General features: G+C 45.1%; 1 protein-coding gene across 1 annotated transcript; it reads left to right on the forward strand.

Moving 5' to 3' along the window:
• The first annotated feature begins 3020 nt into the window (after window positions 1-3020).
• LOC131281087 (discoidin domain-containing receptor tyrosine kinase B) lies at window positions 3021-110247 on the forward strand. The gene is made up of 17 exons (XM_058310340.1): window positions 3021-3135; window positions 28697-28802; window positions 49847-50078; window positions 51782-51929; window positions 59732-59911; window positions 73173-73312; window positions 76782-76989; window positions 82306-82446; window positions 84289-84506; window positions 85593-85731; window positions 89931-90318; window positions 91946-92191; window positions 94445-94537; window positions 103635-103794; window positions 103878-104027; window positions 108997-109127; window positions 110223-110247. The coding sequence occupies exons 1-17, from the start codon at window positions 3021-3023 to the stop codon at window positions 110245-110247; spliced, it is 2820 nt and encodes a 939-aa protein (XP_058166323.1).
• The last annotated feature ends 13286 nt before the right edge of the window (window positions 110248-123533 follow it).

A 123533-nucleotide genomic window follows, 5' to 3' on the forward strand; every position in this document is an offset into this window, starting at 1 on the left:
TTTTATTTATTGTTTGCCTACCTTTCGGAGCGCCAGACCACGCGCGACGATCGTCTTGCCGTTGCATCGTGACAGCGAACATCGGAGTACATCGTCATCAGGAGGGTAGGGGAGCATATCTCACCAGCCTGGTACATGTTTCACCGCGCGAGAGCTCGGCCCCTTTTCCTCCCGGATCCGATATACATCCGTCACGTAGGAACACGGTGTTACGGTAATTTATTAGGCTTCCACGCGCGCTTCCACGCCGTCGAGGTTGTCCACGAAAACACGAAAACGCGCGGCGACGTGGTTTCGCTGCAACTCCTCCAGCTCACGGTTGGACGTCCGGAACTGCAAGATGCCCTTGGGGGTTGTGTGGCGCAAAATTATGAACGTTGCATTTGCTTCCCCCAGCTCGAGCTGGTTGAGTATGGCGCATAGTCTTCTTTCTTGTTCGGTTTCAATTGTATCCTGCCAATATACCGGACGATGCCGTGAGCGCACGATTGGCAACACACGACGAACGCTGGCGAACCATAACTGGCGTCGACGGGGTTTTGTAATGGGCTTTAATGGGATCAATTTGTGCACGATGGTGAAAAAACACTGCTTTCGAGTTTAATTTCCCCAATGAGGTTTCGTTCGCGTTGAGTCATGCTGTGGACGATGACACACATTGCTTCTAGAAGGGCATAACTAATTGGTTAAAGTTCCATTCTATTTAAACTCGATTGAGTATGTTCAAAATCTTCAACATTCAATGCATTTCTACTTGACCTATGAGGATCTCCTTTAGTTCTTTAAACTACTAGAAGTACAACAATCCTTTCTCCATAGTGTGGTGTTCGTCTATAAGACATTCATAATGCTCACAAGAAATTCCCTAAGCCATTGCGCCATAACTTAATCCCGCTTGCTCCTGAAAGTGGCTAAACGAGCAATAATCCCGTCCATCTTTCGCCGCGCTTCAAAGGAAGGCCTCCAAAACAGAACACATCAAACCAATCTCGTCCGGCGCACGCCACTCAAACCGGTGGCCACGTTCTTAACGTTTTGATTAACACCAACCACGGCGCAACTCTTGCGGGCCGGTGAAGTGCAATTCTCGGTAGAAACATACAGACGCACACACTTGGCGAACATAAACCGCCGGAGGTGGTTTTTACATATCCGCGGGGTTCCGTAGCCAACCGTAACCGTCTGAGCCAACTCCGAAACTCCATCTTTCTTTCGTTCGCGCAAAAAAAAAAACGAACGAGAACGAGAAGAACGCGACCGTAAATTGAAGTCACGATCTTATTCTCATCCGTCAACCAGAAGTGACAGTCCGTTTACCGAGCCGTCGAGTGATCGTGGCGCGCCGACTCTGTAAAGCAAACGCTACCGGGACTGCTTTCAATTAAAGTAAAACGAAACATTTTGTTCCTTTTTCGGGAGATCTGGTTACTGGAGTGTGGGGGGGTTGGGGCTTGATTGTGGTGGATGGGTTTCAATTAAATTTTGAAGAGATGAACTTTTGAACCCCAGGTCTCAATGCTGCAATTATAATCACGTTCAACTGATGCTTCTCCATCCGTTGCTAACAAGTGATAACGTACTATTTTCGAAGCATCGTTTTGAAGGGAGAGGAAATCTTAGCGAAAATATAATTGAAACTATACCCTATCATTATTTTAGCCTTTGTGTTTTAGCCTGTTTTATACTCTTTACCTCCGACGTAACGAATGTTGGATTCCTTAAGTTCTCCTCGGAAATGTTGCCCGACTGCCTTCAACCGGTGGAGTTGATGAACATGCACTTCAGACACCTTCAACTGCGCCAAATGATGCTCTTTTTATGATTCCTTCTATTTACTCTTGCTCCCCCCCCCCCCCTACCCCCCCTCCCTTCAAGCGGATACCACGTGAGCAGTCCGTCGTAAAGATGAATTTAATTAAAATTTATGATATCATTTACCCGTCGTAATTAAAACGCGCTGGCGCATTATGCTCGCACCTCCATCCGGCGGTTTTCTGCGCTCGGTGTGGTCGTTTGCTGAAGAAAATCTAAGGGGTTTTCCGCAAAGCAAGACCGGAAAGGAACGTTTGCACCGTGACTTACGAACTGAACAGATTAAGTTATAAAATGTGGTGATGAGATTAACTATTCGAGCAATTATAATATTAGGTGATCATTATTAAGAATTTTTGCAACGATCATAGCACTCATGGATTTAGTATAAATTAGAGTTGTGTAAATCAGATTCAGATTCATGAATCTGAATGAATCTCTGCGTTATAAGGGATTCATGAATCTTTCGTCGAGAGTCATTAATCCTGAAAACACATCAACTGATGAACCCCTTTTTCTTTGGTCGCATTATTCACCCCTATGAAAGAATCGAGGAGATTCATGACAGAGCCATGAAAGATTCATAATGATTCATTAAGGTTTCTAAAGATTCATGAAGATTCATTAAGGTTTTGAAAGATTCATTAAACTTTGAAGATACGAATACGCAAAGATTCATGAATCCATCTGAATGAATCTTAGGTGAAAGATTCATATGAATGAATCTCGCGAAAAGATTAATTAAGCACAACACTAGTATAAATGCATCCGTTAGTAGCATGTTGTTTATTTGAACGTAAAGTAGATCACATAAAACTTATCTAACAACTTATTTCCATTTTTTTACAGATTCGACCAGTTAAAACGTTTCCACGAACGAGTCCACCATCGTCCATCCAAAAAGGATATGGCTACACGAAAGTGATTGCTACTGATTGCACCCCAGTCGCGTCGCGTGTCCTGTCCCGTTCCCGAAAGTGCGTGTGCGCGTGTGTATGAAGGTGTGTCTTCATGGAGGTGTAAGTGCACACATCGATTTGCTCGCTTGCAGAAACGAGTGAATCCGATAGTGGCAGAGTGAAGCCGAGCGATATAGAGGAATATCCATTCGACTCCGACTCAACGATAGCCGTTACGGAGCGGAGCCGTTATTCAGTTTTTCCCCCATTTTACTCACGCGGTGTACCGGTCGACATTTGAATGCCAATATGGCCGTCATCCGCTCGCCGGAAGTGCTGGTGAACGTTAGCACGTGGTGGATACGGTTCGTGCTGGTGCTGCTGTTCCTGCAGGTGTTCCTGGACGTCGAGACGCTCGATCTAGGTAAGTGTGCGCCTCTGGTGCGTCTGTGCGCTCCCTCCAGAGCTCGATTGATTTACCATTAGTTTCGCAAACACCGACCACCCGGGTAAAGGGGGTTCCGGCAAGAAACTGCCATTCGAGCAACCCGATGTTTGTGTCGCGCTGATGAAATTTACTCCCGGCCAATCTTCGCCCTTCTGCTGCCATGAAGGGTAGAACGAGCTGGTGTGTCGGAGATTCATTAAGCCGGAGGTAATAATCGGCCGCGTTTATCATTGCGCCGGGGCATCTGACGCGTTCGCGGAATCGAACCGGTGTCGGAGTGAAAAACCTCCCCGTTCTGGCGGCAGATGATTGGATCTGTTGACATCAGATCTCATGAAATCCCGCGATGGCATTTAACGAGCAAAAAACGGAGCTTAAAAAATGCAAAGAGAACTCCGAACTCACGGTGCCCGGATAGGTTGCGAGATGCTGGCGAAGCTCTCTGGCGCGCGAGTCGATTTTTTATGGGGCGCCACACGGCGGATCGGCTGTGGATGGCGTTGCGACAAGTGAATAATAATTTAGTCAAACAACCTTATCAATCAGCGAAATAGGCATCATCAACAATCGGTGTCGGTAACGAACTATGAAATGAAGCTCCCGGTGGTGTCGGGCAGAGCTTTAGGTGTCGCTGGTACGAACTGGACCGTTCGGTTGAGTTCCTGCTTTGGCGCTTTAATTGGAAAACGGTTCTGTTGAAAGGAGGGACTGAAAAAAAGGTTATATGTAACATGATACGTTACTAGGAAGAAGCGTGCATATGTGTGTTCTGTAGTCAAAACATGTTGGAATGAACTTTGACGTGTCAAAGCACTATATGTTTACGAAGTAACTCCTTAATTTTTCTTAGAACTTTTATATGTTTAGCACGAAGTTATAAATTCTTGTATCAAACCGGCTTTCTTGGTATCGTTTGATCCTCAGCTATTAACCTGTAACAGTTACATAAATTATTCCTTACCTCAGGAAATGAGAAGTAATCATGCACACCGAAAGCTCGTGCTTGTAAATTGCATTGATGCAGGTCACACGTCCTTTCAGGCGGAAACCTCAAGCATTTCAATTGATTGCAAATTTCCGACCAAACTTCTCGCCGGGAACCACCCGATCACCTCATTATTGCAAAAGACATGCACAATTATTTCAAAACCAAGCTCATTGCAAACTTTACCAGACCCTGGTTGCAGCTCGGGGGGGAAAGGGTTCCCGTCGCCACTGGAATGCGGGGGAGAAGGGTAGGTCGGTTTCCTCCAATCGATTTACATCCGACCGCGCGCGCGCGTTTGTGAAACCAAGGTGAAAATTTCCCGTCAGCGAAAATGAGCTTCTATGGACCGCAGCCCCTCGTGTGTGGCATGTTCCACTCACCTCACAACGCCATCGTGCTTTTCCGGGTAGGGTTCACGCCACACGCTTTGATGTGCACCCGAAAACCGCCCCCTCAAAGTGGGGGGTGGGTGCGAAAATGCACATGAAATGCAACCCACCTTGCATGATGATGATGATGGTTCAAAGAAGCTGCACAAGCTGCACATTCCTGAACCGGCACAATGTCACTCTCATTCAGCGTGGGTGCGTGTGTGTGAGTGTAGGTCGGTGTGCACATTTGCGAGAAATTTAGGAAGCAAATTTTATGGTTCGGAATTTGTAATTTACCACCACCACCGTTGGGTTTTGCCGCTGCCCAACATACTTCCACCCATTCCCTGGCCGTATAGACTTTGCCTGTCGTAATGAGGAACCAAACCTGCTCTATCCGCACCTAGCGGCGCAAGTCCATTGACTAAACTTTATCTATTCAACGCTCTACATTTCGAATACTTCACCCTAGACGGTTGGAATGTTGTGGTTGTAAGCGTTGTTTTTTCCCAATGCAGATACATTCTGCAGCGTGATTCTAGTCCAATCTATTCCAAAATGCAGTTCTTGTTGGAGTGCAGCAGCTTTTTAATGCAGTTATTTAGTGCACAGGCTCTAAGCTAAAGCCTATCCATTCCATCCAGATCCGCGTTGAGTGCGTTTGAAAATGGCTCATGGCTTTACGTTTGTGGTATCTATGAAGATCGTTTCTGCTCGCCAAAATTCCAAATGCTCCTTTTCATAATTCCTTTTCTTAAACGTCGGTAATTTTAGTGCACGCCAAGGGTAGCTTGAAATTTATGGGAATGATTGAGACTCTTCTCCTGAACTCCAACCACCAAACTTTGGGCCAGATGGTTGAGAAAATTCGCAACCGATTTGGGGTTTGAACACTTCAAATTCAAAAATCGATTAAATCCCAAACGAAACCTTGTGCACTAGAGCTGGATGGACTTTTCCGGAGTTTCATATCTGGCCAGATTTGCTGGCGCAGTGTCGGTGGTTGGAAAGGAACGGTAAACGATGGGTTCATTTCGAGTCATTATTCCTGCTGGTGAATGAGAAGAAATCGTCCAGAACTGCGGGAGGCGGGGTGAAAATGCGAGATACTTACTGTCCTATCTTTTTTTGCATACGGCGAAAAAGCATCCTCCCACAGTACAACGGTACGGTGGAAAACCTCTGGCCGAAAGGATACCGAACGGACAAGTTTTTGCAACCAATCATCGTTCATCGCCGGTGCGAGTGGGGGTGGTTGGAAAGCCGGTGGTTGCGAGGGGGAAGGGGGTAGTGAAACAGACTCAGGCACGTTTTGGGCGCTCGGCGAGAGTCCACGGGTCTGGTATTGATTTTATTTATTTACACAAAGTTTTCCGTTTAACTTTCCACACCGCCAGCGGCCCACCGGTGGGGGGCTTTTTCCATTTTCCATCTGGGCTGCCGGTACGGGCACTCATATTTTCACCGCTGGTCTCCGACTCGTCGTTTCTCTCGCAGGCACAATCTCGTTTCTGCATTGTAAGCCTTATGCTTCCGTTTCGGAGAACTCGTCTCATATTTCCTATTACTAATTGCACGAAGAACGGGATGGAAGGGGGGGAGGAGTGGGAGGGAGGGACTGTCTATGCTCCAAACCGGGATGGACCGGCTGCAAACATCTTCATTTAACGATCTCCAGACAATGTTGCTCTTCTCACTTTTCGCACCGGCCGACGGAATGCGGCCAGGCATTGGAACCCTCCAGTGGAAAGGAGGTTGTGTGCGAGTGGGCTTGGGGGAAATACATCGGAAATATGTTCTACGGACATAGTGCTCCCATGCCGCCCGAGGCACCGAAGTGCAAACAGTCACGCCGTCCCGTGCCGAACACCGAGGAGGCCGGAGAGTAAAAGTTATCACTTTTCATTTCGTTTTAAATTTTTGTCATGAATCAGTTCAGTTCCCGGGGAGTAGTAGGGTTTTATGCTGGAGAAATGTGGCTGCACAGTCTGTAATGTAGCGTCCCGGGAGCAGTTCCGGGAACGGAGGCTTCACTCTGGTTCGTTTTGGTACTCCCATTCGACAAACATCAGATCCCGATGACCTGTTGGGCTGACTACAACCGGGAGGAGATGGCAGTGAGGAGCATAATTTCAATTTCAACACAACATTTGTACACTGACACAACGGACCCTTGGTCCCCCTGATAGATAGATGGAAGGGCGTCGGAACATATTCCACCCCCCGACGCTCCTTCCCGAAAATGTCCGCCAGAAATCACAACTTCTCATTCTAAACCGAACACATATGGAACGGGCAAGAGAGAATTACGACCAACTTGCAGAAAAAGATGCACAAACGTTCAAACAAACACACCCACACACTATTTGCGGTCGTTAAAATATGCAAATAAAGTTCCCGGGGCAGTTTTTACCCAGTTTTGTGTGAGGCTTAAGGAGATAACTTTGACTTTCGACCCCGAAGAGTTTGAGAGCCGGACGAAGAGCTTCGCGTCGGTCGTCAGTTCGTTTGCAATACTTCCGCTGTCAGGCGTTTAAGCAAGAGTCAAGACTGAGAGAGGGAACGATGGCCCCCTGCCCTCGCCAAACCAATTTGCTCAACTTGTAAAGCCACAAATTGGTCGTAAAGTTGCACATACACTATCCATTCTAAGTTTTGCATTAAACTCCGGCAAGGTTTGCTATTGTTGTGTTTGGCTACGACTGGATTGCGTATGCGCTTTATGTTTCACTTTCATTTGAATGGAACCTAATTAGGTAGAAGTTCCTGTGCAACTTCATGAGTTAAAAGTATATTTTTTTGTGATATAAGAATATTAGATCTTTTAAGTATTTTTAAATTTTACCACCCCAACTTTGGGTTAAAAATCATTCAAGTCAAGGTTCAAAAGCGAAAATCTTTTCTGAAAACGACTCACTGGACTGGACATAACTTTCCGCCACAGAAGGCGAATGAATAATTTACAACAGATGCTGCTGAACTTTGGGAAAATTGGGAACCATTAATCATTCTCCAGTTGCGCCCGTGTATGTGTGTGCATGTGCCCATGTTGATGCAGAGGTCTGTAATTTTCTTTATGGTTTCTAAGATGCGAAATATTTGCGAGTTAATCATCTCCCTCCCGATCCACGAAAATGGTATCCTCTGGTTCAGCCTCGCTCGGTTCCATTTCTCACAAAAGCCACACCGTGAAGTTGCGCTAAAGAGTGGTATATCAAGCCAACGATCCTACAATTAACGTTTTAAAATGATCAATGAAGTCAATTTACCTCCGTCCAATGCTTGACCGGGAACGTGCCAATTTGGTGGACCATTCGTTTTCATCTCGGTTCCGATGTGAAAATCGCTTTCCGTATGGTTTAAACTTTATGCTGTCTGGTAATTGAAATTTGGAACACTTTGCTGAATTTATTATTCCATCATGTAACATTACCCGAATTTGTGATGGAACAAAACGGAGTTAAAGAAATTCGCACAAAACGAGTGTTTGCTGAAAAATAGCATACAATAAAATTTAAATTTTCATTGACTTCTTTGAGAGGCTTATGCAAAAGGCATGGTACTGTGAAAAAAAATGTTATTTATTAGAAGGGTGTGGTCCTCCCGATTCCTATTTAAATTTGTATGTATCGGGTTCCAACACCTCATCGAAAGCATTCACAATCCAAATTGATATCTTTATCGATATCTACAGTATGTCCCATAAAAAAATGCGAAAATTTTCAATGCTTATTTTTGGGTAACTTTAAACGTTATTTTTACGGTGGTCATGTGTGTGTGTAATCATCTGGTAGTATACTATGAGAAGATGTAACCAAAGAAGTGATTCTCGAGTAATAAAGTTGAGAAAAATGTACGTTAATACATTGTGATTAGTTTACTGCTCGCCCAAATGCCCGTAAAACAAATTGTATCGATCGCGGGATGCCACCTGGCTACTGTTTACCGTATCCAACGATCACTCCTTGATGGACCACATCCCATGATGCCAGGAAGTGGCCATTCACGGTCCACTCGCACGCCAAAGGGCATCAGATCAATGAGGGGTTGAGTGAGACAAAATCGTAGCAGATCGATTAGGAAATCGGCTAAGGAAGCCGATATTTCAAAATCTACCATGCATCGGTTGATCAAACATGACTTGAAATGTTCGTCCAGAGTCAGAGTAAAGCGTCACCTTGTAACAGACCGAATCAAACAACTACGGCTGGAGTTCTCGACACGTTTGGTGTCAACATCAAAACAAAAGAATACCGTCGTCGTATTCTCTGATGAAAAAATGTCCATCGTCGATCCCGTGTCTAACACACGTACAGACAGGTTTATAACTCCCAAGAAGATTGAGGATGTTCCAGAGACCCTGAAAATCAAGTTTACAACCAAACATTCGGCCGGAGTCATAGATTTTGAGACCATTTCGCCCAATAGCTTTAAAATGCCATCAGCATTCATCAAAGCTGAATTAAAATTTAATACCGAGGTTAATTTGAACATTTTGTAGGACCACGTTCTGCCATGGATAAAAGCAAACTTTGGAGCACAAAAACACATCATTTTCCAATAGGTTGGAGCCCCGTGACGTACTTCAAAAAGGACTCAACTATGGCTGAATAAAAACATGGAATTTTGGGCTATTACATTTGACCTCCCACCAGTCCGGACTTGAATCCTTTGGATTAAACAACATGGGCACATGCTCAGGTTAAAGCCTGTGAACGTTCTAGCACCATCGTTGGATCCCTGACAGCTACAATTGCCAAGGCGTGGATCTCGAAAACTGATTCATACATTGAGAAGATATGCTCTCGATTTTGTCCCCGTATGGAGGAGGCGATCAAGAAAAATGGTATACCAAATTATTAATGTAATCATTTAAAGCTTAAAAAACGATTCCCTTCCTTAAATTACAATTTGTTTGATTATTTTGTTTGAAAAAAATTATTTGAATCTAAGGTACCGATTTTCGCATTTTTTTATGGGACATACTGTAGAGTTTCAGAAGAGTTATAAGAAGAGTATGAAATAAGCAATCTTTTTTAAATTTATTGATTTGGAATCTTTCGATTCAAATTTCAAACTCAACCAGGAATGTTGTTCGAGGTTGGATAAAAAGATGCAACTTCTCGTGCGCTTCCCTTGTTGAGCTTTTCCAATAAAAGCCATTTGTTTTCCTTCCACATCTTCTTGCATGTTTGATGAAATCTTTGATTACATTTTTTTTTTTGGTTCAAATTCGCGCGAAACCACATTTTGTGGTCGATTGGTCGATTTCGCACCGTTCCGGGACGGTCACTGTTCCGACCTCATGTCGTTGATTGCCCCTTGGGAGCTTGTTATAATTTCATTTTTAATTTCCGAACCGACGGCAAGGCGGGTTTTTTAAGGGATCGGCCACATCCAGCCCTCTTTCTACAGCGACGTTCGGATTAGTATCGGGTCGCCGGCACGCTCTCGATACCTTTTTTCGCCGAAGGGTCGGCGCATCCTTGCGGTTGATTACATTTTGTGAATCTTTTACCTTATTATATTACTCCCGAGCCTACGTTCTGTTCTGGAAAGCCGGGAAAAAGGGCACGGAATAAGGGCACGGTGCACACGCGATGGTTAACCGAAGCATAATCGGTTCGGCCCCGAAATATAGGGAGATCCCAAAATAAAAAAAGGATCATAACCACCATCCTCCCGTTGGTTTTCGCCTCGGTGAGGTTAGTTTGTCAGCGCCTGGAAGACTTCGCGTTCCCGGACCGCAAACCCCTCGCCAACCCACGGCGTGGTGCAATACTCCTTCCCACAGTCCGGAGTCCGGTCCATCAACGCAATTTTGTGGGCTCCGTCGGGCGTTCGGGTTGATTCCCTGGGCGAGATAACCGACGGCCGGCCGTATTCTTCCTTTGGGCTTCGTCGATTCGTCGATCCCGGGCCAACGGCTTTGGGGGCAATAAATTGCCAACTTAATGAGACAGATGCAACCACGTATCGGGCTCGTAAATCCGCGGCTACTCAAATTCCTGCGAACGTTTGGTCGTTCGGTGGAAACCGTTTGGTGGAAGTTGTTGGTTTCATCCATTTTGTCTTCCTTCCCTCCACCACAGATTTGGTTGGCACTTTTATTATTGTTAGTGCTCGATTCCTTCCCATTTCATTTTGCTTCCACCGCAAAGGCCGCTTAATATCTCAGCCGCCCTTCCTCACGAGAGACCAAACAAGAATACACCCCCCATCCCTTTCGGCATTCGATGAGTTTTCTCACCAGGTCGCAACTTCTTTTTTTATATCGAGCTGCCATCAAAATACATCATAAATGTAATGAAATTTGCAATCGAAGCCGATCCGTCCGCGAGGTTTTCTGAATGGTCGTGAGATAAATTCCGGCACGGTTGAGAACGTCGTCGCTGTGGTTTTATTGGCCTTACGTTCCATTTGCCTTTGCGTCGTCTTCGGTGGTTCGTGAGAATCTGCCCTGCCCGGTTGTTATAAATGCAAAAAGGGATCGTTTGGAGGCAAAATATTGCAGCTAGCAAAGTCAACAGAAGGCACCGAAGTTTTACAACTGCACTTCTGAAATTGAATTAATTTTGAGCTGAATTACGGACCGAACGGGTTGGTGGTTTCGGTTCTTATCGTGGGAAAAGTGCAGTCAGATTTGTTTTCTTGTTTTTTGCTAACAATAAACAAGTACTGGGACAATATTTCCCGCAGTTCGATTAGAAACATTTTTGTATTTTGTGTGCTACAATCGTAAAACCATGACGTTTCTTTTGGAATGTAAGTGTACACCACATTCGAGCATTCACTTCCCAATACATCGTATCCCCGTTTTCCTTGCCTTTTAACTTCCAATGGCGTCCAATAAATCACGTAATTGACAAATGGGAATAAAGGAATTCCACCGGTATAAAAATAGGATCAACCTTTACCGAGCGAGTGAGAAACCACGAAGAAAAATGGCTGTAATGGAAGCCCATTCTTCATGCCCGATACGGAGGTGAAAGAATGAAACATCCGATCGACTGGAAAGACGGTGTGAAATCGGTCACAAAAAAGGTGGAAGAAGAAGTAGAGGCTAAGAAGAACCATATCCTCGACTCACCTCTACCACACGGCTGGTACCGAACCCTTGAATTATGTTTGAGACCGGTCAAGTGTCATCTAATATGAATCATTTATTTCAATTTCCCGATTCCCGAGCGGCATTCCACGTGCGGACGCAATCGATTCCGAAGGCGAAGGAACGGAAATGGGCACGAGAAAAAAAACGGTTTGTTCAAACCAACCCCCCCCGACCATCATTGCCGGGGGGATGGAAATGTGCGGGAGTGAGGGTGGTTTTGGAGTTCGTAGGTTTTATGGGGAGTGTTTTTGTGGTTCTTGGATCTCCTCTTCTTCACCGCCTTCGGTTGATTCAATTTGATGTTTGTGGTATCGATTACTGTGTTTTCCTCGGGCGGCAGTTTTCATCACAGGTCGGTCGCAAAAAAAACAAACGATGGCTTTTCCTAGCTTTTCCTTGGCGGTCAGGATCAATATTTTGTTTTATTTTGGCTTTCTAGGAGTTAGCTCTACCTTTTCACCTTTTGGTATTTTGTTTTTATTAATCTCGCAAAGTTGCTTCGTTTAAATTGGTATGTTTATTTTTCATCTTTGCTTCCCATTTTTTTTTTTGCTATGTCTACGCCCCCCACCACAACGACAACCTTTCGTCAAAGCATATTCTAAATATCATCTTTTGCCCACAGTCACGCACGTACGGCCCGCGATGGAAAAAGGGTTCAGGGTTTTCCGAGTACCGGCTCTTTTTCTCCTCCAGTCTTGAGAGAGTAGATCGATCTTTCGAGTCGATATGAAAGAAAATTTTCTTGGTGATTTTGTTTTCACCGTTTGCTCACGGTTGCCGCAACCTTGTCTTAAACCATGGGAAAATCAATTTCCCGTTGCGCCCGAGGACACGAAAGGTGTGCTATGGCGGGGTGGGGAAATGCGGAGCATGATGAAAATGCTTTTTACTCATCGATGCGAGATGAATTTAAATGAGTCCAAGGGCATCGACCCAGGTCGGGTAGAGCGAACTTGACGGGAGGGTTCAGGAGGTAAAATTTGTGCACGTTTATTATATTTTTATTGCCCACCCGCTGTACCTTTTCCAGTTTTCCATCGCGTCCAAAGCGAAATTTTCACCTAAATTCGCCATATTGGAGAAGGGACGCAATACCGAGCGATGGCTTTGAGAGTGTACTGTAGAGTTAAATTTATTACTTGAGAAGTTTACGCTCGAGAACAATTTGGAGCTACATAACATAACAATGCACGTTTTCCCATCAATGAACCGAGCATGCATTGTTTCTGAGCAATCGATGTTTAGTGTGCGTAAATAAATTTCTTCAGGAGTGGTTTGCCAACAAACTTGTGGTTTTACTATCTACTCGACCATTCTACACTGGGTTTTATTATGTAAATGTTCCATTAAAAACCATATTTACTACCTTTTGAATAGCTTTCCCAGCTGCGGCTTCGAAATTTTATTCCAATTTACCAAACGGAAATTTTATCGGTTCGAATAATATCTTAATCCTCACGCTATCATTGTCCAGTAAATTGAGTAATGAAGTTTTGAATCAACTTTTCACTCCTTTTGGAGATGTGAACATGAGAGTGCAACAATTTTCGCAATTGTACGCCTACTTCCAAACACAAAGAAAAACAGAAAATCATGTTTCACCTATGCGCCATCGTCGCGTGAAAATCGTGACAGCTCGCCGATGTTATCGATGCATCGGCAAGCGGTCGCTTTTCTGGTCGGTTCTACTGCAAGTAAACCCCGACTTTCGTTGGCGCCTACAATGCACTCCAGTGCTACTACTCCAGTGACATTTAAACCCTTTTCCCAGTCGTCTCCCTCGATGGTGTCCTTCGGTGTTCGTCAACGAGCCTTGGCGTCAGCCATCACCACCCGCTTCCTCCCGTGGGACTCGGAGACCCCGGAGTCTGTCAGGCGAAAATCAATATTTTATGTCACGAGCTGACCTTTCGCGCTGCCACCGCGGCATGACTGGGCCAGCCGAAAATTCGTCCCATTCCGTCCTCGGAATCCCTTTTTCCCGGGCGAATTTGAAAATGTGCCGGCAAAGTTGACGAAAGCAGCGGCCGCGCGAAACACTCCCCCGTGCAACATTTGCATATTGCTGCAGCCTGTGAATCATTAAAACAATGCTCGCTGACCCAGTTTGTGCACCGCACCGTCGTCGATGACATTCGCTCAAGGATGAATGCAATGGGCCCGCTTTTTTGGCCCGCCTTAGTCCAGTGGGGGCTTTCGGCTACATCAGGTAAAATTGGGCCAGTTAGTAAAACACGCACACATACCCGCTGATACATGATGCGGATGCAGCAATATTATTAATGGGCCCTGCAGTTTGTGCAAAACCCTTTCGCAAAATTCCCGCGAGATAGACGCTGCATCTGCTGCATTTTAAGTCGCAAATTTTGCACACACTCATTTGTTGTTGGTAGGATGAAATCAGTTGTCGGTCGGTATTTGGGATTCAAATTTTTGCTAAATAATATTGTTCTAACCTTGCGTCTGCTCACTCAAACATTCTTCATGTGCACGCTCGGATTAATTCCATTCGTGTTGTTCCACCTTTAAAACCACTGGAGAAGCAAAAACAACTCCAAAGGATTTCAAAGGATGGTTAAAAATGCAAAGAACTTCAACCCTTTTGTTTGCATCCCACCCACATTCCCTTCGGCAGGAATTTAAGGTGCGTGAAATGAGCCAAAGAAACAAGACAAACAACGCAAAGGCAATATTAAAATTCTTTCAAAAATTTTAACTCACCGAAAATCTTCCGACCAACAATAACCAAAACCTCGTTATCCTTCTTCGTACTTTTTTGTGGAGAAATTCTTTTTTTTTTTAATTGCCTAAACTTACCGAGCGGAAGGTGTGGGTTTTGTAATAATATAAAAATACCTGGCGTGCTCTCCTTCTCGTTTGGTGGATTCTCGAGGAGAAATACCTTTTCCAGGTTGGTAAAAATATGCAATCCAGGTATTTTTCGTAGAGGATGAGCCAAGGCGAGGGGTGGCGTTGTGCAAAAATGTATTCATGTAACAAAATAATATGATCGGCCTGCGGGGTGATGTACCTTCGTGTGTTTGCTTCTATGCATCGTGGTATAATGATGACGAACGTTGCCATAGGGGGCCTAACTGAAATGCAAACAACCATAATAATTGTTAAGCGTACAATGTTAAACCAATCTGAAAGATTGAAATGTCTGTCGATGAATGAAATATGAAATATGAAAACTCTAGACGACTAAAGTGAGATAAATGTAACGTTCCTTCGTTTCATGGCAACGAAAACATTCCGCAACACACAACGAATTTCACTATGTACTAACAAATGGTTACAATAGATATTTAGAATGTTCCTATATGTGCTGACATTCAAAACGCTATGCGTATAAATAAAGCTAGGGTGCTTTAAGAATGGTTTTCGATGGGTTGTTTCACGAAATAACGTCTCTACCAGTTTTCCCTCGCCAAAACCGGGTACCTAGGCAGCATGTAAACGCCTCCGGGAAATTTTCCCTCTTGCAGGTGAATTGTTACGCCTTTCCCTCCTTCCCGAACGGAAGCGACGGCGGTCGATATTCGATTTTTCAATCCAAAAGTATACCATCCCTGCGGGCAAGATATTTTGCCAGTGATTGATGGGGACGATGACGGTGGCATGAAGCTACCCGATACGATCGATTGACGGGTTCTATGAGCCTACGGTTTCGTTGCGGAGGTTTTCCACCAGCGGCAGTTAGTGTTTTGGTGCTTCAAACATCCTTTCTTTAGCAAGAAACATCTTCCTGGCTTCGCTTTTCGCAAGAAAAACACAGGACAAATGGACGTACGAACCCCTTCTTTGTAAAATTGTTTCTTGAAGGAGTTGGGAAGAGGACGTATTTCGCTGCTTCTTCTGCTATTGCCTGCGGGATTTATTTATCCTTTCTATGATAATGCGTTTGTTTTTTTTTATGAACCATTGCTTTTGAATGGATTTTACGTGTTGTTTATCCAATCCCACTGGTGAAATATAGTTCTTTTTAAAGTGAATATTCATAACCACAGCAAACACTTCCCCGGATAGCGAAATCCAATTTAGAATTTATGGGAAGCTCTACATTAATTTCGATCGTCTTAGAGTTTCTTTTCGTGTTTCCCGAACAACCCTTCGATCCACACCCGGGGTGCAGTAAACGATGCAGTTTTCGACACCACTGGTACAATAAACTGCAACTGCAACTTACTTCAATTTCGTTACAAACTCCACGTCCACTCCGAGACTCCCGAGACTCGCCGGCAAGAAGCAGAAGAAAAAGAAAAATTCGAACCAAACAGCTTTCAAAAATGAACTTCTCCCCGGAGAGACTGTGTCCAACTTTTCCGCCCCCCACCCCTTCCTGTGGTACGGGAAAAACCCCATAGAACGACGAGCGCACTCGGGAAGAGTTATCCGTCGAGGAAGTAAGTTTGGCCCGTTGCACTCGAGTCAGCCAGCCAGCCAGCCATTTTCCGGGCGTCATGGACGTCGCCGGGACTTCCGGGCTGTGGTGGCGATAGCCGGGATAGTTCATTCACAGTTTGGGCTTGCTGGTGGTGCTGCTTTGTTGGCCCCGTTTTCCCTTCACTCCGTCCCATTTTATAATTCATGTTTGTGGAAGCATAATAAATCACCCCGTTCAATAAAAGTTCGCCCACCCCACCCCCCATTTTCCCGCCGGGCGAAAGGATGTCCGTCTTAAGATTGCGACAAAATTCACAAACGCTTTAAAGACCCGGGCAAACAGTGAGGGCTAGGCAAATCAAGAGCGACACAGGACGGTTGAAAGATTGTAGTTTCAAGTGCGCTCCGGAGAAGTGTGCGACCGTCTTATGCGCTCGCGTCCGCCAACGATGGACGGCCGATGTCGGAAGCCATTACTCGATATCGGATCGCATTATCTAAACCCTTTTTTTCTCACATCGGGTGCACGAAAATGCAATAACTATACATCATCTTTCGAAAGTGAATATGCGAATGTACGCAGAATAAACGCTCCAAAAGTGGGAATTAAATGTAGTGCAGTGTCAGTGTATGCATCCCGAAGAAAAGGAGAAAAAAACGAGGTGCAGACAATTTATCGACCCACCCGGAATCGACGTGGCCAACGAGAATCGACTAGACGGACGAAAACGAGTGCAAAAATCGCGCCCAGTGAATGATAAACCATCGTCGATAAAGAAATCGATTGAACGTAATTTAATAAACGTTACGGCTGGTTTAATGGGCGTGTAAAAAGCAACGGCTGGCGGGCGAAATTGGTTTTATGCTCCACCGGCCTCGGGTCGGTTTCTTGTTTGTTTAGGTTTAAGACGGTTAAAAACAGCATCAGCGCGAAGCGAGAACAGACACGTTTAGGATTGAATTCGATTCTACACCTCCACATTATTCGAAGGTCACTGGTTTTCGAGCAGAGAGACTGAAAGGAAGAAAAAAACGAGAGCTCAACCTCAACGTAGTCGATCGAATGGTGAAGATTTGCGGGAATCGAATTTAAAATAATCTTGAAATAGAACGGACGATCTAACCTTCAGTTTGTGGTCTGTTTTCATTTCGGGTTTTTTTTTTGGAGAAATCTCGCGTGCTCCATGGGTCACGCTTTAATTGAACCACGAAATGTATCGCCCATCGAGCGGACGTTGCCGACGGTTCGTTCGTTCGTTCGTTCGTTCTGTTGATTCGCTAATGATTGTCCCATTGACCCGCATTTTCGGGGCGAAGATTTTCACCCTTTGCTTTCCATCAGCATCGACTGGTGACTTTGCTCGCTAATTGGAAAGATGCGATGAAAAAACGCCACCACCACAAAAAGGAGGAAAGAACATCTTGCCCTCACGTTTTAGCGTTCGAACTTGGGCAGGGGTTGGAAGAAAAACTATGAACGATTTGCATTTTCTGGCAAGCAACATTTTGGGGCCCGCTCGGAGGATCGGAAGAAACGTTCGGTGGTAGCATAAATTTTAAACTAATTAGCGATTACATTCATAAGCGGACGTTTATGACCATGCGAACACTAATCAGCATGAACTTTGTGGTGGAAAGCAGTCAATCGACTCGTGTTTTTAGCAAGTGGCATTTAAGTTAAGTTTTAACTCCTTAAGGGTTTACTTCGACAACAAAACTGAACCCGTTACAGTTGTATTTTTAAACTTATTTTAGAGTAATGATTTGTACTGATGTTAGTTTATAGTATCAGGGCGTTTTAGATATTTTGGCAAAATGAATCGTTTAATGCTATTTTCCCACATGTCTTCTTCCAGCCCTAACCGAGGAAAAGCTTAAGAATGCTTGCCGGGAAACGGTGGTGTTGTTCGAAAGTTCTTAAATTAGCAAAGACGCCAACGTTGACGAGGCTCATCATCATCAGCATCATAATTTTAATCATCGGCACGCCCCGCTGTTTTGTTATTTTTTAATTCCATCCGCCTGCCTCTGTATGTGTATGTGTGTGTGTGTGTCTGCTTTGTTCCGCTCGGTTGCGGCCGGCTTTTTTTTAAGCCGTTTCGTTTAACTTCTCGCCTGCGCAAGCATAAGCATAATGCTTTCACGCTTCTTTGGCAAGCAAAATGAACAGTATAGCGAAGGAAAAATAAAAACCTCACAACAAGTGATCCTCCGTCGCTCTGACATATTTTTTCTACCATCCTTCTAGGTAGGTTTTTCTCCCCATCGCCATCGTTGATGGTTATGCAAATTAGTGCGGGAGCAATTATGTATGCAAATTGCGGTTTCATAATACGCTTATGTTTATCCGTTGCCTTTTAACCGATCCTGTTTCGGTCGTTTCAGGGGAGGAGGGGGGCGAAAAAACGCCATACCCCCCGGGGGTGGCGTCAGTCGCCAGGAAAAGGTTTCTGGTATTTTACCGCGCCCATTTTTCCCGCCATGGAAAGTCAATTGTTTTCATTGCCAGCCATAAAGTTCAATCTTCTGCCTCCCTCACGATTGGAACCGACCCGACCAAGAAGAAACAGTTTCGGTTCTGTTGATGTTTCTCACGATCATCCCGGCTAAGAAAGGGGGGTTCAAGATAATATACCATTCCTAGGATAATGTTCCGCTAGAGATTGGCAAAGGCGAACGTACCCGGTTTATGACTGGCTACCTAAATAAGATCATAACTTTCATCCCCTCGGTCGGGGCGGCCTTTGGTAAGATTGATAGTGTAAATCAATCAAACTTTTAGCATAACAATTCCGCTCGTTTCGGGCAATGAAACGGAATCTTCTGCCAAATCTTTCTCTCCCGAAGTAAGTGTGTAAAAAGTGATTTGCATAATTATTGCATTTTCCCCTAATCTCGCGAGTTAGGTTCCCCCCTCACGAGTTTGTGCTCCAAGAAGCCGAAAACTTTTGGTTGGAAGAAATCAATTCCTGCTTCGTAACACAATCGGTAACATTAAACCACTTTTTGCCCGAAAGTTTCATCATTCACCTGTTCGCTAGCAGCTATCGGTTGGGGTATTTTTCCTTGGCGAAAAACAAGGAAAAACCTTGCGCCCTTTTGCCCGGTAAAACAGTGAGGTAAATTTCCGCCCATCGCTGGAAGCAAAATAATCTCGTTTTTTCGTGAAGTTTGTTACACCCGAGCCCGAGAGTTTTCGGGTGGAATTTGAGCGAAGAGACCTTCCCTTCCATCCAACCTTTCCTGAAAACCCCCTTTGTGCAAATGAACGCTACGCTATGGTGGCTGACTGACTCACCGAAAAGTTCATGAAAACAAAGGGAAACGCATAATCTGCTGATACGGCGGTGCTCGCGAAATGCTTCCCAAACGACGCCCGCAGCTCAGAAGCTCTTCCGGTGAAATGAGTTTATCCACTGACGGGCGGAAAACGGGCGAAGGTGATTTCCTGAAGGCTTCAGTAATCTCGTTTCTGGCGATGAAGTATTTTTTGAAGCGTGTTTGGACAGTGAGCGAGGAAATGCAGGCGAGATGCACTTTGATGATGATGATGATGTCCCTGTAAAGTAAATATAGTTGGCTTTGATGTTTGGCTCTTTGTGGTAACGAGAAGCCAAAAGCAAACGGCTTTGGACCAGGTTCGCCTCCGAGAATGCACTTTAGTGCATCTGAAGTCATGGGACAAATCCAAACAAATAACGTCAAGATTGTTTACTGCTGATCAAGAGCTAGAACAAAAGATTATGAAATCTTCCTCAAACGAGGTAGGTGGTTCTTGCTGGCGCAAAACTTTTCCTTGCCGAGATTTTTCCGACCACGGTTGCAGGACTTTTTCTCATATCCTGGGCGTATCGAAGAAACCCTCCCCACAAATATCCGGCCTCATTGCGGCGGGCAAAAAAAAACAATACCGTGGATGGACCGAAATCTGCCGCCTATTTTCGGTCCATTTGGCACTCGGTTACGGAACCAATATTGCACTACATCCGATTAATTTCCTGTGCCGAACGGAGCACATCTCGGGTTGGGAGAACAAATTGACCCAGAAAACTATATAGACTCCGAAGCGACACCGAAACCGAAGTAATCAAGCGAACAGGAGCGACTTCATCTCGCTCAGTTTCAGTCGGGTTTGCCGCACAGGAACAGGAAACCAACCTAAACCGCCCTCATCGGGGGCAGGACCTCCTTCCCCGGGACCGATTGCGCTAGTTTGAGCTATTACTTGGCTCGGGGAGATAGGAAAAAATATTAATAATAAATTTGACCGCAATTTTCCGCAGCACACGCGCCCGGCCCTCGGGTGAGCGTGCAGTTTCATGTTGCCGTCTTTTGTAGTCCAGCGTAATCGTATCAGATTTCGGCCCGGAGAACAATGCGATGGAGGCGAGACCTCACCGGGCACGCCAGAAGCTCATCAGCGTCAGCAACATTTTCATGTGGGTGCACCGTACATTTTTGTACGTCTGCCATCATCCCGACGGTATTTGGTTGGTTGTTATAGCTTTTTTTGTCTCTTCCGTTGCTGGGAAAACTTCCTAAATATGCTTAACTCGCCTCTATTGTTTTCCCGCGGACGTGCTCAATTGCCACCGTTCGATTGTGGGGAGAAATCTGGCTGCGATTAAATTTCCCGCCATACCAGGATCTTGTTAATCTCGAACCTGAACAAGGAAGATTTTTATGAAAGACACAAAGATGCAAGAAGTAGAGTTGAACCCTTTCAAGAAATAAAATACATAAGAGTGACTTGTCTAAGAAAATAAAAAGGTTTTTGTGGAAGCAAGTCAAACATAACAGCATAGCATTTATAATGCTAAGTTTAGTCAACAAAAGTATTATGAGTTATGAAAATGAACAGAATTTAGCTGAAAGTGTTGCTTCGCGTATTGACGTACTTAAACTAAACAAGAATCAAATCTTGTAAGAAGCTTGTATGTAGCCCCGACACGCATTTTAACAGCATGACCGTGCTAAAACCGTTACCATATGTGTGCAAATTGCCACACGTGCCCCCATATGTGCGCATTTATGAACAAACTAGCACTTCGCCATTTTGTTGCTCACCCAAACCACATCCCGCGAGCCATCACTGACCATCTCCAAGCCTTTTCGGGACACCACAGCCAGTGTTTGGGGAGTTGCCACATCTCACAGCACCACCGGGTCGATGGTTTCGGTGCAACGTTCCACTTTTGAGTTTTGACCGCGACGTTCCGAAAGCCGCTTCCCTCGGACCGGACTGCAGGCTGCATGGGAGGATGTGGGCATCAATTTCGGTGTTTTTAGTTTTCGAGAACATTTTCGCTCAAACCACCACCACCACCACCACACATTCGCACGTGCGCTTGTTTGCTGCGGCTCGGAATGGCATCCAACTTGGCATTCCCAAAACACGAGTTTGGTGAATTTGTTTCGGACTCCAGCGAACCACCGGGTGGTTGTTTGTTACCTGGTAGGTTGCCTTGTCTTTTTCTACCACCGGGTGGGCAAATATGTATGCAACTCCAAGATTGGGCCCATTCATGTGTGCTTGCTTGGAGGGGGGAGAGGGGTGGCCAAGGAAACGTGTGCACCGGCAAGATAATGTTTTCCTAGCAAACTTATAAACATGTCAAATATTTCTTTACATACCAGTTGACTGCTCGTCCTGGCCATGGACATCCAGACAGACCGGCAACGATGATGCAACGTTGCAATAATAATAATAGTTGTCTACCCCATCGTCCTCCCTCTCATTCTCCCCACCGAACGGGGTGAAACGTTTCTGCAATTTGAAAAGTGCCGTAGATTATGCAACACGGATGGGAAACGGAGGTGGGAAAAGGCGTTGGTTGGCGGTGTTCTCCTGTGTTAAATACATTTCGTATTACAGGCGCAAAAGTATGACGACGGCGTCGGGATCCGGGCCCGATGTCCGTCCGTCAGCATGTATCCGAAGGGCTTAAGTTGTAGCCCAAAGTCGCCTGTCCTGTCGCTCAGAGAAAAGGCGCCTTCTGCTGGCACGACGCAGATATAGAGAAGCCAAAAGCCGTTCCCAGCTGGAGGGGGAAGGGGGCGGGGACTGGGATCCAGCATCTTCATCTGACCGAGCAAGCGGTCAGTGCACAACTGGCCGGGAAAATGTTTTCCCTCCCGAGCAGAGAAGCCCGATGTGGTGGTTGCTTTTCCGATGAAACGACATGCGGCCATGGCGACATTCTTACAAAATGCTTAACGCCGAGATTTGACAAAACGGGTTGCTGCTTGGGAGCAATTTTCCCAACCCCTTGGCGAGGCTGGGAGAGATCGAAGCAGGAAGTATTTTGCGCAAATTGCAGAGACAATGGGCCGTAATTGGGATGTTGTTTGTTGCGGGAGCTGTTTGCTCGGGATTATTGACGCAATTTTTGAACCGACTGTGGGTTTTGGGGGGTTGGGATTAAGAAAATGGTACGAGAAAATTGTGCACCGCAACTGTTTACCGAAAGGAGAATGGGAGACCTTTCTGTGTTGTTCGGTAGGTTTGGATTAAATTTGTAGTCTAGCAAAATGTCGTTGTTTACCGCTAGTGACTGAAAAGTATTAAACGTCTTTTATTTGGTAGGTTTGAGGAGACTCAGATAAATATTTTTAAGGTTTTCTAGTCCTTTAAAAAGCATAATGTACGTATTTGTGAAATACTATTTTCAAAACTACAATTTCTTTGCTTCCAAAATACGTTTCGAATCCTAACTTTTCTTTATCACACAAACACGTCCGATAAACACTCCATCAGACAGCTCATTATTGGGTTATGCAACGACTACCAACTTCGACCGAAGGGACCGAAAATCTCGGCACCACATAAAACAATCGACACACAAACTGCGAATGTCATCAAATTTGCACCCACACATAATGTGTAATCGTGCGTAAAGTCCAGTTTCGCCTTTTGGGTGGGAAATAAAATTAGGCAAAAAGAAGAAGGTTTCAATTTCACAGTCACACCAACCCCCAAAAACCACAGCCCATCACCATTCCGTCAGTCGCCCATCGAAAGATGTCCATGGAGGTTCTCCGCCAGTGAGCCGGCCTTACGCAGTGACCCTTTTTTTTACGGAGATCATTTCCCAAGCTCAGATCGACTAGAGAGACGTCGGATGTGGACTTACGGAGGGGAGTGGTAAAAGAATTAATCTGCTATAAAATTCATATCCGTAAACATAACATAATAGACCCCTCGTGGGACACCAGATAGCAGAGTGGTGGAGAGTTGGAGCAAAGTTTGCTACACTGCGACACATCCTTCCGAAGAGCTTCAGCTTGAGAGCCCTGCCTACCCGAGCGCGGTCACTTGGGAAGATAATTTAATATTTTTATTCGCCTCTCGGCCGGTTCAGAGGATCTTTTTTATGGTGGTTCAATAAACCGACGAGAAATGTCTGACGCATACGAATCGGCAACTTAAGAGAGGTTCGTCTAGAAGGGAAGAACTTGTAGAATCCCTGTGCGGAACATAACCTAACAACATTCTCCACATGTAGGATACGAGGGTTCGATGGAATGTTATCCTACACACACTCACGCCTTCCTCGAACACGTCCGGATACACGTCTTAGGACTTCCCTCGTCCCATCCAACAACTACCCATAAGGAAAGGAAAAACCCCGTTGTCATGCAGTTTTATGACCCTTCCGTTTGGGGACGAGACATGCCCATCATTCTGCGCCAAGCACAGGACATTTTCTTCAGATTCCCCAAGGGTCAATAAACCGTGGTACCGTTGGGTTTGGATTGACATCATCTTCCAATGCAGGTGAGATCCGCCAGAGCCGGAGGAAGTCTAGCGCTGTAAAAGTTCGGAGTCTTACAGAACCTTCCACAGAACCGGTCAGTTTCCTGACTGTTCTTTTGAATAATTAATCCTCGGCCAGTGTTGTTGTTTTTCGCAGCGACCAATTCCAACTTCTACCGCGGAGACGTCGGCCCGTGTCTCGTCCAATAAAGAGCCCTCTTCCGCGCTGGGCAGGAAAAACGCAAGAGCGCAGCGGTGACGGTAACGGAGATTGGCAAAGATTGCCCCGTGGAAGAAAATCAATTTATTATTGATGAAAGTTTTACTTCGTTTCATTTCGGGTCGCTATGGGTTTTTGGTTTGCTTTCGTAACAAGTAGGAAGTGTCCTTTTTCTTGTCTCGTCACGAAACTCCGGAAATATGGCTGGAAGTTCACCGATTGTGCACAGTAGCCTACAATAATAAACAAGTAATATTTTGGTTTTGCTCGAATTGATTTTATTCTTGAACTTATGAACTAGTGAACATCAGCAGAAAGAACTGCTTCATGACGATTTAATAGTACTCTATAATTTAAATAATAAGGACCAAACTTTTAATCATACTTGCTACTGTGCTGAAACTGTTTCTCGGTAAGTTGAGGTTACCTTTCGTGTACAGACTGGCTTCATTTACATGGTCTCCCTCCAAGGGCAAGCGGAGTAACGTTCCGTGGACTTAGGAAAACTAGACAAGAGGTGATTGAGAGTGTCTTTTACTGTCGGGTACTATGCTCGGCCTCGGCCGACCCGATGGTGAACCTGATGGGCCTCGGCAGTCGGTGGAGTCGGTGGAACAGGAAATGCAAAAGAAAAAGGGGGGAAAGCATAAAACAGCACGTCCCAGCCCATCCTCAGACAGGTACAGGTAAACATAAAACCCGACCAGGACCGAACGGCGCATGAGCGAGAATAATAAAAATACATATTTTATTTAGACACGCGATTACTTATTTACAAATTTATACCGTTTGTCAGGCAGCTCTCCGCTTTGCGTTCCGGCCGGTCGTTGTTTCCTTTCCCGGCGCGCGAATTCGGAACAGTCGTTCCGGTGAGCCGTGGTTTCGACTACGAAATGGTTGGTTACTACCGGAGCGCGAGCTCCCTCCTCCGAGAGTGAGGGTTAAAGTAACTCCATCGTGTTTTTGTTTTTCCTCTTTCTTTCCCGTTGTTATCCTGGGCGTTGGGGCAAACAATTGCTCCCCCTCCTGCCAGCGTGGCCAGTTGTGGAGGTACAGTTTTCTTTTATGTGCCCGGGAGCGGGAAAAATGGTTTTCGCTTGGTTGTGTTTCGCGTTGGGGGGTGTTTTACACTGCACAGATAAAACAGAATCAAAGATTCACCGAGTAGTAGTGCCTTTCCGGAACGATACCGTTGTGTGGAAAAACTTAATGCAACGATGCAAAACTTCCGTCATGTGTGGAAATTGCGCATTAAGTATTCATTTACAGTGGTCGGCGTGGGATACATTACCATGCGATCCATTACCATTGAGGACCAAAACCGAAGGACTTTCTTGACGTCAAATGGAAATCATAAAAGTGTCGGATTGAGACAGAAGATAAAAGCTAACACGAACAAGGACTACAATAAAAATAATTCAAATGTAGACTGTTTACATTCAGAGTTCATCATTCATAAGTTATTTACATTGATGTTCTCTTTCAAGTACGCCGCTTTAAACATCAAGCTTCCGATGAAAACAAGAGACCAAAATCGATAATAGTTTTATTCTGCAAAACCCGTTCTGGCAAAGAAAACTCAGTTGTTTTGCTTTTTCCCATCGAACAAACCTGTCTACTCGAAGGACCGGAAAATCGGGGTGGTTAATGTGCTGGATTCGAGCCAAGAGCGAACCAAAATGCGGCGCTATCTGGCCATGAGAATGACGTCAGGAATGTTTGAGGGCAAAGCCTGAGTTGGGAACCGACCGTATCGATGACCTCCGACCTCGCCGTGGGATCATGACCCTTCCATGCCGTCCCAGATAATCGCCCTCCGACCCGTGAAGCCCGTGAACTCATTGTTTCTTGCTTATGCTTGATGTGCGCCCGCCCACCGTTTGGAGGCTATCGAACCCTTTCGTTGGGAGTTCCGGTTACCTTTAAAGGGTTTAAAGTTTGAACAGTTTGTTTGTGGTGGCTTATGGCTCGGCACGGATCGAAAACGGGATCAATGCTGAATTGGAGGAAATGTGATCCAGTCACGGGGCAATTATTGCGACATTAAATTGGCGGGGTTCACCCGATCCAACTTACCTCTCACTCATGTGGCCGCATGTGTGTGGGTTATGGCCAACCTTCCTGTCACATTGACACTTTGTTGTGTCCCGAGCAGCTTCCGATGGGAGCCATTTCGCCGGTGCGGGCTTCATCTGTCTCGAGTTTCATCGGCACTCGCCGGAGGCAAATGTTACTTGTCTCCTCGGAAAGGGAAGATGTGCCGATGACGATTTGATTTTAATGATGACGAATCGAGCGCTGAGTGACATTTAAATGTTGCAGTGTGAAATTTGATTTTATTCTTTTGTCCCTCTCGTGTTCGCCTCGATTCCTATTCGGAACGAAATCTTGCGCATCCTTAACCACGTCGCGAACGAACGACCGACGACGAAGGTTGGTGGAAAATTTTCATTCATTTTCCTCGTAGCGTGGTGCGTCATCCGTTTTCTCGGTGTTTCAAATTTCACGAAAAACCTACCGGATTGAAGATAATTAGAAACGGTTGGGTGAAGGAATGGGTTTCTTCAGGGCGAGCCAGCAATCAAACCAAAGCGAAGGCCAATCGACTTACGACGGCGTCGTTAAAGGGTTAAGGAAAAAGTGTCAAATTTCCCCCAAAGACCCAAGGAAATCGGAGCTACTGCCGGGTACGACAATTAGTGTTGTTAGGCACAAGTTATTTTAAAGTATTGCTACTGGTTGCGGGTTCCGAAAAAAAAGGTTACTAATTCCACGCTAATTGGATGGAAGAGGATGAAGAAAGAAAGCAGACTTCTTTAAGTGTGTTCCGTTAAAAATTCAGCAATTTTTTCCGAGGAAATATTTGTAAGGCCAAACAAATATAACAAATATATCCAGCACTCCAATTATTTCCCAAGAGTTTTTCCGAAACAGTTTTCAAGTCAATTATCGACGGAATAATAAAGCAGGACTGTCCGCCACGGGTACTTCGACGCGGATTGGATCGTTCACATTAACCATCCAATCAATTAGTGATTAGAAAAGTTTTTCCGAACACCGAAAGTCGGCGTGTCTTTGTGTCCCCGTCTCGGCTGCATTCTTTTCACCCTCCACCTCCACCGAGAAGTGAAAGGGATCGAATCGAACCAACATTTGATTAGCATCTCTTCCTACGACCCGAACTTTTCCGATTGAATGATAACGACGGTGCCGTAGGAAAACCACCGGGGGAAAAGTTGCCCTAACGGAAAGCGATGCCCCGAAAAGAAAGGGGGTCACGGTCATCGGGGACCGTTCGAGCCCGAGAGCGCAACTTGTTATCCTTTATCAAGCATCCAATCCTTCGATAATGATGATTATGACGACGATGATCACGGTGATGGGAAAGTTTCGCCAAACTAACCGACACGGCGATTAATTCATGCGAATAGGGAACTGTTCTCCCCCCGGTGGGAGAGTGTGGCAGTCATAATTTCGCAGCAAATTTTCCCGAAGGACCAATCTTGGCATCGGGATGTTCTAATATTTCTCATTAACCTATCAGTCGGTACGTTCGCAATCCTGAAGTATTTCCTGGGAGGAAACGAAACTTCCGGTGCTCGTTAATCTGTTTCTCTGTCTGCGCTTTCGCTTTACCAACGCGCGCTCTTCATGTTCAGTTTTAAGATTTCGCAAGATCACATTCGAATCAACCGCCTTCCCGAACGCCAGTTGGAAGGCAGAAGTTTATCGAGTCAAGAGACCTGCAAAAGATTCCTCATGTTGATGGTGAACGAGCGCTAGCTTCGAGTCGACTGTGAAGTAGAAGCAGAAGGAGAAAACACACCGCATCTCGAAAGTGGTCGGAAATTTATGACGACCACGGAGAGGTATAAATTTGCAGCCATATAAATGCATATGTATAAATATAACGCTCCCTCCCGGTTGCCATCCCCACGACGGTCGACGGTCCGAAGAGTTATGGAACTCGGTGCCAACTCCCAAGAAAACCTCTCCGAGTCCGAGGTGAAAATCAGGTCGAGAAGATGCAATTTAACTCTTCAAATTTGACGGTGCACCTTCGGGGGGTGCCTTTGCCCACTTCCAAGCGATGCCCCCGTGCCTTAATTATACTCTTCAAAAACCACTCCGGCACGCTTAATGGGAGAACCTCAAGACCGAAGTGAAGACTACAAAAGGCGGTGGTTTTATGCAGTCTGCTTTTAAATTTCATTCAATGCACAACGCGTCGAGTGCAGTTGATTCAGAACGCGCAGACTATAAGTCTACTTTTATTCCACCAATTCATCTTGTTCATCAAGGTCAATTTGGTGGAAAGAAGCTTCCGAGCAGAAGTGGTGTTCCCAATTAAATAAATCGAATGACGGTTTGATTTACGGAAGCAATCTTGTCGATGGCATTAAATTATAATGACACACTTTGACGATGCGTTTATTGAGTTGATTACACGGCCAACAATTATTTATCACATGTCAATCGAACCGGTTTTGGGGTGGATGGAAATTTATTTAAAGTATTGTGTTCACATTGCATTGGTTGAAATTGACAAAACTTGAAGAAAACGTCTTATCATCATTTTGTTTCCTAGAAATGGTTGCCAAAAACATTCTTCCTTCTTCGAGATATTTTCCAACCCTAAGATCTATCATTGAAATACTAATCGAACTTTTTCGCTTTTCGCTGCCATTCTTTTTAATTACAGAAAAATGCAAAAACCCATTAGGCATGGAATCGTTCGCGATTAATGACTCACAAATTACGGCCAGCTCGGCGCACGACATCGGCAACGTGGGACCACAGCATGCCAGGTAAGCTCTCCCCCGGGCTGAAAAGCCATCGAAAAGCCGACTTCTCCTTCATCAAGCGCGGGAAGTGAGAAGTGTACAAGATTCTTTCATTAAGTCGGGAAGCGGGAAAACCGTGGGCGCTAGGTAAGATTGTCGAGGGGGCTGGGGGTGAAACAGGCGTCGGGAGGAAGCGAAACGAAAGACACGGCAGCAAAACACACTCCGTTCGATCTTCAAGAAGGAAACTTTCATCCTTCCTGCTTGCGAGCGGCATGCAATGGTGGAGCTGTTGTTTTTCCTTGTTCCCTTTTCTTCTCCTAGCCATTGTTTTGTCGCTCTTGAAAGATTACGCCACGCCAGGCGAGAAAGGGAGGCGCAGAAAAAAGCCCCACTGATGCCAGCGATACAGATTCGTTCGCCTTTCAACGGCATTTCGCATCCGGAAACCAACGCCGCAACGAAAACACCATGCGAAAGCAATAACGCAGCAAAACCGAAAGGATATATGAACCGGCGCAACAAATGACCTGGCATGGTGTCTGTGTGTATGTGTGCGATGGTGTGTTTGAGTGGAGCGAACGGAGTACAGGATAACAAATCTACATTATCCTCATCAGGGATAACAAATTGCTCTCATTTAAAATGAAAAATCACTATTTGTATTTTCTTTTCATACGCCTGCCAGTAGCAGACTCCCCACCACTAAGCACACACATACATACACAGGGAAGGTTGGCGTTTGATCAAAGAGCACCCACATATGCACCAAAGCAACTCCTGCCCGGTTTTCCCGGCAGGAAGACGCACGAAGAAAAGGAAAGGGAAAGACAATGCTTGAGAAAACACAACAACGACCAGCATTGCAGTGCCATTTTCCTGCCCTTCGGTTTGCTGCACAGTCATGCCCGGGAAAAGGTGGACGACTTGCCACCAACCCTCTCCCATACTTCATCCCCCCCCTTGTGTTCGTGTAAGGACACGTTTCTGACGTTCGAGCCCGTTAGCTTTGGCTCACGCCGTGTGTGAACCGTACGTTTGTACGAACGTTCATTTTCACAATGGGAGAAAATTATTTTCCATTTTCCGAACCTTTCGAAACACCTTCTCCCGTCCCCCCCGTCGCACACCTTGGCTGCTGGATACACGGAGCACCCCATCCTTCGCCGTGTGGGGGATCTGCAAATGGATCACGGCTTTTCCCTTTCCGCTTTGTTCGCGCGTAGGAAAATGATTATGTCGCTTAAAACCCTATGCCTTGTGGGTGGGCCGGGGTGGGATGTTGGCGCGCCTTGGCAAGACCGTGACTGGTAAAATGGCAACCGGATTATCTCGTCGTTTCGGCGAGGTTTGTCCTTCGTGCACGCCGAGAAGGGAGGAGGACGCCAGTGGTTTGCTGGTTTGTCAGGAAGGATCCTTCGGCGTAAACTACGACGTGTGGATCGGTTATTGTTGCATTGTCTGGTGCAGTTTCTGATTCGTCGTCGCAATCTTCCCCCTTTCGCCTGGCTTATTGTTTGATAAAAGGTGGTGTACCAGAATTGCATTGCGACCTTTAAATAATGTCCGTGATTGAGTGTTGTTGTTTGTTTAATCCTTTATAATATTTCCATTTTCTTGACTCTGTTACGTATAGATTAAAGCTCCAAGTTATACTGTAACAGTTTAGGCATAACACAAAGATTTGTTTTTCCGTAATCTTGATCCGTTACTCACCGTTCCGAAGAAAAATGGTAATCATTAGTGAATGTGTGAGGCTTCAAAAGCAAACAACAAAACTCACCATCTTCTCCACCGCTTTGGGGTGCATAAGAAATGAAGAAAAATTGATCCCTGTTTGTGCGTCTACCTTGCCTACATTTTTCACTTACCCATCCACCCAATTGTTTGGAATGCCTGTTCCTTTGAACCTTTGGAATGAGACCGGAAAGAGGAAAAACATTTGCAAGATTGCAATGAATAATTTAAATTTTTCGCTCTCTTCATGAACCTCCCAAACACTTCGGAAGTATTTCAAAATGATGTCCTTGCTTGAGGAAAAATATGCTTTTGCTTTTCCTGAGAACAACAGTTGGCAGGTTCGTATCCGTATCACAATCGTCTGGAATTCAATTACGTCGCAATACACCAATCCGACCGTTATTGATCAGAGGGATCGTTATTGGACATAAAACCGAATGGAACAATGGTTGCAGTTGAATGAAGTGGTTGAAAGGGACAAAATCCGCTCCGTAAAGCCCTTCGAGTGTCCCAAAGACCTTCCTAATCGGACGGTCAAATATTAACGATGAGGTAAAGAGAAAAAAACAGACAACAAAACAACATTCGAATCGAAATTACTCAAAACGGTGGTCCTAATCTCTGGTCGGGGGCCTTTTCGTCCCGAGTGCAACACTTGTGCGCGACGTCTTAGTGAAGTAAAAATGCGACCAACAACAACAACAACGAGGGCCTTTATATTTCCCCCGGTTCCCGGTTACCTCTTGAGCTGTGCATAATCAATAAATGTTTGTCGATTTTTAGTGCGCCATAAAATGGCCGGCAAGCTATTCCATTTCGTGCGGTTCGGTTCCTTTCGAATGCGACCATGGAACCGGGCCGGTACCGGGGAACTTGTGTGTGTTGCTTGCTTGACTTTACGGCTAACTCGGTCGCCATGGGCAAAATTGTCCATTTATGATATGAAGGATTTATTTCCTTTTGTGTGCATGTGTTTGGACCCTTTGGAGGGCAGGGCGTGTGTGTGTATGTTGGCACACAATTTTCCTCCACTGCTGTTGCCTTAGATCGGGTCGCTCAGTTTATTGCCGATTTTCCTCCAACCCAGTCCTTCCCAGTCAGATGGCTGTTTTCCGCCGATCCATCAACGGTGTTTTCCTTTTCATCAACCACTTATGATTGCTCTTCGAAGTCGTCATGCAGGAGTTCTTTTTTCCCCTCCTTCCGCCACCGTCCTTTTCGATCACCATCACAACACAGCCATTACAAACGGGCGCTCTTCGAAACACGAACCTTTTCATCATCCCCACGGCGATGTCCTTGGAGTCCTTTGAACCGAAGCCGCGGAACGATCCAAACGATCGACTCAGCCGTTAAAAGCTTGCTGGAAAGCATGCGGCAAACAGAACAAAAAAATGTGGAAAAACTGGAACGAATGAATACTTGTGTCACGCAGCGTCGTCTTCGTCCTGCTCGTTCGGTTGTTTAGTTTGGATTCAAGTTTTTCTGTTTTGTTTCACTTGGAAATTGTGTGCCGGTGCCCTTCCAGCAATCTGTGGTCGGAAGGGGTGTTCGGGTCAATTTCCAGTGAAATCTCCCCACGATTGCCATACGGACATGTTACGGTACCACCGGTTCGCTTCTCTGCCCAGTCGGATACTGTTTCATTGCTTTCTGTCAATTCTGACGTTTATGTCTTTATTTTGCTAGGGTTTTTCTAATCGGCAACCCGACGGTCCTACGCCGAAGGCAGCAAGCTTTTGCATGCCAAAGGAAATTATTCTCGGTCGTGTTTGTTCCTCCTTTATCCTTGACCGATTGAAGGTCTGAGCACGACTGAAAAAACATAAAAATGAGCTCGCACGAGTACAGTTGAATACGGAAAAATCGCTGTTCGCTTGTATCCCCCAGATAACCCTGACTCCTTTAATTTATTTCCAAGTAAAATACCGTCAATCAACAAGGGAAACATTTTGTAAAATGGTTTCCGAAACATGTCTTTAAAACCCACTATGGACTTTTTTCGTCTGTTTCCCACCCACCAGACCGATGTCCTCGGTCACGAACGGCGCTGTTCATAGTGTTCATAAACTTAGCAACAGATTGACGTTCACGAAGATTGGAATCGGCCGTTTTTTTTGCTCCAGTCACCCAAACGACCGTAGCGTTTTTATGAAGCTCTGGGCTGGAAAATGGATAGAGAAAGAGGTAGTAAAAGGAAAACTCAACCCTGTGAGGGCCAGTCAAATCGACAGGCCACAGCTGACTGACGGGGCGTACTTCATAAATCAATATGGAGCCATATTTTCATCCCGATGGCTTCATCCATCGCAGCTCGGAGCAAAAGGGTTGATGGTTGTTTTTTTGCTTATCTAAGCCAGCAAGTGGCAAAAAGCTTCGGTAGGTCAGACTGAACGTACCTTGTATGAAATGAAATACTTCTTTTCGCCGAGAGAAACTTCAACATTGAACGCTAACTCTTATCCTTGACGAGGTTACTCATTTTCCCTCCTGATCGTTATGTTGAAACGAATAGAGATAAGGGAAAAATGTCATTGCGAAAGGTGCCCTCCAACTTTGGAAATAGTTTTGCACTTCATTTCAATGTCGACTATTTCGTCATTCGCAGTCTGTTTAGCTTTTTCTGTTTTTACTCCAATGTTTTGTTCAACTATGTCATTTGGTTTTATCTTTCGGTTGCTCGATTTGGTTGATTGCAGGTTTGAACTTTCCCACCGACCGCAGAGACATTCGTCAACCTTCCTACCGCAGGTTATCTACCACGTCACGTCGGACTCAACGATGGGGAAATATTTTACCAAGGGCCCTTCGCACCGTGCCTCGTTGAGCGCTCAAGATCTTCGGCTCGGAACCATCGAAGCAGCAATTTGACTGGTGGATGACTTCATTAAAAGCTTCAGCTCGCGTGGGAAATATGCTCGCCCTGTCAACGTTCGAGATTGAACAGAAAATTACAAATGCTCACTCATCTCTCTCGCTCTCGTCGCACCGACGGGGATGATGAAGTCTTGACGACACCAGGAGCCCTCTGGAGTGCCCCTCACACTCGACTTTTGGCACCGGACGAAGTCGTTCTAACGCTGTGGAATACGGGTTGGGTTTTAGGATGATGATTTTCGTTCGTCTGTGTTTCACGCTTCGTTTGCGCCTGGACCGGTGTGTCCGGGGCAGTTCAGTCGATTAGTCATGATTAATGGGACCGACGGGATGGTTTCTGTGGTTTTGACCCCAAAAGAAACTGCTATTTTGTGGGTTGCTTTGCTTACCATTGACGGTCAATTGTACCAAAGGATTTAATTTGTTGCTGGTTTCAATCATATTCCTTTCGTGTTCTTAGAGTTGTTCACATTTTTGTGCAATTTATAACACAGTGGTAACACTTTGTTGCGCAGCAACTCTTTCTATTGGTGGTCGTGCCACAAATTATCATCTTATGAACACGTCTTGGGTAGTAAAGCTGATCGGAAAATACGTGAAAAGCCATCCCTCGATCAAGGAGAGCGCAAAGTGCGACGGCATGGCAATAAACATAAACCGCGGTGCCGGTCTCCCATACCGTTTGACATGTTAATTTAACAAGCAGTGGCCCCTCAAGACGACAAGTTTCCTTCCACGAGTACGCAATGCAAATGTGCATCGACAAAAGGGTTCGAACCAGCGTCAGCGTCTCGCAGGTTCTCCAATAAATCTTTGCAAATCCCGCCGGTGAATGGCCACGGCTCAACATCATTCTTTGCCATCTTAGGGTGACCCCGACGACGAGCAAAGCACGTCCACAAGGCGGTCGCTCGGACGCGTCCCATTATTTCCAGTCGTCGCGTTAAGCCGCGTGCGTTATTTTCCTTCCAAACGAACCCGGTCTCTCATAACTTTATGGTTCGTCGCCGCGTTCGCTGTTGTCGTGTTGTGTCGTAAAAAAGCGAAAATTAATCTCCACCATGTGCCCCCCTCACACTTCCCAGCCACGGCAAGGATCCCCCTGCTTCCCCTTCCCATGCCGCCCGGTCAGAAATGGGATTGCGCGAAAGGACGCCGCGGTTGCGTCTAGCCTTTTTCCCGCCGCAAACTGCGAGCGAATCGGCCACTTGCCATTAAATATAATTAAAAACAATAAAAAGAAAAATCCGTCGTCGTAAATTAACACCCCAACCCTCCCCTCCCCCGCCCCGGACGCCGTGTGGTGTGGGTTCGTTTGTTTAGCGTCCCTCCGAGGAAGAATGGTCCGTTTTCCTGAAGCGAAAAGATGGCGAACACTCCCTTCGAGGCGACGATGATGTTGATTTTTCTAATGACCACCGCCAGATGGTAGAGTGTGACGATGGTTGTGGTGGTGGTGGCCAAAACCATCGTAGCATTGTTGCGTCGTCGTCCTCCTAGTCGTCGTCCTTTTCCGTCATCGTCAATGTTTCCTTCCCCACGCCCCGGGGAACGATGGCCGTTAATAAAATCTAATATTTCAAATCCTAGCCGTCATTAAAAACATTTCGAGTCATTGTTTTGCGACCGAACCCGTGGAGCGGCGGTGATGGTTTTCGTCCTTTTTTGACCCATTTCCATGGGAATTAGACGTCACGAGCGACGACGACGATGATGATGGCGGCGATGGCTGCGATGATGATGGCAATGTTGGCACGTCCGTTGGCCGTAACATTACGAGCCTACTCGCCGCCATTTAAGGGTGGATTTGAATAGATGCTTTTAAAAGGTTTGGTGTCATTTTTACTTTTCTGACCCTCAAAACACAGCGGTCCCAGGGACGGGTGGAAGGTGGTGAGCGGAACGAAAGCATGACCGCTTTAAGTGACCGATTGCAGTAATATAAATCTGGCCGGAGGAAAACATTCCGGCCCCCAGTTTGGGGACCAGTTTTGGTCAGCCCATCCAGTTTACTCACTTCATTTACGTTTGGGGAAAGATAATGGTTGATCTCCGCAAGATGCAAATGAAATGGGAATTAAATGGACATCGCTTTTTATGACCGTCCTTCCGGGAGGTCCAAAAGGCAAAATGGGAAGAAGGGAATAATATTTCGAGACATGAAACACGTATTGACAATCTTCCGTAATTGATTGAACGTAACGAAGAAAAAATTTATTTATTATTTTATCAAACCATAATTTAGAAGGTGAGCTAAAAAAAATACCAGTATTGAAACCCTACACAGTTTTAAATAATATGTCATGAAACTTCCACAAACCATTCTATTACTGTAATTATTAGACATTGTTTTGCCTTCCGAAAATATCCGCCGGTAAAACCTCCAAAAGTTGATGAATGAGTTTCGGTACGGTTTCCCCGTTGTCTCGGAACAACTCGCCGGAAAATGATAAACAACCGGTTTCGGTCGTAGAACGCCATCGTCCCATCTGTCGAGGATACCTTGCCACTTTTCTGAGCCCTTGACTCGGACAGCCTAATGGAAGAAATATGCTTTTTCCGGAATTAATGCTCCATCCATTTTCCCTTTTGACTTTTTCTCTCTATAAGTCTCTTTCTCTCTCTCGCTCTGTAGTTTTGTAGGTCCTTCCGGTTATTTGAGTTCGTTCCCTTTTTTTGGACTCTGGTGAGCTACAACCTGTACGCGCCTCTTTGTGGTACCCAAAAATGACATCCAGATCCGGCAAATTCGCGCTCCCTAGCAAGTGATGGTCATTTTGTGTGTGTGTGTGAGATTGTGTTTTCCAACCATTTCCCCATTCATTCTTACTGCTCGACATCTCTACATTAATATTACATTTTCATTCCCCGTAATGACCTCCCATCATCGTTATTGTCGTCAGGATCATTCGGCGGAATGGTCGTGAACCAACCGAAACGTTGCTGTGGTTAACCTTTAGCTCGTTGTTTTCTTGTTTTGTTTAACCAAACGATCACCATTAGTCACCGTCATCGACCGGGTCGCGGTGTGTTTTTTTGCAAACCGTTTCCCCCGGGTGCCTGTTTCCAGTCACTTCCCTTTTCGTTCTGCTCCATCCGATGCGTTCATTTGACGTAATTATTTGCGATGTAAGTATTCTTCAACTGGTTGTTAGTTTTATTTATTTGACTTTCAGTTCTACGTATTACATACTTTTTGCAAAACAGAATCAGCGTAAAACCTCGGCAACAAAGCCTCTGAAACGAACTTGCATGCCTACAATAAGAGTTCTGGAAAACCTCAATGCAAAGAATGTTGGTGAAGTAAATCCGCTTCCGATCGTGGTTTGTTTTTCCGTTCTTCATTCGGAGATAAAGTTCAACTTGACCAACAACTGAACCACAAATCGGCACAGAAAACCCAAAGCGGAAAAAATCAGAAGTCCGTTTTCTTTGCACGTAGTTTTTGAAACTTTCCTTCCCAGTGGAGGCGGTAAGGCCACGAATGGCGCAACGCAGATAACGGTGAAAATTGCACACCGAAACCACATCGTCGGCTAGCCACAGAGATTGGAAAACTGTGTGCACCAAAGTAAATACATTACATTCACCGGCTCATTTTCCTGCGAAGCGAAAATGTGCTGGAAGGCAAAAGGAACGAAGCGAAGCAACTGTTCTGAAGCTGATGTTAAAATAAGCTTCAATGGAACCCATTGCAAAAAAAAGGAAAACCCATTCAATGGTTTGCACATTCTGGCTAGTTTTTCCTACTCCGACCGTTGTGTGGGGGTTTTCCGCTCAGCCCACATTGTTGTATCACATTCCGGGCGCCCGCAGGACACACGCTGGACAACGTTGACGTTTCGGGGGGTGGCGATGACGGAGCCGTTCCGATGGACCGGGCGGACACTTCGCTCCGTTCTTCGTTTGTTGAGCACTTTGTCAAAACCGTTTGTCATTTTACGCCACGTCGGAGAACGCACACACCCATGCACAACATACTCACCTTTTTCCGGAAAAGCCATCGTGTGATGATGATGATGCTGCTGGCCGTGACAATGATGGTACACGCGACGGGAAAAAAAAATTCAAAGGTCGCCCGGAAGGCTGGCAAAAGGCTAGCCGGAAAATGCCTTGGCTTGGTCGCTGCTGTGGGTGGAAAAGTATGTGCCTTATCATCATGTACGGGCTTTTTTTTCGCTCTCGTAGTCCCTTTTACTTCCTGTTACTGCTTGCTAGAGCTCGTGAGTTTGTTTGGAAGAGACAAAAAACACACCAGACACCCCTCCTCCCAGCAGGGTGGCCCCAAGGCTCCTCCTTGAAACGACGATCTGAAAGACGCGGTACATTTTAAGGGCGGCAGAAAAGTGCGCTTAAAAATGAAGAAAAAGAAAATCATTCCGCACCAAGCACCAAGCCTCATTCAATAACTGCTGTAAAACGAAGTGAAAAAGGTGTACCAAATTGTGCATCATTGAAATACGTACGTCCTTCACCATTTCACCACCCGGAACGCGATGAAAAACCGACCTCCCTGCCTTCAGGGGGGAGGGTGAGTGAAAATATAAGCAAAAAAGATCTGCGTTTATCACGACGCAGCCTGCGGAAGTGGCAAGATGTTAGCTTAGCTCTTTGGCAAACACCAAACCCGAAGCCCACCGACATTCCACGAAACGCTGCGGTTTTCAGACGCTTCGTGTGCGTTATCTTTCCCAACGCCCGGAGGATCGTTGCATGATGAGCTGGGACACGCCGTTTTCCCCCGGGGGCCAACGATGGCACGGATGAACAGGTTTGCCTTAAAAAAAAAACTGCAATAACCGTTACCGTGAGCGAAGCAGTGGAAAAATGGGTGTTCCAAAGAAGAGAAGCGAATTAGAAAAAGATTCACAGGACCGGGACATAGGGAAGAGGGTAAAGGTGTGTTCATAAAACGCCAATGGTGCCATCATTATGTTACGTCACGTGGACGGTGGGAATGGGCAAAGATGGAGGTGTTTGTGATAAGTGAAAAAGCATTTGTAATAAATTAGAAATGTGCGTTCATTTTTTCCATATCTTATGTGTGTGTTTGCACGCATGCATGTGTCCCGACTGTCTGAGCCCTGTCGATGTCATTAAATGGCATGTTTTACGACCGGACTAAGTTCCTTTAACCTTCCCATTTAATTTTGTGTTTGAATTTTTCATACTTTCAACCACGTTATGGAAAACATCATCTATTGAAGGTTTTTTTTATTGGTTTATCTTCTTTTCTTTAAATTTTCACTCAATGTTATCGTTTAATCTTTTAGTTTTCATTTCAAAATTCATTCCTCCTTCTTAAGCTAAAACTTTATAAAATTCTCTTTCCGCACCTTCGCTTTCTTTCATGAAACATACATGGACAGCCCTAAAGAGATTCTTCTCTCATGCACACACCGAAGGGTGGTTTTATCAGTTATTTTAAATTGCTCCTCTGGTGAGCTACTTGAGGCGTGTAACTGGATACGTAATTTCCCGCAAATGCACAATAAATTGCTAACGTCGTCTGGTGTCACTTTACACATTTTTAAGTCACTTCAGACTACGTGCTCCTCTTTACTTTTTGCACTCAACTGCTCCCTGTGGGCCAAGTTTTACCTTCAATATTGTCTCGGGATGCTGCTTTAGCTTCCCTTTCCTTCTGATAGTACCCTCTTTTCATTTCGTTTTTCTTTCACCACTTTTTGTACATTTTTTTCTACTTTCATCCGTCTGCCTCTCTTTCTCGCCTTTCACTCGCCCTGCTCCCCTTGCGGCTAATTTTCGCTCGGCTGAATGATGACGAAATTCGCTCGGGCGTTTAAAATGCTTTTTTACTTAAAAATGTCAATAAGTTGCCATGAAAAATGTCTCTGCACAGCCCGCTCGCGTCGACCACTCGAGCGCGTCGATGCCTGAGCTAATAAAAGCCATTCACGATAAGGAAGGAAACTGTCTCCCGCCCCCCTCGAGGTCGACCGACCGGGGGCGTTTCGGGTGAAAGTGAAGTTGAAAAGGAACCGCTGCTCTCGGAGTCGCAGACAGTGGGCTGGGAGGCGGGGGTGGAGGACGTCGGTTCGTGCCCGGACCACTTCCGGTCTTTTATGCAGCCGGTGGTGAATTTCCTGTGCAACCGTCGGCGCTTTGGAGGAACTACCTTTTTTCGCCCCCTTAATGGCGAAGTTGTGCATATACGGAGGGAGAAAAGACACTCGAACTCGCGTCCTTCGTGTCCCTTATTTGCCCACTTTCTGTAGAGGTTTTCCGGGCAAGAAGAAAAAAAAAACAGAAACCCCCTTGCACTCTACAGGGAAAGTAATATTTACATCCCCGGGCACACGGAACAGTATATCGGCACGCCAGTCAGGCATGGGATCATTTATTTATCGCTACTAGAAGTTCTTTAGAAAAGCGACTCTACCGAAGGAAATGTCTCCCCTTCGCAAGCCAACCGAGACCGACGATGCCTAACAAGATCGCAAACCCCCGTGACTTTGACTGGTGGGCACGCCTCGGCGCTGATAAGTGAGAATATTCAATATTGACTATTTTGTAAAGGAACGTACTGGCTCGGGGTTTCCTTCAGGGAGGAAGCAGGGAACCCACCGAACTTATTCAACCGAAGTCTAGTCAAATAACGAAAAGAAAACCTCTCTCTCGTTAGTGTTTGATCAACGAGGAGGAGACTATCTTTTTTCACTCGTGCCGAATAAATTGTGACATTGAGTGGGAAATTTGTTCGATAAACCATTCGTCCCTGTTGACATCGGAGGGACGACTTCCGACCCCGACTTTCCCTACCAACCATCCTCGTTCGATCACATTAAACCATATCGCTACTCAAACTATGCTTTCGTCGAAAAAGTGTCCCCCTCGGTTGTCTTTAAGGATGTTCGATTTTTCATCTCCGTTTGAAGGCATTGCGGCTCGGTTGAACCAGTCCCACCGGTTTATCTTTCCATTTGCATTTTTTTAGTGCTTTCGAGGATATTGGTGTACGGCTTACGCTATCAGCATAGGGCACGTGTCGTCCCCATCGACGTAGGTGGAATTATAAATCGTTGTCAATATTTCAATACATTGCAATGTGAGGTTGATGTGATGTAAAAATATGAAGCCCTATGAAAGGTCCTGGTTTGATTAAATATAGGATTTTTTTTAAATCGGATTTTAATTAATACTCGCCACATGTTGTAGTGATTGATAAACAAAAATAAAGGGCTGATTCAATCAATAAAATAAATATAGTTAAGCCATGGAGAATATAATGTGAGGTGTTTAAAATGTTAATTGAATCCTTTTATAGTGCTTTCAAATAAACATTGACACGTGCCAATGAACCCGTACACGTTTCTAAAAAAAATCCTTACCGCAGTATTCGTGCAGCATCCAGCGAAATTAGTCTTTCTACACCTCATTACCACCATTATGCAGAATTCGTTCCATAATGTGCCTCTCCATTCATGCAATTCGAAGCAAAATAGAATAGAATATCACATCCATTCACCCTTGAAAGAACAGACACACAATCGCATACCAAACAAATTACCATCGCGACATTTGAGGCCCGACCGACGTCGTCGCAGAGGAATGTGTCTATCCCCGCCAAGGGGCCAGACGGACACCGGATCGCTCGGAATGGCTCCTCGGGAAAGCGTCGGAGTCGGAACGCCGTTGGCTGCACTCCAAATCGTTCGCAGTCGGTTGAATTTATTGTAATCGCGTAGCATAATGCTTCGTCAGGGCGAGTCTTTTTCCCTTTTCTTTTTTTGTTTATTTGTGTTCATCCCACGGCGAATGTCTCGACACAAACATTCTTAAGGCGCACGTCGTTGTCATCCACCGACCGAGGGCGTCCTGAAGGTGAAGTGTTTCGAGTGAAAGACTTGCCCTCAAGGCTAGACCGAAGATCACGACTCCAAGACGGCCTTTCCCATTGAGTCTACAAATTGATGCTACTGAAGAAAAAAAAACACTGCCTGGTGTGTCCTTTACCTTTTGACCAGACCGGAGGAAAACCCCGTACCTTCTCTTCCATGTGTCGGAAAGACAAGTGTTGTCCAACACAGGCGAAATGGACCGGCATTAGCCTCATTGTGTTTGACCACTACTGGAACCCGGTGGGAGTGACTTTTCCATTCAATGTCTGCCAAAAAAAAGTGACGGAGACAGCATTGACATTGGGGCAACACACACACACACACATAAAGGAGTCTGCATGTTGGTTGGCCTTTTTTCTGTTTTTTTTTCTTTTGTCCTAAAGGGACAAGCAAACGTTCCCACAAGAAACTTTCTTTGGCTGATGCTGGAGGAACATGCTGCCAACGCTCGTCAGTGGTTTCCCTCTTGCAGGGCGTTTGGCTTTCGTCCCCTCGAGGGTGCAAAGTTCAGCATTTTAATTTTATTGCACTGATTATGCTGTCATTTATTGCAACTTCGTTACGTGAACTTTACTCACCGGGGCGAGTCGTTTTGGTGAGAACTTTTCCTTCCACATATCTCTGTGTGTGTGCAGCACGTACCTTCCCCAAGACTCCGAGTTTTCCCACAACTGCACCAACCTGCAACTCTCGCCAGACGCGCCGCTCGCACAACGCACAACAACTTTCGTAATTGATTTTTGGTGACAGACAGAGAGACTTTTCATCCTCCCTCCGCCACGGTTTCGGTGCAACGGAAAAGCTTATGAATATTCAATTCGAGAAACATTAGTTTCCGCAGTCCTTTTTCCACGATCTCCCGAGCAATTACTTTGTTTTCCACTTACCATTACCGGGTTTCCCTTTGCTGCACTCGCCCATTCGGCGCTGGGCAATCTTTTATTTTCATCCCATTTGCGCTCCGATTATTCCCGATATCGGAATCGGTTTTTTCGGGGATCTTCTCAGCCACTTTGCCGTTCCAGTCACCTGATCTTTACTACCAGTCTTTAACTTCGCCGGCTTTAGTTTTCCTTCGCTTTCATCTCGAGAGCGTGTTTACCGCCGTGGAAAGTGACCTCCCTTCCCGGGCCTCGACAAAGTGTTTGCGTTCCGCACGATCGAGTTGGAATGTTATTCAAATTTATCTCCCCCTGCGTCCAACGGAACCCGCCGGTAACTTACGCGATTGAAATTTATTTGCGAATTTGCGAACACTGATTGTGCCAAATTATCGGATGCTTTTTCGCGCTCTTTCCACCAGACGCGCTGCACTTAAACAAATTTTCCCCAAACGAGAGGCGAGAAAAGCGTCGTGAAAAATATTGTAAGTTACATTATTTGTAACGCTCACTTGAAACTTTTTCGTGTTGCTTCCAATGTAGCTTTAATTATATTATAATTTAAGCTAAACTTGTTTTCTCAATGGTTGGTACTTGCTCTTTATTTTTGGAGCAAATATGTGTGTCTCATATCCTTCGTGCACATTGAAGCGATAAATTATATTTAAAGGCAAACCTTTGGTCTTAATTTCGCTTTCTCCTTTTACGACAGTCGTTTGCCTGCGCACACCGCACACAATAAGTCAACATTTTTATTAGCCACGATACTTCCTACTTTTCCACCCAAACGCAATGGCCAACACACAAGATTCGATGTGTGTGCGTTCCATTGTCCTCCTAACGAGTTCCCGGGCGGGTCGTCCATCTTATTGGTCAGACGAAAGAAATCGCTCCCTCGTGGCGGGAAGGAAAGAGCGAGAAAGAAATGGAAAAACTATTCCAACCGAGGGTGTGTAGGGGTCCCGGAGTTGGTTGGACCGTTTGGTTGCAGATCAAGGAAACAAATCACTTTGTCGCAATGTTTTTCCCCCCGACCGCCATCCAACGGGGGAGGGAAAATCCGACTGCCTTAGGCAGAAAGAACGGAAATCCGGTCAGTGTTTTCCGCTTAACGTGCTGGCGCCCGCTCGGCATACCTTCACGAACGCGATACACTCCTTCATACATATTTATACAGTTATCAAACCGAAATGTTTGACTGGTGAGTCACGAGGGAAAGGAGGTTTGGGGCCGTGGAGTTGGACGCGTAAAGCCACCCGTTCGACTATGGCTAGCGCAATCGGCTACAACTATAAACGCAATGGTAAACGGACAGAGAGAGAGAGTTTTGGGGGGGAAACCCCGAAGGGGGAACGGAAATTAAACGACAACCCTGACCGGCGCTGGGAGGCGCGTGAGAGAGAGGGAGAGAGGTAGCATGCGTGTGCAACGGTCCCGAACGAAAATGGCCATCGGCCAAAGGGTAGCGATAAGGAAGGGGCCTAGCAAGGACAACCGTTCGCTCTTCGAAAGGCCGTCCGTTAAAAGAAACAAAGCTTCATGGGTCGTACTGGACAAAAAAAATCGAGGCACAGTTTGTGGAGGTGGAAAATTAGCTCCCCTTGGTGGAAGGGCACGAAAGGACGATGAAGAGATGCAGGCACTAACGAGGAACGGGCATGGACTGGACCAGGAAAAAGGTAACAGAGAGATTAGCGTAATACCGCTTCTCTTAATCACGTTTTTAGGGACGAGTTTCGGCAGAAATTTGTTTTTCCTTTCATGGATTTTCTTTGGAACAGCATTCCATGTACTTAATGGACGCCACATTGAAGGTAAATTACTCTTACTCGCAGTAAGATATGATTTTTCAAAAGTTTTGCAGCTTTAGTAATAGAGCTCAACATTAACCAACAGTATTGTATCCATCAAAACTTAAAAAAGCCCTTTGTTGTTTGTGTTGTGTTCGTGTTGTGTTCATTTTCCTTTAAAGGCTTCGTTGAGAAAACTTGGATCAACATTAGCGAGCCTATGGAAGGAAAAAGAAACCCCAAAGTCATACTAAACCGATCGACTGGCGACGATTGGCAAATCACAGCGAATCGGAATTAGAAGCAACAATCCTGGTGTTGTTGTCAACTAAGAAAGAAGAAAACAGGAAAACTCCCCACAAATTCCTCCCACCAAGAGGGGGAAATGGTGGGGACATTAAGAGAAAAAGTTCGAACGCGGTTCGAATAAATTTCCCCGGTCTCTCGGCGCCTTTATTCCGTCCCGGCTTTCCCCGGTTCGACGCTTGATGGGGCGTCATAATTTCGGGCTCATTTAACTTCGTACAGATTTTCCCGAGCGCCATCTGCGCGTTCGACGGTGGATGTCAATAAATTTAAGGTTTTAGGCAGCGTCGAAGAACTGGTGTTTTGGGTGAGTTCGTGGGGGAAGAGCGAAAGCAAAATTATTGATTCCTATTAAATCTGGGTCTGTAAAAAGTTGTCTATAAAAATTGATTGTGCGTACTTAAGGGACACGAAAATCGCGAAGGAAGAAATATTCTGCTAGAGGAAGTACTCCCTAACGCCACGCTTCAAAAGTCAATGGGGTAGAATGGAAGAGTGCATTGCTTCCAGGTTGACACAAAGCTCTTAAATTCAATATTGAGTTGGAGTAATAAAAAAAGAACCGCTAGACTGGGTTAGTTTGTAAGATTTTTTGACGCTATTTTACGCGAGCTTGAAGAGAGGAAAATAAATTTCCTTCCATTCCGCATGTATCGTTCCGAAGGAAACGGATAAGAATAAACCGAGTGCACAACCGTGAACTCATTTCTATTTGTTTCCAAACTCTACCGGCACATAAACTACTCTCCCTTTCCTTTTCGACCGGTTTTCCTTGCTCGCTCTCCCCCATTGGCCGAACGGAGCATGGTAATGGCAAAAATCACGGTTCACTTGCTGATTTATTGGGGAAAGTAATCAGAAAATAATCAAAAGTTCTGCCCCAACGTCAACTGCTCGGCGCCTGCACTAGGGGCGACGTCGAAGGCGACCGTCGTGGCCGCGTTCTGCTTCGTCGTCGTAACGTCTTAACGGCAGGAAGCCGTTTTTCTTCGCCTCGACGGGCCCCGAACGTTGGTGGAGTCGGAAGTTGTAACGTCGTCCCGGTTCGCAGTCACAGGAAATTAATCGATTCGTTGGCTGGGTTAGATACTTATGCTTTGCCCAACGAAGTTTAGTTTTGTGTTTGCGTTTGACGCGCACTTTGTTACATGTTCGGTGCAGTTTGGCTGATGGAAGAAATTTATCAAATTCTATGGTACTTGTTGGAAAAAAGTACGTTTTAAATCATCTTCCCTATCGATATATATTTTTTGCAACAACAAGGGAGCATTCTACATCACCTTTAGTTTGGGTGGTTGTGAAAATAAAGAGAGCGAGTGCAGAAAAGTCCGCCAGTAGTTGGCTCGCCGCCAAACCCATAATGCCAGCAGATAATCTCCATTAGCCATAATCCGCCAGCCAAATGAAACCGAAAGCTGTCGATAACAGCAATAAGATGATGATGTCGATTATGTTGGCTGATGGTGGAAACCTTTCATTGGTTCCCTTTCATTGGCACATATTTACTTTTATGTTCCGTTCCATATCTTTCCACTCGTTGGTTATGCAGTGACTTCGGGCGTCAAATGCGCTGTGGCGTGGTTGCGACAAATTAAAACATAAAAGAAATATCTCGTAACACACAAGATTGCAATCGGGATTGCAGTCGCAGAATGGGAAAAACTGTCCCACACATGCTGACTTTCTTATGCTTACTATCACCGGGAATGTGCCATTTTGCTATCGATCCTTTATGGGAATGTGCTTGCGAGAACAAAACTGTATTTTAGCATTGTTCGGGAAAAAAACCTATGGCACTCAATGTTGGTGGCCTCAGCATTGCAGACGTGTCCGTGCATTATTATGTCGTTTTTGACACTCGTTTGCCTTTATCCTTCCAGCAGACTTTCCTTTTTATGTATTTTCTTTTCGTGGGGCATGCGTTTCTTTTTCCCTCGGAATGTTACACCATTGTGCTAGACTAAACATCCAGAAAAATACGAGAAAAGGAATCACATTTACCAGGGCGTTTATCGCACGTTTCAATCAAACATTTTCGCACGGAAAATTTCCTTCGTAAGGAATAATGTTTTCGATTCAAATGGTAGCATGGTGGGAGATACAGAAAAACGTGGCAGCTTTTGGAAAAATGGTACTATGATATCTTTTGTGTTTCATCGACAAATTGATCTCTTAAAACAGATTGTTCACCAGATTTACTTTTCTGGAAATATAAAAAAATATTTCAGAATGTTTATGTTTCACGTCACGAGTTAAGTTTACAAACTCATCATTGAATTATCGTTATGCTGATGAGCTTTTTTTCGGAGAGTAATCAGTTTCCTTAATTTTATTTGTCTTTCCAATTTGTTTCATTTTTATTTTTGGATTCCCACAAAAAAAAATCGGTCAAAAAAGAGATATAAAAAATGCATAATAATGTTCATTATACGGTTTCGTTTATTTTCGTCCGAGAAGGTTGTTTGTTTATGGTGAATTTTAAATCCATCGCATGGAAGCGGCACCGCTGGCATGTTTACGGAAATAGAAGCAAACATTTTGCCCAACAAAGTTTAACCACTTTTTCCGGCATCTCACGCCACCGGTCACGCATTTCTTGTCTTATGAATAATTGAAAAATTATCGAACCGTAAAAGGTTCCTTTGCAGGCGCATGCCCGAAGCATCGATCAGGCATACGCACCAACGTATTGAAGTGATGTTTCGTGTGTTTCTCCACCGGGGAAAAAAAGTTATCGAAACCCGTAAATCGTCGTCCGAAAACCACCAACCTTGCTGGTGGTGCACGAGTTTCCGGTAGCATTTGCCTTTTCGACTCGTCGCCGATGATCTCGATCTTTCTGCCAGACTTTCGGTACCCCATTTCCCTCCCGGTTTGGGTGTTTCGAGTTGGCTTTGAAAGCCTTCGGGGCAAAAGAAAACAGCACAGCACAGCGGGGCAAGAAAAACAGGAGCAGGAACCAAAAAGAACAATATTTGTGTATGTTTTTGACTTGTCACGATTTTTCTCTCCATTTTCCGCCACTTTTCACCGGGGACAACGTGCATAAATTGTGCGCAAACTTTTGCCATTTTGTTTCTCCACCCGCGCCCAACTCACTTTCGATTTCCGTCGCTCTACTAAATTGGAGGTTTTTGTTGAGCTTTTTACAACATTTTTTTTCCCACTTCCCAAACTCCTTTTGCCCGGCAACGGATGAAAGAGGCTTAAACCACCACCATGACCGGGGAAAATACGACACATTGGGAAACTCATGGGTTGCATTATGTAAAAGCTACAACAGAAATGGATTCAATAAACATTCAACCGACTCTCCCAGCAGCCTACGTCGAGCTTTCCACCCCGAAAACCCCCGAATGTTTGTTTTGCCCGGTGATGATGAAAATACATGAATATGTTCCCATTCCCGGCCTTCATTTGCTTCCACCTAACCGCCCAATCAACCGGGCGACAAACCGCACGAGTTGTTGAAGTTGGTTTAGAACTCCCAAAAAAAAGGGGAGCATGCGAGGGAGAAAAAAAGAAAAAGAAACTGAAATCGTTCCAAAAAATAACAACTGGAAACTTTTCCACAGGTAAAAAGGTAAACTTTTCCAAGACAATCCACTCGTTACTCGTCCCACGCCGCCGCCACCGCCGCCGTCGGGTGTCTACGGAACCCCGGTGGAAAGCGCCGTCGATGGCAGCATACAGTAAAGTACACATATTTATCTGCGCTACCTGAGGAGAAACTTGTTGCCAAGTTTTCCGTTTCCTAGCGGGAAAGTAATTATTATTGTTGGGCCGGAGAAATTATAATGAATTGGTGGAGGCAGCGGGGGAGAGCGGGGCGGCTGCTGGGAGGAGGTTCGCAGCTTTGGCTTTTTCCGGGAATTTGCTTACGCGGTGTTAGCGAGATGAGATGCCCAGTTTTCCGCCGGAATGATTACGGCTTCTGATTTTATGTTGTTCCACTCGGGAGGAAGTTTACTTCTCCTTTCTTCGGGCTGGCCCTGTTTGTCGTTCGTTTCGGGGTTGTTAGAGTTCGAAGTTGTGCTTCCCTTCGCAACTGAAGAAAATCATCCGACAAATGGAATCGCTTATCGATTCCGTGAACAAAGCGAAGCCGAAGAAGGAAGGTACGAAAAACTTCTTTTGAAGGTCGATAAATTTGTTCACCAAGGAGAACACGATTGAGAAACGAACCCCCCAAGCAGAGTGCTTCCACTGGTGGTGTTTCCCACGAGTTGCCCTCGGGGAGGGAGAAATACAACGCCTGCGATAGCAATCGGAAAAGGTGGGACACACTTAGGTGCTGGTAGGGAGGGAGATTTCGCCAAAAAACATTCCGGAAGTCAGCGGGAGACTCCAATTGACGACATGATACCTACCACCGTCGACACACTCGGCACACATTTCCCGTCGAAGATTTGCTCGTTTGCTCGAGGAAGTTTTCTTGCATTTGGGAAAATGTTAGGCCTCGACCACTAGCGAGACTCGAGCTCCCGCGGTTGTGAAACAGCTGGAAATGTGTACATCCTGTTGAATGCAGTACATTGACAAATGATGGCGCTTAGCGGAGCCATTATGTACAACATTCATATTAAAGAAACAACAGAATTGTTTGAAATCGAATCGGCTTAAAGATATTTGCAGTGAGTAAAATTCTATGTTGAGGTAGGAGATGGGATTCACCATCTTCAATACTTCATTCTATCTTCTCATTATCTTCAGCATTAAATGTCGACTTTTGATGTCACTCGCCCCTTTTTCCAGTCGTATTAAAGTTTCCTTGCGAAGAAGTGTGTCACGAAGGAAAACAAAAATATTTTTGAATTACACTTTCCCTTTGTTTGAATTTTTTTCAACCTGTGCTACAAAACTGGTCGTCGAAAAGTTTTGTCGGTTGTTTCTCTCTCTCAACACATGAATGTGAAATGAAGATGAATGACGTGTTTGTTCCTCCGCTGTATGGCTCTTAACCGCTTTGCTGGTATAATGATATGCCAGGAAAGAAAAAGTCTACCAGGTACCGAGTTACTGGTACTTATGAAAAATGTAATGAAAACGAAGCAATGAATAAAAAAATACTCTTATATCTGGAGTAAAAAGGACTCCGCAAAAAGACAAAACTCACAATTCTTCGTGAAAGACATTTTCATTTCGCGGTGAGGAAGAAGATTGTGAAAAATAACTTTTCAACATAAAACTGAGTTTTGGTTCTACCATCAACACCATTCAATCCAGGAGTGGAGCTAGGGAAAATCGGGAAAATTGAAACTTTTGTTCTAGTTATGTGAAATAAAAAGGGAATACTTCCACTGCAATTGTGAAAGGATATTGCTGTGCTATATAGATGGGTGCTATAGAATGCTTTGTTCTTTTATCAGGTTTTCAAAGCATCTCGTTTTGACTTGTAATTCTAACTATTTATACTACTTGTGTTGTGCAAGGCTAGCGGGCTAACATGCTCCAGATCATTAATGTAACGTGAGCCACTTTTTCGAAATAATATTCAACCTCAATGTGGCACATTCTCTAGGGCGCATATAAAACTGAAATTCATTTTTCATTCCAATTTACCTTTCAAGTATCATATTCATAACCATTCCCTTTCGCCTCAACCGTTTCAGATTAAAAGTGGACAACAATGGAGGCGCCTGGTGCCCGAAGCACATGGTCTCCCGGGGTCTGAAGGAGTACTTGCAGATCGACCTGCTGAAGATGCACGTCATTACCGCCATCAAAACGCAGGGCCGCTTTGGTAAAGGTCAAGGTCGCGAGTACACCGAAGCGTACGCACTGGAGTACTGGCGTCCTGGATTCACCAAGTGGAAGCGGTGGAAAAACACGCGCGATAATGAGGTAAGCAAACACAGAAAGGAGATAAATAAAGATAGCAATGCGCCAGGCTTACATATAACTAAAGTATGAAAAGTCACCAGGCGGTTAGTTGTACTTGAATATGAGATCGTTGCATGAACGGAAAAGCAATAAGAAAAGACCTTCTTGACCTACTAAATATTCTTTAGTAAAACCTACAAAACCGCTCAAAGCTCAAAGTGTTTTTTTTTTATTTGCGGTGAAAGCACCACATACCTCTCGACTAGCAAAGCGAACGTCGGTAAAACCGTGTGCAGTCAATTGAAATGCGCGTGCTCGGTGGCTGTAAAAAATGAGTTTCATTCCAACCTGCCTATGACTGTGTAAAAGACTGTTGAATGAAAATGAAAGCAACCACTTCAAAGCTTCAAAAGAAGCTGCTGCAGCATGATCCGCACCTGGCGGTGTCAGAAACACAAGTGTAGCGAAAGTCACGATAATCACCGTTGCGCATCCGAGTGTCTTCTTCGTTGGTAGGACCTTGCCACAGCTAAGGGAAAACCAGTTTGTAGCTCATGCGCTTTCTCAACGAACTAAACTTTTCATTAAAAAAAAAAAAACAATTTAAAAAGCTTTTTATTCCGTTGGGTTTAGTATTTTAACACAAAGCCACTCATCCTTTTACCCTCAGAAATGCGAATGGAAAACAACCTTTTAAAATTTAATCGAAACGCAGCCTATTCAAACAACCAACACTAAGTTTATTTTCGTTGTTAATGCGTAGGAACTTGTAAAAAACAATCTAAAAATTTAATTGAATATTTGATAATTTCATTATACGACTTTACATGGACACACAAATTAGGGTACGGCACAAAAAAAAGTCCTTTGGTTGAAAGTTAGACAAAAAACCGAAGGTTTGGTAATTTTTTGTCCCTCATACCGCCGGTAATTCAATAAACAGGTGTTTTCTGAACAGAAAGAAAACGGTCCAGTACAATGCAAAACACGAAACCATAACTAAGCCTCACTTTAATTGAAACTTTGAGAACTTTGTTCGTAACGACAGCCATTTCTAGCACAAAAAGTAAAACAAAACGCTCGCCGCTAGTCGAGATGGCAGCAGGAGCGCGGAAAACACAACCACCGGGAAATTGTCCCACTGGAAAAGTCACCCCTAGGCCTACACGAAGTGGTTGGGGACATTTTTGTACGTCTGTTTTTTTTTTTGCCGAGAAGCTTTTCTCAACAAACCGAACAAAGACAACTCTCGGAGGAAAATGGCGGCACGGCGTACGGCGGCAAAATTGTCATAAATTAACAAGTGAAATTCAAATTACCTGAATTTAATTAGTTGATGTTTCTGGCGGCGTTTTGCTTTCCTTCTCGGTTCCATTTCTTGGCCACAGGGGACAAATGTTTGAGTTTGAATTCGTTCTTTTGCTTTGAGTCAGTAAATTTTTGTGTTTTTGCGTGTTTTCCATTGATGTTCCTTTGTTGTTCTATTGTTTTGGAGGTTGAAATTATTTTGCTGGCCGTATTTTTGTTATTAAATTAACAGCTAGATTCCATTTCTAATTATAGTTTAATTTAAAAAGTCGCTTGCACTATTAATTTCTGTAATTTATTTTCCTTTTTGACCAACGTAAAACTTTCGAACGAACAAAATATTCCAACGCAATCAAAAGTAATTGTACTCACGGTTTTTTCTTTTCCGATTCTTTCTCTCCCTTTTCCAATTGCAGATCCTTTCGGGCAACATCAACACCTACAGCGAGGTGGAGCAGGCGCTGCAACCAATTATTTTCGCCTCGAAAATTCGCATATACCCGTACAGTCTGTACGATCGGACGGTTTGTCTGCGGGCCGAAATCATCGGGTGCGAGTGGGACGGTAAGTGAATTCCGGCTAACGAGCCGTATTATCCTTGCTCAAGAGTTCGTGGCATGATGGCGTTGGTGTTTCCCGGCTGGGGCCAGCCTTGCTCTCACAACTGACATTCCGTTCTGTAAGCGTTTTTTCTTCCTGCACAGTCGTCATACAATGGTGACATGCTGATGATGATAATGATGATGATGGAGCGGTGCAAAAAAGGAGAATGACCTTACTAGGGGAAAGAGAAGTGTAGCTTCATTGCTTTCAAGCATCCGTGGATAGTTCATAGTTGACAAGGAGGATTCCACAAGCCCTGTGCATGTAGGCATCTAAGAGCACTCGGGTCACAACATGACTGTGATATCATTCCTAGGAGTTTAAGCAATGATTTACCAGCACGGACATAACTGCCATGACATTTTTCTTTTCAAATGATGCTGAAGCATATTCGAAATTCAAATATTCACTTTAAACCAGGATTCGAAAACCTGTCCCTTTTTTTCTATGAAATTATCTTACCGCCCATCTCTTGGATCAGAATGTCTCTGTCATCAAATAGTCAAACAGATCGAACTCAAAGATTGATTGACAAACCCACTAGGATTGATTCTCACCTTACAACCTCAACTGTTGACCAGCGGTGGAAAGCAGCGTCCAACCTCAACCCAGCGCCGTTTGATTTATGTTTCTTTTTGGAGAGCTGTGTCATCGTCGTCTTGATTGCGTTCATTAAGGAACGACAAATTAATTGATTCGGACGTCAAAGGCTTCGGCCACAATCAATTTTCCGGATATTGATTATGGTTTAGGGAATGGTTTGTACGATGCAATGGTGTGTGTGTATCGTGTTTGGTGAAGTCCATAAAGGTTTAAAATGTGCATGGGATGCTATAGTTTTCAAAGCGATAAATTTTTAAAGCTGGGCTTTTCAATACTTCACACGCTTAGGGACGTATTTATTTCGTATTTTAAAGGAATTCTTTTCCATTTAAAAACTGCATACTGAAATGAACCCTTTCGAACAATATTCCACTAGTTGAGTGCCAGTATCTGTTGCGCCAAAAAACGGGCAGTCCCTTATCGGGACAAGTAAACGCCCTTCAAGTCACACAGTCCTGATAGATTGTAAATTAGTCATTAAAATATTTCCGTTCCATCTATTCCTGCATCTCGTCTGGATCGACGTCGGGGCAGTGGCAACAGTCTGGTAATAAAAACGTGAACAGCGATGTCTCGTTTCCTGCTCAAGGGTGCCGGGCACCGGGCAAGATCCTGTCCGGAAAGGATAATAAATTACCCATCAACATCTCCATCCATCCATCCATCATTTTATGTCGAAAGGCTTGGGCGAGTTAGCACCGGTTGACCCTTTTGGCTTTGGGCGTCGGTGGGATACTCTTCTCTACTCCACAGACTGTCGGGCTCTGTAAGCGCGACATCCACTACGACCAATGATGGTGGTGGTGGTGGCGTATGTTTTTCATAGTGGCTGACCCCATTAGAATAATTTATCGCAGGAAAAGAAACGAAGACGACTGACATGACACAAAAAATGATTGGTAATTTATTTAAAATTGCATTAAACAAATTACGTTCTTGCGTTCCGTACCACACCATGTCTTGCTAGGACTTGTCGTATCGAAACGAAGCTCAGAGCGGTTTGCAGGAGCGAATAAAAACATATCGCTTCCCGGTGATTCGATTGATAGCGCCTAAGTGCTTAGAAGCTTCCAGATATAGTCAGAGCGGTTAAAGAAAGAATAGTGTTGAATAGAAAGTGGAGCAAATAAAAATAAATAAATTTATGGAATCATGTTTAAAGAAGGAAACCTTACCGATCTAGTGTTGGTCTAGGGATACATAAATAAAACAAGTTGAAGAAAATGTTTTTCTTCTTATAGAACAACATTTTCCAATTGTTTCAAATACAGTTTAAATCAATGAAAGATCAATACGAATCTTTTAACCATAAAGGCATCGCGACCAACATTCATTTGTAATCTGGAAATTTAAAATTACATTAGGTTGGCTTTTCGGTCAAATCTGCAGACCACAGTGAATGCAAATATGATTGTTTCCACTAGCCTCCCAGACAAAGCTGGCGGAAAAAAGGACCGACCCAGCTCATTGTTGTCCACAATCGCGATGAAAATCGCACTGTCGGATGTTTGCCTCCGTTTGGGGTTTGGGTGGGGTGGAGGGGAGGGGCGACTGTCTGGTTGCGATTATGTTGATGGCATCAGAACGACAGACGAAAACAGAGGAGGGAAGCGCAGTGTTGAATTCATTGGATGGAAGTGCATTCTTCCGGTACAATACTTAACGGTGGCTGGGGTGCATTATGTTGCTACGTGGAGAGAGAGAGGAGGAGGGGGTGGTTCAATCAAGAAGAGGGGGACGATTTTGCACAAACATTATGCTATCCTTTGACACCTGCGCGCCTGCGGCGTGTTGTGGAAAATGTTTCGATTTGACGCTATTTTGTGCAAATCTTTGGCGTCGCCTTTTACGTTTCGCTCCGATTGGGAATGAATGGCATTGGAATCATTCGATTTCCAAACAATTTCATTTCTTCAATTCTTTCTTTCCGATTACTTTGTTGGCATCCCAATAAAACTTTTGTTTCGTTCCAATTTCCTTCTTTTATGCATTATGATTATTGAAATATCAATAAATGTCATAACGTATCGCTAGGGCTTTAGATTTTGATACAATTTTTAAGCCTAGACTCATTTCTATCACATTGATGGATGGGTTTATTATTGGCCACGAATTTGCTTGCCGATGGTTGAATCGATAATATTCGGGGCCCTGACTTTCCTGACTCCTGTCTGACTTCGAACGCACTGCTATTTGTCTACGCCGACCACAATTATGTTTGCAAATCAAACCCGATTCAGACTGCAGGGGATTTTTCTTTTTCTCTTACTTCTATTAAATGTTGTGTTTTAAATAATCTTCACAAATATGACTCTTTGAATAAGGGTTTATTTATTTCGGCGTAGGAGAAAGAATTTAACCACACATAAGTATGCCTTTAAATAGGAATATCGTTGAAAGTTTGTGAAAAACACCAGCTTGTTTGGTGTGATTTGTGTGACATTGTCCGAGTGTCGCATTTTCCCTCGTCTGTACTGATTTATGGAACATAATTAATAGAATATCTTCACACGCAGATGTCTTATGGGACCCAAACTGGTCCTTCCTAAATCAATTTCACCAAGCAACGGGCAACATATTTCATATTTTCCTAAAAGATTTATTACCCATAGACGATCATTCTTAATCGTCTTCACTCGAAAGCATAAATCCCCTTCGGTTAGTTCTCAAGCATCCTTTGGGCGCAACAGGCAACACCCGACGAAGGAAACCGAGGGACACAACATATCTTGTTCAGCGTGTGATAGATTGCTCACACGATTCAAGGAAATCTTAAACCGGCCCAAAACCAACACTTCGATTTGTAAGGGTAAAAAAATAGGGCATCATCAAACAGCAGTAAACCGGAGCAGATTTTCCTACCGGAAAACATAAGCCGTACCGAATTTGAGTGAAGCTTGCACGCGCAGTGACGGGGGAGGGGAAATAGGATCAAGATATGGGTGGTGTTGTTATTGGGGTGTTTGTTTACACAACCGAAGTGTGTTGCTTCTTTGTTTGATACTTTCTTGGCGCCTCGTGAATGCTCCAACGTTGCTACCTTCTGCTTTTCCATGCTGATCCAAACGAACTTGGCTGAGTTGTGTTTTGCTTCGTTTTTTAAAGGCTATAGATGAATCAAAACATTTCTTCGGGGAGGGGAGAAGCATGAGAAGCGACACGATGGAACATATGTTTCTTTCGTACTGTGATCGAGCGGCTTTGGGTCTTTCCATAAACATAACAATGCCATCTATAACATTCCCAGCATGCCACCAGTTGCGTTCGGGTTTTTTTTTCTTTTACATTTTCCGTTTGTTCTATTCGTTTTTTTTATCGAAACGATCGGCTCCACGCTACCAAAAAGAACTCATCCCGGCACCCCGAATCGCCTCTCGACTCACATCATTCCAATTAATAATCTGTTTAATATCGCACTCCAACTAATTTGGGCGAAACAGCGAGACGCTTTTCACATACCACCTCCGGCTTTCGTCTCCTGTTTATGCCTCGCCGTTTAACCGTGGCGTTTATCGACAACGGTTCCCTATTTTTCCTCGTTATGTCTCTCCTTTCTGGCCGACTCGGCAACCCGGGTCTGGCACCATCGTGACGGCGCATTTTTATTATGCGACCTATCCCTATCCCACGGCCAGCTTTGTGCACATGTTCCGTGGGGCAGCATTTTCCTCGTTCTTGTTTTTTTTTTTATCGTTTCTCTTACATTTTCCTGCTCCAGCCACCACGGTGTGTGTGCGTCTGTCTGCGGACGCGGCTGGAGCTAACGGCCACCATCTAGTAGTAATTGGCCGTTCCACAACCCACAAGTCTGGCTGGCTGGGTTTTTAAATAAAAAAAAACCCCCCAACCGATGGCTCCACGATGCGTTGATGGCCACAGATGGTGCAGCTGTCAAATAAAGAACCGAGAGAGAGACTCCCGTCGTCGTCGTCGTCATCCGCTGGATGGGTTTTACGATTGCGAATTGATTTTCTTATTTGATTTTCTCCGCTCCACTTGCGGCGCGGGATGTGGATGATAATTATTTTAACGATTGCGAAGGAAGAAGTTCGAACCGAAAGGGAGGACGATAAAATACATTGCAAAGCAGGATTGTCTAGTTTATTGTGTTGAGTGAAACACTTTCAAGGAGATTGAAACGTATTTTATTCTGATTTTTATACCATTTCTAGTTCGATTTTCCCCATTGAATGTATCTTTCTATATCAATATACAATACCGTTTTTCGTTTTGTGATTTGTTGTGTATATCATTTACCTCACATCCCTCTTACAAGAGCCGATTCGCTCACGTTCCATTATTAGAACCATATTTCCAACCTCCCCGGTATCCATTAATCGATAACATCGATGCATCGCTAACCGATCACAAATCGAACGACTAATTATCATTAATGGAGCCGAGCTCTTAAGCCGGTTACGGAGCGAGTCGCATCAGATACCTTCGGTCCTTGCAGTCGGCTGGCAAGGAACGGATTAATAATTACCATCGCAACAGTAATGGAACTCGCTGCATTAACGTAATAACACTAATGATTGTGCGTAATTAACGTTAACATGCTTTTATTCGGCCGGTTTGCATACTTTATTCATGGCACCGGGGAGAATAGCCACGAGCGAAGCGACGAAGGGCAGCCGGCGCTGGGAAACTTTTCTTGGCGGAATAAAAGCACTGCCCTGCTTGCATACATATGCGTGCGCGATAATCCATTTGTGTGATCTTCGTGTTCCAACGTCCACCCACCCACCGGAATCAACCCGATTCCGATGTCATCGGATGCCGGGGGGTTCCATTTCGGTAATTATGTTACAGCTCCGGTATTCCATTTGTTACGAGGAAACGCTTCGGGAAAGGAGGGAATTTTCACAGATGGCCTAATGGTTGAGGTTTGGAATGAACGTGATTCCAACGGCTTTGTGGGTGGTGGTTTCCTGGCGCCACATCGCTTTAATGCTTCGCCATCCGTTGACAACTTTATTTCCAACTCTTCTTTGCCATAAGGAAACACTCCGTGAATTCTTTGATCTTTATTCGGTTTATTCCCCTGCAAGACGTACATACTAGTTTTATTTCACACCTTGTTCGAAACATGCACTCGAAACTCGTTTGATTTTTGTCCAACGGACGATTTTTTAACTAATAAACTGTTCGATCATGGGGGTTTGAAGCAAAGATGTGTGTGTTCTCCCTCTTTTCCTCTCCTGCCAACGGTTACCGCAGCCAAAGTAAACAAATTTAAATAGGACGCCTTCCACGGTATTCGCCGATCAGACGCAGTGTAATTAAATTTCCTCTCAGTGCAACGACCCTCACGTGGCGTCTATTGCTCCACAACCCACAAAAAAGGGTAGCAGCCATCTTAGTTCGACAAGGTTTTCCCGACAAAAACAGCAGACATTAGCCCCACCACCCCCCGAGGGGGCAATCGTTCCACTTCGGTAGTTCAAAGTAACAGTAGCTTCTTGTACTTGTCTTTCTCCAAGAAAGTGTTTCATTTTCCTTTGATCTTCTGTAATGGAAATGTTGCATCTATGAATGCTCAAATTAGGTAACATGATTTCTTACTCAGCCTGAAGGTTTTTGTTTATGTTATGGAACGAACTTTTCCAACTGTTTTAAGAAGAATTTTCCCCAAATGTTTACCAATGAATGGCCAATGAAACCATTATGCAATCGATTACATCTCAAATCTGCAAAATTATTCCATTCTTCGTATTTCTCTAGTGGAATAATCAGCTTTTCTAGGTGATGGCAAATTGTGAGGAATGATTCTACCGCACGGATTGAGCTTTTCACGTAATCCTTCCACAGCTACACACAGGTTGCCTTTTGGGATTGACCATTCGTCATGCGAAGGGAAAGGAATAAAGTCAGCGTCCTTTTCCTATTGGTCCCCTTCTGCTCGCATCGCACGGACGTTCAATCATATCAAGTGTGTTGACCCCGGGCTCGGGTTCGCAGGCGAAGGATGCTTTTCCGTTTGCCTTATGTCGTTTCAAAACTAATCTCGGGTGTCGAGTCCCTCGGGAAAATCGCTCGACCGCTGGACGGCGGCATTTGTCACCTAGGAAATATGTTTGTGTGTGTGTGGGGTTTTTTGTCGTTTTTTCCCTCTTCTTCTTCCCTAATACGTTGTGATTACGAGGAAGAATAATCCGGGGGGGTTTGCCCCACCGGTGACTCTTGTGAGAGCCAGAAATGACAGATGTGGAAGTTGCTGTTGCTCGCCTCTAATAGAGGTGAAATTACACCCACAACAGCCGCATTCGATGGGTGGTGAAAATAGAGCAATATCCTCCCTCGGACCGGCACCAGACGGTACGATCTCTACCGTTCCGGTCCCCACGGTGCCAATTGCCACGCTCCCCCCCACTGTCAGCACTCGGCAGCTGTGCTTTCCCGCAGAAAACGCGAGGCCACCGGGAAGGAAATTGTCATTGGTCGAGAAAATACAATAAAAGTTGATAATGACTCCGGGGATCAATGGGACATCCGGTGCGGCAGCCACGACCAGTCCCAGCTTGTTCTAGGCCACCGTCGACGACTCGGGCGGGTTGCGCTGGAAGCAGCTAACTTTCCATTCCGCGTGAAAAGCGTCGGCGAGAGAAAATAAAAAAGCACGAAATGGTCACTGGTCGCCTCGAGGCCGGGGCCTCATCTGTAGCGCAGCACCGAGCACGGTGGGACACCTATTGCAGGAGCAAATTAGATTGACACTGCTGTCCGTCCGTTCCTCGACGACACACACCCGGGTGGTTTGCAGCGTTGTGTTGTTCTTGCGGGGACGATGATTATCGGCCTTCCGTGCTCCGACCGCTGGAGGAAGTTAGTTTTGCGGACGGTATTTGTTTGCAATTTTTCTTCAATAAAGTGATCAGGAAAAGTTGGCAAATCGATAGCACCAAACAGTGGCAGTCAATCGAGAACCTATCGAGAGTTGTTCGAGTAGAGGAAAACTTTCAGCTAGAAAGAGTATCATTCGAGAAGTGTTGTTGATGTTGGGCTGTTTCTTACTTCGTGTCTTCGAAAAACGATAACGAGACTAAGACTTTTCTCATGTACAACATTGTACTTATTTTTATGCTTTTTCCCGAACTAAATACCAATTAAAAATGTGTATCCTAACATTTCCTATTGCTTTAAACCGTTTCTCTTTCCAGAGGGCCTTCTTTCGTACAGCATTCCTAAAGGCGTGATCCGCGGCGTGGAGGTTGATCTCTCCGATCGGACGTACGATGGCGAGGAGGAGGGCGATCGGCTCGTCCGTGGCCTCGGACAGCTGGTCGACGGCCAGAAAGGCGCCGATAACTTCCGCATCGACATACACGGATATGGAAAAGGTAAGCAACATGGTTACATTTCATCAACCCAACACCTTCACCAAGGAAACTCAAGAAAGCATTCATATTAAAAGTCGCACTTCAAGGAAAAATGCCTTCAATTGCTCGACATTTATCCTTTGAGTGTAATTTATGTAAAGTTTTCCCACAGCCGAGGAAAACATGCTACACATTGGGAGCTTAATGTTGCGATAATAATTCAAATCCAACTCCAACGCCAACGCTGTTTGTGCAAGAAACCCATTAGCAATGTCTGCTTTGATCAGAAGCGCCACCCGTTTTTCCCATGGCTTGAACTTGTGTGTGTGTGTGTGTATGAGTGCGTGTTAAAGAATGTTTGTTCAAGTAGCAAACACCAACCATGCACACTTACAAATTGCCTGCGCCACCGGAGGTCGAGTATTTGCTAACGTATTAAATACTTTCGATTTGTGTGCTTGCCAAATGCCAAGAGGTTGTTGTAGAAGGTCTTGAGTGCCCATTCTTTCGATTCCTGCTCCTTGGGCAGAAGAACGGGGAGGAAGAGACATTGGTGAAAATAGGATCAGATCTGCTGGCGATAGGAAAACCATTTGCTGCCGGAGGAATTTCCCATCGGCCTTTCCCTGCACGATGCGCAAACATATCACTTTCTTTGTTCTTTCTTCGACTCCTCGAGTCGCTTCTTCTTTGGAAAAGGATGAGTTTTCATTTACCATCCATCCGACTCGAGTCATTTTGCATTCCTTAGCCGAAGCCATGAGCCATGTTTGGCACGAGAGGTGCATTTGGCGCAGGTTCATGTGCAGACGGTTGTTTGTTTGCCTTTGTCTAGTGGGAAAAATGCAACTGAAGTGTATCTTCTTCGTATCCTTTTCCCTTCCAAACATACGTCCTTTACCATTGAAGATTTTTTTCTTTCCATTGCACAACTAACAAACCATAAAAGCACTTCTTGAAGCGTTCCTTTAGTGTTCGCCGGAGATTCCATGCGAGTGACCCAAGAGGAAAACTCTTCCCCTTTTCCCCGTGGGGAACCTTCGGTTGGGCGTTAGTATTGGTTGGGACGGATAGATTTCGAACCCTGGCAACGAACGCCGACCGCCTTTGTACATCTGTATGTATGCAAATAATTGTTACTTCAAACTCTACCACCTTCCATCCGGCGTAGATTACCTTCGAGGAACTGAACGAGGAGAAGGATGAAGCGGTGTGGACTTTCCATGAGAAAGCATTTTCCGATGAAGTACCGACCGATCTCTCTCTTTTGACTTGACTTTTCCCCCTCAACCCCGGTTCCCCTCGGAAGGGTTGAAGCAAATTGTTTGCCTCTATTTGTTTCGAAAGTTAATTGTTTCCATCGTACCTCGTCACTTGCACCCTACAGACCACACTCACTTCAGAGCCGCACACGGAAACCCCGACGGCAATCGGTTCGTTCGTTCGGTGGAAAACAGCCCGAGTCCGCCGAGTTGGGGTCCCTCTTTCTGCAACTGACAGCCCGAAGTATATGAGTTTGCACTTTGTGTTCCCCGGCTTTTGCCAATTGCCGTCCAACCAACCCACTCCCACTCCACCACCTTATACACTTCACCCCGACAGGATTGGGAATTTACTTAACCAGTGTGTGTGTGGATGAAAGCGGATAAAAGGCGTCTTTCCTGTTCCGGGAGAAATTTTCCTTCCGACTGCCGGGTGCCGACTAAATTAACAAAATGTTTCTCGATCAAACTAATGTGGCATTCAGGGTTTCGGGCTACCGAACTTCCTGCCTTTCCGCCTTCCCTCTGTGCGAGGTCAAGGGTCATCGAGTCACAGCTGCAGTTGCTCTGCACAGCGGAGGAATGTTGAACGCCCGCAAACGGAAACTGCAATCCTTCATCAGGCCAAGAGCCAAGGTTCTGCCACGGGGAAAAATGTTTCTTTTTTCGAGCCCGAGTGCGCCCGGTGGTGTTGAAATGTTTCCTATTAATTACCGTCTTCTAGTTGATAAATTTTCTACAATTTCTGCCAGCTTTCCCACCCCCCCCAGTTCAGACGGACCGGTTTCTGCTCATGGGCAAAAACTTTTTTGTCCAAAGTCCCATTTCCACCATTTGCTTAATGATGCTTGCTCTGCGTACTTGTTCGCACGAAACATTCGCTCGTTTCATGCGTCTGCAGCAGAAGCACAATTGTTCGAAAAATGAAACTTTTCTACCCCTTCTCGGTGGTAGTTTCTCGGAAAATTTGCTTATTTGTTTTCGAAAGCTATTAGCTTAACGCTTGAAGTGTTTTCAATCTGCATCTGTGCAGCAATTTACTTCGTAATACTTCCCCGTACCGAATGAACTAAAGTTGCACAAGAGTTTCTAACATATGCCAATGGCAAACCGGGTTCACATGCTCGTTCCTTGGCAGACTTTGGCTTCCTTTTTTCTGACTTCACACATGAAATTCCCTTGAAAAAGCTCCCGTCCGAAGCGCGGCAGAAGATTGAAGAGAATAACTCCCCGGTCACGTTTGTGTGAAAGTCCTAGAATATTGGCACTATTTTACATTCTAACCAACCGAGTACGAGTGATGGCGTTTGGCGCTGAGAGAATGCAAAAGGATTGCCAGACGGACACGGACAGAGACAGAGAAGCGTGCCAGCGTCAACGTCTACAATCTACATAATCAATAAAGCTTAATAATCCGGACCACACGGGCGACCGTACATATTATTCAACTCGTGCGGCTTGCCTTTCGATACCTTGGCTTTCGCTCGACGGCTTACATCGGCAGCCTTGAAACTCCCATTCCTCACGGGAGTACCTGTAAGTGCAGTGCACTATTGTTGATGGCGAGGGCGGGAGAGGACGAGAAAGCTTGAAAGGATTTGCAAGCAAAAACCGGACTCCGACCGGCCACATGCGTCTCGATTTTCCCACAGGCAGCAGTTTTCCACCGGAGCAACTTTATCCCTCGCTGCTCCGATCCTGTCCCCCCTTCCCATCGGACTTCCCTCCCACCGGTGTTGGTAACATACGGTCTGGGAGATTCGACAAAAATCCACACACATATACATAGACACATGCTCTCTAGCATAAACTGTAGAATGGAAAACCGCTCAGGTCGTTCGATGCTTCCTCAAATCCTGGATATATGTATGTCGTAGAATGTGCCGTGTGGTTTCCCCCCCCCCCCCCCCCCATTCAACGGGAGTTTCCCGTTGCGTTCCCTTTTCCCAGACAGATTGAAAAAGCGACCCCGGGCACAGAAAGAAGATGGTCGGGACCTCTCTACGTTTGTGGTCCACTCGACGTAATCTGTTCCTGAAACGCAGTAGGACAGCAAACCACCTGCCCTCTTTCAAACAATGCTTGGGAAAATCCCGGCATGCATGTGTGTGTGTGCATGGCAGGGCAGGGAAAGCCGCAGTAACCTTTAAAACCATTGTGACAATAATTTTCGATTAAATGAATATAAAATGACCGGTGTGATCTGCAATTCAAAACCATATTTTCCATTTGCATTTTCTCCAGCTTGCGGTATTGTTTTTTGGATTGGAAATTGTATGTGTGTGTGTGTGTGTGTGTGTGTGTGTGTGCGTGTGCGGTGCTGGGGGTGTGCGTTGATGGGATATTCATCACCGCATTGTACATTGCCGGGGACGTGTTTGTAATTTGAAGTAAAACCGTTCTACCTACTGCCTGCCGCAATGTTAGGTTTCATATGTGATAAATGTGGCATAACCTTGTGGGCATATTTAAATTTATCAGGCTTTGTTATCGGAAAAACCTAAATGTGTCAATATTCTCTAAGAATTGCAGAGTCCTATGTGAAGTGAAACATCTACCCCAATGTTTGGCTTTTAATGTGGATTAGATACAGTTGAAATAGTTTCTCCCCTGATTTGGTCTGACCTTTTGTATCACTATATTGTGAGTGACGTTGATCCGAACGAAAGACATTTTGATATTGAGCCGTTTTTAAATTAATCTACATGCATGGATATCATTATGTTCAATTTGATTTGATTAGATTTAATAAGTAGTAGTTGATAGTTGCTAAAGCTCATATTTTATTCATTGTGACATTTTGAAGCAATTGCTAATGAAACTTAATCAAAAATCCCTGTAGGAAAAAGAAGAAATCATATCGAAAAGTAAATATAATCAAACTCATTCAATCATTCTAATTTATGATGATTTTAAACGCTTTAATGAAAATGAAGATTGCAGCAAACGATGCTCAATTAACAGCCAGAGCAACGAGGATGAGGCTCGGTTTCGGTTTCAGACGAATTAGTACCCTTTTTGCAAGGGAAGGATGGAAAAATATCGGCAAACTTCGCTCCACAAACTAAGAGCAAACAATCTGATTTCGATCATAATTTCCCACCGAGCCACCCTTTTCCCTCCCATCTCCGGTGTCCAGAATACCGGAGAAAATCTATCAAGCATTCATGCACCGTATTCGTACGATTGGCTTGAGAAAACTTCGGGCGCCAAAGGAAGGTTGCGCCAAAGAAGCCCAAATATTTGTGGAAAATTTAACCCCTCTTGAACTTTGCGGATAATTAATTCCCGCAATTCGAACCGACCGGAGGGACTCGACCCGACCGAGAAAGACTACGTTGTGGGGGAGGAAGTATCGATATGAAACCGGCGATATTATTCACTTCAACGCGGTATCAATGCGTCACCCTCCCCAAATATCGGAGCTGGTTGAAATCTAGAATGAAATCAATACCATCATCTAAATCAATAAACGCTCTGCCGTCGCACGTTTCTGCTTGCAGCATGATATTTTTCCGGTTTCCACCCACCAGGCGTCTCCATTCATCGAGGACTTTTCCCTCCCAGTCGCCGGATAACGAGCTGTGTGGAGATGAATGACGTTGCTCGTTGCTGTTCTTTGTCACCGTCGTCATAAGGATGCGAAGCTCTCGGGGAAAACCTAGAGTGCGATAGCAGAGGGATAGCGACGCGACAACACATTGGAGTGGCGGGGAAGGCGCCTTTTGAAAACTCAAAAGTCGAAAACTTGCTCGACCTTCCGAGTTCACTACCGTGAAACCGAGGAGAGGACACGTTGGCGAACGGAAGACGCACCGAAAAATCTAATAATGGAAATCATTACTCGTGCAGGAAAGAAGAGCGCTTGACGGGGGAGTCATGCCTTGCAAGAAAACACCAAGCAGTGCCCCGAGGGCACACCGAAGTCTCGGAATTCTTCCCTCGAGGAGTTGAGGACGAGATGGTTGCACGTTGTTGTAGACGGCAGAAACTCGCTTCTTTCCTTTCGAAAACCCGAACAGCAGAAGAGGAGGGTGACAAACACCGTACAGAAGCGGTTTTGCCTAGCCGTAGGAAAGCAGCCCCTCCCCCACCCATTTTCCTCCGTACCCGGTGGGTGTGGTACCGTTTTAATCCTTCACAATTACCGTACCAAAAGATGATCGGTTTTGGGGCACGGGCAAAGGGCACGGTAATGGTGCGAGAACATGAATCTTTTCGAACAACGAAGAAGTGTTTCAAATCCACCTCCACACCGGTTCACCCTTCGCTGACGGCATTCAAGTGTTGGAAAGCGAGTTTATCGATTTTCCCGACCGATTATCAACGTCCTTCGTGGCCTGGACTGGAGGAGAGTTAAATCGATTGCAAAAATTGGAAATCACATAGATGCCAACATGGGATTAAAAAGTTGGTGGTGTGACGTGTGTGTATTTAAATATTCTATGATTTTCTTCGACCTGTAATGCCGCTTAAGCACACCATAAAAAAACATTTACTACGAAAGGGGAATTTGTAAACAAATAAAATTTTATTTTATTTACAATTAAATCCCACTGCGTCACTGCGCGGCAAAAGTTTGACAAGAGTAAACGAACAGGAAAAAAACATCCCATTTTCTTCAGGTTTCCATTCCGCCGAACCGCAAACGAAGATAAACTCGTTAGCGACACTGGGTTGGCGATTTTTTCTTCCGCGTCATAGTCGTGTTTTTCCAGTAGAAAAGAGACCCATTTTGGAACCTATGAAAGGGTGATTTTTCCGTTTCACCAGACCGCGTTGGTTTTCCTTATGGTTTGGTAAACGATGCTTAGACAGGCGAACGCGCGACAAACAACGCCGTTGGCGGTGTCCTTTGCGCCTTTCAACTAACACACTTCAAAGTGGAAAAATAAGATACCGAAACAAACGAAAGGTAGTTTGTGGACAAATATTTTCGATAAGAAGGATGAGAAAAATAGATATAAATATTCCTGTATTAAAATGTAATTCAAACCAGAAGTAATAATAAAATCCGTACAATATGTTTGTAGTACTTAAAGCATCGATCAAACCTAGAAGACGAATGATTGTAATTCCCTTTTCCTGTTGAATGAAAACCGTACCAAATCACTTCCCGTATTTGCCAATTTACGTATCTCATGGCAAGAATGTGTGAATGGAATATGTTACCATAACGACTATCTTCACGAATTTCCGGAAGCCCGTTGAATCCGGTTCAGAAATAAAACGTAAAGCTGCCGTTCGGCACACAAAAGAATGCAAAACCACCCCGAACACAAGAAACTGTAACGGACACGGTTAGCAACATATAACAACAGCAAAAAAAAGGTGTAGACATGCATTTTATTGTCGGTTTCTTTAAATTGGTGTCCGTTTTTCATGGTGTCGTTTCGCCTCCCTCTGTTCGCTTTCACTTTTCCACCAGCCGATCTTTCCAAAAGAAAACCCCCGGTTGCTAAGAAGCCACCAAAAACCCGAGTCCGGTGCGCCTCCATTCGTTATCTTGCCAATCGTTAAGTACCGCCACAGACCGAGTGTTTGGGGTCGTTTCAGTAAAAAAAAAAAAAAACAAAGAAAACGAAGAGGAAAAGGTGGGCTTTTGCTTCGCTCTAATGGCGCTCGATGGTTCGGGCCGGGCGCAAACGATTTGTAACGCCGCCCCGCAAACCGGATGCGGCGCCTCCGGGAGGGAAGGGGTGGCGGGAAAAACCGGTCGTTTTCCCTTATCGTGTACCAATCGCTATGAGGTTCGACGCTCTTATCTGTCTGGCGTGCACGAAGAAAAAAAAAATCGGAGGGGTTGGTTGTCTGATTTTCAGTCAAACTCTCGTCCGCAGCGACGTCATCGAAGGACATCATTATATTGAACCAACAGAGCAAGTACTAATCCGGCCAATCGGTGGCAGGATGTATCAGTCATCGCCCTTCAGCGATGGCGAGTTTTAGTTGTGTGTGTGTGTGTGTGTGTGATAGGCAGTAGAAGGATTCAACGTCCTGGTTGGAATGAACGGTTTTCTAAGATCTAGGCAACTTTAGAGATAAATGTCCTGAGCACCCCTGATTTCTTTGTGATCTATACATACTTTAAAAACAGGTCATTTTCCATCTGGTAAAAACATTATCAATGATGCATCCTAAGTTTTATATTTCCATCGCTTTGAAGCCAGTTTTGGAAACATTCGATACTAAGGTTCAACTTACCAAAATACTTATCAATGTTGTGTATTATGATCACCCCTTTCCAGCACCGGTGCTATTAGGAGAAATATTTCTGCAAGGAAAAAACACTTTACCTCGATTTTTCCGTGCGTGGAATTTCAATTTCCGAAAATCGTACTGAATGCGTACGAAAAACCAAGGCCCAAAACGCCTTGCTAAAATTTTCCGTGACCGCCCAAAAGTGCAATGCCATACGTGGATACATCGAGCTCGATCGCCGGTTTTCGTCCTTCGTCCTCCTGTGTGCTATTTCCGGTTTCCTTGCCGGGGGCCTAATTCTATTCTAAGCTCTCTACCATCGACGCCGTAGGGTACACGGACATTGGCACGGACTCGCAATCCTATCAACTACGGGATCATGAATGAATGGTTCCGGATCGATGCGTCTAATCGCATTGCATGGAGTGTATATGTGTGTGTGTATGTGTTTCGGGCTGCAATCGTTACACTGTAACTCCCAGGCAGAAGAGACCAGCACCCATCGAGGGAAAAGGACACGGAAAACGTGTCCATGAGTGTGTGTGTGTGAGAGTGCGTGAGAGCAAGAGAAGTGAAATCATTCGAGCGTACGGTTGGATTGCAGTGGAAAATCTGTTGAACATTTCCGCCGGAATGGTTTCGAGTGCAATCTGGGTGGGTGTGTTTGTGTGTGTGCATGTGTCCTTATCCTCCATGGTGGAATGGCGACACCAGGCGACGTCGTGTTACTGGCTAGCACATCGAACCGGCGAACCCGGACACGGCCGCAGGATATTTTCCGGAATGCACAACCGTGATCCTGCAGCGAACACTGGGGCAACAAATAAAGCGCACACCGGAAAGCATTTCCACGCGTTCGCGGAGTTGTGATCGCGCTCATCATTCGGGGGAGAATGGTCATTTTGGGTGGCCACACGAAGGCTGCATATGTTCTACATTGGAAGCAGGTTTTTGTGACGTTGAGTTTTAGACGGGTTTGGCGTATGGTGTGCACATTGGGATATATTGGCGGTACGCGTGGACAAAAGTGTGTTATTAGAACGGATGAAACCATTTCATTTTCTGTCAACACTCGCCAACATTGTGTATAACTTGAAGGGGTGAAGCTATTGGTTTATTTTATTTGAAAGTTTTTCAAACTACTTTTACCAATTTTTCCTAAAGGATGAAATAAGTTTGATCTAATTCAATGTGCTTTTGCATCATGTTTAACAAATTCCTTTCCATAAACTTTGGACATCAATGTATCATATTTCCACACTATCCGCTGACGCTTATTGCTTCCGGACGCCAGGTTAATTCTCCAATCGAGCATCACACTGTTCGACGCTTGCCATTTTAGTCGTCCGCATGTGGACGCAAATAAACTTGCACCAAGCCGGCGCAACCTCGTCGTCATCCGCCTGTCCGCATCGAATGGAAATTATTATTTTTAGCATTGCCCGCGGTGGCGCTTTTGCATATCCGCGAAACATTGGAGCACACTTCCGGAAAGGTTATTTGCACGGACACACACACCGTTTGGGAAGCATCCTTACGGTTCGTTATGAAACCATCTGGCAGTCGAAAGCAGTTCGAGCTTGGATTCTCGATTCGTGCCGATGAATAATGTACGATTCTGTCCGGCAAGGTTGAGAATCTTTTTGCGTACTAACAGAACAAGAAGGGGTCATGTAAAACTGTATTAGATAAGTTCGTCTCTGATGGGGTATGAACCAAAAACATTGCTTCCCTTTCAGCGATTTCTGGTGAAGCCAATTATATACAAACAATTAACTTTGCTACGAGTTGCTGCACTTTTTGTATTCAAATAAAATTCCCCTTTTTCCATAATTTTTATCCACCATTTTTGCATTACAAAATGAAGGGAAACTGTTTGCCCAAGGCTTTTGATTCAAAAGCCCTCGTTCCCATTGCGTGCTACTTTTCTGCGGTGCTTTGATGGTACAAAACAAAGTAAGCTTTTTGCTTTTCCATTCGAACTTTGCCTGGAAATGACAAAGGACGGGCCGAACATTAGGGGCCTTCCTTTTCTCGACGAGAAGGCAGAATTCTATTACAACTGCAACCGTTACCCAGCGTTCACTGCTAACCCACTTATGTTTGCACTGAATTAAAAATATTTCCCGGAGATAAATTTAATGAAAAACAAACACCATCCAACCGTTTTTCACCACGTTTTACCACCGACGCAAAAAGCGGACCATTCTTTCATCCTTCGACCGTTCGTCCGTTTCGTCACCGTCTCGCGTCTTCCCGCCGGGGTGGCGTGAGGAGGGAATCCTTTTGTCGCTGTCTGCGTGTTTTCTTACCAGCATCCAACCCGGAGCCGAACATCCCGGAACACATCCCCGGAATGGGTCGTACCGTTGTCTTTCTCGTTGCTTGTGGTGGAAAGCGACCGGAATAATGCGGCCGATGTTCGTGTTTTCCCTCTTCCCTCCTTTCGCTGCCTTTCCACCCTCAACATTCCTGTAATGCACCTCGTAATCACCTGGCAACGGTGGGTGGTGGGTTGCGTTTCCTTCCCCGAGGCAAGACGAAGTTTCGCTCCAACTCGGCTTCCACAATGGTTTCTTTATAAATATTAGATTTTGTCACGGGCAAGTGATAACTTTATCTCGTTTTCTTCTCCGCCATCGCATCGAGCGTTGGGAAAACGTTACGTTATGGTTTTCTTGGAGCAAATAGTTGAAATCAGCATGTGAAATATGTCATCCTTCTGTGGATCTTCATCCTTCCATCAAGGGAAGACATCGATGCGAAGACAACTCCACCGATGCAGAGTGGGAAGGCTTTCTTTTTGTTTTGTTCGGTACAGGTTTTCCCAGTTCCCCCGCTCAAGGTAAACATTTGAAGACGAAAATAATTCTGTGATTTTGGGAACACATTCCCGGATCCGGATCCACGCCGAGGCTTTTCGTCGTACGAACCCGGTTGAACCATGTACGTCCCAGCAGCAACCAGCGGGCTTATTCCTCACCCATCTCCCCAGCTGCTACCCGGGGAGGCGTACAGATTCAAGCCGAAAACGGCTCGTGCAGAATGATCTAAAACAAACACCACCGATATCGGAGGACGGGGGCTACACGGTGGAAAATGCTTTTTCTCGCGTGGGAAAAACGCGAGCACCACGACCGTAACGATTATTACGCTCGCTGCTGGCAGACACTACAGCTACAGCTTCCGGTTCCGTGGCCCCAGCGCGCCAGTCGACCGGAAAAAGGCGTGCGTGCGAGATGTTGTGTTTTTCCGCTGGAAAAAGCTGCATAGCACAGTCCCACTTACCCCGTTCTGTAAAGGACACTTTGTGTGTGTGTTTGTTTCGAGTAATGAACTACGCACGGGAACACGCCGCGGGATGGAAGTCCTCTGCACAAACAAACGATTATAAACACCACCGCAGCATGGGCCGGGACTTTCTCTGCCACGGTGCTTCTATCTAATGATATTCCAGCAACGTGTTGTTTCATGAGATTTATTATTCTATCGTAATTGGTATGCTTTTACTTTTACTTCAAAATTAATTTCGTTGAAGCCAGCGAAGCATTTTTTAAATTGTTTTGAAACCAAAATTATCTTGTAACAACACTACATGATGAGGTTACAAAACATCTAACACGAAATGTCAACCAATGTTTATACCCATTTCCGGACTTTTATGTATAGTAATATACTTTTACATAAAAAAAAACATTTTCCTGCATTGTTCAATTGAGCAGATCAACCCATTTTTGCACTTTTCAATTATCAACAAATCCATCTGCAACTTTAATTTTCACAGCCAGGATTCCTTCACAACTAAACAACGGGTCTGGGGCGACATAAAAATGCCCTACCCGTGTTTTCCTCTATCGCTTTCTTGCCACGTAGCGTTACTTTCTTTCCATAATCCTCCGAGTGCGCTTTTCCGACGACAGTCAGGGCATATGTTGACCTGGTTCTAGCTAGTGTTTAGAGCTAACTCGGCTCGCTTCGGAAAGTTAGAGGATGGTACTACGAGAAAAAACATCGAACACTGGGACAAGAAAGCACAAACCAACCAGAATTATTTTTCCGCTTTGAACCAGCAGCACGACTAAGCCTCTACACTTTCGGAATCTCCAATGTGTCTGGGGTTAGTGTCGCTCGGTTAAGCTGGACAAAGCTCAAGCTAAGCCATTTCCCGACCGTAGGTCAGTAATATGGAAGAATTCCAAGGGTCTTTCAGTACTAGAAAAAAAAAAACCGTCAAAGATCCTTGTCGGCTAACGATAGATGAACAATGACAACACAAAATCTAACCGGAAAACGAAACATAAAGAAGATATAGTCTGCTACAATGTGATGCGAATTTCACTAAAGCCCAACAGAAGGGTTCCCCGGCAACTAATCCGCACAGAAAAAAATGGCATATAATTCAAGGGATACATTGAAAACTGAGTAACTTTCTTCTTCTTCTTCTTGGCGTAACGACCTCTTGGTCATGCCTGCCCGTTAAGGGCTTACGAGACTTGTTTCCCTGTTGTACGTGGATAGTCAGTCCTCTCGTACAGGGGAGGGTCCGGTCTCGGTTGGGATTCGAACCCACGCCGTCGAGGTGGTGAGGCCCGGCGCACATGGGCCGATTTTCTAACCGGCGCTACCGCTCGGCTGTCGCGGACCCCCAACTTTAAATAGGGTGATTATATAGTCTACTATCCTATTTTTAAATCGACTCCTGTTCTACAACGAATGTTACTATTTGATAACCTTATAAGAAGCTTCCACATTTGTTTGTGTATCAACACAGAAACATGCAAGTGCTCGTAACATCCTTTAACTAGCCAATTTTACACTCGTGGGAGCTTTCACTCGCTCGAAACTGAAACCATTTTTCCCCGTTTAAGGAGCGCGTCATTGAAAAGCACAAAATGCTTCCATACAAACAAACCGACTCAAATTCCACTTCATCTCTGTGCCACTTGAATGTCATTACTGCCACCGGTACCGGCTTGAACGGAGGTTAATGTCAAACCCGTGGTTCCCGTAGAAGCTCGTACGAATGCGATCACATTGTGCACAATTATCCAACCTTTGTCCGCGACCTTTCCACGCGAAGCACGAGGGGTTTTCCTTACACACTTACACTTGAAATCCGTCGCCGGGGCAGTGAGCCGTGTCCTGAAGGACATGATTGTTGTACGGTGCTTCGCAACGAGAACCCAAGCCCGAGGATGATGATGACATAAAATTCCTTTAAGCAGCTGCACGTTGCTTTTTTTCTTCTAAAAGTCTACAACTTTAAAGCACTTCTTTTACAAAACCTTTCCCCGGAGACTTTCACCCGCTCGGTTCTCCAACGTTCCGCAATCGTGTCGGCTACGTCTTTGTACAATTTCATCACGCCAATTTCACCCGAGCAGTGTTTTCCTCCGTGCACAAGTGCAGCTGCATTCGGTTGAAGCCCGCGACACAAACACACACACGTACTTGAAGAAGGTTCCCCACCGGAACGTGGAGCATGATCCTTAACCCAATGGAAGCTGGGAAGCATTACGAGAACGCTTCAAGGAACACACACACACAAACTACTCGTTGCTTCTCCTCCTCCAATGAACCCTTTTTCCATGATTTGTGTTAGGGCGTTTCATTCACATTTCCTTCTTTCCTTCTCCTGCACTTGAGCGTCCTGTAGATAAGGGATGAAAAAAGCTGGAAGAAAATACCTTAAAAGTATCACATGTTGTAGGAACATAAATTTTAATATGCTCGCCACTTCGGCCCGGCCCGGCCGTCTTACTCTTTCCCGTATCGTTCTTACGGAGATTCCACTTCTTTTTTTTTCATTGTACTTCCAGGATACGACTGGGTCGGCTGGCGTAATGATTCGCTCGGCTGGGCTGGCAAGCCGGTCGAGATGGTGTTCGAGTTCGACTCGGTCCGTAACTTCAGCTCCATGGTCCTGCACACCAACAACATGTTCAGCAAGGACGTACAGGTGAGTTTGTGTGGCCCGGTGGACCCTTTTTCTCCTGCGGTGGGGTTTCCGCCAAGACTCCAACAGTGTGTGTCGGTTAAGGTGTTTTAGTTTTTAACCAAACAGGGATAGGTTTCCGCTCAAAGAGCTCAAGGACGTGGTTAGGTTTCAGTGGTGTTACCTAATACATGCCAAAGGATTATTTCTACGTCTGTTTTATTTCGCAAGATCTAATACTTTGTTATGAGCTTATGCTTCTATAATCTATTTCTTACACTTACAATTCCTTAAATTAGCTCGGTTTCCTTGTGATATAACATTTTTATTTCATTTTTCGATTCCAAGCGTCATCATTTTCAACTTTAAACTTCCCTCTTTCGCCTCAGATGCTTCCGACGAAATCGTATAAATATCAAACCGCTCGCGAAAAGTCGTTGGAAGATTGTGGAAAAATAATGACACTCCATCAGCAAGGCAATCTTAACAACGGACTGTTTACAATGCGCGAGCCAGAACCATCTGGTGCTATCAAAAAATCTCCCTAACCTCATTTTGATTGCCATTGATTGAGGGAAACGACATTTCCCGCCCCCCGAAATGTGCGTCGGTCGTTGGACGATTTATGCGCCCGACTCGCATTCCCAAAATAAAATCGCTCGCTTTCGGTTGGGCAAATGAAAAACCAACCCGCCGCCGCCGCCGCCATATCAATAAACAATTATCAAAACACATAATGGCGGGCGAGCTTCTTATCGGTCGGTTTGGGCCCACCAGAAACGGGGAGAGGCCTTATGAAAGGGACTATGTTCCGTTCGCGTACACAGCTCATTACGGCCATTTGCCAGCATAAAGAAGTCAGCCTAATGAAGGGTAAATCTTCTTAACGGAGCTATACTTCTTTGGAGTTCCTTTGCGCTATTTCGTTTTCATTTTCCCTACCGCCCTATCAATGCGCCAACAGCGAAAAGCGAGCGATTTTCCCATCCCCTTTACCGCCTTTAAGGCTGCCTGCCTTCCGGCGCCAAAATGCTAAGTATCAATAATTGGACCCGGGTCGTGTTTTTACCCAGTTTTTTTTTATCACATTCCTCTTGCTTAATTTTTTTTTTTCTTCATTCTCTTCGTTTTGGCAACAGCCATGTTCTATGGGAGCCTGTTAAAACTTTTCCACAACCTCGGTTCCATCTTTTTTTCTTTCTTTCTTGGAAGCTTTGCCATTCGCTGCCTGGTTTTACTCGCTTGGGCACATGAAAGGCTAATGGCACCAGAGGGAACCTACCCGTGGAAAACTTATAGTGTTATTTCGGGTTGCCCGGGGTTGGAGTTTTCCGGCATCAGACACACAGGTTTTGCGAATGTGTTTGTGTGTGTGCGCCCACAGTGCCGGGAGCGCACGATAAAACTTATTTTCTCGTTAATTGTTCGAGACGTTAAAATAAATTTTCTGCAAAATATAATTAAAGAAAAAGGAAAAACCTTTAGTGCCTCTCAAAGAACATCCATTTGGAATGAAAAAGGGCATGGCCCGCACCGTAAGGCGCGCTCTGTCCGAGCCCGAGGTGCTTCTTCGTGCCACACGGTTATCCGGTGAGCTGGTTTAGATGTTGTTTTCTTTCTGTTATTGGCTTCTATTTGCCTTAGAGAGAATTTTCGTAATACGTAAAGAGGTGAAAACCCTGGAAAAGGGGTTGATTCTGTGGATCCATTTGTGCAACAATAAAGAAAAACTCCTCCGGATCGCTGTAAAGTCAATGAAACCACCGAAAATACAAAGGACATCAAATCTAATGGCGGGACAGAAATAGGGACCCGAAAACTTTCCGTACCAAATGACGGAACGCCGGGGCTGCCCAATGGTGGATGAAAAAGCGAAAGTCAATTTAATTAGGTGGGGACAAAACTGTTTTCCCAGCCCGAATAAAAGGGGCACGAAAGGAAATCAAAACCCCAACGGGGTTAGCGAATGCTTTCCACTTGAGCGGAGATGTCGTTTGGTTTTGATTTTTGGGGTTTCTGTTTTGCCAGGAATTCTTCACCCCGTCACAGATCGAATCCATTTAGGATCCATAGACACTTGTTTTTCCTTTCTTGAGATTCTCAAAATAATGTTCCTTCACGTCCCAACATAAGCACAGCAAGTTGTTCGTTTACCGTGGCTTCTGTAATGCTCTACTCCAACATTATTTGACGCTACCATTAGCATTAAAATCAACATTCGATCGATAGGTTCATTAAAACTTTTCCTCACCTGCAGCGGGATCGTAATGAACGCGAAGGAACGAAATAAAAACTACACTAAACAAACCCATTTTCAATTCATTTTCTCGAACCGATAAATGAAAATTGCAGCGCATCAAAACCGCCCGGAAGGCGATTGGAAGGGAAATTCAAATAAAAAAAGTACCTCTTCACAAACATATCCGAGGGGGGACACTAATGGAACAGGGGAAGAAAAAAGATGTAGTTGGAAAGCAACAAAACCCGCTTCGAACAGGGAATAAGATGACATTTTCAAGTCTTCCCGCATCCCCACGCAGCTGAGCAGGTTCTCAAGGATGTGTTAGCCAGAACGGACATGCCCGGGAGTAGATGGTTGGAACTGAGCTAATTTTCTTGGAATTTTTCCTTTTCCTAACGGTCGATTTTTCCCGGCATCACGTTCGCCTGGAGGGATTTCATTTTTTTCCCTCCCTCTGTTCCGGAGGATTGACAATTTCATTTTTTTTCTATTTATTCCTTCCCCATCCTCTTCCACGAACGAACCTCTTATCAGCGTCCTTCGATTGCAATGTGGCACTTACTTCGTCCTGCCCTGGCTGGTCAATGTGCTTTTATCGTCATTTTCAGTTCGGTTGGCGCTTATTGCGCTAATAAACGTCGCTCGAGGAGTGCGAAGCGATTGGAATTAAAAAGATCTTCCAGTTTTGCCGTTTCTGGTCCGGGGGTGGTGAGGGGAAGTCCTTGTTTCGAGCCGGGGGAAGGAAATGACACTGGCTGGCTCCGCTTTATAAGCTGCTTATTGCCATCGATACGGTTGGGTAAATGGAAAGCGCTTTTTTTGCTTTTTTGTTTTTCTGTGAGGATTTTCCTTTGCTCATTTCGTTTCCGTTTTATGGATCATAATTTTTTTCTTCTTCTAGTTGTTGCTGCCCATCGCAAGCGATCAGCTTAAAAGGGATATTCTTCTTCATGACACAAGACGGACAAGTGCACACTAATTAGTTTTTCTCGTGATCGCGGGAAGCGTTCCATTTTCCGAGTGACTGAGAGAGATCTGATTGCTTCAATTATTTGTACGCGAAAGCAGAAAGACGCTTCTATGATCATTTATGATTTATATTTATCAGTTGTTAATTGCGACATAAATACCGTTGGAATTATTATTGTATAATATTCTTATGTAGTAATCATCCCACCCAAAAACCAACAACTCCAATCTCAACGTTCTCTTGACTAATTGTTTGTTTGACTTGTTCCCCCCTTTTGCCAGGTGTTTGTGCACGCGAAGGTATTCTTCAGCATCGGCGGTCAGCATTTTACCGGCGAGCCGGTCCAGTTTTCCTACATGCCCGACACGGTGATGGAAAACGCCCGTGACGTCACGATCAAGCTGCACCATCGCGTCGGACGCTACGTGCAAATTCATCTCTACTTCGCGCTGCGCTGGATTATGCTGAGTGAAATATCCTTCAACTCCGGTAAGTTTTGTTTACGTTTGAGGGAAAAGCGGGGTGGGAAAAACTAAGCGTTTTTATTCCGTACGCTTTTGAAACACGAATTTCACTCGCGAGCGCATCGGCAGTGCAATCAGTGCAGTGTTGCAGCAGTAAAATGGTGGTGCGCTCGGATGCGTTGGACCTCCAGCTCAAATTAATTGCTGTTTCTCCGATGTCAGTGGCGGTAGGAAAGGGAACAAAGATTCCACTCCGGGAAGGCAGTGTTGGTAGAAACACTTTCGCAACAACTCTCGGAAAATAAGATCGGTTTGCTTAACAAGGATCAGTTTGGGTTTTCAGAAGCGCTGGAGGTGATGCTAAACAAAACAAAGTATTTATCACCGTAGAAACGAGCGTAATTGTACTTACTCCACTCCGGAGCGCCCGGGCCAAGTGTCAATTTGCAAAAGATGCACCAACGAACCGGGACGGGATAAAACTTCTCCGGCAAAGCGCAACACCGTGTTGATGCGAAATCCGCGGGTGACCGCCATTGATCAAATTTATTCGAACGTCATTTTCTTATTAGCTTACGGTTGCATCCGAGCGTTAGGATTCTCTTTGCTAACGATGTGCTTGCTGTTGACGCCTCAAAGAGGTCGCGAAGGATCACTGAAGCGATGTTAGCCCGGCGTAAACAACTTACCGGCGGTATTGTTTAATGTGCAAATGTCGCCACCATCTTGTTGATCGTCTGGCGTTGGAACCGAAACGTTAAGTCGTTAGTTTGCGGATTTTTCAACAGAAACGATTTTTATCCTTTTTCATACAAACTTAATGAAAACATGTAATGGATAAACCTTATCTTTTTATAGTTTTACAACAACATTGTGTAGCGAAGAAAATCCATACAATGCAAATTTAGTTTTGAAAATCCAACAGCAGGTTGTTCGTCCACAACATTGCACACGAGACTTCAACATAAGAAGACCAAGCCGGTGCATTCTAATTCCCAACACCCAACTAGGCTCCAGCTGAGCCCCAGCCCCTGAGTCCCAACTCCCTCCACCCTCCCATTCGTTCGCCCCTGTACTGTGAATGATGTGTTGTCGGTTAACAAGATTTTAATGAACGGAAGCTATGTTTCTTCCCGGGGTGTCTTGTCGGTCGGACGGTCGGTTTGTTTGTTGGCGATAAATTTAGCGAAACCTTTCTCGGGCACCAAAGCAAAAAACCCCCCGTTTGGAACGAGACCAGCGGTGTTGGCAGCCGTTTTTGTTGTGGTTTTATTTTATTGCATCCACCGAGCGACCGGAACGGTTTGGAGGATGCGTTTTAGGAGGACTTGTGTTGTTTGCATCTCCATCGGAATGGCCTTATTTTGCAGCGATTACGTACTTCCCTTTCGGAGGAGTACTTTTAGCCGGCGAATGTGCAATAGAGTTGTGCGATGATCGTTTGGCATCGTCGTTTCTTCGAGTTTGAGTTTGTAATAAATAGGGTGAAATTATTCAAAAGATCGTATAAATAATACTGCCGGTGTTTATTTGTTTGATCGCCGGTTGTTTGTCATGCCCGATGCAGTCGGGCGGCTCGGTCTCGCGAGTGCATCATCATCAACACACCATCGTCGGGCCGGGTGCATCCCGGTGCATCCACTGCGACAAACTGCAAATCTAGCGGTAGTTTTAAGCAAACGATAACCACCCGGAATCCCGCGGAACGGTGCTTCGGAAGGTGGAAAATGCGAAAACACACACACACCCCCCCGGTCCCGTTGTTTGATTGTTGTGTTTGCCGGGGGATTCCTGTTTGCGACCATTACTCAAAACCGGACAAACGCAACGAACCACGGCGCAGCCGGGTCGGTCGTGAAATTGGTCAGTGCGCCATTTGTGGCCAACAAGCGCGCCTCGGTTGGACGGGGTTTTACGCGTTCCGTGTTCGGCTGTGTGGCAACTTGTTTCAGTAACTGATCTATAACAAAGAGGATATTTATGACGCTCAATCTCGGGTACGCTGGTGTGCTGGTTGAGACGTTCCCTTTTTCTTCACCCTCACGAAGAAAGCTGCTTTCTCCAGACAGTGGAGATAAGTGCAAAAATACACTGCATGCGACAGAAGGGGCAGCCGGGGGGAGAGAGGGGAATAAATAAACCATCTTGAATTAGCGAATGAATGGAAGAGAATGAATTGTGACCCATTAGCGAGAGCCACCTTTGGAATTCCGCAACCGTCCATCGTTTTCGAAACGTTCCCTCGCGCGAGTGGACGAAGGAATCGGTGCGGTTCCTTCAAGCGGGAGGGGTTTTGGTGTAAATGCGTGCGATTCTACGGCGATGATGTTGCCGACCGCTACCGAGCAGCAAAAGTGAGCACACGGTGAAGTAATATTCATTGCAAGTGCTTTAAGTGCAACGGAATACGCTTTATCATCGGCGCGATAAGTGATGGCAGCCCGTATTTCGTTGCGAGGGAGTTATTTTTCCTGGCCACCATTTCCATTTGTATGATTTTAAAATCACATAAATCGTAAAGATACTCAGAATCGTAGGATGGCAATTAATAAACTGACGTGCTTAAAACATATTAGAAAAGAGTTTGAAAAGCTAACTCGAATATTATGAAAAATATCTACATTGCCATTGACAACATGAACAAATGTTATGTTGCATTTCAAACCAACCATTATCAACAGCTTTGATTAATGTTGTCTTAATTGGTTGGCACCATTTAAAAATATGTTTTTTTAACGGGCGATTGTTACCATTTCATATTTATGTGCCGTTTGTTTACGTTTCTCGCTCGATCTAGTTTATGGTAGCAGTCAATTATTGGCAATAGATTTTTTCCCCAACTAAACACATAGCTAACGAACCGGGGGGAAAAAAACGAATCGAACAATTTATTCCGATGACGCATGAATGCAAAACCATAACAAAAACCACCGGCAAGACTGGACGTAAAGAAAGTTTGGCTTTCATGTAACAACACACATACGCGAGAATAGTTATGCTCGGGCTTAAACAGCGCTCGTCCATTTGCTTCCCGTTGAAGCATAAATTGGCAACAAAAACCCCCCACCCGGCGGCTTCCAATACATGCCCGTTGGGTTCTATTCCAGCCCCAGTTCCGGACGTAATCATAAATTTGCTGTCAGCGGCAGCGAACGAAAGCGTTCATGGAATGCTAAATTTAACCCCAAACCAATTTGGCTTACCTAATTTCCCGCGCTGATGTGTGTGGCTTTAGAGTGTGGCCTTTCTTTTCGGTCTTTCGCCTTGTTCAAGAGATTCCCTCCCCGGGGATGGGAGTGTTTTTGTTTCCCGCGTGGATCGCGCGATCTTCAAAGGATGGTTTTTGGTTGGTAAGAAAAACCATCGGGTTTCGGAAAACAGCAACTCCTGGCGACCGCTCAACGACTTTGTAATTGGCTCGGGTAAAGGCAACCTCTCTCCCCCCGTTGGATGCGCTTTCACTTTCCGCGGAAAACGTCAACACACGGTGATCGTCGGTGCCGTTCCGCGTGTCAAGATCTGCGCCAAGATTCTTTCCTTCCGAGCGCCGAACTCCCGCGTCCAAATGTCACCACAGAGTGTCACATGGAAAGGGGAGGAAGGGAAACGATAGGCAAGGGAGCGAAGGAAACGCGCGAAACGGAGAGTGACGGCAAAAGCAGCAAGTCATTAAATTTAATAAATCAAACAACCCCGACGATCATCTCGCAGCACGCCTTCCCTAACGAGGTGTGCGCAAAGAGATGAATGAGTCATTCACACACACACACACACACACACACACACGTACCAATGCTCTCCACTAACGTCTTTGGGGTCTCTGCGAGCCGCTCCCTCCGAACGAACGAACCGGAATCCGCGGGTGCAGTTAATCATCTTCCAGAAAGTCCACCCCCTTTTTCCATCGAACGCGGGAGGGTTCCCGATCGGAGCGCGGAGGTGACAGACAGGGGGGGCCAGATCCAGCCGAAGCTCGCGAGGGGTAATTTATCAAAATCTGAAACTAAATCCAGCGACCCCCGTACGTTCTCGACGGCCGTCGGTTGAGTCAATACGGCTGCCACGAGCAGCGATGCCGTACGTGGATTTGAAGCTAATTTATGTTTACTTTCCCGTGGCTTTGATATCAAATTATGTTATTAATTCCACCCGGTGCATCCCCGGGGGTGCTGCGGGTGTGAGTCGCTTCCGATGCAACCGCCTTTTTTGTGATTAATTTCCACGGCCCATGCAGCTAGAATGCAGCTGATCCGGTTGATTGCTCCGATGAAGGGACGGAGGCCATTTTCTTGACCGTTCGGTAGGTCGTAAAATGCCGGCGTTTATGCGAGCGTGCGAAGGATCATAAATTTAATGATGTTTAAAACACACATACACACACACACATCTCTTGCCCCGACCGTTGCCACTGACATTGGGGTTCGTTCGCCACATGTTTGGGGCCTTTGCAGTTCATTCCCGTTGATGCGCTTTAAGGATTGTGTTCTCCCTTTTCCCTCCTCTGCTCTCAAAAAGTCTTCAAAGGAATTCTCTACTGCAAAAGAGTGGCAGCATTTTGCGCACATTTCTGCTAATTTGCCATCCATCGGGAAGGTTTGGTTGGTTGGTTTGCCTTGGCCACCCTGCTGTCACTCTCGTGGATTGATCTTTTCCGTTGGCTTGCTCTCTTTCCTTCTTTCTCCCAAGACCACATGTTTTCCCAGCGTAGGGCAATTAATGTTTCCTCAGAGATGCCAGAATGTTGTTTTGCTGGGTTCGCTTTTTTTGAGAAATATAAATATTTGCAGAATGCCATGCATCACTGAACCTTATTACTGTTGAGGCGAAGCCAAGCTCGTTCGTGTTGTGGCGAAATGAAGAAAATGAATGTCCCGTTCTGACAAGAGAAAATTGTCCGTTAAATGGAAGAAAAAAGTACATGCAAGAAATTGTCAAGCTGCTGAGTGAAAGATTAAACAAATATTTATTTCAACTCATGATAACCGATTGTTCCACAGTAAACACATATGACAGTTGACCCAAATGACGTTTAAAAATAATCCTGGTTCAAAGCTGATAGTGATTCTAATGAGATCCATTTTGAGTGCACGATCATTTCACAAAACGATTATTTTTCCTTTCCTGAGGACTCACTTTGAAATCAATATGGTAGAAGACAACAATCCCCGGTGGAAATCAATTCCATTCCCTTTCGATGGTGCTACAATTTCCACTTCGAAGAAACTCTCCTTTGTAAGCGAACGAGTACCATCGACATCTTTGCCTCGGCAACTATCACTCGAATCTCGTTGCAAAATGTCATAATCATCTCTCATTTTCTTTACCTCTCCCCCCCTCACAGCGCCCGTGACTGGCAACTTTTCCGACGAGGAAGTCAACGGGAACTCCATCTCGCAGGAAAACTCCGTCGAGTATCCACTGCAGCGCGACGAGTCCGGCATCAATATCGTCAACAAGGGCGAACGGAATCACGTTACGCAAAGTAAGTTACGATGAAAGGCGTTTATTATTTGCGGGAAAGTGTACGGTAAGGTGTTCTCCCTCTTCTTGGGTGGAAAATAGAATTTGCACGAATGGCGTCAGGGACACTCGATCGATTCCCGGTGGTGCAATTCCGAGACCACAAGAAACAACACGCCAGCGGTCGAAGCGACGCCAATCAATATCAAATCAAATATTCATCCAAGAAATTACTTAATATTTAGCATAAAATAATTGCAAATTAACTACAATCAGCCCGTGTTCTGACCGTTCACCCAACCGTTCCTTCTTGCGACAGACTGTCGCCCCGTCTCAACCGTTAGTTCAGTAGCAGACCGGAGGTAATGGCCACAGGTCGTCACTGCTCGACAAACGGATCGGCCCTGGGAACGGTTCGATGTGAGACAGGGATAAGAAGGGTGTCGTCCGTCACGGCCACGACGACGATATTGAGTCGTCCTACGGCTGCAATCCTCGAGGGCCCGGTGCGAGGCCTTTCAGGAGCGATCAAATATCTTCCACTAATTTGCATTGCTAATGTGACTCATCAATTATTCAAATTATCACATACTTTGCCCCGGCGTGAACTAGTTGTTTGTTGAAATAAGGACACGTCAGTGCGGCAAACCCTGGGAGATGACTCCCGACGTTTTGCATCCCTTGATCTTCATCTCTCACACTCGCTCCGATCAATTCCCTTTGATGAACGGTGCACATTCTGTCCGCATCGTGCTTCATCATCAGCAACATCATCATCATCATCGGCGTCGTCGTCGTCATCGTTATGGTCATGTCCTGCAGCGGACTCGTGCCCTCCCGTAAATACCCTTCTACTATCACTTCTCACTGGCCGATGATGATGAAAAGATGAGTGATGATAAACGGCCGGCCACTTCCTGGCTAGCGACTGAATCCTCCCGGGCGGCGCGTCGATTGCGCCAACCCTCCCACAAACACACCGGAACAGCCATCCATCCATCCAGCGGGCAGTCAAGGGTGAATCATGAATTTATCTGCCAACCTGGTCTCTCTGTCCGCTTTGAACACTTGTCAAAAGACACCCGATGTTGAGCATTAGCAATCAGCTGTATGCATCTCTGGTGTATCACGGGATCGAGAAGGATCCGTTGCATCGACGAGGGTATGGATACGGAAAATGCAACGGAACGGTTGCATGCATTAACGGACGTACGATGGTGAAGCTTTTTATCGTGAGTGGTTGAAACTGACATGCCCTATTTAAATGTTATTAGATGTTATATTTCTGAGCAACGATTCCTATCACATTAATGTTTTACATAAAACTGCATTATGCAAAACATCGGAGATGTTAAAAGTACAAGATTATTTATACAGTAATCGTCTGTTAATTTGTTATCAAAGAACATTTTCTCTGGCCTCTTGTTAAGTCGGCAGAAAATCTGCTCGTGATTGCAGGATGTTGATTGGATGTTGCCATTCACTTTCTTGCCTTGGCGAACCAAATGCAGTCGAGCCAGATGAGGACAGATGTCCAACGAATGCCTGTCATTACTGGCGCTTGTTATCCTGCCACTTACAATTCTGAAATTAATCACGACATTATGGTGGTGATTATATGGTATTTGCAATTTAAATTAATTTCAATCATCATCAAGCACTTGCGCCACTCGAAAGCGAATGCGGGCGCATTCCTGCCCCGGGTTAAGCTTTTTCATTCATCCATCTGTTGCTGGATGCACCGAGAACAAGAACGATCGACGCCGGGGGCGAAACGAATGCTAATAACTCAAAGGGGAACCAGCTCGCCTGCCTTCCCTACAGCGTTCTCGGACGTCTTTCTTACGATTTCTTTCGCTTGCAGTTATCTCACCGAAACCGATCGATCAGGAGCCGGAGCCACACTTCATCGGCGTCGTGATAGCGGTCCTGACCACCATCATCCTGCTGCTGATCGTCATCATCATGTTCATCGTCGCCAAGAACAGACGGGCCCGGACGGCGGCCGTACTCGATGCGCTGCAGCACAATCTGCATACCGATAGCTTAGGTATCGACAAGCGGCTGAACAGTAATTTCAAGGTAATTAGCCTTTCTTGCCCGGGACATTAATGGGGCGCACGCAGGACAAACAGAGTCGTCGAGCTGTGAACGTTGACGTTTTTAAGTACCTGGATAACTAACGATCGTGATAGCTAGCGGGGTGGAAAGAGTTAAGAAACAGTTATAAACATTGTGTTCTACAACCGACGGTCATTTACACTCAATTGATAAACATACATATGTTGGGTATGACTTGATATTCACTATTGTGTGCTAAATCCTCATAACTTTAGAGAACGATGTAATTGTTGGCTATTTATGTAGTTCGCTTCCACCGCGCTCCTCTTTTATTCCACGTACAGAACAGACCACGGACTAGACTAAACTAGACTCAACAGACTTCAGATGAGACCAACAGACAGACTAAGAATAATTCTTGCTGCATCTTCATCACAGTCTACTAGATACATAACATAGATGTAACTATAGACTACTAGATTGTTGAAGTTGTAATCGATAACTCAACAGTAATAACCTAAAAAGTAGATCAAAGTAGCAAAGTGATTATAAATACACTATGTTCTCTATAAGGCCGGTTTACTACATCAATTATTCAGTGACTGATAGACAAGCTTTTCCGAGCGCACGTTAAACCGATTAATTTAGCACGATTTTGACAAACTGCCTCCAATTACTGCTGGGCTCGTGAAGGATTCAGCTTTACAATCTCCCACTTCTAGCCCGATCCACCCGGTTTTCAATGAACCAGTTTCGGAACTTTTACCCACATTACCTCCCACGGTAGTTACCTACACGAGCAGTGTACCGAAAACTTCTCCCAAAAGCCCACGCCGCTGGTGCATTTAACCATCCATCAGTAACAACTACTCAGCCCCCCTAGGGTTGCACTCCCTTCTTCGGTCGGTCGATCGAGAAGCATTTTGGAAACTATTTGCATGCATTTACTTCGAGTGCATCCCATCGAGCACGTTCCGTGCGACGACTCGTTCAGTTCGGATTCGCGGCCCACGCTTCGTCGGAAGCTGGCATCGATCTTCTTGTGTTCCGGCCCACGTTCTGCTGATACCTAACGCACTGCCTGTTCGCTCTCTCTTCCCTCTTCAGGTATCGATTGACGATAATGAATCGATTGATAAGAGCAGCCTCTACCACGAGCCGTTCAATGTAAATATGTACACCAGTGCCGCCAGCGGATGCTCGATGAACGACATGCAGCGTCATCATATCACCCCGGACTATACCGGTAAGTAACCGGGTGGCCACACCGTCCTACCGTTCGTTGCTATACACGCCCGCCCGGGGATCTCACGCTCAACTCCGTCGTCGTACGAACGAACACGGGGTTGGGTTTCTGCTCGGCATCGTGCCGCGGGGAGTTTCATTGAATGTTGGCCATAATTACAGCAGCCGCCCGTGTAACGCACGGCACAATTCGCTGATACGATGGAACGCAGCGACGCGAAGGTACTTCTCGCACACGATCGACGGGATTATTTAAATTAAATCTAGCAACAAAGCGGGGCTCGTTCTGTGTAAATGAATCTTTGCGGTTTTGTTCGAGGAATTTGTGGCCTTGCGAGATAATGAAGGATAGCTATCTGTTATCTCACCTGTCACACCGGTCTATGAAGGGTGAAGGATTCTGCCTTATTTAAAAGTCCATACAATTTTAATTAGAGCAACTTTTAAAGACACATGATCTCGAAGAGTGTCGTCAAAATGGATCCTTTTTAAAGAAGTATGGTCGATTCAATACTTTTCTGAAAATATTTCTTTCTAACCGAAATTGGTTTTCTTAAAACATTCCGGATGAAAGGATGTTTGTTATCCTTTCTTGAAGGCAGACTAACCACAACCAACCAGCTTGAATTGACGTACAAGGCGTTAGATTAATTTATTCATTGCCTGTCGACCGCGTCGTATGTCGGCCATCTCCTCCGTAACATCATCATCATCATCATCATCGTCAACATCCTCGCCATCCAGCGCCGTTGTGTTCAGTGTTTTTCGCTCGATCCATCGAAACCGATGATCTCGAATGGGCCTTCAATTTCCGGCGTGCGGGTAGCGCATATAAAAAGATAAATGTAACGCGAGCAGAAGCATAAAAATAAAGTGGCAACAAATGGCGTCTTGGTGAGTTGCCTCTCCGTTCCTCACGTCGCTGAATTTATGAACTCGCGCAGATCAAAAGTCGCCATCATCATCAGCAGCAGCAACTCCTCCCGCCTTCGATGGCTGGCTTCCGACCACAGCCGATAAATTGTTTTCACCCCTTATGCATATTTATGATAGAAAAACGAATGTGTCGCACACCTTTTGTTCGTCCGAGTCCGAGGGGTGTGGAGTTGGCTCTCTTCCGACGATTGTTTGTTCGTCCTACGGATGATGATCGAAGCTGCTCGAAGGGAAAGAACTTCTCCAAGACGTTATCACTCCGCTGACGGAATGTTCGTCACCGTCGTCGAAAGGAAGAAAATTGATTCATCAATAAAGGGCGAAGGAAACATAACCTTTCCCACTGGAGGACTGTTTTCATCCTTAAAACAACCTTGTACGGGTTTTGGCGAGGAAATCTTTCCTCCCCGGTAAGAAGCTTCTCCAAAACGTCTACCGACCATCGAGCGTCCTTGGAAGGAACTCGAACTCGGAGACTCACACACGCCTGATGAGGATGATGGCCACCGATGGAACGAGGGAAAAAAGACGAGAAAAACTGCATCATAAAGATGTTGTTATCCGAAACGATAAAAAAGGGCGAGGGAGTCGAACCGGAGTGTGTGTTCGGTGTAAAAGCTACCGACGGACTTTCGACGCCACCTCAACCGTGGCCAGGACGAGAACCCGGTAATGTCTTCCCCCGCGCCACACACACACACAGTCATACACTAACCGCGTGCGTTGTGCGGGGTCGGTTCGGTTCGGTTTTTTTATGGCTCAAATCATTTAGAACCACTTAGCACGTGTGCGGTGTGGTGTGTCAATTGAGGGAACATTTATTTCCTATGTTTTACGAATGATGATACGACCGGTGGCCGATAAAGGTGCCCGGTGCCTTCCCACGTGGAATAGATTCGACCGTTTTGGCCCGTCGGCACCGAAGTAGCACCGACACCCGGTAGTTGTTGTTTGGAGGGGGTGAACGTACCTGAGGATGTGTTCCGTTCGCTTCCTTTCGATCGTCCGCCAAGTGGCCGCCAGCGTTTTGCTCGAGAGAGATTTTCTTTTAGATGCAATATTGTTGACGTTTACGTCCTTCCATCAAACGCCTCGCAGAGCGGCGAGTAGTAGTAAACGTTTTCGCAATCTAATCATTACCATTACCGTTTATTGCCCCGTTCTCGCGCGCCAAGGGCCGGTGGAGTGAGGGAGCGCATAAAGTTAATGCTACATTTGGTAGCGGATATGGCCTTCGGTACACAATATCTAGCAATAATTTAACGATATAGTAACATAAACGCACGCCAAAGAGCCTCTGAGTGCTTTGGGATATTTGTGTCGAATTTTCTTCTCCACTTGCTAGAATATTATTCACACTCGGCGTTCAAATTCTATTTTACAAATCCTTTCAAAAGTATTTCGTGAAATAAACATTGTCGATTTATGGCCACCGATTAGGGATAACAATAAATAAGATATACTCTCGCATGGAGCGATTTTCCAAAAATCGTAAAATGTGTTTCTGAGTGTAATAATTTGGAGTTATATTCCCACCGAAAGCGAACTGCAGTTGGTTTGCAAAATGCAACTGAAATTTACATCTTCATCCCTCACCTCCCCCCCACCTTTAATGCATTTCGATTGCACCGTGGAAAACCGTTTTCCTTCCACTGCGGCATGCATCAATGTCGACCAAGCGAACCCCGGGTTGGGTTGGGTTTGGGAAAATCGACCTCCATCACCCTCGACCACAGCTCGGAAGGAAGGATGTCCGATTTGTATCCTGTTATGTACTTTCCGATCGATTGAATTCCTCCTTGAGGTAATCGTTACAAAGCGACGGCTTCGGGGGAAAAGGAAATTCCCTTCGGAAGAAGATTGTTTGTTCCGTTCGGTGGAATTTCCACTCGAACGCCAATCGGCGAAAGGGGTTTGCTTTGGCACTTCCGGCGACCGGGCGGATTGTTCCGTGCCGGTGCAAGGTCGGAAGTGCAGCCGGGTGGAGTTGGTGTGGGGTGAGGAAACCGAACCAAACCACAAGGGCCGCACCGCTGATGCAGCTGATTTTGCATTAAACCCATCATGTACTGTTCTGTTCCCCCCACCCTCCACGAGGACGCACTCTGCATATGCGCATAAAGGATTCGCCCACGACCAAACCGGCGTTTTCCCCCCGTTTGTGCACACACGCTGATGGCGAAATTGGAAATGACAACATGCACATAAAATTTTATTGCAATTGCAACAATAATGGCACAAACAGTTTGCTTCCACCGCAATCCACGGCTGTCCCGCGCGGCTGGGAAAGTTGCGGAAAACTCGTCTTGCTGTAAACCATTACCGTGAGGGCATTTTTTTCTGTTATTCAACGGTAATAAAAAAGGAAAAGAAAAAAGGGTAGGAAAGCGCGGAGATAGTTTTTCTTCCCTTCACGGCTGGTAAGGGGGAGAAAATTGAATCCCGAATCCATCGCCGGATATTGTGCTCATGTATACAGTTCCCTTGCCTCCACGGTGCCCCATTACGATCCAGAGGACGATCCCGAGCAGGTTGGTTGATTTTCATTTATGTGACCTCTCGCAAGAAAGCAGACGTTCGCCTGTGAAGCCCGCTTTTCCACCGGATCCATTACTCTTTCGAGCTCGCAAAAGTTTAATCCTTTCGAGAAGGGGCGAGAAAATGGATCCGGCTCGGATAAAGTGCGAACCGCAAATGGCAATTGGCCGGCATCACTCTCTCTCTCTCTCTCTCACTCTCTTGCCAACACCATGGATGGAAAAGAATGATATTAATAGAAATTTATGATAATACCATTTAATATTTTAATGTTTCTATTTGCCATCGGTCGGTGTCGTTTCGGGGAAGCTGCCCTTCGGGTAGGAAGTTTTTAGGATTTTCCGCCCAGAAGTGACCCGCTCCTTTCGGTAGAAGGGAAAGTTTTCGACCACTAACCACTGATCCTCGATCAGGCAACCTTGGCTACCGGATATCCCGTCCTTATGGCGAGTGCCCGAGTGAGTGTCTGGTGTGTAGAAGCTTCCGTAATTATTGTCCCCCCGGGACTTCCATCGTCGTCATTTCCATTTCTCATAGTCGAGCGGACGTAAGTCCACCGGGCGCGTGGTCATGGTACTACCTTTACCCGAACCAAGCTGCTACCAATTAGGCACGGGAATGTTAAAACGGGGACAGTATGTAGTGCCGTCGTCTTTTACCAGCAAAACACTTTACACTGCAAGCCCTTTTCTCATCTCCATAACCACCGCTTTTCCCTCTTTGTAGACGTTCCCGACATCGTTTGCCAGGAGTACGCCGTGCCGCACATGCAGGACCTGATACCGAAGATTCCCGGCGGGTACGTGAGCGTCCGGTTGACACCGCCTACACTGAACAACATCTTCCCGAAACCACCACCAGTTCCGCCGCCGCCGGAGAAGTACTACGCAGCGACGGCCATCTGCAAGTCGTCCACTACTCCGACCACTCCCTCGAACCAGCAACAACAGCAGCAACAGCAGCAGCAACTAAATGCCTACAGCGATCTGGACCTCGGCATCTCGGACGACGATCTGCAGCTGAGCGAGTACCCGCGCGACAAGCTGGTGATAGTGGAGAAGCTGGGCTGCGGTGTGTTCGGCGAGCTGCACCTGTGCGAGACGAAAGGATACAGGTGAGAAACCACTCCCTCCCGATAACTACCAACCGTAAACCGGGTTCGCGTTAAGTGGAAAAATGTAGGTCGAACCGGGGAACGTCCATTATTATTTATACCCTTGTAATCAGGGGGCCAATATCTAGCACCATTTCCTTACGGCTTTATGCTGCCATTTCGAAATCCACTGTTCGGGTTTTGCTACTCGTGAAATTATCCTTCAAGGAACCTTATCGTATCGTCGCCGTCGACAAACAAATTGAATTAATATTTAAAATCATTCAACTAAAGCACCCCTGCACGGTGTGTGGCCAGTTCGTGCAAGGAGGAAGTTTCACTTCAAGGAAGTGTAAGAGTTTGTGTTCCTTTTTTTTATCTGTTTGTCGATATTACGGCCAACCAACACACCATCATCAGCCATTCTACACGGAAGGAAGTGAACCGAACCGAAGTTGGTCGTTTGCATTTTGCACAACTCACAAGCTTCAAGCTTCGTGCAAGTTGTAGTTCCCAACGTTCTGGTACTAGCCCGTCGCGAAACGTCCGAGTTCCAATTCGTCGAGCTATCCCGGCCCGTTGCTACGAGTGGAAAAGTCCTTCCGTAAGCTTTGGAAACGACAAGAAAAAAAACTGTAAGCCCTGGACGCTCTCGTCCTTGCTCGGCCGTTGTAAGCCCTCCAGACCACCAGAAACACAGGAGTGTACGGATGAATAAAATAGACGAAACTTTGCATCGTCCGCCAGAAAACTGGCCACACTGGGACGAGCGTCACCGGAGAACACAAGAACACACCGTACAGTACGGAGTCTGTCGTCAGATGACGTTGTTCCAGAGGTCTCGGATTCGGATGCAATCCTTACCTCTTCCTTACCAAGAGCTCACCCGCTGTAGACCGTTTGTCGTACTTCCAACTTGCAGCAAGCATCATGTCCTCGGTCGGGATCGTAGCGTTGCACGCCGAACATGAACCACTCGAGTTTGCCGCTGGAGGGCCGAAAACATTGGAACGAGGTGTAGTGTTCTAAATTTTAAATATCAACTCAACTTGTTTACAACAGCTCTCCGAGAACTGTGTCTTCGTCAGTACCACAATGGGCGCAGGGTTTTACCATGGTTCCATGTTGTGGTTGAGCCACAGTTGATTCAAGATATCATTTGTCTTTCAATTGACATTTTTTATTTGTTCTAGATATTAAATTTTTCATGTTTCCTATTTTTGTGATAACAGAACAATCTGATAAAAAGTACAACCATTTGATGTGAAATTTAGCGACATCGTGTAAGTAAGATTTTGTGGCCAAAGGCACTCCATTAAGCGTGGACGAAAGCTTTTTGTCGAAATCCGTCGATTGGACGTTGAGAAACTTTTTTTGATGGAAGTGTTTTCCCACAGGTCATTCCATTACCGTTTTGAAATTTTCGGCCATCGGTGAACTCAGCAACCATTTGGTGGAAAGCATTTCACATCGTTGCCGCTAGGGGTGGAGAAAAACTTGTCGCAGTTGCCATGACATTTTTTGTTTGCAAAATCGCTCCAATAAAAAAAACAGAGTTGCATAACCATTCGCATATCCACGGGCAGAATTTGACAGTGCAATCTTTAATACGTGTTTTTCCTTCTCTTACTCTCACGCATCATTTCAGTTCCAGCCTCGTCGCGGTCTCGACGCTCCGGCCGGGCGCATCCGAGCACATGAAGAAAGAATTCCGCTCGAAGGCCAAACAGCTCAGCCGGCTGAGCGATCCGAACATCGTGAAGCTGCTCGGGGCCTGCCTGAAGGACGAACCGATCTGCATCGTGCTCGACTACAAGTTCAGCACCGATCTGAACCAGTTTCTGCAGGAGCATACGGCCGAGACGGGCTCGCTGGTGCAGCACAACTCGCTAAGGTAAACTTTCCAGCCCGATCCATTTGTGTGTCCGTTAATTTTCGTCGTAGTAAATATTCCGCTGGTTGTTTGCAAACAAAATTCACTTCCCAAAAACCCCTCCGTAATTAAAGTTAACCCGATATTTTGCTGCAGAAATTAACTCGTATCAAACCGGGTCCACGCTCTCCACACTTTGCTTGAATAACTTATGGCGTGAAGTTAATAGAACGTAAACTTTCCCTCCATCATCGAGGATCCTTTTCCCCGGGCAACAATGTTCCCAATGATGCTGTGGGATGGCTCGAGTAAATCAATGATTACTTTCGGGTTGGTTTGTTCGACGCTGCCCCGAATAGAAACGTTTCCGTGAATGCATGAGTTTAGATTGCGGAACAAACCAGGCCATCCGATGCCAGGAGGAAAAGCTTCCCCGTCCGAGGCAACCACACGAACCACGCGATGTAAAGTTTGCCATTGGCGTTGTACAAGGCTCGGGGAAACGAGAGTGCCAGTGTTGCATAGTTCACCCCCTGTCTGTCACATCTTATCGCCCCGATGACACTCTCAGGCTCTTTTCTACAGGGGTGACATTGGTTTTCCGAGACTCGATGCTGATCCCCAAACGCTGCACCGTCCAATGCACGGATGGATAGACGGGCACCATCATCATCATCATCATCATTGTGCATTATCTTTGTAAGATTAATAATTGATAGCTACACCACAGAGGCAACAGCGAAGCAACAGCAGCGTCAGACAGCGAAACGACAGCGGTTAGACATCGGCCTGTCCCGTTCGAGCCTTTGCCGTTCTCGGTTCGACTGGGGTTTATCCTGGCCAAGCAAAGGCCGGCCTCGGTACCAGATAACGAAACACACTACAAAACCGCATTCTTCGGGTGGAAGCGGTTGCGAATTTGATTGCAACCGAGGGTATTATAATATTACGAGCGCCAACCGAGCCAAGAATCACCCTGGGAGGACACAAATTTTATCCTTACGCCTGCATCATCCGCTAGGTTTTACTTGCGCTCCGTTGGCCATCGGCGGCGTCCTTCTCGTCCGTGTGTGTGTGTGCGTGTTTCGTCCCGGATGGTGACTTGTGATCGGAACCAGACCTGACTTACTCGTCGCATCCCCGGGCGACCGCTGATAGACCTAATACTGCCCGAGTTCTCGTACCACGCAACCACGAAGGATTGCCAGCACCAACGGGGGATAAAGGAAAGCTCACGACGTACACGCTCGCCTCCTATTTGAAACAACACCTCCCCGGGTGTCGTGTGCGTTTGTTTGTCCATGACCACCACCTCGAGCGGGTTATTGGAATGGAAAAGGATTTCTTTGGTCAACCTTGGCTAGCCTGGTTGGTCAACTGGACGCGGTTGGAAAAACTGCATTTGATAAAGTTGGCCTCCCATTTGGAAAACGTGGACCTCGGCGATGGAGCCACAGTGTCCCCGTAAACCCGGGGACACGTACCACGCATTCCGTTTGTGTTGCCACGGGGCGAGGAAATTAAGTTTATAAATTTAAGGATTTTTGCTACGAACAACTACAACCACAGTCCGTACACGTACGCCTATAATGGCCACTCGAGAGAGAAACTGTGTTGTGTTGGAGGAAAAAAACTTTTGTTTCCCCTGCTCTTGTGCCGGGTTAAACTTTATTCCTCCGCCGGGGTGCCATTGCGAGGCGTTGCAGTCGCTAACTGCTTTAAGTAATTTACAGTTGCATTTTTTCCACCCCACTTCGGGGAATTGTGCACATGAATGTTTTTTTTTTTTGCAGCGTCGGGGAGAAAGTTTTACGACAATCGCACACTGGCGGTATGCATGGGCGTGAAGGACTCGCCGACCGTTGTTCACTATGTGGCGGTTTTATTTTATTCGTTTTTCCCCCTCCTTTCCAAAGTCCTCCCGCCCGCGTTTGTGTGACTTTTTAAACCATAAAGTACATCGGGAAAGTGCTTGCGAACAGCCTTAACTCCGGCCCATGGAGGAGAAGTCCTCATAAACAACGGTATTCCTGCCCAACCCGCTGGGAAAACGTCGCCCACATCCACTAAAAAAAAAAGTACCTCGATTAATTTAACGCCATCTTTCTTGTAGAATTAAACTCTTTTTCTCTTGGCGAACATTTTCCTCGTACGTGTAAAACATTTTGCGGAGGAACCGTTTTTGTGCATGAACGCTTTTTCAACTCAACTTAAAATATGGGTATTTGTATGGTAACCATATGTGTTCTTTTTCTTCACATTTTTACTCTGCAGCTACGGGTGTTTAATTTACATCGCAACACAAATAGCCTCGGGAATGAAATACCTGGAACAGATGAACGTAGTGCATCGCGATCTAGCGACTAGGTAAGTACATTTTATAAAACAAAGAAACAACTAAAAACAGATGTAAAAGTGGTTTTATTTAATTTTGTTCTGGTAAAAGAGGCTTTATATCTGATTAAGAATAATTTAAATTATCGTACACCGACATCAAAACACTGAATTCAATTTGTTATCGCGATCCAGTGTTCATGAGCGGTTCTCCAACAACTTCTTCCCAAGTTTCCTTGCTCGATCGATAGCTCTCAACAGTTCATCCGAGAACCGATCAATTGGCAAGAATCTCCATTACCACCGCCGCTCTACACGCGCTTGTCATCGTTTTGTTTATTCTGGAATTGAATTACGTCTAATTTAAATCCCATCGACGCCTCGTGCTACTAACCGGAAGTTCTCTTCTACATCGAGAGGCGAAGAAGAGGAGCGACGGGTAATGGAGAAATCGAGTAGAGTTTCACTATTAAGTGGGATTCATTATGATACCCCGCGATTGCCGCGTTGGGGCGTCTTTTGCATCATGCTCTACGGATGCGCGAAACGCATCGAACCGTTTTTGCCGAACTCACTCGCACACGCCACTGAGGATGTCCTTGTGTTCGAAGGGTAGCATTCTGGCCGTCCATCGGGAAAACTTAAGGGTGGATATAAAAGAAAGTGTTGAAATGGAAATAGTTCTTCTTTTTTGTCTGCTGAGTCCTTTTGGCCAAGACGGGTTTGCTAAACGATTTTGCAGAATCGCGAATCAGCTTTCCGCCGCCAAGTACCTCGAGGTCCCACCCTCCAGGGTTGAGCTTTCGAAGCTTCAACGACGACGGATTGAAGAACCCTCCGCGAACGTCCTGGTGCAACCCCCGTGGGCTAATGGATTCCGCCCTGCACAAACTCTATTATTTATTCAAATGATTTGCTAATGCACTTTTCCTACACCGCTCCTGGGTTGGGTCCAGACTGGCCACACCACGGGAGGGGGAGGCAGGAGGCGATTTCAATCGTCCGAAGGAAAAGTAGGAAACGCCCTATCCCTTCAGGACGACGGTGGTGGGATGGTTCACGTCGACGACAGACAATGAGGTGCGCCATATCCGCCCGGAGGATGCCCTCGAGTGAAAGTGGCAAGATGATCACCCCCAAACGGCGAGAGGACGCGGGTGGGCATTTTCCAATTTTGTTTACCACCTACCGGCGCTGATAAATGAACACCCCAAAGCTGGCCCCGGGCCGAGCTGAGTGGCGGAAATAAATCACTATCATAATCATTACCGTGCGGTAAAAGCTTAGTGTGTCGGACGTTGGAACATTCTGGAAGCGAGAAAATATTATCTACTTTTCCCACCTTTACTCATCTGCTTGCATGCTTGCCCCATTACCCCTGCCGGGGTGAAAGAAAAAACCAAGGAAAATTCGGATCCCGCAAAGGACGTCCTTTCCACGCACCTGACTTGGAAAAAGAGAGAGAGAAAAGCTCTCCCGAACCGAAAGGTGCGAAAAGGAACCGAACAACAACCGTTCCCGAAAAGCAGGTTGAACAGGGACGGTCTTTTTTGTTTCAATCCATTTTCACGAAGTCAACAGATTGCATAATGATGACACACCCTTCGCGCCAGTCTGCGGAAAACCGAACGCGAAAGGAGATGAAAGATCGGACGGACTCTAAAATGGATGCTCACATAATGAGGTCCATTCATCTCAGCACCTGACAGCGTGAATGCCGGTGGGGAAAAACCCCCCCGGCGTTGGGAGTGGTGGGTAATGGGGTGTAAAATGGGGAGTGAAAAAGGAAAGCGCAAAGGAATTCGAGGAAAGATCGAGCCAGAAAGTTGTTGCAAAATAATCATAATTCGTGGAGGGGAAAACGCCTTCCCAACGACAGATGAAATGAATGTTGCCTTCAGGAGCGCGATAAATCAAAAGGATGTTGTGAAACAGGATTTGAAAATCTCGCCAAAAGTGGGTGGAAGGAAAAAGCCATCCTGCAAACCTGCGATACTTTTTCTTTTAGTGATGAGACACAAATAATTCCTTCATGTAAATTAATATACTTTTAGTAAGTTTTCCCGCTGAGCACTGAGACTCTTTTTTCGGTTTCAAGCAATATCCCTGGCATCATTGACTTTAATGTTGGTAAATTAACAATAAACAGAGATTTTATCGCACCGCAAAGGTACATACCAAAGTGCATTAAACAAATGCCGCACGTAGTTCCACCGCTAGTTTTACTATTATTGCCAAAATGTGTGGAATGACGCACAGTGCCCGGGCACACGAAGCTAATCATTGACATCGTTTCGACAATTGCTGTCAGTTGCAGCTCGGGCTCAACGTTATTCATGTGAGTGAAGGTCCCCACACAACACTCGCACCTTGGGTTTTATAGTGGTATGTATGCGCTTTACGCTAGTGTTTCTGATAGAGAACTTCCGTCCACTGGCGGATCCCTTTTACCTTTCCGTTATCCTGTCGCAACATCAACCCTGCTCAAGTGGGGACAGCAGTGCCAAGTGGGGGAGGGACCCGTTTCGTGTCAAGCGCCCATAAATCCTAAAACAAATAAAAACCATCCACCATCGAAAATCGCTCTGTACGCTAAGGATCCTGCACAACACCAGAGGAGAGGGGGTTTTCCCCCCGACCCGGTGGGGAGACCTTCGCGTTGATTTGTAGCATGAACCCTCACTCGAGCACACTACTCCATCTCATAAAAATTCACCAACAACGGCACTGTTTAGTTCTAATAAAATTCAAATTTGACGCCCTCGATCGGCCACCCCGTTCTACAGGAGGATTTTCCGAGGTCGATAATCCTTCAGTTGCGGTCGCTCGTTCTGCCAAAACCTTCGGCGCGTCCGAAAAAGAAAAGATTACATTTGGACATTTATGGAACCCGAATATCGAACCCCTCGGATCGTCGGACATCTTTCATAATAACAGTAAATATTACACGCAAAGCCATAATTGCTACGTACTCCCAGGGAAAATAAAACCCCGTTGTAGGCTTATAAATTAAATCCTGCCTACCCGCCGCGGCGTGTGGCGTCATTAGTAGACGGCGCAAAGTAATAGAATGGATTATTCTTGCGTTCTCCACTGGCCATGAAAGAATCCGTCCTCGATTTCGACCCAGCGAAACATTTCGTGGACGCATGAGCATTAAAACGATGACTAATAATACGGCGGAATGCCGGTAACAACACCAAGCTGCCGAGGTAATTGACCGGTGCTACTCACGAGATGAGGGTTTTTCCACCCCCCCTCCATTCGATGTCTTTTGGAAAGGTGTACGAGTACTTTTAATGACAAGTATCCCGGACGGTACTTGAAGGTATTTTATCTCAATTACGCATGCACGAACCATTATCCTTGATTCCTTTTTTCCGTTGTATGTAAAGACACATCTATTAAACATTTGACTGAGTTTTGTAATGCCCTTGAAATGGTTTTTACTTCCCGTTGGTTGAAGTGTATAGACATCTTAACGATTTTCGAATATTGAAATGTGCACATGATGCATGGCGCAAACGACCGTTTTTCTTGTCCCGGAAATCTACAAGATCTCTAATCCCTACAAAGTGATCATTAAAAACCATGTATTATGTTTCGCTCGCAGCCGATTACCCGGCTTTTCCTCATCGATCGCAAACACCACTTAATGCCCATAAATGACCGTAACAGTACTTACGATAATACTTTACGATAATTCCTCGCACCTTTCCACCATGTCAGGTGCACAAGAAGTACCCGGTTTATCCTTTATTCTGCCTACCACAGGCACACAAACACACACACACCACGGTGGAGATTAGAGTCGAGATGGAAGCTCCTCCTCGGTAAAGCCTCGAATTTATGGCCTCACCTTCGGCACATGGTATCGGATCTTCGAAGCGTCGAACTCTGAAGCTCCGATGAGGAGCTTTCCAACTCTACCCTCTAAACACAAAGTGGCATCCTTCGCGAAATGGGTGTTGCGAACGAAACCGGGGGTTTATGTCGTACCATAAATTAAACACTCGCCTTCCTTGTGCAGGTTTCGCTCAGGTGTTTCCGCGTTTTGTCGATTGGCCGCCGGTTACGTATTTTACGTTTTACTTTCGATCAATTACTGATTCCACCGACCGATACTACGGGGAAACAGGGGGGGGGAAGCGGATAACGAATCATTTCGTGGCCACCGGGAAGCTATCCACTTCCTTGCCGGCCGAGGGGTTTTCCGGTACTCATCCATCAATGTCATTGCTGTCAGGGACAGACTGGTTCGCATTGATTCGTCCGTTCTACTCCATTGTAACTCAATTTTCCACCAGAGAAGCGGGAAAAAATTGTGATACTTTTTCCACCCACATGTGTACCTGATCAATCAAACTTTCCTCTCGATCAATGGTTGCCAAAGTTTGGCCCGTGTTTGAGGACCCAGTTGTGCGCCGATCGTGTTGGGTGTATTATTTTTAATTTAATTCACTCTCCATCAATCGAAACGGAGCTAATTTGGAGTGTCGTTGATACCGCGTGCACCTGCTGCACGAAATCGTTTCAAGTGCTTCGTAAGCACGGCCAACACAGCATCAACTGTTGCTGATGAGGAAAATATTACATTACGCCGGCAACGAATAAAAATAAAACGCTCTTGATTCCTGACGATGAGCTGCCCACTTTCAGAACCCGACCAAATAAATATGAAAATTGTTCCATTGAACACGTCCCTGGACACCCGTTTTTCCCCAGCCAAAGGTTCTAAAGGACTCCTTTCCATGGGTTTGGAAAGCTACGTCGCATTCCCTCAGGGGATATTGTGCGTTCCATCCAACTCAGGTGTGTGTTTGTGTGAGAAATCCACTTTTATTCCACCGCTTCTCTGTTTGTTTGCCAACCACTGTGGGCTTAACCTGTTGAAAGTAGGAATCGAATTGCACTTGACAGACGAAACGGTTTGTTTGACGATGGCGCAATCGATGGTGGAGTCGATTGTTTGCTTTACGTGGTTTTGCAAAAATCAACCATGTTTGTGCAACAGCGAGCATTGGTCGGTTTTTTTTTCCCCGTTACAAAGAAAGAAAAGTCCTCCAAACGTTACACAAGTTACAAAGAAAGTAAAAACAGATATTCAAACATATTTACTACACTTCTAAGCTTTTGAATTATTGCACAATTTTTCATGTGAAAAATGACTCCAAAAGAGTAAAGAGTTTTCTTTTCACTCCTTTCCGGAGGGGGGGAGCAGCAATAATTTTCCCCATCGAGCTGAGTCGCGCGTCAGTAAATCAAACATCTTTCCCTTTTCCCATCCCAATTGTTTGATGTACTGTTTTTCTTCCTTCTCCCCAAATGGTGGGAAACAATTGTAACAGCCGACCGGGTTGGCAAGTTTTCTGCCCACTAACCACTGAAGCCTTCGTGGGGGGCGAGGCTTTTCCACACTCTGCGCTCCGAAGCTTCCATTCGGTGGTCACACAGGCGCACGAGTTGCACAACTCACCATCCATTATTCACTACATCAAAACGTACCGAAAACACAAATGGCCGAGGAAAAATGGGGAAGAAAAAAAGGAAACCGATGGAAAAACCGGTGAAAACCCTGACGGACACACTCAGTCACTTTTCAACACCACATTTTGCACATATTCTCGACGCAGCGTTTATTTTTCATTGTTGTTCCGTCGTTATATTGCAGATCCACTTGTCGGAGCTTTTCCGAACCTCATTCCTCCCGTTTCATTCGTTCAGTTGCAGCCGCCAGTTGGTGATGGGTTTGAATAATTTATTTATTTGCAACATGACAAAGGTTTTTCTTCCCCCAATTGTCACGTCTGGTGTCCGAGTGGGCTGACACCAATAACCTCCCGGCCCCGGGGCCGATACGAGAACCGTACTGAACTCTTATGTAATTTTGACAAATGTCATTTCGCACAATTTGGACAATTTACCCCCGGTTCCGAGCGTGACGACACGGTCCGTTCGTGGAAAGCCCCAACGCCAACCTCCCCCAGGCCGCAGTGTAGTTTGTCAACGCAGTTTTCCGAAACAATGGCAGGCATGGAGGATGGAAAACAAGTGCCAGGTGATTGACATGTGACAATTTTACCGCACATATTAACCACACCGCCGGAGTTTACGTTCGAAAAACAATGGAGCTCGTAATTATGTTTGTAACGGAGCTTATAATTTTGCTACGTGGTATGACTTGTAAAATGTTTCCTTTCACATATTCAATTCCCTTTGTGTCCTGCGAAAAACGGTCGGTGCGGTTTTTCAATCGAAACCTGTCCCGAAGTACATAAATCAGCTTTGGCGAAACGTTACTCTAACAATAATAGAGGATTATTTGTTGCCCTTTGGCATGTAGCTAAAATATAACAGATGTTTTTTTTTTAGTTGCAATTTCAACACAATTGATGATAAATAAAAAAGAGGCCTCGAACAGCATCAGCTTTACGAGGGTTGCAAATTCGCAACAGACCAGCCGCGGATTGGGTGCAGCTCACGTGGCCGGATTTTGCATTTGTTTGGATCATTTGTTTTGATTACATTCAATAATCAACATTACCGCGCAAAAAGCTTGCCATAATTTATTTTAATAATGTACCCCGCAGAGGTCAACGTTGCAACGGGCAACAAATTGATGTGCGTACGACTTTCCCGCACAAGTGTTTAATTCGACTGGCTTTTGCTTCGTTTTTTTTTGCAATCGCCCCGCCAAGAGATGCGAACGGCAAACATATGGGGCGAGAAAAGAAAAATCGAAACGAGGCGGGGAATGCACACATGCACACACGCACACACAGAGTACCATGTGGGTCCGAGCCCATTGGAGATCATCATCCGTCTGCACTGCAGATTACGATAATAAAATATCCAATCAAGAATATTGCACCGGTCGCGGCGGCGGTCATCGCGAATGGTTCAAGCTTTACGGCCTGGACGACGGGATTTTACTGCCGGTTTTTCGATTGGAGAGGGGGGGGGAGGCGAGTCGGGTGCACGAACCGCACCCCCAAACACCCCATCGTTAGTCGTGAAATTAAATGCAACTCGGTTCGCGCAACCACCGTCCAAATGCATCCGTCGTTCTGGTGCATCGTGGGCTAATCTTTGCTCGATTGACTTATTGGATGGCCGAGGCCATGGGGATGCGTCGTCCGTCTCGGTGGTGGTGGGGTGGTATTGGAATGGCTGTTGATACATTTTACCATTACGAGCACCAAAATTACCCCACGACCCATGAGCAAAGGGTGAAGGGTTGTCATCACTCATGGTCGAAACTTTAGGTGAGCGTTGGCCAACTTTTGCGAATAAATAAAATATTGAAAAATGTTTGTAAGCACTATCGAAAACAGTATTATTTTGTATAAGTTTTAGTTGTTTAGGTGTTGGGAACAAAAAAAATCCTGGGATCCAGGGCTGGGAAAATTGAGACCTATTTTATGACCAAATATAAACGCTCCAGCTTGACCACTGTTTAAACACATCCCGCCGAAGTTACGATTACGATCGCCATGACTGCTGTTGATCCGAATCAAACACCCCACTCTTGCTGATGTTAGCGTTCCATCCCTTCGCCAATTCCCTCTCGCTCTCTTTCTCTCCATGGACACCAAAGTCAAACCTGATTAGCAATCAAATTTTTCATTTCCTTCATCTGGCGTTGTTGCAACGGACCGGCCGTCGTTGTGCACCGCAAGCCATCCATTTGCTGTCGATGGAAACGATGGCCGAACCCTGGTTCGAATGGAACCTCCGAAACCACAGACACACACACACACGTTACAGGGGGTTCGTCCGATGAAGTTCTCTGGCAAGACAGCGCGTTCGGCGATGCATCGGCGAAGTCGTGTCGAAATTAAATAACGTTCACAACGACGGCATTTCGCATTCGTCCGCAAGGCCAGCCAATGGACGAAATTATTTTCGCGCCCATTTTCGCGCTCGCCCCAGCCAATTTTCCTGGCCACTTATGGCTATCAGCATCCGTGCTGGACCACTGGTCGGGTTCGATATGGCAACCGACGGTCGCTCTGAAGTGGCCAATAATTTATCAATACAAACTACGATGCACGGCGGGGTCCGTTGGATGCACCGGGAAAATGAAGACCAAGCGCGCTGGCTGGCATTCCCGGGTTAGGCGGAGAGACCGGCCGGCATAAGCTATGTTGTTTGCGGAACGCTGTTACATTTTTCGACCTCAAAATTAAACCCCTTTCCCGGTTCCGTTTCTCCGGTGCCATAATTCGCATTATTTATCGCTCGGGAGTTCGGCGAAGGCTTGGGAAGCCCAGATCCACCGGGCCTGAGAAGAGGCCAGCCAATCTTGCCCTTGGTAACTGAGGGCCTCAGTAATTTCCCCAATACCGGGGCACTGTACGGATACCGACTGAACCGATGCCAAAATCGAAATAAGTGCGTTTATTTATTTAGGATTTAATTTATTATATAAACGGTTCCCGGTTCATTGTTGTAGCACTCCCTCTTTCTCTCTCACACACTTGGTAATGGTTGCGAGACGGCACACGGCGAGTAACAACGGTCCATCCAGGGAACCTTTGCCCGGTGTTCCGATCGATCGCAAACGGAGGTGATGAACCGTTCCCGGGTACCGCCGCGTGGTTTCGAACGTAAAATTGGACGTTCCGGAACGCAAACGGTTGGTCCTCAAACCATCCGGGCGGGTCTGGGCTTTACGCAAACAACCGAGCATGCAAGGGAGGTTCCGGCAACGGCAACCATGTTCCATTCTTTCCGCCCGGTTCCGACGACCAGCCAGGAAATTGATACGCTTACTTCCTTGGCGAATGAGTTATGGCGAGCGGTCGGCGGCGCTGAATAATTAATCTGGAGTGCAGTTGATTTATACAGCACGGTCCGAATCGGAGAAAGGGCAGTGGCATTAACTTGTGGTGTAGGAGAGTTTGTGCGAAAATTCTCTACGAATCGTACAATAAGACACTCTAACCGTGTCGATTAGAACGTTTCGTTTTAAAAATCAAATGCTACATTAGTTTGATGCATAAAAGAAACAGATTATAACTTCAAATAAATAGATTGTGTGGTTCTTGCTTACTCTCATAATTATTATGGTCAATTAATACAAATCATTCATGATGTTTCCCCTTTTTCCTTTGACGTCCCCAAACAGGAGTTGTTTAGTTGGACCACAGCTGGAGATAAAAATCTGTACACTAGGAACTGTGATAAATCGTATAGCATATCCTGCGGACTACTGCCACCTCGAGGGTGCCGGAAGACAATCACAACCCATGCCGATCCGGTGGATGGCCTGGGAAAGCGTGCTGATGGTAAGTCCAAAACCACCAGGGAAAGCCTACCATTATCGTGTCCTATTTCGCATTCCATTTTCCCTTTTTTTTCCTTTTTCCAGGGCAAATTCTCCTCCAAGTCGGACGTGTGGTCGTTCGCGGTGACATTGTGGGAAATTTTGACCTTCGCGCGCGAACAACCGTTCGAGAATCTGAGCGACGACAAGGTGATCGAGAACATCGGTCACATGTATCAGGACAACAAGAAACACGTAAGTAGCGCAGCTGGAAACGATGTCAAGGGCACCGTTCCATTTGAAAGGATCATTGAGGACAATTAATCGTGAAAAATGCATGACGAAACATGGTGGTTGCTCACGACTCATGAGATGCGTCAATGTGTTCCGATATCGTTAGGTTCATCTATTCCGACGCTTGTCAACGGGGAATATAAATGCGAAAACCTTCAATACATTCGGTAAATGAAACATCACGGATGGAGAAGACTTACACTTCTTTCCCGGTAGCTTTGCAATCAACTTGATGAGAGATGTCTGGAACGCTCCAAAGCTTAACGCGAACGCACCGGAAGAAAGCTCCCACAAGCACAACCGGAAACCGTTGGGATATCGTTGGAATAAAACCCAGAAAATAGAAACAAGCTTCGAAACGGAAAAAACACCCGCAAAAGCATTTACGAGTATGATCCCTTTCATTTGATTTGAAACACGTACCGGGGTGTAAAAGAATGGCACATTGCACTTGGGAAGAAACATCACACGGTTGATTTCATCCAGCACAATCCCTTCCGGGTATCAAGAGGAAGTGAACAACGTACAACATTCTGCCGCGAATGTCGTTCACTTTCGCCATGCCGGGAATGCTCGAATCGGGCTTTGTCCGTGAGTGTTTTGCCGCTGCCGGAACGCTGAAGCTTCCTTGCTTCGAATAATATTTTACGCGCGTCGCCATTTCCTTCGATGGGCGTGGGGTTTCCCGAGTTGCAATTCTCATCCGCGTGTAATGCTTCAGTTTAACTGCAATTTATGCTGCTTCGATGCTTTTGGCAGCCACTTGACGGACTTTTCCCCCGATTGGAAAATGATCCTACCGTGGGAATACTCGTGTGGATTGCTATCACCGATGGAAAATCGGAGGATTTTGTGTTTTTTTTTTTATCGTTATCGCCTCGTAATGCTTCATTTTCCATCCGGTAGACAGCTTTTTCATGCTCTTATGATTATTGATGGTTAGAAACCCTTTTCGGTTATGGGGAGATACATGTTTTTTTCTTTGACGTTTTTAAGTGTTGGATGGATTTTTATCCACACCGAGTTGAACGAGTTCCGGTGCTGATTTAAATAAAGGCCAAAAAAGTCTATTGCACTTATGTAAATGATGCCAACGGAGGTCTTTGTTTGAGATGAACCCAATCCATTGAAGTTGGATTTTCCATTGAAGTGTCTCTTAGAACCTCTAAGGACATAAAGCTGACACACGTCACACTCTCGGGGCAAAATATGTCCTATATTTATCTAGGACCTGGTTTGTGGTTCCCTAAGCTTGAATGAATGATGAACCTGAATAATCCATCGCCCTGGGAACGGGTTGTACGGGAACTCGTAACCCAAATCACCGTCCGTGTAACAGCTGGAAAACCAGCGTCTTCTTTCCGGGTGGAAAAACTGGGGCCTCCATTCCGTCATTAAAAATGTAACTCCGTGCATCGTATGTGCCCTCGGTTTCGCGCAACTCCTCATACGCAAGGACGCGTTTTTCCATCGGGTAGAAAAATAATTAAATTCATCATTTGGTAGAATATATATGGCACCCTTGTGTTGGGCGTAATGTTATGTTCATTAGGCCGCTTTTAATGAAATTCAACCCTTGCGTTCCCGGCCCCGGGGGAACTCCTCCTAACACCCGTTCCCAGTTCCTTTCTGCCCCCTAAAGCATAAAGTTAACTGCTTCTTAAAATGTTACCAAGTCGGTGTCTCAACCTGTGCCATATTCGTGGTTGTCGTTCATTCATTTTCCAAAACTCTTTGCGGCCCAACAGGCCAATCCTTTTCTGTCTCAGCCTACCTCGGTTTCTGTGGTAGCTATTTGTTTCCATTGTACTCCTCACCGGAATGGCGTCCCATTTTTCGATTAATCACGAGCAGGGAAAGTGTTGTGTGTTGTGCCAATGATTGTGTCAATCATCGTTTGCCAAGGCAAAGGGAAGAGGGCCACGTATGATCTTTAAGAGCGCCGGAAACACGTGGGCTTTGCATCACAACAGCTTGCACGTCGCCCACCACGGGGGAACGGTTGAAACTTTAATCAGGTAATTAATATTAATGACTAATGTGGCGCGCAAGACACGTTACCGGGAAGCTGGAAAGCCCTGCTCCTAACGAAGGGCTGAAAATTCATAAATTTGTCCCCGTTCTTTGACATACAGTCCGTGGCATCGTCTTGTTCGTTTCGCGAATCACGAACGACGAGACGTCAATCATTTGTGACCGTAACCGCTCTCGAAACAATGGGACCGACTTCCTGACTGACTGACTGACAAACTGAGTTCTCCGAGACGCGAGAGTTCCTTGCTACCCCTTTAAAACACCCTTCATTTCGTACGAGTAGGAGGTGGCAATGCCACGAGAGGGTGGTCCGTCGACAAACAGGCCACCTCCGGTACTCACATACGCACAATCTGGTGTTGTAATAAATATTAAATTACACTATGAATAATGATTACTCGCATCATCATCATCACCATCACCACGATCGAGTCGAGCCCAGAAGATGCGATAGTTCCCGTTTGCCATCTGTGGCATCTTTTTCTTACCGATCGCTTTCCCGGTGACCGAAGACACCTTCAAGGACTACTCGAACCTACTGTTCCATCTTAATTAGCTTCACCAGACTACTGAAGTCCCCAGGAAGCAATTGCGGAAGCAACGTTCCCACTTCTGTGCTACCTCATCCGGACACCTCCCATTCGCAGACATGCACAGCTCTGCAGAACTCTATTTAACTTCATCCACTCCTTCCGAACGCTTTCCTTCCCGCTTTCCCTGTGAAACTAAACAAACAAATCCTTTCGAGCAACGATTTATTAGTCGCACAATTTGCCCAGCTTTTCCCGGTTGGTGGTGGTAGTAGTGGTGGTGGTGTTGGAAGCAATCGGAAGCTGGATGCTGTTGAACTATCAATTATTCCTGTTCACGCTTCAACTAGTGCCGACGATGAATGATTAATGTAAATTTACATAAACCGAACACTTGGCTCGGTTTCCGTCGCTCAACGCGGGAATGGGAACGTTGGTCGCGAATGTTGAAGGAAAAATGAGCTTGTATTATTGTACAATAATACATGTGCATAAACGGTTCAATCAGTTGAGAAATGTTTCATCTTATTAGAAGAAACACTTAAAATCATCAAAAAGACTCCTATAGTTGACGTTCCATTCAATCAGACATCATTGGAAGGTGTTTGTAGCGAATACAACAGATACCACAATCGTAGCAATCATTGGTTTTATGATCGGAAAAGGCTTTTCCATAGGCTACTATTCTTCATTCACGACAAGTTTTTTTCCAATTAAAAATATATTGTAAAACAGGTAACTACAAAACTTTCAATGAAATTGCTTGTTAATGCAAATACAGTTTCGTTGAAGCATGTTTTAAAAATTCTACGATTACTCTCTTCACTGTAAGATTTCTTTTTCCATTTTCAAAAATATCCTTCCCAAATCCATCGAACCCATCAGACCAAAAGTGTCTTTCTTCATCAGTTGTAATTTAAATTGATAGTCGTTTCCACCTGGCATGGTATTCACCTCCGGACGACAGGCACCACCCAACCAGGCATTCGGATTCTGGTGCTCCACTCGTCACTCAATCATCAATCGATCGCGCCAGGTTTTCCACGATTTACCACGACGGAAGTGCAGTGAGCAGTAACGAAGACACACACAAAAAAAAAGCAGCTAGCAAAGACCTTCTTCCTTCGGGAACGGCTATGTTTCCGTCGAATTGAGTTTCGAGTGATTGACGGAGTGGGTGAGCAAATTTTCCCCGGGTACCGTGCTTTTCCGAGCACTACCTGACCGAAGAAGATCTGAAGCCCGGCATAATAATGGTGACTGTCAGTTGTTAAGGTGATTTTTGGATCACTTTCGGTTTTTTTTTTCATGCTTACTGATTCACGTAAAGCGAAGGAGCTTTTGAAGCTTTCTCTACTTCATCTCCGTGTACCGTCCCGTAACTTGTCCTCCATCTTCCATCGATGGAAGGTAAAACATTTTCCATTACAACACAAGGAAGTGCTATGTTTCTCCTATACTGTTCTCTGATTTTGGTCGGAAAAATAAAGGATAACACATGCAGTTTCCGCTTCCGGCAGTGGAAAACAGAGATGGATTAGATTTTCTTTTAGTTGATAGTCAGCTTGCTGGATATACTTCCCGGAAGATAACAAAGTATCAATTCGATTTGTGAATTTTTGATTTCCGTCATGAGCGGGCGAAATTTCACCTTCCACAAATTTTATTTCATTGGGCAAAATAAAACCTGGAAAACAAATCATGCAAACCCGTATAGAGTGTACCTGCATTTTTTCCACAATTTCCCATTCCATTCCACTTGTCTTGTTTGTTAGTCCAGACTCGAGTCTCAAGTCGAACCACTTTTCCTCTCCTTTTAATCACCGAGGTCCAACCACGTATGAAGAGCCACTTCATCGTTAACTTTTCTAATGAACGTTTTCACTGTTGTTTAATGTCACCCTTTTCTCCTTTTCCCTCTCTGAAAAAACAATCGCCCCCTCATCAGTGTGATGTTGGAGCTTTTTAAAAAAATGTCCACCACCTCTGCCGTACTCGGGCACACACCACTTGAAACGATTTTTCCACTTTCCTTGTGGAGTTTCGCTGCTAAATTAAGGGCTTCTTCAAGCAGGTGTACGTCGGAGAGGAAGGAGAATTTTCATGTTGTTCACGAAACAAAGCCCAACACAAAAGGGGGGGCCATCTCAAGGAACTGTCTCAAGTGGACGCAATTAAAAGTTGTGGGAGACGTTTTTACACCGGTTTCTTTTTCGTCACTGACCAAGTGAATTTCAAAGAATATTTCAATGGTTGTTACCCTTCAAAGGTTCATTTTGCTATGATGGTCCCAAAAATCGTTTGTAGCTTTTCGGACGATTTTCAGACAATTTAACACAAATTTCCTTTCCTTCTCTCATTCGCAGATACTTCTTCCAATACCGGTCGGATGCCCGCGGGAAATCTACGATCTGATGTGCGAATGCTGGCAGCGCAACGAGGCGAGCCGGCCGAACTTCCGCGAGATCCACCTCTTTCTGCAGCGGAAAAACCTTGGGTACAGACCGTCCGCTTCTTCTTCCTTGTAGAGAGAGAGAAACAAATCAATTTTTCAACAAACGAAAAGAAAAAGCATCCAACCAGAACATAAGCACCAATCATCACCTCGCACGTTTTGCCATAGACCGGATGTGTTGTTATGTTTTCTTTCTTTTTTGCCATATAAAAAGCGAAACGTAGTGTCAAAACAGAGAGCAAAAAAAAACCAGTACCACACAAACTGGACTAACGAACGAAACAAAACGATTGATCAAACTAAATCGAATTAAACCACCCCTTCGACCGGTATCTCGTGTGTTTTGTCGCGAACCACCATTTGTACCTAGTCCGATTTGAATGTTTCGTGAATTCACTTTAATCCTTTGTCCCTGGCGACACTCAATTTCGCTCTATTAGTTTGTTCATTATATGCAACTATTTTGTTTCTGTTATGGAGTGTGTTTTTTCTTTTGCTTTTCACTTACTCTCCCACATTTTATTCGATTGTCTTTTCAATTGCCCTGTTTTCGAACGTTTGTCTTTCTTTTATCGATTTCAAAAACAGTTTCCGTTTGCTTTTCCATTTTGCTTCGTTTTATACTCGAAATTTGGTTTGTATCAAATGTTTTTTTCATTCTCCTTTTTTCTTGGCACCAGCTTTGCACCTTTTGGTATCCCGATTTTCGTGCACTTTCGATCCATTGTCCCGTGTTGGTGTGCCTGTGTGTGTGTGAACGTTTGTGTTTTTCGTTTTTCACATTCTTTGGCAACTTTGATTTGATCCTTTTTTTTACCGTTTCTGTCAAACAAATGTTTGTTTTGTGATTTTTCCGTTTTCTGTTCACATGTCTTAACTGTTGTTTTCCGCACCATCCCACAACTGTACCGTTATGGACAACCGAGAGTAAATCAAAACTGTTCTCTTTTTCTCTCTTCCTTCTCTCTCTCTCTCCCCACTTCTTTGCTTCTTTTCAGTGAGTATTTTCACCACATTTAAGAAGACAAAATTCCAAAATGGTTGATCGAACTTTGTAACGATAACTGTACTTGTGGTGCTGTACAAATTTAAAACAAAATTTAAAATACTTACCCAAACACACTTCCACACCCGCAGCACAACCGCACACCGTTCTAGCTGATCCGGTCCGGCTGATGACGGCGAAGCGCACGAAAACGCTGACCAGAAACTAAGCAAAAATGGAAAAGTTAAAGAAAAGTTCCCGGAACAGGGAAAAGAACATCTTGTAATTGTCCCAAAATCGAGCATAAACCGGTGAACTACTTTGTTTCCATGTCGTTTGTTGGCCGCTTTCGGTGGATCAAACAATGGCACACGCAAAGCAAAAGGAAAAGTTCCCCCGAAATTCACTCCCATAGCAAAGAACAGACCCGAACAACTACAAGATAAATGTGATTTTAATGAGACAATGGTGGTAAAATTAAAAAAAAGCATGGGAAAACGGCGGTGGACATAATCGATTTTTAGTAGTGGAAAATGCAATCCATCGACGTCTTACAATTTGTGTCCATCCATACATCTTTGAAGACCATAGTCAAAGTGATAACCTTCAGCAGAAACGAAAGTGCTTGTCGAGTCTACGAAGGACACGAGCGAAAGGCACAAATCATATCGAAAAGTGCAGCATAGGATTTCGAAAGCATTAACCTACTCATCAAGACTCATGCCCTTTGTAGGTGATGTTTGAGGTGAGAGTGTATAACTTCGCTGTGAATAGTTTAACACCCTTTCCGAGACTGTGTTTAGAGAGCGTTTAGTTAGATGGAAAATCCGCACCACGGCTTAGAAGATGTACGGGAAAGCTAACTAATCTGGGGGGAAAAAAGGTAAACTGAAGCAAAATCAATCCCACCAAATACTCGGTACACGCGGGATCCGTTACATCCGATGGCGCCGCTGGGGGACGGACTTTTAAACAGACTTTACCGGGTTCCTGTTACATGCATGGGGAGGGCCACCGCTAGCTCAACGTTCGAACCCGCCATAGTAAAAGCTTTTACGATAAGTTAAACGAACCCCCGTGCGCGTTAGTATCCTCCTTTCTGGTCGAACATCGAACAGGATTTGATGGCATTAAGAATCGAGGCACCAGAAAGCCGCCCCCAATAGCTCTCGTTGTGGGATTAATTGACGAAATGACTACGAAAGCTGTACATTTGTCGCTTTTAGGACGGGAAGATTGTGAACCGAAGCAAACCAAATGAAGCAAAACGCCATGTGTAATATAAAGAAGGAAGAAAGGGAAAGGATAATCTAGTGAAATAGTTATAATTATTCTCTATAATTATGTAACGGATATGTAACGGAACCTTACATCAAGTGTCCCGCGGGCATTGTGTTGTTCGTGGACAAACGTTTGTAAGTAGCGACACAACGAGAACGATTCCAGTGAAGTTTTTTTACGATATCATAATAAATCCTTGCGATATAACGGGAGGGGGGCATCATAAAGGAAAAACTTTTCTTTCGTTCCATCTTACGCCATTAATGTCTGATTTAATTCCGTTACGCATTTAATATGTTCCTACCTTTTAACCCCTAAAGCCAGTTTGTTTTAAGCCGAAATACACACACTCCGAACACATTACATCACACAGCTCACACACGAGACAGGGAAATATAGAATTTCACTAAACATTCTACCACACTTTGGGATTTTTATAAGTTCAGAAAACCCCTCGACACTGTTTTCGATACATAAGAGCTAGGTTATCACGGTCATTAGAGCGTTAAGCTTGTACATTGGAAGGATGAGTAAAAAAAGGAAAACACTCTGTCTGTGTTTTGAAGTGAAATTTTAACTATCTGAACACAACAGCACTTCAATTAATTTACGTAAAAGATAATTTCCAGGTAAATTAGTTTGTACATTCTATTTTATTGATTGAGTCTAAATGAGCGTAAAAAGTATTCCTACATCATCATTTTGCGCGGGCTGGAATTCGAATTTATTCATTATTTAACCAACATCGCTAGGGAAATCGCAAACATCAGGACACGCTAATTATTATGTAACGATACAACTCACTTTAGGACATTTTAAGACACAATCTTCGAAGTGAAAATAAAGAAAGCATGTGACACACTCTTAAACCAGAAATACAAACATCGATTTTTTTTATTTTGCCGAAATTTTTGTTGGCGTTCATGAGTCGCGGTTGTTTTAAAATGTGGATTCAATGTTTTGTCAAATGAAATACACTATCCTGGCATACATCCCGAAGAACTCATACACACAAATACACGTTTCTTTTTTTTATTATTTTTTCCAACTGTTTAGTTGCGTTGGTTTACTCGTGTTTCTTGTAAGTATGCTTTTATTTGTTTTTATCGTCATTTCTAATGTCTCTTTTCTCTCTGTTTAACAAAATCTACTTGCGTTCCTTAAAGAAAATCTTCTGAAAAATGAATTGTAATGCAAAGTAATAGGATAACTACTTCCCTGGGCCAAGTTCCCTAGGGGAGTGGAGTACTGAAACGAACGAACGCACCTACGCATAAGTGAACCTTGTCTTCCCGCTGAACTAAATTGTACATTTAAATTGAATGCTTAGTGACACGAATTAGAATTAGAAGATGCTACAAAACAGTTGACAAATCGGCAGCACGGGCTGAATCGAAAGCCTAAAGAACAGTAAAATAAGCCGAAGATTATCAAAAGCCTACGTTCCGCCATAACCGGTCACGATTGAATCAATTAAAACCCTCTTTTCCCCATGTTACAAACGAAACGAAGCTTTGATTATTACGAGCGAATGTAATTGCTAAGGCGATTGAACGAAATTTAATGTAAAAAAGAAACACACAAAACACACATCGTTTGCAAAACCTACCGGACGTAAGAGAACATTTGTTGAGGGCAAAGATACAGATCCTACTATTTTCATCTGTGGTGCTAGACTCTAATTCTTCTTTCTTCCCAAGCCCCAACCCTGTAAAACACTTTCTGTGACAATAATGTGTAACAAATGTTTAACTACTCGAATTGCTCGTGCCGTGACAAACCTATCGAAACTCTCAAACTCAAGGGCAAGTTTCAAGACGAAAGCGACATGTGTTGTGAGCACAACATAAATCTTCGACAGGCTAAAGCAAGTAAAACCTATCCATCCGAGTGGAAAATGCTTAATGAAGACGAAAAAGGTAATGAACTATAATGAAACTATATTTTCCTACAGGAGAACAATCATAACTGCGGTGGAAGCTATCAAAGTCCATAGCGTATCGGAAAGAGAGATAAAAACTATCGTGAAGCCAATCCAACCGACTTTGGCACCCGCTTAAGAGTGAATTCTAGTATATTTTCCTACCCTGTTGTACAATGATGAATTCGAATGTCTGTCTAACGGAATGGTAAATGATCGAAAGGAATGTTTCATATCCATCACATGCACTATGGAAGAAGATGGCGGTAAAAGAAACATAAAGTGACGAATGACTACTTCTATATTTCCATACTGTGTCTCTTAAGCTTTAATCTCGGTTGTAGGGAAATGGGAGGGAAAGTGTAGGATAACTTTAAGCGACACATTAAAAACAACAGAACAATTTCTTTGCTCGAATTTTTCAAATCTGCATTCAGTCCACAATAGGCACAACTTCGACGACACTATTTTTCTATTTTTGTCATTTCTATAACCAAGACAAACGATTAGGCCACAAGAAAGATTGAAAATAGAATTTTCAAGTAAAATTTTTGGTTTGCGATTTTTTAAACCTAAATTTCTGTTATACCCAAAATCGGTTTATAATCGATGTGAACCTAAAATAAAATAAACAAAACATTCTCCATAAAAAAGGGTGCGCTCTGGAAGCTTTGGAGCAACGGGGGGTTTTTCATCTGCATATTTGTTCCATACTAAAATTCACTCAATTTTTCATGCATGAGCAAGTAGGGCAGGCGTACGGAAAAATCGAGGTTACCGAAAACTCACCACCCTTTTGACCTCGCCCGCCACGGTTCGTTCGTTTCAGTTCGTTGCATTTTTATGAAATTTTTCTCCTGCAACCCCAAAAGCCCCCCCCAAAGTTGTTTTCCACCGCTGCCTCGGACAAGACTGCCTTCATTTCCTCCATTCAACCGTGGCCGGTGCGATTTGCATCGATTCCAAGATAGTTTCCCTGCGCCCCGATTACTTTTCGACCGGAATATCGAGCCTTTGAAACACACAAATACTACAAAATTCGGCCAAAGCCTTGGCTAACGACCTTGTTTGAAAAGAATTTTTCCTTGCGTTTCCGCACGTCAACACGGATTGAGAAAGCACGAGCCGGAACGTCGGAGGTCAGTTGGTCATCGGGGTAAACAATAGCATTAAAAAAACGGTTTAAAATGGACCGGATGTTGGATCGTACGTCAGTTGCACCCGGAATGCAGATGCATAATATGCAACCCCTCGGAAGCAACGAAACGTAAAAATGGACACAAGCGGAAAAAACTTTTCCGACCGAAGTAGACGAATGGAAATCTACAATCCATCAGGATTGCGCTTTCCGTTTACTTTGTATCACAACACACACAACAACTACTCGCTTTCCAGGGGGTCGGAATGAATTTTCCCACAAAGAACGAATGAAACGGAGGGAAGAAAAAGTGCACTCCACGGTGCGGCGTAAATATTAAATTATAAAATAAACTTTTTAATTAATGGTATCATACCCACCCGTGGCACCATTCGATGATGGAGCACGCGATTGCGATGCCATTTCTTGGCGTTTCGCATTTTTCTTTCCTCCAGCACCCCCGGGGGCGGAAAATGGGTAAGAAATTACAAATTAGGACCGCGCAGCGAGTTTTCACTTGCCTTTCGAAAAGACGGCAAAAGTTTCCCTTCCGAATGCTGCTACTGTTGCATCAATTTAGCTTGTTACGTAAGCTAAACTTTATTTTTCCTCGCTTTGTACCGCACTTCCGGGAAGTTCGGTTGAGAGGCAGATAAGAAAAAAAAACGAACCGTGCTGAAAAACGCCGGAAAAATCGGGTTGCGCTTCCTATTTTGGACGTCGATCAACTGCGAACGCGAAACGCGAAACGAAACTTCCATCCAGCATGCTATGGGAAACGTCGTGGCCCAATTAAACCGCTTTCCGTGAACAAGCCATCCAAGGAGGCGACCGGAAAATTGGATTGCCTCGATTTAATTGTTGTATTTCGGTGAAGACTGACTTGAACACTTTCAAGGACGATTTTTGAAGGCGCACGTCATTCTAAAACAAATTCCATGGGCAGGCCATTTTGTTTTGTGAAAGTCAACAATGTGAAAAATCAAATCCATCAGCAGGTTATTTGCATGCGGAAAATGAATTGAATAAACAAATTTTGGGACATTTTTCCTTCCCATGAATCCTTGTATAACATTTTCTCTCTTCTTACCGATATAATCCATCTGGACAACGAGCCCGTTGAGTTTTCACCCTGGCGGCGATTGTCGGGAAAAGCTCTCAGCAAGATTATCGCCAGCTGTTGGCACAAATTCGCCACGTATTTTCCCGCCCGCCCCCGGGTCGGGGATTTTTCCTGGCCGGAGAAATCCGAGACGGACGCCGGTTCCGCGAGAAACAAAATACACGGCCGGCGCTTTCACAGTAATAATGATAACCGTACTGATAATGCCATCGCCCATCGCAGTTCGCGGAAAGAAAAGTGAAAATTCATCGGCGTATTTTAATCTTATCACGACCATTTGCCGAAGAACCAGGCCGCGATCCGACGGGCCGAGCCGAAGGGGGAATTGTAATTTAATTCCATGCCCTAATTCCAAGATAAAGACATCTCGGGTTTTTCTTTTTTCCTCGCATACTTTTGCCCTGGGTTTTTCTTTTTTTTACATTTTCACAGAGTGTGTGTGTGTGTACGCGCGCTCTCTCTTGTTTAACTAAACCCAGGGCCGTACGTTTGACTTTGGCCGTTTGGTGTTTTTCGCTGGCGTGGTTTTCCATCAGCACCGACTTCCATCCAACTGCCACACGGTTTGAAGATTTCCTTTGGAGCTGTAAGAACCCTCCCCCCTCTCATCCGCAAAGACGATTTCCTTTTAGTTTCTCATTTTGTTCCATTCTTTGCTGACGGAAGCAGATTTCGAATGTCCATTTTACTGTTTTCTCGCCTTTGCGTCCCCTCCGGCAGCTTGAGGCTGCTGTTTGTTCTCCGTTCGGTTGGTTTAACGTTTTGTGAAAATCAACAACAGACAGAAAAGGAAAAATGCTTAGCAATGACCAACCGCGAAGAGCGACTTTAGTGGCTGTGAAAAATCGGAAAAAGTACATCACCGCGTGGTGGCGACGGTAAAGTTAACGCGAACGTAAAGATAAACCAAAATGGGATGGCACAAACAAAAAAAAAGCCCCATGAAAAACCGCTCGCTGGCCGTGGTGCCGGGGATATTCTAATTTTCCCTAATTTCATATTTTTGAACGCCACCATCGCCGGCGGAAAACCGGCGGGGAGGTTTTTCGTGCGAAACCGACGTGGCAGAAAAATGCCGTTCGAAGATTCATTTAAATCTGCTGAACCAAAAGGCGGGAGCCTTTGATGTGGCCACAACGGACGGAAAAATGTTCCGAGTTTGCTGGCAGGTTTTTCCCCCACACCAGAAACCACACCGGCCGATAACGGTGGAAAAGACGATCCCGCCCGGCACGGAAATCTGTTAAGAAACGCTCGATTTTTAAGCGGCTTACCGACGAATCGTTTCGTCTTTGGGTTGGTCGCGAAATTTTCCTCTTTCAACTTTTTGTTTTCCTCGCCATAGGAATACGGAGATCAGCTCTAGACCAACGGCTTTCCATGAGACACATTTGATCTTTCCTTCGTCGAACGCTTGTAATTATGGTGAACATCGCGAAGTCGTCGTTCATTATTTCCACAAAAAACATCCATGCTCGTGTAATGGAGACCACTTGAGAAGGAAAATCCACCTCCGAGTGCAGCTGAAGCTCGTGTAATTATTTTCCTTCTCCGAGGTGGAAATAAGTGCACCGAAAGCTCGAACACGGGCGCGCAAAAGTGCACTTCTCAAAAGGGTAATTGATTTTTCCAACCCATTTCCACCGGCCAAGGTCAACCTAGGGGCGGGTATCTGGCGTCCCGAAACCAATTAACGCACGCACACCAGGGAAGGGGAAAAGAGTTTTTCCCTTTGTTGCGCCGACCGAGCCTGGACGGGTCTTCCCCCCGAGACCTTCCATTTTCATAATTTGATTCGCTCCATTTTTCTCGGCACGTTGAGGTTGAGGGAAATTTTTCAAAAAAGGTCCCGTCCATCCATTCAATCCATCTCGATCGAATCCTGTACCGTGATGGAGGAGTTGCACCGATGCAGACGAGAAGGCCATGGGACGGGGTTTTCGTGATGCTTTTCCCGACCGCCTGCGGAAAACGACGGCTGACGGCGTCAATAGTAATCAAGAATTCAATTATGAAATTTCGCACCCACGCGTGTCCAGGGAAAGCGACGGGTAAGGTCCACGTCCGGGGCTCGATCCTCGGTGGCTTCGAATAATCACATCGTAATCATTTTAGTGCATCAGCTCAGCACGTCGAGCCGTCGGAGCCGGGTTTTCCGACCGTTGCGGACGTTAAACTAAAGTCTCCGCTCAAACGCTTCCACCCGGTGTAGAAGTGGGAAGTGGGGAAAACTAACTCCTCATCCTTCGAGTGCCCGGCCGGGACGGACATTACAGAGAGTGCAATATGTTTGCGGCAGCGCTCGGAACGGCATCATTGCACATATTTTCCAATCAATACCGAACCATCGGCCGGCCAGAGATTCAGCGCTCCTCCGATGCACATAAAGTCTTAAGATAATTTAATTTACCACAACAATGCGTTCGCTCGCTGGTGGAATCGGGTGGAAGCGGAAGTGGTTTGTGGTAGAGACGAGGGAGAGCAGGTCGGTTTAATGCCGTGCAAGTAATGATAACAATTTCCGTCGGCGTCAGCGTTGTGTTGCAAGGTTTGATTGGAGCGTTTATTGAATTTCTAAATGCTTTCTTAATCATACCCATTACAAAACCGGGCTTCAATGGTTCATTTATATAACGTACTTAATCCAAGTTTAAAGAAATTATTTGATTTCAATAGACCAAATATATTCTCCCCTTGCAATCAGTAAGTCCCACATCGTGTTTGAATTTTCCAAAAACTTTATTTGAAATAATGTTTCTTTAAAAGTCATCCCAACTTGATGAATTTACTTCCATCGTTTCCTTTTGACCCTGATGTAGTAACAAAGGAAATCTATCATTCTTCCATGGGACGCTTGTCATCGCAATGGTGGGAAAAATTAATGATCTCTGACTGGCTCAAAACAGCTGTGTCACTTTTCACGCAATCTGACACGCCGGAAAGGAAAAGTATCGGAAGCGAAAACATGCCTGCCACGCAACAGTTACATGCTTGATCCCTGGATCTGTTGTGGGTGTCCATCATGGTAGAGGTGGGTGGGTGAAGTTGGAGAGGGAAGAGCAGAAGAAACAGGAGGAAAGATTGGATCGTTTTTTTTTGCAGATGAATTGACACGATGATCCACTAACCTTGTGACTCTAGGAAGTTCATTGGAAGTTGGGTTTAAGTTTCTACTATTTAACAAAAGTTCTATGTAACATGATCGTAGTAATCATTGACTACACAATAAAAGAATTCAAAGCCTAACGGAAATGGTATTGTCTAATTTAAGGAAATTTTACTTTGGCCTAATCGTTTGTTATTGATTTAAGTCTTCAAGGACCTTTTCTTTCAGTTCTAAAAATATCCGTTCGACTCACCATTCCCCAAACAACAAAATTACAAAGCAAAAGAAAACCCAAACAACCCACACACATGCACACACACACACGTAGAGCTTCTGGTGGAACTTTACCAAACACACTTTCTCCGGAGAAAGAAAAACGAAGATATAAGAAGAAAAGAAAATTTCCTCGTGCCTTTTTATCAGACTTATCAGATATGCTCGTCACAATAACTCTCACTTACACACACACGCGCACCCATACATGTAGCCATCTCTCACCCCTGGCATGCTTGTATCCTGTCTGTATTCCTCGACAAAAAAAAACCCACTCAAAGACGGTGGTTATAGTCTCTCTCTCTCTATCTCTCTCTGTCAAGTGTAGGAAGGAAACCCCCCTTATGGTACACATTATTAGTCCACTAAGCACCACAGCACGGTGAGGAAAATGAATGCTCGCCGGAGTTGGACAGCGTGCGCACTAATAATTCCCTGCCTAAAGCCCTTCAGTTTGTACAAACTCGTGTTAAAATAATCGTAAGGTACAACAATCACACAAGCACTACACAAAATACACCCACAAACACAACCCAGGGGAGATAGAGCTCTGTAAATAAGATCAATGTGTATTGGAAGCAAAATGACACTCATGGGAACGGGGGGAAGGATTGTGAGGCGGTAGGCATTTTCCACGGAATCTACCCCCAAAACCCGGATTTGGGTGGGAGAGTTAGGACGTAAGCGATAGAGTAACATTAGCAGGGGGTGGATCAGCAGATGCAATCGGAGGAAAACGAAGGTAATAAAATAAAACAGAAACTAAAGAAAAACCATAAAAAGATGCAAACGAATTTGAAGAATTATAGCAACAAAAAAAACAAAACTTGTACAAAAACCAAACGGATTACCACACGTACATCACGAACAATCCTCGAATAGGACGAGCTAAGCCAATATCTGCCCATCACCAGGAAAGACCGTGAGACTCATGTCTTCACCCCGGTGGCAGAGTGTATAAAGGAAAAACGAAACTAGCAAACAAAAGCCCAGTGCGTAGAGCTTCAAACTTTCGCTTGACTGTAAGGTCCCCGATCACACCGGGTAACATGCCGAATGTACTTGAATAAGTGGAAAGTAACGGAGCAAACTCGGCATCGATGCAACTGTACTAAATAGATAGAGAATTGAAGAAGAAAACTCTTGAACGTTACTGGGAGAAAATCATAATCCGGTTTTCTGTATGATAATGTAAAATAATGCGATGGAGTAGGTCACCAAGCCTCCATTCAGGAGGATGCTTTGGAACTTTTTAACCATTCTATCCGTTTCATAACTCTTCCCAAGAACTATTGCCTTACCAAATGTATAGCTTCTTTTGACAAATATTTCATCCCGACTGTGACCCATTTCCTTTTACTAATTCTTTCCATTTCCTTTTACTAATTCTTTCCATTTTTAATACAAAATTTAATTTTGCTTGAGTTTGCTTGAACGAAATGGCATATCAAAATTATTAGAAATTGGGATTAGGAATAGGAAAAAGATTAGGAAAGAATAGTTTATCGAAATTGAAAATTGATTAGCAATCAGCAAGTCCTAGAACGTTCAGGATTGTACATGCCCTTAACGACCACGAGTAAAGAATTTCGTTAAATCGATAGAAATCCTTATAAAACTAAAAACAAAATATAAAATTATCAGATGAAAACAAAAAAAAAAGCGTAGCCAACTAAGTGCATAGGATTACTTTGGGAGCCGTGCTCTTTGTAAATCCGACTTGATAATCACTTTTTTATATAAGAGAAAAATACCCCCTAACGAGACTTATACCGATAGTGACCCGGGGTACTCCGAACCGAGTGGCTCCATGTGTAGTGAGGAAAACCCTTGTGAGAGAGCGAATCGAATCTACTTTAGGCAAGACAGATCCCTTAGCTTGTAGTTCTTATGCACCCCCGTCGCTGTTAGTGCGTAGGGAAACGGGGGTCAAGAGGTCAAAAGGGTGCTCAATCCCGCCGCCTCACCGATGAACCCCTTCACAGGGGACAAACCAATGGAATCTTTAAACCTATCCCCCCCCTGCTTGAAATCCCTTTGGATGAGTTGGAGGGAAGGTTGGAAGCCCGGAGCGAAAAGGCGTACTTGTTACTGGAATCTTATACAAAAAGGAATTTAAGAAAGAAACCAAACACTACCACACGACACAAACACGCAAACACAGGCAATTCACTATATTCAACCAACCAACAACAAAGATGGTATTCATATCTCCCTCAAGAGAAAAGCGGTGGAAAGGCAGTAATTAATGGGCAGTATCGAGCCCCCAGAAGGAATCAGAAACAAAACAAAAAAAACAAGTTATACATTATTAAAGCTACTTGTAGAGATGAATGTAGTGATGGAAGCTTTGGGTTAAAAATACAAACCCAACGGCGGAACCTGTACTGTCTCCATATACATATATAAACTATAGATATGAACACAAAAATGAAGAAAAAAAACCACACGCTGTTAAAGGACCAACACACTCTATCACGCCTCACCTCACACGAATCCGCGCGTCCCGGGGCCGCGGAGAAAAAGGGCGAGAAAGGTGATGACAAACTGATATAAGATAGCTTAAATATTGTAGAGGAAATAAATAAAGCAAAGCAGACGAAACTACTTACACGGAAAACCGGCTCCTCCCTTGAACGATGCTGCGATGAGAGAAAGGAAGTGAAAAAGAGGCGAGACATATTTAACGGATGGGAAATCAATTTTAGAACCTTAATAAATTTATCACCCAAGCGGAAAAGTGAGAATAGTGGGGATTTGATCAGTTTGCAAGTAGAGAAAGTGAGTATGATTTTACAACGCGCAAATATTCACTAAAACTAGACATGAAGAGTGGACACGAGGAGAGCCACAGTTCCAAAGGAGAGAACATAGAAATAGCCATAAATGTAACATAATTAATATTATGTTCATTCTGTTCTGTACTAACAGAATACTCACGGAAGAGATAAACAAAAACCAGAGCGTTTAACGTTGCAGAAAAGACAAACAAAAGTGCAACACATCCATTAAGCATACACTGTTAGATTCTTAGAGCGTACAACAAGATAACCAAATTAGTGAAAATAAAACCCGAAATCGCATCATGACAAACACTCCAACAAGAGGCAGACAGTCCCCTGGTCCTAGTGGCCCTTTTACAAGAGATAAAAAAAAACCTTGATAAAAGCGTCGTACAATGTAGCTAAGAATGTTCTTTATCATTCTAGGCAGGTAAGAAAAGGAAACAAACATGAAAATAAAGTGAATTCCCACAGGTTAGACCGAAATTTACAGAAATTCGATTACAAGCACTGCTAAACATAAGAATGAAGGAGATTGATACAGGAAGTGAAGGGGGAGAATCAACGCCAGATGTTTGCTGGTAACTGGTTTAAGAAAACTAATGGTATGTTATGCACAAACCCGAAACCCCCAAAGGTTATCCAATCACAAACTACACACACACAAACACAGTTTCGACATGCATAAGAGTATTAGTAAGTTTTGATTTGAAAGAGGGAGATAAAAGCACCGGATGAAATAAAATAAACGGAATGGAACATACCTAGATGAAAACAAGTGGGCTCAAAAACTGGGAACGGTGAAAAAATGTAAGCTTCTATTGAAAAGACAAAACAAATAAAACCAAAAGAAATACTATTGAATTAATAAAAAAAAATGAGAAGTTTCTTGTGCTGTTCGGTTCCGAAACTATACAAATATAAGAAGTCAGCTGTACAACACTAGTGAAATATTTAACAGGTAAGTAATTTTGATACTGTGAAATAAAAATCGATCTTGAATGATTTTTTTCTCCACAAAGGTTTCTTAACGTAAGGCAAAGCAAACAGGAGCTGGAGTTACAGACCACTTTCTTAACCTCGGTCGAGTTTGTGGAAGTGTTTCCACTAAACTAGTTCCTGTTTGCACTCACTTTACCTTTCTTTTCTGAAGTCCTCGAAAGGCAGATCACAACGTTTCCGTTACGTGAAAATCGTTCCACTCGAAGGATTACCCGAAGTGTGAAGTGAATAACCTATCGATTCTCCGTTCCACCGTTGACAAACGTTGCGAACCCTGCCCCATCTTTCCATTTTCTTTCCGAAAAGTACCGTCAACCTTCGGAGTCCGCTAACATTGCGATTAATTTCTTACATCGTCTTTCTTCGAACGCATCTTTCTGGAAACCCAAGACGGAAGACGGAACATTAGAGTTGCATCTAACGGTAAGATCAAGGGGAAAACCGGGCTCCCAAGTGAACGATGTCAGGCGCAAACATCAAGATAAAGGAATCTTCACGTTCCAACGATTTGTTATCAATGCAAGCTCACCTCGGCCGAGAGAGGGTGGAGGCTGGGAATGAAAACCCTCCGATAATCCCATTGAATGAAGATAAAAAGGCCTTTCTCTCAAACGAGCGAAAAGGCGACCGAAAGGGATTTCCCTTTCCTCTTTGCCCACTTTTTCACCTTTTCCTCACCCATGGCATGTCGGTGAATGGGAAGGATTTGTAAGGCTTTAAGAAATGCTCCAATTTTCCTGACGCAGAGATCAGGCAGAGTGAAAGTCCGGAAAAACCTCCTCCCCAGCGGAGATTATTACTCTGATTCGTTTCGGCTGCGTTCCGGAGGACGTACG

This window comes from Anopheles ziemanni, chromosome 2, assembly GCF_943734765.1.
Source record: "Anopheles ziemanni chromosome 2, idAnoZiCoDA_A2_x.2, whole genome shotgun sequence".
In the NCBI taxonomy this organism is placed as follows: domain Eukaryota; kingdom Metazoa; phylum Arthropoda; class Insecta; order Diptera; family Culicidae; genus Anopheles; species Anopheles ziemanni.

Excerpts from the sequence above, each read along its gene's own strand:
- LOC131281087 (XM_058310340.1), top strand. The coding sequence starts at position 3,021 with ATGGCCGTCATCCGCTCGCCGGAAGTGCTGGTGAACGTTAGCACGTGG. Across the intron at positions 85,732-89,930 it reads TATCACCCCGGACTATACCG|ACGTTCCCGACATCGTTTGC; the intron begins GTAAGTAACCGG and ends CCCTCTTTGTAG. Across the intron at positions 90,319-91,945 it reads TGCGAGACGAAAGGATACAG|TTCCAGCCTCGTCGCGGTCT; the intron begins GTGAGAAACCAC and ends GCATCATTTCAG.